Here is a 144,179-nt window from a genome sequence, read left to right on the forward strand (position 1 = left end):
CAGTGGACAACTATCATACTCACTGAACGTCACCGTAGGGTGCTGCGAAGAATGATATGTAAAAATTGCCATTTGTCGGCCGACACGCAGAATGCGAGCATTGACTGAAACGCGAATCTGCACAAAAAACATTCAGAACCGAGGCCCATAATATGGGTTTCCATGGTAGGATGGCAATATGCAAATCCCACATTACCCGAACCAAATGTAGCATCTTCGGTGGTGCAAAGAGTACGTGCAATGAGACGTGGAAGCTTGGAAAGCCGTGTCATCACGAAATCACGTTAGACCCTCAGACCGAAGATCTAACCTGACGAATCACCTTAGACCGAGCATATGGACGGGTGTGGATGTGGCGGATGCCCAATGAACGTCTTGTAGCAGAGTCCTAACCCCAACTCTGAAATTCAGTAGCGGTCCTGTTTTTCCTGGTTTGACCTCGGACCTTTTATTTTTGTGATGTCACGAACATTGAACTCCGAGAGGTATCTGAACATTCTGGACAATACGATATTTCCTAGGTTAATGCGTTTCTACGGAACTGACCACTGTCTCTTTCAGTGCATCGTGTCATAAGGCTGATGTTGTAACTGTGTGGGTTGTGAACATGAACGTCACCACGCTTGACTAGCCTCCACAGAGCTCTGATCTTAACCCTATTGAATATCTGTGGGATGAAGTGGATCGTCGGATAAGGTCCGGCCCACAGCAGTCCAGGATCTCATTACTTTCTTACAGAAAGACTGGTCCAAAACTCCCATTGATCGCTATCGTCCGCTTGTGGAAAGTATGCCTCCAAGGATTGCTGCAGTTATTGCAGCGAAAGGAGCTCCTACATCTTATTTTACTTATTAATATAATAAGTAAAATTCTCTTTAGTAGAGATTAGAAAAAGAAGTACACTGAAATACATGGCGCACATTATTATATTGTACTGTACGAGTAGAAAGGTTAAATTGTACAAATTTTATGTGGCTTTGCGCTTCGCAACCATATGCCTGGGGAAGGGGTGTCCTAAGTTCGATTCTCGTCAACGACGTGAAGTGCTCAATGATCTGCCATAGCCAAGTTAGCCGGTCTTGGGCGAGGAAAGCAGGGTTTTTTCCGCCATCTGGGGTTTTTCATCCCGCAAGCAGGCAAACCGGCCCCGTGAACACACACGAATTACAGTCAGGAATACTGACCCAGTCATAGGTCTGATTCGTCAGCCTATGCAGGTTCGGGAGCCCGGATAAAATTTGGGAGGGATAGATGGTACCGTGAACTCCCGTAAAAAGGGGGAACGCTGTATCATCACATGGAATTTATTTATTTTTTTTACAGGATTTACTAGTTATTTTTATATTTTATTTAAAATACTAAATAATTTTTATGATTTCCAAATAAATCTTCAAACAAATTACACTTTCATTGTTATATTAATAAAAATTAAATTTTTGCTTTAAAAAAACTGTCGAAGCTCTGCTAATGAATATCTATTTAAGTAAATTCACAGTAGGCAATGGTTTTAAAACATTTCCTGAATTTAAAACATTATGTATCTAACCAATCAATTTTGATTGGTTAGATACATAATAACTTCGATCGTGGCCGAAATTTCAAAGTTCCTGAAGAGGGCTCTGCAGTCGTCAACCAAATACAGAATATTCGTATTTCTCTAAGTACCTATTAAAGAGAAAAAAACAAAGAAAAATAATCTTTGTAGACTTGAAATTGGAAGAACGTATTCGAAATTCTCGAATACCATTCGCCCCTATTCTTACATAGCAGCAAGAGACTTGCAATGCGTCTATAAAAGCACTATTTCTACTCTTGCAGTTATCTCTTTTCTCTTTTCCCAATAGAATGAGCTTGGTAATCACCCAAACACGACAACTAGCTTTGGCAATTGTGTTGTACTAAGTTCCCTAATTGTTTTCCCCTTAGGCGCCAACTACTGAGAATAAGATTATAGTATCGTTTGTACTATACACGAAACAGCTAATGCAGTGGGGAAAAAAAACACGTTTTAAAAAAATTAAATGTGTAGGGAAATTTTGTTAATGGAATTCGGAAGAGAATAAACATAATACGAAGGAAAATAATGCAGTAAATAAATATTCAATTAATAATCATTTAATACATATTAAAAACAGAATAAGAAATTATATAAAACACCGAATTCATTCTTATGGATGTGCCCCTCTAGTGGTTCTTTTATGAATTAACAAAAATGAGATTTCAGAGCCCTCTATAATGGAAGCTTTATATTAACAGCACAACAATGATAAATCCCGTGCTGCGCGCGCATCTGTATATATCAGATTTTTGCTGCGCGCTATTGAAATCAACCAAATTACTCTTGCGCACGTTCGTTCGTTGTATATTTCAAAAACGAGTCATTGTTAGTGAAATTCTAAGCATTAGGGCACGTTACCTTTAGTGATTAAGCTAAGGCTTCGTTCATTGTCCGCTAGAGAGAGCAATTTTCTATATAAATACCAAACGCATGAAAGTGTAATATCTTCTGTGTTGTTAATTTTCAGTATTTCATTAAAACTTCAATGTAATTCATCGCCTTTGCTAAATCCCTTATTAAATCTCTACGGCTCATCGATTGCACTTGCAAAACACTCGATGCGTTAAACGATCCACCGGAAACATCTCGAGTTGATGAGAAGAGTCAGCATAATTGTCCGTCTTCTGCACATTAAAGAAACGTTGCTAACTACTTTTATTCACTTGGAGTGGAAACCTTGCCTCGTTACATTTAGGCATAAATTCCGACACATTTATTTATCTGAATGGGAGCGATTAAGGAAATACTTGGCTATGAAATTTAATGTGTTTCCTACTTTATAAGGTGAAAAGAAACAAATGATGACTCTTATTCGTTACTTTTACTGACCTTTTTCTTTCTATCGCTTATTTCAACAGCACTTAATTTTTTTTTTTTTTTTGTCTTTAAGATTAAAGAACTGAAAACAAATGTCTTAGCCCTAACAGCTGTTTGAGATTCGGTCGTACGTCCACGGTTTTACATCGGTGATGTGGGATTACGACACTCTTGTAATATTTGAAGGTAGGCTGACACTGCTTAAAGGAGTATGAGGAGACGTTTGATTGAAAGAGGGAGGTGAAAGAAGAGATAAATGTCATAAACGTATGGAGATAGATAGATAGAGAGAGAGAGAGAGAGAATAAAAGACAGAGCAAGAAAAAAAACAGAATCACAGATGTCAAGGGAAAAAAAAAGAAAGACAGAGTGAAGAAGAAAGATCAAAAACAAAGGAAGGAAATAGGAATGATGAAAAGACAAATGAAGAAATCGAAAAGAGAGAGAGAATAAACGACAAAGTCAAAAACTCAGAATCACCGAGAAGATAAAGATTTATTTATTTCGTATGATGATACAGCGATCGTGAGCCCCTTTTATTGGGAGGTACACCATCTCAATCCTCCCTATTTTTATCCGAGCTCGGGACCGGCATAACTGACGAATCAAGTCTATGGTGGTCTTAAGTATTCTTGACTGTAATCCGCATGTGTGTTCACCGGTTGGTTTGCCTGTTCTGGGAGACGAAAAACTCGAGTTTCCGGGTTAAAAAACCCTCTACCTCCGTATGAGACTGACTAACTCACCTTTAGTCGAAAGAGACCAGATAAGGGTTTCTCACGTCACTGACGGGAATCGAATCCAGGTCTTTCCGAGCGAAGGGCTTCGTCTATTACGACTGAGCTACGGAGGCTCAATATAAAGATAAGGACAAAATAAAGAATGAAATAGGGATGATGAAGAGACAAATGAAAAAAAAATTGAAGAGAGAGTGAGTGAAAGGTCAAACAGATAATGCAAAATATTACTTTTTTTCTTTCTTGAATGTTTTTGAAAATACCAGCATACTCCATTGGTCAGGCAGAGAACGCTCCCCTTTTTATATATTTTATGTGATTCCCAGCCACGATAAGTCAAAAACCTACAGTGCAGCAGTACAATAGCGAGAAATGATTTTAATTATTTTGTTATTATTTATTTATTTATTTTTTATTCTTTACATAGCACTAGACGCCAAACATGGAACTTTTCAAACTTCCAGTAAGCTGGGAAGTGGTCTTGCACCAGTCTCCCACTTTCTCCCACACGGGATTTGAACCCAAAGCCTGTTGAAGAGCTGGTACGTTGATCACTCAGCCAAGTAGGTAATTTCCACTCCCTAAATATATTCATATATTTTGTTTGTTGGATAGTTTATGACATCGCATCACATTAGAAAATATATGAAATTAACCATCATATATATTTTATGGCTCATAGATGGCGTTTATACCACACGTTTCGTGCTACATGCTAAAAATACAAATCGAAAAGTGGGGTGCATGTCCCATTGTTATTTCTACAGTTATGAACAAGTCGAATAATGGAATCTATTCGGTAACAGGAACAGTTCATACTTCGTTGTTGCGCCACTATTATGATTATTTATGTGTTAGAATATTTATTTATTTTGCTATGAGATTGGTTATTTTAAGGATGTGTGTGTTTAGGAGAGAGAGAGGGGGATCTGTATTGATATTTATATCTGATAGTGTTCTCATATCTGGTATCACTACGAGGTGAGCGAGTGCAGTGATTTACAAAGCAACACGCAACATACCGCTTGGCAATTTCGATTACGTACACCAACCAAGCGAGTTGCTTCAGCTCTCAACTGTTAGCACGTCATGTATGCCGAGAAGTGTACTGTGAATGCAGAAATATGAATATTTATACGCATAAAAAGCGCCATCTTCTAAATCAACACTTATTTTCGATTCATGTGTGTGGGGGGGGGGAATTAATTACATCATGGAACGATGACCACAGATTTCACGGCGTCACAGACACGAGTTGAAATTCTTTTAGTATTTGGTAAACATCCAGAAGTATCAATTTGTCCGTTGCTTACATTATGCAAAACGATACGAAATTATATATATGATATTGTTACGCGCGCGCGAGCGTGTGTGTTTGTGTGTGTGTGTGTGTGACGTAAGATGAAGCTAAAATTGCAACATTGATGCAAAAGAGTTTATGAGAATTTGGGTAAGCAGACCCTGAAATATTTACAGACTTCAAATATACGTGATTATTAATATGATGGTGACGAACTTTACTTTCTCGGTAGCCAAAGAACCGAAAGGTTATTCTTGTATCCTCTATTAAACATCAAACCAAAAGTAGCTTACATAACGAGACTTAAAAAATGTAGACATAAATTAATATCCCTGAAGGATATAAGAAAAAGAACTATTTCTTGAAAGTCGAAGCATGTAGTTTGTCTTTTATGGGAAATGAATTTGAAAGTCGTAAATTTGCATTTTGCGTTAAACCCACTTGGGAATTATGTCTAAAACTGATCCAAGAGGGCCTACTTGCTATAAAAACGCGGTATTTTGGCTTCCGTATTTACATCACATGATCCTCTTAAAGGCATTTTATAATATATTAAATAGAAATCCTTAATAAGAAAGAGAAATCGTATTTTGTTTTGAAGAATAATCTAAAATATTCTAAGAATAATCGAAAATGTCTCCTCACATTTAATAGATTTGAAGCAAATTATGTTTAAAAGAAATAGATCAACACATCTGCAAGAATTGGCAATTCAACAATACTATAATTATTTATGATAAACGTTACCCTGGTAACAAAAAAAGGAAATTTACAAAGGCTGTAACTAAAATGGTTCTGATTAGGTACCATTCAATTCGTGTTGGTTTCACTATTACATGACGTCACAAGTAGATGGTTACCAGGGTTACAAGAAAGAAATTTACAGAGCATTCAAAAATGATAATGAATTGTTAAATGAAATATAAATATTCTGTTTATGTGCAATTCAATTCGGATAAATTTCAGTAATATTAAATGACGTCGCAGTTGCTAGGTGACAGAAAGGAAATTTACAAACGCTTTAATAATGAATCATTAAATGAAATCTAAATATTCCGTGCCATTTAATTCGCGTAAATTTCAATAATATTATATGACGTCACAAATAGACGGTTACCGAGGTGACAAGAAAGAAATTTACAGAGCTTTAACAATACTAATGAATCATTATTGTTATTCACCGCAAAGTTATTTTGCATTATATTTTCATGTTAGTATAAACTGTTTTATTTAATTTTACGATAATTCTCTGCAGGGAACGAAACGCGGGGAAGGGGGGGGGAATCTATCAGAAAGTACAATGGACTACTACGTATGGAAATGTAGATGTCACCAGCAACACCAATGTTAATCTTTCGCGGTTAATAAATCCGCTAAGCTCGGCACGTTGTCAAATTAGAATTTCAGATGACAGGCGATAAAGCGCCGACATGCATTCGTGTACACACGACTGCCAGATGTTGTAGGACATTGTTCGGTGAGACGAAGCACAAACTTCGGAACTAGTTAAGTTGGCGGTAGAACTTATCGTTCATCCACTGAGAGACAGAAAAGAAAGCAAAGAAGAAGAAGAAGAAGGTAGACTTAAGATCACCAGACTTCAAACAAGAAATTCGAGAGAATTATCTGCACCAGTTTTGTGCTCACGTCTCATTTTTATCCGAAGGAACAGACACGGAAGGGAACTTGACAACTATGTTTGTGGATTTAAATTCTAAATATAGAAAAATAAATAAATAAAAATATACGCCGATTACCAGTCATTGGACATAAGGGCTTCCTTTAAAAAAAAAAATTAAAAATAACTAGAACAAAAGAGAAATAAACAATACTTTGATGACCGGTTAGTTCGACGCTCCACCAATAGAGGGCACTGCGTGTCAGAACTAGTGTGTTTCTTTTATTTAAAAACATATGGTTGTATATGCATTGACTGATCGATGCGGTTCTAAAACGCCAGTAGCGCCATCTATAAAATTCATTCTGAAGAATCGAGTGAATTTTAACTAGACATGCGAATATTTGTTTAATTGGATACACCTTATAAACATGTGGCCTTGTGGAAATGATATTTGCTTAAATAGCGCTATGTCCCCCCCCCTCCGACGAAGGCACACCGATGTAGGCTAGATTCTAGTCGCCAACTACAGCAGCTTTTTCTAGGCCTTTCTGGTTCGGTGGATCTCTGTCACAGAACAAAAAGGTTTTTTCCTTCCCGAAAAATCCTACCCCAGTTCTAACCTAGCAGCTGAAAAAAAATGACTGCAGAACTCACTCATTTCAGACGGATAACCGGATAACTGTTTGAGTTTAGGATCACAAGATGGCAGCACTTGTCTGCCGTAATCTCTCCCTTGAAAGCCTTGAATCATTGAGAGTCTTGAGTCCGCTATCAGTGATAGATGAAGGGAAGAGAACGGCGCCAACCTATCTTTAAAAAAAGTTAGGATTAAAAGAGCTCCACCTATTCCCTCAGGGAATGAAAGGCATTAGATGACTTATTTATAGATTTTATTTATATGAAGCATTTTTATACGCTGCTATTCACCTGAGATATATCGTAAACCTTGAATGTACAACCTATCCCAAAGAAGATCAGTGGGAGAGTTTGAGAAAAAAAATTTCAAGCAGCTGTGTGTGTGTGTGTGTGTGTGTGTGTGTGTGTGTGTGTGTGTGTGTGTGTGTGTGTGTGTGTGTGTGTGTGTGGTGTGTGTGTGTGTGTGTTTTAAATTATCTACCGATTTAATATAGACATAAATCTTAAAGCGCTGTTCCTGACCATTACCCATTTCTCCGATTAGGAATCAGCACCCTCTAGTGGCCAGTCATTTCACCATGTCCAGTATTAAAAATCACTTTATTTTTAAGTCGGATGCCAAACTGTAACCTTCTCTTTCTGGTTGACACCCAAGCTTATCATCTCCGTTATAAATACTGCTGGGAATGCGAGTGAGCAAGAGGCGGGACAGGTGTGATATTGTAATCAGCAGGTTCGTGAGCAACCTGCAATTACTTCAGATGTAACAATTACACTTTAGACTCACAGGTGGCGTGATATTTATGTTCCTATGGGACCGAATCACGAACGATAGTATATGTGTGTGTTCTGTGCACAGTTTTCTAAACCAAGACGGATTGATCGAATGTAGGTGTGGTCAAGTCGTTTAATAATTATGTGCGGATCTTGAAGATTTCACAAAAGCAAACTCGATTCCTCTTCGATCTGTTCGCACAAAGTTTTTCCACAATTGCCGTGACAATTATGAGCGATGGGTCGTTAATAATTTAGCCTTACGTTTCATACTTTGAATGCTGGGACGTCTCTCTTATACGTCTGACTTCATGTAATGGCGTCAAACGTATTTTCCCAAATAATTTTTAATAAAATATAAATAAGCCAATAAAAAGACAAAGTGGTGTATATTTCCAGTTTTGTAGACTTAACTAGATACGAATCTCAACTGCATTTACAACACTTTTTAAACTTTTATTTCCTTCGATCTGCATTTTCGCCACAATAACTTTCAATCCTATGGCGATTTTAATTTTTGTAACCTCCAAATGACTTCGATATTCTTTGACCTTATCAAAATCATAATTACAAATTCCGTGACATCCCTATCGCCATAACTGTTGTCAATATTTTTACTGTTTTTCCAAAAAAAAAAAAAAAAAATCTTAAAAACATACTAGGAGGGAAAAAAAGATATACGTTATTTTCAAATCATGTTTTTAAGTAGTGCAATGCGATGGTAACCCTTGACAAAGATGAAGAAGGCGCCTTATGTCAACATTCTTAGAACCTTAATTTATTAGTGCAAATGTTACTATGCTTACTTTAAGAAAAATATTGTTTTCTTAAAGTCTTCTTTTAAATCATCAAATATGCTACTGGATTTCCCGAGCCATCTACTGAAGTGTTTCTAGGTAAGAATAGTTTAGATCACAATAGTCTTACTTAAGAAACTTTATTTTTTTCTGCCCAATAATAAAAGATTGTTTCAACTTGCATCTTCGGATATGCGTCTGGAACTTCTTGGTCCCATCTTAAATCCATTGATCCCAACATCGATCCAATTTACTTCGGTTTTGAAGCTAGATGATTCTACTGCAGTGAGATCTACTGATTGCTTCAAGTCTGAATTCGCATATTTATCTTTCTATGCCTCCTTAAACATTCCAGAGAAATAGAGGCAACCAAGAACCATCTTCTGCTTCGAGATATTTATCGCGATAACCATTCAATCAGCATGATTTTCGCCACGCGTATTACTTACGTTTGGATAAATGCAGTAGAAGACTGCAGTAACTTAAGCCTTGTCTATTTGAAAGATATTTCATCGGCATAAATACCTTTCAAGATTTCAAAAATATTTCATTGGGTGGAACATAGAAGACTTCTTAGTGATTACTCAGCTTATATCTTATCTTTGAAAATTCTAAGAAAGCGAAAAGGACCTCCGCCGAAAGGGGTCCCGAACCCTGTCAAAGTATTGACAAGATCAGCAACCTTATCTCTTCACTTTCTGAAAGGTTAGTTCAGATTAAATGCTACCCTGTTATAATGGTTAATAATGCATGTCCATCACAGCTGAAGCTGAGGTAGCTATTCTCAGGCGAAGGCGAAGGAGTTTTCCTTCCGGAAACCGTATTGTTTTCGCAGTTAAAACAGACACACATTAGCCAGAGAATGCAGTTAGTATGTCGACAGTCTTAGCAACTTCCTCCTTAATTCCAATCAACTTCAAAAAAAAAAAAAAAAAAGGCAAATCTTAGGTATGTGTTAAGGTTGTTAGCTATTCTTGCGATACACAGACGAGTCCATCCACTTGTGTATTTTAAGACCTGAGAGTTGTATTTTTGGGAACCTGAATTGTAAATTTTTGAATAAGCGTTTTATCTATTTATTTTTTTATCACTGAAATCTACGTATTCATTCTTGAAGTCAAACAGCCATAATCCCGTAACTATAAATGCTGAACGGTTAAGCGATTATGGCTGAACTGTACTAAAGAACTGTCATTCAATGCTTATCCTCCACTGCCTTTATAAAGTAGTGTTACGTCTGTTGTGTAGTTTAGTTCAAGTGTTTAGTCTCAAAGTAAATACTAGCACATACTGAACTTAGTAGGTGCATATAATTTCTGCAGCCTCTAGACTTATTCTTTTTGAATTGTTGTACGAATAGAGAATCAATTGTTATTATTATTATTATTATTGATACCCAGTCAAAACAAGATATGATTTAAACAAAAATGTGACTGGTGATTCAGAACAATTCAGATTCTACCCAAGAATCTAAGAATAGTCCGTCAGGTAGCGTCGTAAAATATGGAGTGTTCCAAGTAATGCTGTTTTTTGTAGATCATATGGGGTCACTTCGTTGATGTTTATTTACAAAGAAGCTATCCAACTGTAAATAGTTGGACAGCTTCTTTGAAATAGCGGCAAGTGCACCGATAACTATTGGAATAACTTTGGTGTGTTTAAGCCACAGCTTGCCAACTTCGATTGACAGATCTCGATATTTAGTAATTTTTTCCAGTTCTTTGTTGTTAATGTTGTTATCACTGGTTACTGTGATATCAATAATCCAAACATGTCGATGTTCGATAATTGTGATCTGATGTCAGGTTTATTGTGTTCCAAATGCCAATCAGTTTGCATTCTAAAGTCCCAGAGAATTTTTACTGTTTCGTTTTCCAATGCTGTCTCTATTTTGTTTATATTATATTTAGTATGCAGCCACCAGTTATCAGAAGTAGAAAAGCCATATTTTTCTCCATACATGCCAATGAATTATTTTGGCCACTCATTGAATGGAGAGTCAATTATTATTATTATTATTATTATTATTATTATTATTATTATTATTATTATTATTATTATTATTATTATTATTATTATTATTGAATGATTGGTTTGGTTTGATTTTTTTTTTTTTTTTTGAATACAAGATTAAATAACTTTGACTGGAAACACTCAATAAAGAACTCCTTCAAAATCTCGATCTATGCCGTTTATAGAGTATGCTTTGCCTCCTTGTTTACGTCCATTTTGATGCAGTGCTCCAAAACCCTTCGTTCTTGCTAGAATTTGAGAATTTTGTTTAACATATGTTTTCAAGTTCTCTATTTTCATGTATTTCCAGAAACTTGCAATTTATAAATATGGAAATGACATCAACAAGTGTTTAAAGGGTAAACGTTGATGACGCCATCTTGCGTCAAAATAAGAAATTATCGTTCAGTTATGATTATTATTTTTTAGTTTTTATCATTTTTTTTTCTCCTGACCTCTAAATTAATAAAACAGACGTGTCCTAATGGAATGTAAACGGAAATGAAAATGAAACTGAATGAGATCTTCAAAAATTTGACGCAGTAATTACATTTTTTGAAAAATTTCCTGTGCGAGCAAATAATTTCGATAGCACCTTCCCCGTGATGCGAACTTATATATTATTTTAATAAAAGATCACATAAAAACTTGTATCTAATTAGCCAAATAATTAATATTGGAATGAATTTAGAAACCGTCGATGAAAATGTGTTTTTTGTTTTTTTTAATCATATAAAAGCAGAATTGTCTAAGGCTCATTCCTTCCTTCTCATTTAAAACCAATTATTCATACGATAATTGCACCTGTACCTTTAAAAATGGCTTCTCTAAAAGAAAAAAAAATCTTTATAATGATACGACTGTTCCATGTCGGAGTTTAGGGAATTTTTCGAAATAAACTTAAGACTTGATACATCCTAATGCACTTTATCTATGGAGTATTTAAAATGTCGTATAATGGCAACAATTAACTACCACAACAATTAACATTGAACCAGTTCGATGCAACAATTACATCATACAATAATTGCCTTGAATTAATTTGAATACAACAATGATCTACAGTTGAATCAACTGTTTCATTGTTGAAGTATTGGTAGCATTTATGGAATGAATTTTGGCTTTAACGAAATAATACAAAATCATGACAAAGAAGCAGTATATAAAAGGACAGAACGTATAGAAGTCCTTACATAAAAGAAAGCATTGAGTATTATTTAAGAAAAATATCACTGAGATAGATTTTCTTTCCTATCTCTATGGAATCTCTAAAAATCTATCTGCTAAGACTTTGCTAGAAAACAAAGGGGGGACTTCCTTATGGTTGAGTTAGCCAACAAAAGAAATAGCTTTTTAGATCTGGAAATAAGTTCTTATTCTGTCAGCACGATTTTAAACTTAAGATTTTCCAACGAAAACTGATTTTTGTGTGCTAAGATTTTTTTTGGGGGGAGGGGGTTTGAAATCCTTTGTTTTCTTTTGTCTCACATGAGTACGAAATAAAGAACAGTAATACAATTTTCTATCTGTTTTTTGGATAGAACTTAATGGAGTTATATAAAATTCCTGGACTTATAAATCCAAAGTTGTTCTTAATAAATATTTCAGTACCGGATTTACTTGTAAAATTTTCTTTTTAGTACGGTTGACTAATAGTTTTGAGAATAAAAATATATTCCCATATTTTTGTAACGTGTTTTTTTTCTTTTATATTCAGTTCGTTATTTTAACACCTAAAATCGTAAACAAGTTGGTCCTTAATTTAACCAAATGTGGAGCGTAAAATAATAATAATAACTCCATTTAACTATAGCGTGCAAGCCATAAAAATGTAATATATAATATCTCTTTGTTGTTAATCACTCATATGAATTATATACAACTGCAGAGAAGTATTTTCGTTTTTTTTTTTTTTTTAATATGACCATTACTCACCAAAGGTTGTAAACCTATGGTACATTCGTACCGTGGATGAGTTAGGATTTTACTATTTTTATAATTTTTTGTATTTTTTTAAATTCGTTGTTTTCATTATCCGGAAACCATGCCTTGGAGATCCAAGCGTGAAAGTTTTCTAAGCCACTTTAGGCCTACTTTTTAGGTAGCTTATAAGTTCTAAATATTATCATAATTTTACAAGATTTTTTTTAATTTAGATTTTAAAAGTTAATTTTACACATGTAAATTAGCTTTTAAAAACAGAAGAAGAATCAAAAATCTACAAAAAGTGAACTAATCAAAAATATTTGAGAGCAACCGCTTCGAACACCATTTTTATATCTGAATAATTCTGATACTTAATGAATTGATTCATCATTAACAAAATTTGGTGGATTGATTCATTCAATCCAATACCCTTGGAGGGTAACGGATGGCAATGCTGTAGCCAATGAAGTTCTAACTGAGGTTCGGATATTGCTGTTACCCTCCTGCCATGATCAGAGCTTTAATAGCTTAATAACACCTTATCCCTACACTGTCCTCTACAGATAACGGGGAAGATGAAAAGCATTCTTGCTTCGCCCCTTTAAGCCAGTCCTTATAAGGACTATATAACAAAAATTTGCTTCTTCCAACGGACCGTGAATTTGAATGTGGCGTCCGAAACAATCTTATGGAGGTCAGTTGGTTTCTCCGCCACGACTGTGCATTTCCTACTAGGACCTGAAATCCAAAATTTTTAACCAAACAGATCATTCACCTTCCCAACATTTTGAAAAAGCGACTTCTTTCGCTTTAATTCAACAACTATAGAGCATTTCCAACCAATCCTATCAGAGAATCATTAAAACAATAGAAGGATATGCTGTTGCATCTAATCTGACTACATGCAACAGCATATTGTTTAATTTTCCAGCCAAAAATATGCTTCATATTTTTTATCCCCCTCACACTTACATCGATCGAATTTTATCGAACAGTTACACTTTTAAAACAGTATCCATATGGCGTCATGCTTGAACCCACAACTACAAGCTCTGAACTCACTTATACATAAAGATATCACTTTTAATCATGTTGAATGCTGTCGCCACGTACCAACCGCTTTGGTGAATATCGAACCAAACCTACATTGAAGCATTTATCGATTTTAAGTAAACTTTCAAGGCTTTGGTATCTACGAAACGAGGCAGCAAGTAAGAGAATTGTGTAATATTGACGATGTTGGTGTCGTAGAACATTGATTATGGAGACTAGAGCGTGATGTGGGTTAAAATTTAAACAACCCTTTCACACGGTACAGTAATAATGGTTATTAGTAATAATAGTTAGTAATAACGGTTGAAAAGTTTTATTAAAACACTGAAATGGAAAATTAGGAAAGAATTATTCATTATTTGTAATTATTTTTTTTTAAATATTTCGTGTCCTTATATTTTTTTCAAGGCAGTGTACAAACAGTAAATTCTCGTTATGTTTAGAGCAGATGCTCTTTGGAAATCTCTCCCTCATTTGCTTTATCATAAACATTAATCATTCCAACTCAATTCGTCTGACCCTATTCTGTGTCTGAATCTGTCATTCTTCGCTGCTTCAGTGACAATTTAAAAGCATTTTTATGTCTGTGGAAAGTTTTTAAAATAGGCTTTCTTTCCCCCCCTAACTTCCCCTTTTCCTCCCCCCCCCAGTCTAATTTAGCACTCTTAGAAGACATTTTAATATTCGGAGAAGTGTTCGGCTATCCCCATTATCTTTATGTCGCCAAAAGCTGTCCGCCAGGTGGCGTTAAGATACAATAGGAGATTGTGAAAGGAAGATTGATGAGTTTTAGTGTTAGAGAAAAGTTGAAGGATAAAAGGAGGTAAAAATGCTAATATAAGGAAAAAAAGGGATGGGGTTGGGTTGGGGGTTAATAAACAGATTCGTACGAAGGTCACGGCACATAAAATGTTTCATTCTTTCTCTGTCTGTCTCTCTTAATGCAACGTTTCATATTTCCAATGCTTAGCTGTGAATCTCTATCGACTGGGATGTGGAAGTATTACATGCTGCCCGCTATTTTGGAGCTTTATTCGAAGTAATGAAAATGTGTGTTAGCAATTTAGGATATTTTAGGTATATTAAAGTGACATTTATTTTAAAATCCAGTTTAAAAAATAAAAAAAAGTAAATCTGCTTGACAGTGTTTTCCTCGAGGCTTTATGTATTAAAATTTCATCAGAATTAGTCCACTTGTTCTCGAAGTGTTTCTTGAAAACAAACACCGAAGCTGTTAAGTGCTGCTCTATTACAACGTGTGTGTGTGTACTTGTTCATTATTCTGTCCTTATCGTAATAAAAATTTAATGCACTGTTGAATTTATATAATAAATATAATAAATATCTCATTATAAGAATTATTAAGGCTTCAATTCATCCTGATCAAAACGATTCCGTTGTAAGTTGAATGTTATAATTTTTTTTTTAAATATTCTTTTATACTTCATACGCTTTTTATACAGTTATATGCTTACCACATATCTTTGGATCATTGATGCGCCAGCTATTAATGACGGATAAAGGAAGATTGACTCTCCACGATTACAAAAAAAAAAATGAAAGAAAAGAAAAGAAAAGAAACACATAAGTATAGTTCAGTACGCTAGACTAATGACAGAGGCTGAACGTTGAGCAAATCACAAAGAATTACGTGAGGCTAAATCGTCAGAACTTGGCTCATTCTTTCTTAAACAGTTGACAGATTTTTTGTAATGTTCCTGGGCGCGTAGTTTCGAGTTGTACCCTCTAATAATATGAATTTATGCAATTAGAGTGCAGCTTTAGGTCGAATTGCGAAAAATGAGAACCTAGTGATATTTGTTTGTATATCAATTAACTATAAATGATATTACATTACCTCACAGCATACTATTTTAATGTAAATAACTAACATTTTCATTATATTACGTTATATTTTACTACGAACATTTTTATAAATTATATTATATTATTATACTATACTACGAACATTTTTTATAAAGCAAAATAAATATTCAATTACTGTAAACCAATTCAAATAATATTATTAATAAATATCAAGAGAGCCTTATAAGGACTGGCTTAAAGGGGCGAAGCAAGAATGCTTTTCATCTTCCCCAGTATCTGTAGAGAACAGTGTAGGGATAAGGTGTTATTGAGCTATTATTAAAGCTCTGATCATGGCAGGAGGGTAACAGCAATAGCCAAGTCTCAGTTAGAAATTCATTAGCTATAGCATTGCCATCCATTACCTTGAGATGCGGTGATTGAATGAATCAATCACCGCATCTCACGGTTGATTGATTGCTTTCGTCACTTAGGATCCAGTTATCATTATAATATTAGGGTGTATAAATATTAATTTTTGAAACTAAACAAAAACATTGAAAGAAATCTCAAATTCATATATAATGTAATTTAAATTAATTTATTATATCATTTACATAGGTTTACTATGTAATTCGTTTAGATTTCAGAAATTTGGATAAAGAAATTATTTTGATAGCAAACGAAGTTATGATAAATCTCTGAAATGGAGAGAAAAAAAAATACGACTTTCATTTGATTGATAAATGAGAAAAAGAAAAATAACATTCTTAATACGATTTCTATTTATTTTCTACATTAGTGCATTGATTTTCATAATTAAAGTAACAAAGAATTTATTTAGAATGAAACCAGGTGCCGACATAAATAAAAATAATAATATTAATAATAAAACTATTTCTTGTGCTCATCGATAGATGGCAGTAAGTTGTGCATATTTCCATTCCAATGGCAGATGCATTTTCTACGGATGACTTAACTTACCAGGAATTCCATTTTGGTACGAGATTATAGTTCCGGTATTAGATGAAGTTGGAGATATTTAATTTTCAATCACAGACGGTACAATGCAGGAACTAAGCCTAACAGAGATATCCCGTTCTCTCTCTCTCTCTCTCTCTCGTGTGTGTGTGTGTGTGTGCAACAGCGTCCAGGCCACACGAGCAAAATTAACGCTAGACAGAAGAGGTCATGCGATCCGGTCCACCAATTAATTAACACGTGTGTTTTAATTGTTATGATTTAATTACAATGGAGGTAGTTCAGGCGGGGCCACACCGTTCTCATCTGAAGCTAGCTTTTCACCCGGACCTAGAATAATAATTGTATGGCTAATTAATGTTGAAAGAGATGAGGCGTCAACAATTACGTAGTGGGCCGCATAGTCCCCTATCTGGCGATTCGTTAGAGAAGCTATCGAATGTCTAATTGTGCCTGTGTTATGGCTTAGATTTAATTAGCTACATGGAGATGCTTCCATGGAACTCACTTCGAAACGTGGTGTTTGGGGTTTGCATTAAATTAGTCAAACCATCACTTTCCTAATATGTCCTGGCATTTAGTTATAAAACCCTCTCTGAGTACGTATACAACCGCACAAACTCTCACGCTGAACCCGGTTCATCTATTCATACCATCGAAAGGAGATAACTTCATGAATTCTCTACTGCCTAATATCAAGCATTGAATATTTTGGGATAATTTGCATTGAACAGTGATCTTTCACGTTAAGCCAGTAGATGGCAGCACAATGACATTACATTCTATAGGTTTGTAATCATTAATACAAACAGTTGCAAAAGAAAAAAAATGCAAACACTAACGTAATGTTACTTAATAGAGTGCTGTCTCTCCATGTGCAACTAGGCCTACACTGCGATATGGAGGGAGGCAATGAGGATCTAAAACTATCGGGAAGTACTGAGCTCTGTTCACCGTTCCTGTTTCATGACTCTGACTTACATGTCTCGACATGTATACTTCAACTAAACTATTGTTTAAAAAAAATTGGCTAAAATCGGAGAGAGACAGCAGGCACACAAAAAGTTATGTTATTTCACTATTCTTTACTTCAATTACCCAGGATACAACACTACAAAATTTCAGTTTTATTTATAATTTATATAACTATTATAATTCTATATTAGCTATAAAATCTGTGTTTATTTATTTTATTAATAAATAATTAATAAATTATAAAGTTAAATACCAATATATTTTTAATTAATTGCTAAAATCTTTTAACACCATTTTCTTATTTATAAGTTAATATTTAAATTGAAAACCGTAGTTTTTGTAACAATTTAAGGTTAAATTTAAGGTTCTTAAGCTATCCTGCATATTTGGTTTAGAATAAATATTTTATTCTTCGTTATTTTTATATTTATAGATTTTCCTTTCTTTATTAATATTTTATTTGTTTGCTCTTGTTACGTTTTTAGTGTGAGTATTTTCTCCTTTCTGGGATTTTTCCTTTAATGAATGAAAAGTCAAACGACTGTTTAAGAAGTACACTGTGGGTCAAGAGTCAAATGAAACTTCCTTATCTCTTCTTTTACTATCTCACTATATTTGTTTCTCCTCCTTTTTTCTACCTCTCGGCTGAATCTCAGCGCTATTTTTATACTGAAAAGGCCAATGACGGAATTGAACGCACGCAATAAACACCATCTATAGATGATAAACGTACAGTTAGCAAACGTTTATAGGTAATTACTGCCTATTAATATTAATATGTATTGTTAATAGACAATACATACTACTTATAATTATAATAGTTTCCTATAAATAATATGCTAAGTAATCATTATTTATTTTACTTAATTATATATATATATAAATTTCTCTAACGCTTTTCATTTAAAGAAAGTAAGCGAATTGCCTTAATTTTTCAGAAATGGATAGGTAGTCTGTCTCTATCCTTCATACTCGCCGATATTTGTTCATCGTTGTAGTTTTTAAGACTGGTCCGATTTAACACTGATTTTTAAGAATAAGACAGACAATGCTCCATTTCGTTATCCTAAACCCCAACTGGGGGTTACAAAAACCTTTCGTTTCCACAGGGGGGGGGGGGAAACGCTATATGCTTGCTCCAAAGATCGAATAACAACTGAAAAAAAAATGTCTAGCAGTTCCTGTAGTTAGTGATTAGAATCGAAGTGTAGTCTAACATTATGGAACTAGAAACATTTCAACAAGTCTATACAAGATACCTTAATATAATATAATAAGTTTAGTTATTTACTAGTAATTGTGAAAAATTGCAGATATAATAATATAGCATAATAACAGATATAACGTAATCGATAAGTAATAAATATCTAAAATACTATATCTACTAATTAGAGAAGTTGAAATTTATTAAATAAAATACATATCAAACTAAAATAATTCTCGATAATAATGGTGGAATACAGACAGCTTCTTTTGTATTTTAAATGCGCAACTAACAATATTAATAGATTTAATTTCGTAATAATTAACTGGAAAAGAAATTTGAATGCCCAAAAGTTTATAACATATATTCTATGACTGAAGCGAACTAAATTAATTTCTTAGAGAAAATTATACAATTAAGTGAATGTCAATTCAGTAGAAATATTAAGACTATTTTACTGCTAGACACTATTCAGTTCCGATCAAAATTGTACCTCTCTTTTTGATTTGTCCAAATATTCAATTTTTCATTAAATTCAGACTACAAAGGAAAGAAAAACAAAACAAAAATCCTTGTTTTCATTTTTTTTAGAAGAATTAGAAAAATGCACACAATCTATAGGCATTAGCCTCAGCTTAGTTGCATCAGCCTAATTATAACCACCCTCACCCAACATTATATTACTAACTAATATAATAACGGATTAACTCACGTCAATTATTCTTTATTCGTAGAATTTTCACCTGAGTATCGCAGTCATCATCAGTACAGGTACAAGGTTAATTAAACAATAACTGTTATATTCACAAAGCGCCACCTAAATAGCTAAGGTTAAATTTCCTAAATTTATTTAATTATTATTATTTATTTATATTTTTATTTTTTTTTAATAAAAAAAAATTCTGTGGACTTCAGAAATAAAATTTCCGATCTGCATCTAAACGATTTGGAGATTATGATGAGTCTAGATGTTGTTTCGCTATTTACGAATGTTCCGTTGGCGGACAGCATAGAATTACTACATCAAGAATTTCCTCCAGACATTGTCAAATTATTTGAATTTGTAATAAAGTCCGGTTATTTTTCCTTCAAAAACCAGTTATACCAACAAATCGAAGGGACAGCAATGAGTAATCCGATATCTCCTGCTATTAACAACTACTTCATGCAGCATTTCAAACAGCGTATCTTTGACAACATTACACCCAGACCTAACATTTCGTTCAGATATGTGGACGACATTTTTGCCCTATGGAAGGGCACCTCAGAAGAACTACAACAGTTTCTCTCAAAAATTAATGCACTTCATCCAAGGATCCAGTTCACCCTAGAAGTAGAAGTAAATGAGCAGTTAGTCTTTCTAGACCTCTTGATTCTTCGCCAACCAGATGGTTATCTACAATTCACAGTCTATAGGAAAGAGACTCATACAGGCCAGTACATCCACGCTGAATCACATCACCATCCCAGCCAAAAGGCAGGTACTATAAAAACACTAGTTCATAGAGCCAACTCCTTTTGTTCTTCAGAAGAACTTTACAGTATATTAATTCCTCCTTCATATCCAATGGCTATAAGAAGTCCTTCATAAAAAGAGCTTTAAGTAGTCGTGCTCCAGCATCCTCTTCAAGTACAGAAGAACCTACACGTATACCTATTCCCTATGTACACGGGGTTAGTGAACGCATAGCTAAGGTGCTAAAACCACTAAATATCTGTGTGGCTTTTCGACCCATCAGAAAACTCTCCACATTCCTAATGTCTCCAAAGGACAAGCTCCCACATCTCAGCTATCCAGGTGTCTACCAGATTCCCTGCTCGTGTGGATTGTCATATTTTGGACAAACAGGAAGATCTGCTCAGGTCCGGTTAGAAGAACACCAGTCGTACATCCAATACCTTGAACCCGAACAGTCCTTAATTGCCGAACATGCCATCAACACCAGACATAGAGTTAAGTGGAACAAGACAAAAGTCATTCACAAAAGTCGGTTCCTAATGGAACGGCTATACAAAGAAACATGTGAAACATTACTTCACTCCCCTAACCTAAATAGATGCGATGGTCTACGTCTTTCCCACAAGGTGGGAAAGACGTAGACCGTGTACTTTATAAAGCAGCAAATCTTTCCCAACATATAATTGTATATATATATATATATATATATATATATATATATATATATATATATATATATATATATATATATATATATATATATATATTTATAAAAAAATTAATTATTATTTAATAATTAAATAATTATTATTTAATAATTAAATAACCAAATAATTAAATTTAAATTATTAAAAAATAATAATAATTAAATAAATTTAGGAAATTTAACCTTAGCTACTTAGGTGGCGCTTTGTTAATATAACAGTTATTGTTTTAATTAGCCTTTGTACCTGTACTGATGATGCCTGTGATACTCAGGTGAAAATTCTACGAATAAAGAATAATTTACGTGAGTTAATTCCGTTATTATAATAGTTAGTAATATGTCTACTCACGGTATTTCGTTACTGAAACTAACATTATATTCCAATCATTCATCACCAATATTGAAGCATAACGTTGCAATAGACTTCCAAAAAAAAGGTAAAAACACCTTATGGTAACTTGTTCTGGTAAAATATTTATAAGCTCTGTATTACTAAAATCTTAGTATTTCTAGCCTGGCTACCACTGATGAGACCTCAATAAAGGTCGAAACCGGTCTGGGTAGTGGCCCCTTCCTTTAATACAAAGCATCATACATCTCCTCCAGGAGATGTGCTTTGCATTAAGGGTAAATATTAAGATTAGTGATCAGAGCTTATTCTACTTTTACCATGAGTTGCCTTGGTCTTGCACTACGTGCAGGGTCAGCGAGACTTCCAATACTTGCAGGCGCAAACTTGACTGACTTGTCTGTTTGCTTACTTGGGAAATGGAGTAAAACCAGGTTTAAAATAGCTTGATATCTTTAACATATATATATATATATATATATATATATATATATGTGTGTGTGTGTGTGTGTTAAGAGGCTGAATACTATACAATGTCTGTTAATCACCTTTATATATCAGTATTCTATCATAAGATATCTCTTTGATTAAGTGAAATAAAAGCAATAGTTTCTGATAGAATATTTTATTTTTGTATGAAATATGGATGGAATATATTTATATGTAATATAAAATTTTAGGTATAAATTGTGGTATTTTTAGAATTTTTATCATATTTCAATAAATTTAGAAAGACACCTTTTATTTTCAATAATAATTTTTATAAGTAAGTTTTGGGGCTGTGCATCTGTTGGAGATTGAATCTTGGTAGCTTCAATACCCTTAGAGGGTAATGGATGGCAATGCTGTAGCCAATGAAGTTCTAACTGAGGCTCAGCTATTGCTGTTACCCTCCTGCCATGATCAGAGCTTTAATAGCTCAATAACACCTTATCCCTACACTGTCCTCTACAGATAACGGGGAAGATGAAAAGCATTCTTGCTTCGCCCCTTTAAGCCAGTCCTTTTAAGGACTATAAGGGCATCTGTTGGATAATTGCATTTATGCAATTGGTTATGTTAAGCATGGGACCTATAATATATAATATAATTATTATATAATATATATTATATAATATATATATAATATAATTTATAATTATTATATTACATATTATAATAATTATATTATAATATATAATTATTATATTATATAAAGAGCTTGTGTAGCTCAGTGGATGTGGCGTTTGCACACCACCGCGCTAGGCCGCACGAAGGAAGTCTTGGTTTCGAGTCTAGTCGGCGACTAGAGGAAATTTTTCTAAGCCTTTTTTCGACCGGTTCCCGAGTTAGTCGATCTCTGGCACGGGCAAGCAGGTATTCCCTCCCGGAAACTCGGGTTTTTCGTCCTGTAAACTCAAGAAAATCGACCGTAGAACCCACATTATTTCAGACATTAAATATATTGTGTTAGGGTTAGAGACCACGAGATGGCGGCACATTTGAGCCGTCTCTCTTCACTGCGTACCGCTTAATTAGTGATAGCCTTGGGCCATCTGTCTCTGATTGGGTACCAGTGGAGATTGAACTGCCCACTCAGTCTCCAAAAGTTAGATAGGGCTAAATGGCCTCGCCTACTCCCGTATATACGGGAATAAAAAGGCGTTAGTTGATTTTTTTTTTGATTTTTATATTATATAATCCTTTATATTATATTATAATATAATATAACCAATTAAATTATATAAGCATGCTAAATTATCATAATAATAAAGCAAGAACAGATGACGCTAATACTCCTAATGATGGAGACGTCCTGGGACAATTTTGATTTGATGAAGTTGTTCATGTTTAGAAGGATGAGTGTAGCTCGGTGAATTCATTTCGTCAGATCATCCTCCACCCAGATCTGGATGACTGGTTCCTACAAGACCAAATCCATCGGCACACTTACAACCATAAATTGCAGAAAAATAAAATAAAGTTAGTCTTACGGATGGTTAGTTTCACTACAGGACATCCCACCCCTAATCAGTTACTGGAGGAAATTCTAAACCTAATCCTCGAGAAGAACCAAGCCGGATGCCACTTCCAGAAAACGCGTCCGCCCTCCCCTCACAGGCAAGGATGGAATCTCCAATAAATATATAGTGCTGCCTACGAAATTAACCAATCTTTCTCTTCTCGCCTAGGGACAGCGACAGAAGAAGTGATACCAACAAGACCACAGGGAGTAGTAGACAAAAACCAACATCCTTCCCTAAGAAGAGTTCAGATTCCGCTCAAGTCCTTATACATTACAGCAAATTCGAAACATCATCGAGTATATTATAGCGGGATGCAACAACTGGAGTCATCTTTCTGAATATCGCCAACGCCTTTAATAAAGTAGATCGCAACCTTCTTTACAGATTCATCACAAACTTTCTAGTTAGCTTACTCCAGCTTATCAAATCCTACCGAATCAACAGGAAGCTACAGATGAAACTGGAGGACCAGATCTCGTAATGAAGGATTGCGGGTTTTCCTACTATTCCCCCCCCCCCCCAATACTTTTGACCATCCAAATATCCGACATCTCCCACATACCGTCGACCACCGTGTCCTTTTACGCAGATGATACAGTGATACCAACACGTTCACTTATATTTACTAATATAAGTTTTAATAACCTGATATGTAATTTAATGGTTAAAATGGGTTCAAGACAGTATCCTGTTTGATAGGTAGAGCAAGGCACTCGGAATTGATTATTCAAAAGTTATATTAAATATCTAAATTAATTTAGAAAACTATTTAATATTATACCTTTTTTAATATTAGTAATATCTGAGTGAAATTAGAAAAAGTGGAATTAATTACATTTAATCAATCTGACAGTAGATGTGCGCATGCGTACACTAGATGTGCACATGCGTACTAATGACATATTGTTCATTATCAGAGCAGACCGAACTAGTACATGAAAAACTGCATTTCAGCCGACGTTTTTTTTTTTTAATATATTTTTTTTACCTAACTAATGAATTATTTGATCGAATTAAATTTCGTGTTTCCAGCATCAACTTACAAATCCCTTCTACTTGCAAAATACTCGCAATAAATCGGCTACTCGACATGTAAATACAACCCAGTATAATTAAGACTAGTGATTTTGTATGAAGAGAGACAGAAAGAAAAAAAAAATCGAAATTGGATACACTAAGGGTGATACTCGTAAAGCAAGCTTGGATCGAATTAAGTGTGAAAAGATAACAGAAGCCAAGGCAAAAAAAAAAAAAAAAAGAAAGAAAGAAAGAAAGAATAAAAGAATGTAGCGAACGTGAAACAAATTGGCAGTCGCTGTATGAACCTTAAGACAAAAATATATCTTGTTATAGCAACATATCCTTAATGAGATGTTTGCAAAAAGGTGCATGTTTGTATGTATCATCTTGGACTACGTTACTGTGTCACGCGCAGGCGACTCAGTTATGAAACTGGGTTTAGAGACAAAACATTGTTTCAAACATTAGATTAGTGTGGATGAGCACAACGTGTTTACTTTGATAACAATATCCGAGCACCATCTTCATCAAGGGACTTCTCTCGTCCAGACAAACACGGCCGAAGTATTAGGAATGACACTTCAAACGAACTTGGGTCCAAGAAGGTTCGGCATAATTGAAAGGAAGTGCATCACAAGATATAGAAAACACCAGCATAAATGTCATTCTGTGTATGGAGGTATAGTGGGTGCACAAAATATTAGAACCCCAACTTATATGGGTTTGCTTTTAATCTAAGAAGAAATGCTTAGTTTAATCATTTACGCTATTGTATACAAAAATATTAGGTTAACAGTTCAGGAAGAAGCCATAGTCGGTGGGATTTCAAAATTTATTTGTGTTTCTTTTTCGTTGGCAAGTATCAGTGAAATGAATTCCTTAAAATTACACCGGTATCATCTCTATAATATTGCAGTTTCAAAACAAGATCAACATAAAATTGTTTATGTTAAGCTGAAAGAGGTGTCTCCCTCAGAAAAATGTTTACCCCTCACTAAATGAGAAGTTATTATATTACATAATAATAGGAATATAAATAACTATTAATATAAATATAGATCAGTAAAAATGCAATTTAAAAGACCCTATTTGGAGTGTACTCAGTAATTTGTAGTTATACCGTTGTCTTCTCATACTAATTTTTCACGATGTACAAATGAAATCTTAATAAGAATTATAATTTCTACTACTTAAATTTGAAAACCAAAATAATATCATGAAAACAAATTGTTTTTCAAAATTGTCCTTATAAGGACTGGCTTAAAGGAGCGAAGCAAGAATGCTTTCATCTTCCCCGTTATCTGTAGAGGACAGTATAGGGATAATGTGTTATTGAGCTATTAAAGCTCTGATCATGGCAGGAGGGTAACAGCAATAGCCGAGCTTCTGTTAAAACTTCATTAGCTACAGCATTGCCATCCATTACCCTCCAAGGGTATTCAGCATTTTCACGCAATAGCTTCAAAATTGTCATTTCAAAAATCACTATACATATTTTAAATATAAAAGAATGAAAATGGTGTGGGTGTTCAAGGTAGGTTCAAAATCGATAAATTTTTATTAAAGTTTAATACTATTTGAATTTACTAATGATTGACTTTGTATTCTTTAGTATTATTCTATCTATTAACAAGAGAAAGAAGAATTAGTCTCCAATATTGAATACGTAATTTTCCACGCAATGAATCATCAAAATTCTTTCTTTTGTGGCTGGCTGGCTGGAATATAGTTTATTGTATTATTTTTCCCCATTCAAAAAAAAAAAAAAAGATTCGATACCGCCATTTCTTTTTTTTTTAATTTAATTTAATTTTTTTATGATTAAATACGTATCTTATCCCTTTCTTAAATCATAGCTAATCCAAAACAATTCATAGTGGTGAACACGTAGAGGTTGGAGTATTCGTAAATATCTAAATATAATTTATTTATTTAGCGTATTATGATACACGGTCCATGAGGTCCCTTTTACAGGGAAATATGCACTAATTACTCTAATACATACAAGCAAACTAGCTGTCCCGATTGTATGTCAACGATTATATGTATACTGGGCAAAATTACAGAATTCGATACTTCAGTATCATTAAGCTTTTAAATTATCCAATAATTATATTATTACCTTAACAAACATGTGTTAAGTACTAAATGTTAATGAAAACTTGTTTTATTTTAATGATTATTTCAGTCTTTTGAATGTTTTTTTAAATTTTTCTTAATATACCTACTTTTGAATTAGATCATAATTATTTATTAAATATATGAGATGAGATAAATTAATGAAGGTGAATCAATCGACCGTGAGAGGCGGTCGATTGGTTCATTAATGCCCTTGGGGGTGATGGATAGCAACGCGAAGCTGTACCAATGAAGTTTAACTGAGGTTCGGCTGTTGCTGCTACCCCTTTGGGCGAGGAGTTTTTGAGTCTGCTCTCTTAAGGTTTTTACCTTAAGGGAGCACTTTGAGTCTCCGGGGAAGGTGTTCTCCGGCACGGCCCGCTGAGGGGCTTTGTCGGTGAATTATTTTCCTCGGAATTTGAGCGGTTCTGCTCGGTAATCGAGTTTCACTGAGTAGAACCAACGCTGAGATTTGGACGGTCTTTCGCCCACGAATGAGTGGCCTAGAGATCGTCCATATTTTTGAGATAGAACCTTTACTTACATAGTCGATTGGTTCATTAATGCCCTCGGGGGTAATGGATAGCAACGCAAAGCTGTACCAATGAAGTTTAACTGAGGTTCGGCTGTTGCTCTTACCCACTTGGGCGATGAGTTTTTGAGTTCGCTCTCTTAAGGTTTTTGCCTTAAGGGAGCACTTTGAGTCTCCGGGGAAGGTGTTCTCCGGCACGGCCCGCTGAGGGGCTTTGTCGGTGAATTATTTTCCTCGGAATTTGAGCGGTTCTGCTCGGTAATCGAGTTTCACTGAGTAGAACCAACGCTGAGATTTGGACGGTCTTTCGCCCACGAATGAGTGGCCTAGAGATCGTCCATATTTTTGAGATAGAACCTTTACTTACATAGTCGATTGGTTCATTAATGCCCTCGGGGGTAATGGATAGCAACGCAAAGCTGTACCAATGAAGTTTAACTGAGGTTCGGCTGTTGCTCTTACCCACTTGGGCGATGAGTTTTTGAGTTCGCTCTCTTAAGGTTTTTGCCTTAAGGGAGCACTTTGAGTCTCCGGGGAAGGTGTTCTCCGGCACGGCCCGCTGAGGGGCTTTGTCGGTGAATTATTTTCCTCGGAATTTGAGCGGTTCTGCTCGGTAATCGAGTTTCACTGAGTAGAACCAACGCTGAGATTTGGACGGTCTTTCGCCCACGAATGAGTGGCCTAGAGATCGTCCGATATTTTTGAGATCGAACCTTTACTTACATAGTCGATTCATTCAATCCAATACCCTTGGAGGGTAATGGATGGCAATGCTGTAGCCAAAGAAGCTCTAACTGAGGCTCGGCTATTGCTGTTACCCTCCTGCCATGATCAGAGCTTTAATAGCTCAATAACACCTTATCTCCACACTGTCCTCTACAGATAACGGGGAAGATGAAAAGCATTCTTGCTTCGCCCCTTTAAGCCAGTCCTTATAAGGATAAATTAATGAATATTCTCCTAGCCCGCTCAGGACGAGCAATTAGTTCATAAACTTTCTCAACTCACAGTCTCTATTAAGATAACCGGGAATATGAAAAGCCTTTGCTTCACCCGTTAAGTCAGTAATGTCAATAGTTCATAAATATATAATTCATTAGTATTTATTTATCTCATCTGCATTTTTACTGTAATTCATTAGTACAGGGTTTCTCAAACTGTGTTCCACGGAACACTAGTGTTCCGCAAGTAGTTCTGGAATTTGTCATTTTAGTTTTCTAAGCATTTTTCATGAATAAAAATAAACATTTTATAGTAGAAATATTCTGAGGAGAATAATATTCGTGAATATGTCGAAAAGCTCAAACCCAGAACGCCTAATAACATCTGTGTATCGTTAATTTTCACACATAAAAACCTTTCAACATTTGGGAAAGGGAATACCGCTGTTTATGACCGGTCATAAAAATTACCTGCAAGTGGATTATAACAATGGTGGCATATCCTCTGTTCACAAAACTGAAGGAAATGACTTCTGTGTAGCAAATGTCAGTGACCAAGCGGCATATTTTTAAACATGGAAATATTCATGAATTATCGTTAATTTTCACACATCGAATCTATCAGCAATCGGGAAAGAGAATAATACCGCCGTTTATGACCGATCATAAAAATTGCCTGCAAGCCGATTATAACAATGGGCGGCGTGTTCTCAAAACTGAAAGAAATAACATCTGCGTTGCAAATAACATCAGTGACCAATCAGCAAAGAAGTATAAAGATAATTTTTCCACTGAAATTGAAGATCAAGGTAGTCTGTATCCGGTTCTCAAATCTAGTAATACTGAATACTTTCTTCGCAAGTTAGTATTGCAGCGTGTAAGTGCTTGTTCTGAAACCGGAGTGCCGTGATGTTTTTAAAAGTAATAGGTCTTCAGATTTAAATTTTAATATGAATAAGAGACAAGGGACTTTGTTTAATTTTGGTGCTAAGAAATCTCTTATTGAAGGTATTTGTGACGGAACAGATAGTGAGTCATCCACTTCAAGCCTACAAAGATCTCTAGGATGCACAAAAGGTGGGGAAAACTACCAGCACACAGGAGAAAAGTCTGCATTCACTCCTAAGTACTTATAATAATATTATAAATATATTTGGTGATCAGAATAGGATATACCAATGAAAACAGCACAAATTAATTTAATGATGGTTTATTGATTTTAATTAAATTAATCAAAACATCAAGTAAACTAAACTTTAATCAATGCTTAATTAATTATTAATAAATTATTAATTACTAATGAGTTATTAATTAATACTGAATTATTAATTAAGAATTCATTAATATATTACAAAATGACGAAGGTGTTCCATGAAAATTTCAGGATTCGTAGAAAAAGTTTGAGAAACCCTGCATTAGTATATGAGATAAATAAATATTTATTTATTTATCTCATCTGCATTTACTGTAATTCATGAATATAATTCATTAGTATTCATTAGTAAATCAAAGTATTGGATTTTACAGGCAAATTTGGGGAAGTGTGGGGACGTATTGTATGAGAAATTGGATAAATAAAGTCACATTTATCTATAAAAATACAAATTTACTATTTTGAGGATACATAAGAAAATTAACAATCACTAGATGAAATTGATTCAACGGTTGTAGGTTAAAACTGGCTACTCTTTGCTTCCATCAACAAGTATGACTGTATTTTGTATCTTCTAACAGTGCTGCTGTAGAACTGATTCAGCAATATCGTATTCTATTATTGTCCTTCGCAGATTCATCGGAAAAGCTCACAGAAGTTTGAACAAGGACGAAGCTTGCTTTTTTTTTTGTTTTTTTTTTTTAGCGAGTTTCTTAGTAGTTCCATTTTGTGCGACAGTTCATGGCTACAGCAAGGACATCTGTTGGTAAACTGAGGTATTTCATTGGCACAGGGATCAGACGTTATCTGCACACGATGCTATCCGCTTGACAGTTGCTTTCAGGAGGGGATAGGAAGAACCTTCCATTTTCACATACACACAATTGATAGATTCCCGGATAGGTGCGCCTTCTAGAAGTTGGAATTGCTGTCTTTAGATTTTTAAACACGACCCGTTCGGAGTCGATCCAGATCTGGAAAAAAATTTATATACACAACAAAAAAAAAGGAGTAGAAACGAATCAATGAATGTGATTAAAATACGAATGAAATGCTTACAAAATATAATTTTATTGGCTCGTGAATTATGGAATAAAGCGAGGCTCCACCAACATCCAAGCTGATGTCTTACACCAAATACCAGCTTGAACTTAATTCTATCTTTTGATTTTTGCAGAGCCCCTTTCGGAGAACAATTGAATTATGGAGTTTCGGATCTATTTTATCTTACCACACATCCTAGAAAAGGCTTAGATGAATTCGTTGTGACAATTTATCAGGAATGAAATAAATCAACCGTAGAATTCATACTATTTCATACATTATATACCCTCCGTAATACCTTCCGCCCACGAAAGTCTTAATTTACTGGATAGCATTGATCCTAGCTGTCAGTGGTCGCTGACGGATAGAGATTGGCTGCCAACCAATCTTCAAAAAGTTAAATAGGACTAAAGGAACTCCCCACCTACTTCCTTTGGGAATGAAAGGTGTTTAGATGACTTAATATGTGTATTTTGTATCCATAATAAATTCTAAAAGTCACTTCATTTCCCTTTTGTTCGTGGAGGGGGGGGGTATCCTTTACGAGTGTTAAGTAGCAACATAACGACATCACTCATACGTTATCACTGCACATTGAGAGTGAAATTGATGAACAAGATAAAGGGGAAAGCTACTGTTAGATACTAAGATACAAACTAACATATCAAGATACTAAGATACTGTTCCTGCATGTCTCATAAACTCAATTTCATTGAATATATTCAAGGAAAGGGCCAGTCTTTTAAGACTGATGTAACAGATCTAAATTTTCTATGCACAATAAATATTTGATACCGTACCCAAATTCATTTAATTTGACATCAAACCAGTTCCTTTATCATTGGATCCTTCAACCTCCAGATGTGATCTCATTGAAAATAAAGTATTTAGCGATCTTGTCAGAGAGAGAGAGAGAGAGTTAGATTTATCTAAACGATAATCTGAACGACTTGAATCTTATATTCAAGGGCGGAACATATCAGTCCGCAAAACATATTTGTAAAAACAAAGTATGTTTTTACAAATAGACAGAAGCCTAGTTTCATGTTTTGAGAGACGAGTATGGACTTTGTTACTGGTGTGATGTAACAGAAAAAAATGAAGTTAGAATCTAAGGTTGGAACTTTCTTGTGGAATCTTTCGAAATAAGATTGAAAGCAATTTTACAGAATAATATTAAAGAACCTTTCACTCTTGCATCTGCAATAATTACGAAAAAATTCTTGAAAATATGTACACGTTAGTAAAAAGACTATCACTGGAATATTGGAGGGGATTTACAAGCTGTTATTTTTCTTTTGAATATGCAAAAGTAGATTTAAAAGTTTTGCCGCTTTTTTTTTTTTTTGCTTATGGGACAGCGGACAAGCAGCTGAACTTTCTGTGAAGAAGATATGACTTTTATGAAACGATTTTCACGAGGAAGAGAGAATATAAAACAGCGGCCCCTAAAATATTTCTGCCGCTGTTGCATATTAAACTGGCTTTAACTAAAATTGTCAAAACACTGGGCAAAAATGAACCTACTTTCTAGTCTATAACTAGAGAATTAAATCAAAGAATTCGAAAACGCTCCAACTAAAACTTGATTGGACAGTAAAACAACTGAAAATTATAAAGAATTCGCTAATCAACTTAGTACAAGAAAGGGCTGAATCTTGGTAATAGAAAGAAATTAAAAAAATTAATTTTTTGTTTTTTCTGTTACTTTTACTTTTACTTAACAGTTACTTTTTTTAACCCCTAACTGGACCATACTAAGTCAAAGTTATGTTTTCGCACGCTCCTAAAACGTACGTGTGAGGAGAGAAGTTTTAATTTTAAATTCTGTGTCGCGACTTGTTCTGATTCTTTCTGGGATTACAAAAATCCTTTTAAATTTGGTAAAATCAAACTATTGCACAGATGCTTACTAACTTACCACTCCTTCTCTTGACTGCAATTTCATATCCTTCATGCATGTCGCTTTGATATCTCCAGCTCGTGATTCGATACCAACGCCCTCTGGTGCCTTCACATGCAACCGTCTTGTTGGAGATTCTAATCTATACATAAAAAATGGTGGTTAAAATCAACAGATGAAGAGAAAAATTCTAATAAAAAGTTTGGTGACGCTATCATTTTTTGACTATCTTTCATTGCTTTTTGGAAGTAAAATTACAGTAACTTTACAATTTTTTTTTTTTTTTTGCTAGATGGGTGAAGCAAGGACGCTTTTCATATTCCCCGTTATCTGTAGAAGAAAATGGATGGATGGGGTAATATAGGGCTATAAGCTCTGATCATGACAGGTGGGTAACAGTTAAAACTTCATTGACTACAGCATTGCCATCCATTACCCTCCATTGGTACCCATTTTAGTCGCATCGTACGACATGCATGGGCTACAGTGGGGTTTTTAAGTAAAGCCACCTCTAAAAATTAAGACGATCCTATGAGTAGCCGAAGGACCGTCCAACTTAGCGTTGGTTCCACTCAGTGACAGGCTCCCTCCACCACTGAGCAGAACCGCTCTTATTCCAGGGAAAAGCATCCATCGACAAGGCCGTCTTCACGGACCACGTCGGAGAACACCCTCCTCAGAGACTCAAAATGCTCTCTCTCAGGGCAAACCTCTCGAAATCTAAACCCCCTCATCAGGAGCAAAATTCCGGAAGAAACCTAAGAGAGAGCGAAACTCTGCGTTACCATTTCAGCCGCCTCTTACGACATGCATAGGCTATAGTGGAGCTATTCTTATCTGTCTGGTCACCACACGGAGTAGTAACTTTACAAGTCCTAAAAAGGACTGAGTCCTTGACTCTTTATCCCTTCATCCGAATGAATAAAATCTGTGTGGATGGGGTGTTATTGAGCTAAAAGCTCTAGTCATGGCTAAGTAACGGCAATAGCCGAGCCTCAGTTCAAACTTCATTGGCTATAGCATTGCCATCCGTCACCTCACCCTGGAAGTCCTAAAAAGGATTTGGGACACCACCTTTTAAAATTGACAATTGACATTTATGTCTTTAGGGGTGAAGCAAGATGCTTTTCATATTCCCCGCTATCTGCCGTGGTTACAGTGAAGGTAAAATTTACGAGCAGTTTGCTCGCCCTGAATGGGCATGGAGATTATGTATCACTATAGGAGGCTAGTATAGTTTTTGGTCTTCTATATTTAAATATGTCCGTTGGCTCGTATGCTGCAGCTTGTTGAACCAAATCGTTGGGATGTGTGGACGTCTTTAGAAAAAATTTGGAAGCTAAGGATTGTAGATAAGAGAGAATATAGGGAATATTTGTGTCTCTGTGGAGTTGGCTGTTTCTAACATACCACGGGGCGTTCAAAATCATTCTTAAGCACTTGTTCTGCACTCGCTTAATAATGTTAGTATTAGAGGTGTAGCTCCAGGCTGGAGAGGCATAGGTGATTATAGGACGAATCGTCATCTGGTATAGCTGCAATTTGATTCTGTTGCTGAGTTTGCTATTTCTATTAATTAGCGGGTAGATCTGAGCTATGGCTTTAGATGCTTTTGCACATGCAGACTTGATATGTTGGTTGAAAGATAGCTTTTTGTCGAGAATCACACCCAGGTAATTTGTTTCTTTCTGCCAGGGAATTTTAGTATTGAATAGTAACACATCTCCAGCAGGAGACATCGGCCTTTTTGAGAAGAGAACCGCTGAGCTTTTCAGGGGATTGACTTCCAATCTCCACTTGGAGAACCAACCCTCCAGCTTTAGAAGATTTTCTTGAAGCTTTCTAGTAACGAAGTGGGGTCGGAGAGATCTGGTTAGTATTGCCGTATCGTCCGCATACAGTGCTAAAATGGAAGACATCGGATTGTGCGGGATATCCGACATGTATATAGAAAACAGCAATGGAGCCAGTAGAGATCCCTGAGGCACTCCAGCAAAGATGTGGCGCTGGTAGGATGTAGAACCGTTAATTTTAACTTGCATTGATCTATTCTGAAGATATGAACGGATTAGATGAACCATTTTTAGTGAGATACCGGCTGAGATAAGTTTGTGCAGGAGTCCAAAATGCCAGATTTTGTCAAATGCTTTAGATAGGTCTAGGAATACCGCACCTGTGCACTGGCGCCAGTTGTAGCTGGTGGTGATATATTCCACAATTCTGTGGATTTGCTGGGTAGTACTATGGTGTTGTCGAAATCCAAACTGTTCTTTAGGGAGGATGTCTAGGTCATTTACTGAGGTTTGGAGTCGTGAGAGGATGACCTTCTCTGCGACCTTACCCAGATTGGAGATGAGACTGATTGGACGATAATTCTGCGGTAAGTGTGGGTCTTTGCCTGGCTTATGTATAGGAATCACATCAGCCATTTTCCAGGTGGAAGGAAAATAGTGAAGTCTTAAGATTGCATTTATTATATTGGTCAGATGCACTATAGCTTTTCGAGGCAGCAGCTTGATCACTCTGTTTACCTTTTAAAAATACTTGTACATACTTATAAATATTTGGGAGATGAATTTCATTGTTTGGTGTAGAAGCACTGTTCTATTTACTGGAGACTCAAAATGTCTTAAGAAGTTTCTAATTTTGTTTCTAAACCAGGATTTTTTAATATAAGAAATATTAAAAAATAAAAACCTTAGCACAATAACGATTTTTTTTTTTTGAATACAACATTTCGTGGGCGAGAGTCATCGAAAAAACCAGCACCTAAAAAAACTAAAATAATATTTCATAATTTTACAAACAATAACTAGACAAATAAGACCATCCATTAATTTTAATAGCATTTAAAGCCATTTTCGGTATAGTAAAGCTCTCTTTGACTCATTACAAGTAATAAATGCGCTTTATTACTAATAAATTTAAATATAAGTTGATGTTTTATCATTTGATGGCATGTATACAAATCAAATCTATCCGGTTAATGAGATAACTGATCAGCAGACTCATCTATTAGCGATCAGTAATCCTGGTCTGCATCCCAACCGTTTGATAATTACGGTTGTTCTAACACTGCTCCAAACAACAAGGTCCTCTGCGCCAAGAGCAGAATTGTTAGCAACTTCTGAATACTTTTCACTTTGCGGTACCGAATCCCACTCAAGTGAAATGCATGCATGCCTCATTTGCGATCGATCAGTCACGCCATCTCCGGATATCTTCGCAAATTGAAAGATCACTCTCCAAATGTGAATGTTGATGACTAAATACGACTCTCTGACATCATTTAGCTGGAGAGCGAGTAGTTCCAACATCCTTGGTGAGGTAAAAGAACAATTTTTGTCGAATATGACACCTTCAGAAATGGTTGGGGCCATTTATCCCTGCCGAAATTTATATTCTGCATTTTTTTTTTTTTATAAATGCGAAGGAAAATACTAAATCGATTTTTTTTTAATTCAACGAACAGCCGATAGGTGGCGCTTCTATTGTTCAAAGTTATCGTGGTTATGTGAGTCGTGTTAGCAACATGCTAGAATGACCACGAAATAAATATATTATTGCCAAGAAAAATAACAGGACAAATAATACGGACATGGCGACGTCTATAATTGTCTTAAGCTAATAAAAAATAATAATAAATAAATAAAAAGTAGAATCTTACCTCAGTTGTTGAAAAGGATCTGAACTGAGACGTGGGGTTTGAATTGATCCTTTAAAATGGACGCCACCGGCCCCTGAAATATGCAAATGAAATAAACGAATGTGTAGATTTCAAGTAAATAAGATGTTTCATAAGACTGATATCCAGCATAGTTGGATTCATTAACATTAATATAATACGAAGGATGGTTCAATTAAGAAAATACGCCTTCAGTTGTTCGAGTTTTTATCGTTACATTTGTTGCGTTTTTCTGTTTTCATTCGCTAGCAGGGATCCATCGAATCTACTATTTATGTTACGCGAAACTGTTCAGAATAGATACTGTGGAAGCAATAATATAGGTGGCGCTAAAGTGACGAGTGTTGTTTCTGAGCAGTGTTTCCCAACGTGGGGTCTACCCCCCCACAAGGGGGCAATTTGAATATTTTGGGGGGACAATTAGAAAATGAGGTTGCATTCGTCATCTCATCACCGATATACTCAGAAAACTCACCATTGTCGGCGATAAATTGTCGATGTTGCAACCCTGACTTTCCGAGAAAAAAAAAGCTGACATCACTAGTACAGCAGTTAACATAAATGCAGTATCAAGAGCTCTCAGAAAAGCAAAATGAGCGTCTATTAGAACTTTACTCAACATACAAGGAACAATGGCGTGGCTTTCTGACGAGACAAAAACGAAATTCAACTAGTTTTGCAAAAAAAAAAAAAAAAAAAATACCGTTCCCTTCCCGTCGTCATATTTAGTTGAATGTGACTTTAGTGCTGTAGATGACATGCTTGAGACTGAAAATGACTAAATTAGTACCTCAAATAAAAAGTCTTTGCAGCAGACATCAAGCTGAGGGATCGCATTAAGTTGGATTTTATTTATATAATCTATAAATAATTTATAATATACAAAGTGTACTATAAAATTTATATTCATTGAAGAAAGCCAAATCAAAAACAGTTTTACCTATGTTCCTTTTTTATTTAAAATATAAAATAAAAAATTATTTTTATTATTTTATTTGTTCTTTTAAATAAAAATAAAATTTTCATTTTTATTTAAAATTTAAAGTTTACTTTAGATTTTATTTAAAGTAAAATATAATACATATTTATATTATACTTTTTCAGAACTTTGCTGACTATTATGCTAGATAGAGGGGGGGGCATCAAAATCTTTGAGGCGATGAGGTGGGGAATGATCCAAAAAATGTTGGGAAACACTGGTTTAGAGTACCTCGATGCATCCTATGCGTTGTAGGCCACTTTTTTTTATTTCCTTTCCCAAACTGGTCAATCCTACGTCAATATTGGTTTGATCGTGGACTTGTATGTGAGTAGCTTATTTTCTACACTTCGTAGGCTTATTTGATTGAGTGGTGGTAGAGATGGCCCACTGTTCTGCTTGCCTTTGAACAGACAAATGTATATATACCCAATATTTAGTTCCCTGTTTGCCATGGAATAGGAAGGGGGGTATCGATCATAACCGCTTTGTCCTCAGGAGGGTGTTCGCCTTCTCACAATGAATACTGCACGCTTTCATCTTCGTCGACTCCTCAATGGCTTAACGATTCTGTAGATATGTCGCGCAGTGGCTCGCATGGGAAAGCGACCTGCTCATCGGGGAACGATGTTTGTTTCATTTGCTATTGTCTGAAGTCTTCTCAATATTATTCTCTCAGATATTTTCCCTCAGACAGAGCACAGACTGATTGGACAGTAGTTCTGAAGGAACCGCGTTGATTCTTCAGTTTCGGAATTAACTGGATGGCATCTACTTTTTCAGGATGGTGGGAAGTATCACAGCCTTGACATTGGGTTAATGATGGAGACAATGTACAAGCATTGTGTAGTAGGGTAGGCATTTGATGACCTTGTTGAAGATTTCTACCGGACTCAGGGCTTTCTTGTTTCGGATGGACACCACTCCAACTTCCAGGGAAAGTTGAAGTGGTGCTGTACTATGGATCCGAGCGTTTCATCATAAGGCCTAACCCGATATGTACTCACTTCTGATGCAGTCCAGGTTTGCAAATGTACAGTTAGGATGACACTGCTTTTCCCGAATGTCAGCAAACGCTTCTACTCTTGTCCGCATCGTGGTATACTATACCCCACTCTCCATGGATTGGTGGTATGGATCGCACGAAGAGTCTTAAACATATCACTAGCTTCCATCACCACTCTTTAAGTCATATTCAACCAGAAGTGAGTTTTCGTATCCTTCCAAGTGCAAAATAACCTTAATATTTTTCGTTCAAAAAGTAAGTCAAAGGAAAATTTAGGAGAGGAATATAAGATTCTGTAAATTATATCGAAAAATGAGACGTTTTTAAAGTATCTAATTGCTTATTCAAGTTTAAGGATTCAAGAATTTTTGTAGAAAAAAATACCAAATGTATTAGACTCTAAGCTGGAGAGATTTAGACTCAAATCCGGGCTCCACGTTTAACTGGATTTCTGTCTTTTTTTTTTTTTTCAGACCAAATAAAAAAAAAATGTTGAAAACCTAACTTTAAAATATTAAAATTTACAAACTAAGATTTAAAAAAAACTATTTATTTAATAATACAATTCTCTCGCGGTCCAGCAGGAAAGAGGTCTTGGGCCTATTAGTTGGCCGCTTACCACATTTTCCGATCCGCTAAACACCTTTTAGCGTATCGGTATCTGCTTGTTTAGTAAGGTTGTTTAGCAGGGTTGTGTGCAGAATACATCCTTAGCCTGACCGCACGGGGGTGAAGGTCCAAACAGTGATTACGAAGTTGATGGTTTCTGGGTTCTCTATTTGTCTATTTTCTATAATCCGCTTGACAAAGACTGCAGTGCCAACACCTCTAGATTCTAATCTGTTGTTTCGCCTTAAGCCTCTCGTTGTCAGCTGGTGTGGAGGTGGGTTTCATTGATAAAAGTTACCTCTGTATGATTTGATAAATTTTTGTAACAAAATTCGTGTATTTTGTTTCTTCGCGGTCTTAGGCGTTGCCCAAAACGATCTACATGGAACTAGGTGTTATATGGGAGTTGGCCGTCACTTCTACAGATCTCGTTGTACGCGTTTTGGGTCATTGATTGGTTTTAGCTTAGTTTGTGGTTATTATCTCATCTGGTGTTTGTCACTTGTAGGGCACACTATACCGCTGCCATCTTCTGATTGGCCAGATACTACTTGGCACCCCTTGTAGTCGCCAGGGCGTAGGGCACCCAGTTGACATATTCGGACGGTGTAGTTTCGAGTTTCTTGCAGGTAATAATTGCATGAATTTTTACGTCATCTAACGCAGCGAAATTCAGCTTGTGTATGTGACCGAACTTGGGACAACGTCGTACTAACAAATCATTGCCTTTCGATGAAGAGGTAGCACCGGTTTTACAACCAAGTCACCGCCAATTTTAAAGTTGTACACACACGCGCGCGCGCGTGCATATTTATTTCTCTTTCAATGGCAGAACATTTTTGTCATAGGAATTTTGTGAGATTAACGGTAATCCGAGGACATTTCCAGTTGAATGTGAACTTCATCAGTAGAGTCAAAATGTAGTTTTCACAGTACAGAAGTTGATCTTGCGATTTCTAATAGCGGTGCTCCTGTCCTGTAGTCTATTGATCCTTGCCTACAGCTTAAGAGTACGATAATAGGAGCCCTCTACTGACGCAGACAACAACATTTCACTTTTTTCTTGATGGCCTGAAATTCGTCAAAGTTCATGGCCGGTTCTTGGAGCTCCTCAGAAGAGATCTCAAGTGGCTGCTTGTAGTTTGTGTGTGTGACCTGGTAACAAGAAACTCGCCTGGCTTTCTGAACAGGATAAATGTCTGTTTCAATTTTTTTTCCAACTAAGATCTGCCATTAGAGTTATCAGAGAGGAATAGTATTATTATTATTATTATTACGAGAGATCTCCAGGGAGTCAGAGACTCATCGAGAGATGTCACATACTACACGCGCCAGCTATCATACTTATTCTTGAATTCATTCACACTGCTTGCACTCACCACATCCAATGGCAATCCATTCCAATCACGCACCATCCTCTGAGAGAAAAATCTAGCCCTCACACCCTTCATTCCCAGCTTCCAAGGATTTCCTCTCATCCTTTCCCCACCCTCCATAAATTGAAAAATTCCATCAATTGAAATCTTGTATCATCCTTTCAGAAGTTTGCAAATCTCAATCATATCACCCCTCTTTCTCCTGTTTGCTAGTGTCTGCAGTCTACAAATTCTCAATCTGTCTTCATAATCAGTATTCCACAATCCTGATATCATTTTTAGCACTCGCCTTTGTACTGTCTCCAATATATCAGAATCAGAACGGAAACCAGGAGACCAGACCTGCGCACAATAGTCCAAGTGAGGTCTTATCAAGACCTTGTAAAGAGGCAAAATAACATCCTTATACATGTAAACGTTTTTCAGCATTGTAATTATATTTTGAGTTGTATTTGCAATCTTTGTCACATGGCCCCTAAATTTCAACTTCCTATCTATTAACAGTCCAAGATCCCTAGCCTCATCGGTTTCTTCTAGCCTAATCCCACCAATATAATACGACATTGGATATGTAATCATGCCGAAGTGAATGACTTTATATTTACTGACATTGAACTGACACCCATTTTCCCATGCCTACAATTCCAGCCTATTCAAATCATTCTGCAAAACCTGCATATCAGCAGCATTCCTGATTACCCTCCCTATCTTTGCATCGTCAGCAATCCTAGCTGTATGTCGCTTGTGAAATCCTTCCTAATATCATTAATGTACAGATTGAATAACAGTGGACCAAGCACTGGTCTTTGTGGTACACCACTTGTTACCTTAAACCTTGCAGACGCAGATCCCCGTATGCTACTTTTTCATATCTGTCAGTCAGCCATCCTCTTATCCATGCTAATAATCTATAACCCAAACCCATTTTCTCCAATTTATGCAGCAGTCTGCCATGCTGTGTTCTGTCAAAAGCCATAGCAAAATCCAAACGAATCATGGTGTGTCCATTCCCCTTGTCTAGTTCAATAGTAACATTGTTATAGAATGTGAGCAAGTTGCTAAAACATGAACTTCCCTTAGTAAACCCATGTTGTTCATTGCAAAGTAGAGATTCGCTGTCAACCCATTTCTGAATGCAGGCCGTAACTAATTTTTCTAAAATCTTTATAACCACTCCTGAGATACTAATTGGTCGAAAGTTTGATACATCGGTATTTGCACCCTTATGCAATGGAATTACCATACATTCCTTCCATTCCTGCGGAATCTTCCCTGTTCTGAGACACAATTTATATATTCTAGTAAAAGGAATAGCCAGTTCAACTGAACACTCTTTTAGCACCTGTGCTGATAGTCCATCAGTCCCTATTGCTGAATTCTTATTCAGTTTGTGCAACAGCTCTAATACCTCGGCCTCATGCACCTGCGTTTCTTCATCTTGTGAAGAGGTAACAGTGACTCAATGTTGCGATCACTATGTTGATAGCTTTTAACGGAATGGGCACTCATTAACTGAACAACCGCTTCTGCATCTGTAACCCTCAATCCATCTGGATTTAGAAGAGATATTCTTTCATATTCATTCTTTCTTTTACTTGCAGCATATCGATAAAATTCTGTAGGTTGTCTTTAGCACGCAGAGCCAGTTTCTTTTAATAATCAGACTTTGCTTTCCGCACAACAGTTGTGATTATTCTAGCCTGCTGCTTATAACGTTCATAACGGACGTCATCCTTATGCAAACGGTATTCCTTCGACATCGTCCTTTTCTTACGAATATCTTGCTTAACAAGATTACACATTCATTTGAGTCATACCCTATTTATTCTTCGAGCTCTCGGGAGACATTCTGATATCGCATAATTTAAGTATTGTTTAAATGCTTCCCATGCATTGTCGATATTCTTTCCATCCAGCAACCGATCCCATTCCACTGAACTCAGTATACTCATCAGTTGGTCATAATTTCCTGTTTGTAGTTCAGCAGGTAACCTTTTTTTGAATGGAACATTCATAAACTTAGTCACTTCCCAAGTGAGTACCGCATGATCACTGTGGCCAACTGGAGGCAGAATAGTTTAGTCTTTAATTGAAACGTCTTCTGACACTATAATCAAATCCAGCACTCTTTGATCTCGAGTTCCTTCTGTCAAATGCTGCTTGAGGAAGTTTTCTCGCAACAGCTCAATAAATGCATTGTCATTCTTCTCATGAGATTCTATTGCTACCTAATCAATATTTGGATAATTAAAGTCTCCCATTATGATTACTCATGAGAGTAATCATAATGGGAGATTTATTCTTTTTCCCGCTCACCTTTTCTATTTGGTGATGCATTTCTTCATCACCAGCAACCGATCTACCAGGTCTGTAACAACACCCCACTATGTAATTTGTCTTGTTAGATTCCACCTCACACCAGATGGCTTCAAACTCACTGCCACATGAAATATTGTTAGTAGTATTACTAATTCATAGGTCTCAACTCTAACTGGATTTAAGTCATCCAAAATCATTATCAGCACGCTCCTCCTCTCCTATCCACTCTATCCTTAAAAATACTGTATCCATGACACTCGATACCAGTTAGTAGGTCTGATTCTGATAGCCAGGTCTCACTAATTCCTGCAATCTGAGGTCACAACGTATCGATGAAGGCAACAAACTCTACCCCTTTGTTTTCGATACTCCTAGCATTCGTGAACAGTAATCTACTGAGTATACCAAACGCATTCAGGTGTAGGCCATCCCTCTTATACATATCCAATCTTCTCTAAAACTCACTCCACACATCAAAAAACTCACATCCATTCCTTCTACGCATCGAATCGTTTGCCATCATAGCCCTTCTTTTTAATTCATTTTTATCATAGCGAGGTAAAATACTAACGATTTTCACTTTCTCACTCTTCACTCGCGTCTCTTCCAGCAACCCTTTCATGTCCTCTCTCATACTGAACTTATTGTCAGTTAAATCGTTCGCACCTACTACAACAACTACGATTTCGTTTACTTTTTATTTCTGTTTTTGAATTACCTGCGTTATATTTTTAATTTTCGCTCCAGGAAAATTCGGTGTTATAACTCTCTCGTCTGTAGCATGTTTTATTATAGCGCAACGTCAACTTACCTGATTTTCGTTATTTCCTGACTTACCTGTTTCTTTGCTTTGTTGTTGCTTATTTTCCTGTTCATTTTTCTTTTTCTCCTTATGCTCATTTAAACGTTCCTCGACTTTTTTGCAATTCCTGCGTTGTCTCTCTGATGATCTGCTTCAACTTCGCTATGAATAACAAAGATTCTCGTAACAACACTCAAAAAATTAGTTGTATCACGCACAGCAATCAAAAATGGGTCAGTAATAAAACTCGTTACAATCAAATGAATCAATTCAGTTTCCATAGTTAATTCCTAATCTTAAACGATGTCACTTAGCCATTAAAAAAACTTGCCTAATAGAGGATTATTCAATCAGATCAAAATTCAACGATCGGCAAATACCAAATGGATTGCACCTTCCAGAACATCACATTGTTACCTAAGAGGGTCATTCACTAGTAGAAAATTCATATTAATAAAAGAATGGTTTGTTAATAAAACTTTGTAATATCTTCCAAATTTTTTCTTCTTTTATTTAAAAATAGTTTATTTTTTTATTGTAATTAATCTTTTTTCGATTATGTATGGATATTTATTTATTTTTTTAAATAATCAAATGTTATTTATTTTTTTTACGACTTTCTAAACTCGATCGTCACGCCATCTTATGTCATGCAAGCATATGTATTTTGTTTTATTTCTTCAGCGCTATGCTATGAAAATTATATTTAAATTTTATTAGACAAATGCATGTTTTTTAATTCCGTCTAACATTTTGAAACAGATATTTCATATAAAACTTATTTGATTATTGTACTGAGAACGTGTTGATGATTCAAATAAGGTTAAAAAAACCTTCTCTACAGTAAAAATAAATGAAATTAAATCAATGGATAAGCAGCTTTTACAGACGTATTGCTTCGTCCGTTATGTGGAAAAAAAAACATAAACAAATGCCAGCGACACCTATTGGTCAAGCGACGAACTTTCATACATTTTCTATTTATATGAAAAAAAAAACCTAAAAAAAGTAAATAAGTACAGAAAAAGCAAGTAAATCCGATTAATAAAAATAATTTTTAAAATTATGTGTTTAAGGATTAGCAACTTTTAGCAGTTAGGGAGCAAAGCCTCCCTAATAATATAGAATTTATTTTCTAAAATAAATAAATAAATAAATAAACAACTTCTGCATTTTAAAATTCAAAAATATGAAAACTAAAGAAAATATCTAAATAACACCAGAAAATCAGAAATTTTTAAAAATTAAAAATAAAAAAAAACTAGCCCAGAAAACAACTCTTTCCCATTCGTTGCTCACCCACAGCAGCAGTTATAACAAGTCTTCCGTATATAAAACTCGCCGACATCCCTATGAATAGTCGCAGCTATAAAAGAACGTGAAATTTGCATTTCGGTCACAAAAGATAGCTTGGTTGTGAGTGTGTGTGTGTGTGTGTTCGTTGGCATTACAAAGTCTAAGGCGCTAGGGAGCCATCACATCCATGTAAAGTTCCTGGAAAGTCTTGTATCCAACAGCCTACGTAATAGAAGCGATTCAATTTGTGAAACAAGCAGCTAACAAGCCTAATAGCAGAGTTTACGACCTTTTCTCACTGCTACTAGTTTTCCCCTAGCTTACAATTTCCACATGAAGAGAGTCAGAGAACCATTTCATTCTAAAAAGGCCTCTTGCATCTTCTCTCTCTCTTCAGATGCGATGAAATTGGAGGCTGTACATTGCTACGTTGACGACAAAAGCCGTCCACTGTTATGTACCTTCTGTTGATAGCCTTCAGCGATACGACTGCCTGCCCGCATGTGCAAAAACGTACGCGAATAGGGTTCTCAAGTTTTACTCCCCGATTTTCTTTTATCCCCCCCCCCTCACACACACATCCCGCCTCTGATGTGAAGAAAGCGACAAAAGGGGTCTAATAAAAGTCGGTGCGTTTTGTGAATTCCTAACATCGATACTGCAGAACCGAAAATAAACGTGGAGGGTTTTTTGTCGGGGGTTCCCGTACCTCGTTTCGTAGCGTTTGTTATGATGGTAATTGTAGTTCCATCCCCGTGTTGATACCCTCAAGAGAAGGATCGTATTCCCGCCTGTGGACTGGGCGTTGGCTTTTGGTTAGGGTTGCCAATTATCTTGAAGCTTTGCGTGACATTTGGAATTGGTCTGCAACGATGAAATCCAGTGGTTTTTTTTTTTATAGGCAAAGTAAAAAACGACTAGAAAAATAATTTCCTTTAGAATTTTTATGTTTTCTAAAAGACGTACCCCCCCCCCAAGTCTTGCATACGAAGTTCTGTATTATTCTGTATTTACGTTCTTAAAAAAAAATGAAATTTGAATTGGTATTTTTATCATGTAAAGATATCATCATCATGCCGAAGTATTAAACCATTTTGATGCCTCTTTTGATCATATTTATTAACATTTACACTGTAGATGCAAAGTTTCGGTTTTATTGTGAAAGTCTATGAGGAATTTGAATCAGTAGCCTAAAGACTGTGTAAAAAGATATTGGGATCGTCTACATTCCAAATATTTTGAAACCAACCTTCACGATAGCTTGAATGGTTTAGTAATTGTATTTCTATTCGATAATGTCTAAGATTTTGTTATAACGATATAAGGTTCTGGTTATTCTTTAATTAGCATCGAAGTAGTGCTTTAGCATTGGCTGTATGTCATCATCTCTTTGTTCCCGAAATATCAGCTTTATAAAGTTCAAAAGTTTACGCTGTAGCGATATTAATCTGTTTAGGTTACAGTTTGCACAAAATGCTTATATTGTTTAGCAGATCGGAAGATAATTTCCCATAATTCCTTGTGGATTAGAGCTTGGATCCGTAGTAATTATTTAGTTCTGTTTTATCTTATTATTATTTACAAATATAGCGATGGAATTAACTTACCTGTGACCCTTAACCTATCAGCTGACACAGTGATCTCGTTACTGTCTACATGGAAAAGAATTTGACCTTGAGGATTCCTAACGGTTAACTGTTCCGCAATTGACTCGACTATGGAATGACCTAACGGGAAAAGACAACAGATTCTCATTAGTGTTGTAATTCGAGCATGAAATACTAACTCACTTTTAATGCTTGTCTTATGAACCGGCAGCAATATTATCCCAGTTAATTAACATGCTTTTGTAATCCCACTGTTTCCAGAGTTTCGTGTAACCATACCTTATAGTACCGCCATGTATCGGGGTAGAGTCGAACATTAATTTGTTTTTTTTAAGTACTTTTATGAAAGTTTAATGAGCTACAAAGTTAAAAATAGCTCTTAAGTTGTTAATAATAATCGTAAAAATACAACTAAACAGAAATGGGCTTTCTCAAAGATTGTGTTTGACAGCATTTTTCGTTTTTCTCAGAGATTACCTTCATGCAGATTATCTATTGCGTTTTAAATCGCTCAAAAGGATTGCGAAAAAAAAAAAAAAAACGCGATCACGTGACCTATAATTCTTGAGTTGGAAACAGAGAAAGACTTACCTACAAACAGCCTGTTAGTAATAACACCTTCACTATTCCTAGCATTAATCGTAATGTTCTTGGAAGACTCCAACTTTAGAGGTTGCTCCTGGAAAAAAAAAAAAAAATAGTCAGCAGTCCCTTCCATTAAAAACGGACGTTTTTTCAGTAGTCTAGAAGCGTGTTTATCTTTCTCTATTTGTGTCGCTAAAAAGGAACCTGCTTGTTGCAGTACATCTGGTTGACCTTTCGATGCATTGCCAATAGTCTTGCTAATTAACTCGCCGATACAATTCCGTGTCGAAGTCACCATTCGGTAGGTTCTTAAAAGAATTTCCTCGAGTTTCCTCCAGTGACCTGGACAAACAGGAGGGATGCTTTCTATCGTTGATTAACCGCCAAGGTAATTGTGGCCATTCTCTAATTTTAATGATCTCTTTTTCTTGTACGCGTTAGTTGATTGATCAAGACTTACTACAACGGCTTGAAACAATTAATGAAGTGTAGTCAAAGAGAAGGAGAGAAGCGGTAATTACTAAGAATTTCGGCTAAATGTCACTAAGGTCCTTTAGAACAGGATGAGATAATTACATTCATTTGCGTAACGGCTATTTTTCTTCAGCATTACTTGGCCAACGAGAATTCATAGCGACGCCATTGTACTCGTATATCCTGCAAAAATATCGTCCTGAGTACTGGCCACTAATTTCCAACTTAAACGGCAGCTATTTCGCATGAAACCACTAAGTTTGCCAGGCATATATTTATTTCGCTAATAGCTGAGGCTATTATCTGAGCAATGTCCTTAAAAGGACTGGCTTAAAGGGGCGAAGCAAGAATGCTTTTCATATTCCCCGTTATCTGTATCTGTAGAGGGCAGTGCAAGGATAAGATGCTATTGAGCTGTATAAAGCTCTGATCATGGCAAGAGGGTAACGGCTATCTGAGCGATGTAAGCTTTGCCATAAATTAATTATAATATTATACGAAATGATTAAAGGTTTATTCTATAATTTATAATTTTGGAAGTTATTTTAAAAATATATGCTTTACAAAATTAAGAGTTATCTGTAATATAATGAAATATAAGTAATGATTTTATTTTAAAATAATTTTTTCTCATTTTCTTCTTAAAAATAATTCAAACAAACTTTTATGGATATGAACTACATTTGTCTTGCGCATGTGCACACTATTAATTCAGTACGTTAAAATTTTATTTGTGCATTTCTCTTTATTATCGTTACTAATAGCAACAGGCTAATTTTTCAAGTAAACTTTCTGTAGGGATTAACTATATAATTATAATTAATAATTAATCCCTAGAGAATTGATTCATTAATTTATACATAATTATAATGTATAATTATACATTAAATATAATATATTTATAATATATTTACAATGTATAATTCTTACCGTTCTTGAACATATTTCAGCTGCATATAGACCTTGTAGGAACTCAGCATCACCTTCCAACTTCATCCCGCCTGCTAAAATTCGTAAACGTCCCATACCCTCCTGAAAGACCATTGCACACCTTTCACAACTTTTTCTCAACAAAAAATGCAGTTTCAGAATATGAGATACTGCTAACAACATGCTCAAAATTTTATCGTATAGAAATATCATTTAGGGAAAAAAATAATAGGTGTTAGAATAAATTTTCAAATATATTTAATTTTACTTTAATAAATAAACAAAGTTGATATTTTTAGAATAAAATATATTAAATGTCAAAATATTTTAATATTATTTTAAAATTTATGGAAACAAAGCTTATATAATATCAATATTAAAATTCACAAAATCTCGAATTCGTGAAAATCTTTTGGCTGCTCTATCTTGGTGAAAATTTTAATTGTAATTTCTAAGAACAGTGAAATATCTTACTTCGATCCATCCTAAGGTAGTAACAACATTATTTGCCGACAAATAAACTTTTTTTTTAATTTTATAATTAGCACCATGAATAAAAAAAAAACATTGACGAAATGGCGACATTCCTCGTAAAACCTTAACTCGGCCTACTTTCTTGCGCCTCTGTACGGCAATTGAAAAGCAAGAATCCCCCGTTGGCTGGAAAGATCTTCGTTAGAATCCTGTTCACAGGACGGAGGAGTCGTTATGAGGGTTTTTCAACTGATCCTTAGGACTGGTTGAGCCCTCTAAATGAGGGATTTTAAGTATGTATTTTTAGACTGTAAATCAGAGTGTGTTCAGGGGTCGGTTTGTCTGTTCTGAGGGACGGCTCATTCACCTTTGGTCGAAACAGAACCAAATAAAGATTCCGCACATCTTAGGACGGGAATTGAACCCAGGTCCTTCCGACCAAAAAGGTTTCGTCTCTAGCGACTGAACTACGAAGGCTCTCATCGTTTTGTACTCAGGTTTTTACTTCAGTAAAACAAAACAACCGCCAAATAACAAATGCATTTCTCACATACGGTATAATCCATTGGCGTTGTTAAAATAGAAACAACTAAATAACCAGTCTTACTTCACTTGGTCATTCTTGTAACAGTTACAGTAACTTGCTCACAATATTCCTTCAATTTATAAATAAGATGACTGTATAATACCCTAGGAACTCCTTAATGGTTTGCTCCATCTAATACGCGTAATAAATATCACAATAACTGACCCAGTTTCCCCTGCTCCTGACAAACATAGGGTACGATTACTTAATATTATTATTTGCATCTAAATATCTCTTAGCTGTTCGTAACAACAAATCCCCCCCCCCATTTCCCCCCCAGAGATCTTAATCACAAAATTATAATTTAGCGTTTCACCTGCCGACCCTCTTTATGGAATGGAATAACATTCACCATCCCCACCTCTCTAATTAAATGAAATTTCAGCTGAATTTAATAAATCCCTGGCCATCTTTGATGATGAGATTATAAAGTCTTCAGTTGATTTTTACGTTGTAAGTTCTTTCTGAAGGTTATTTAAGTCCACTACAATAGATTATTACCTTCATTTGCATCTCTTCATGTACTGTAGACTTTCTTTTGTTGGCCATAATCCCACGATTTATTAGTAATATTCTTTGCGCTGTCCATTATGCATGCAACTCTCTTTCATGTTTCCATTAATAAATATGCATACAATTCTTTATTCCTTTCCTAATCAGACACGTTCTCAAATTCCGCTTTAATAACACGTATATTTAAAAGCCTCATTTACAAACCACACTATCATTTACAAAGCTAATTAAACATTCACTTTAGTCAATAATTATCCCAGCCGATTCTTATCAAGTTCACCAAGTTAATGATCATCCATTTTGGTCTGTTTCTATGGCGATAATAATTGACTGCTGTCAAACTATACCGGATGAAAGTGAAACTTCGTTCAAGTCTTTATATCCGTGAATTCATTTTTTTAACCCTTACTCAAGATATTTATCCTATTAAATTAATTTAAATGCTTCTGTTGGTAATTTCGTGTATTCTTTTGACTGGTTAGCCTATTTTGCGAAGGTTTTTTTTCCAATCATAATCCAAAGACCTGGGCTCGAACCCCGTTTAGAGGTTTGGATTATGATTCCAGCATATACAGTATGAGGGTGGTCTGAAAAGTTCTCGGCTTCGACCATAGATGACAACACTATTGCCACGATTTTTTTTCTAAGTTGGTACATCTGTCATAAGCATCCATGTGAAATTGCAAGTCATTGTATCAAGTAGTTTGTTTTATACAGCTGTCTGAAGCAAAAGTGTTGTCGGTATCCCTCGAAATGGATAAAATTGAATATCGTGCGGTTATAAAATTCTTTATAAAAGAAGGTTTAACATCAAAAGAAATTCATTCAAAGTTCATAAAAGTTTATGGGCACTCTTCGTCTTCGTTTTCAATAATTAAGAAATGGACTGCCGAGTTTAAACGTGGCCGTACCAGCCTTGAAGATGATCCACGTGAAGGACATCCAAAAAGTGTAACAACACCAGAAATCATTGATCAAGTGCGCGATATGGTATTGAATGACCGGTGAGTCAAAGTGCGTGAAATTGCTGATCCCTTAATAGGAAAATTAAGGGATCTGCACTATGAATTGTTGGAACATCCACCCTATTCCCCAGATTTGGCTCCCTCTGACTTCTATCTCTTCCCAAAACTAAAACTCTTCCTCGCTGGTCAGCGTTTTTCTTCGAATCAAGAAGTGATTGCGGCTGTAGAGGGGTATTTTGCAGATCTTACTGAGAACCACTACAGGGACGGGATAATGGCGCTAGAGCATCGCTGGAATAAATGTATTAGTCTTAAGGGAGATTGTGGTGAAAAATAAAAATAATTTTGAAATCATAAATTCGTTACTTAAATATAAAGAGCTAATAAGCTTCATTTCGGCGATGTAATATTCAGCATGAAACTCTCTGATTCCAATCTTTGAGTTTCTTATTCGGTTTTAAAACAATGGGGGATTTAATATCCCCTTAATTTAAATAATCATAAATTCGTTTTTTCATTGTTAGGCCGAGAACTTTTCAGACCCCCCCTCGTAGATCACTAAATAATAAGAGATTACGTAGCATATTTAATCTACCTCATGGGAAAAAAAGAAGAAAAAAGAAAAAAGATAAGTTATAATTACCGTAGAGAAATCCAAAACCATTATAATCCACGTTGTTAATGCAATATTGATAATAACCATCACCATTAACAGTACCACCAACGTATACAAACATCTCTTCCTCCATCCGTAGATCCCGATTCTATAGACACACTGACTCTGACAAGGGTGGGTTGCGATCGCTCCTCTGTCTTCTTGTGACTGATTGATATTCCAATCTTGAGTTGTAGTTCCTGTGGAGGGCTCTCCTGTTCTCATTCTTGGATGTGCTCAGTTGGATAGACAGTCCACGAAGGAGTCCTTAGGGAGCATCCTCTAGACAGCTGATAAAAAAAGAAAAGAAAAAGAATTGTTAGAAATCCTGTAAGATTTCTGACAAACTATTACATCATGAGGTAATCGCAAATGGCTTTTATGTATAGGTTTAATAACAATGACACCAGGTGGCATTAGTAGTTCCATTTTTGTAGATATTACGTTTTTTTTTCGTCAGAGGACGTGGTGTGTAGTGGCAATGTTTTACTATATAAAAAAAAAAGAGAAAAAAAAACAGCCTAATGGAGACTCGTATTTGTGCCAAAGTTTTTGATGCTAGTAAAAGCAAACATCCACAAGTTCAGTCAACTAGTGTCGTATTTTTTGTTTTTGTTTTTTTTTTCCTCCTTTCGTAAACGAGATAGTACTGCGGAGACACACAAAAAGCAATAAGGAAGGATTAGAGCTAATGTTCTTATCAGGGTACTTAGGCTAGTTCTGATAAGCCAAAATAAAGGCCCGATAAGGAGTACAATATCAAAGCCACTTTTCTACTAATGGCTGCAAACCGCAAATTGTGGGTCCATTGCAGCCTCTTACCGATGTCTTTAATGGCTTCAGACCCATTAAGTGATCAGCCATCGTGAGTCCCGAACGTTACTGTAATCTGTTCTTAATAATGACGTACAGACTTTAGACGATGCAGGCAGGTCTACCATGAACAAAGAGGCTCTTCACGAAGCGCTAGTGCCAAGTCATCCTGCTAACAGAATGATGACATTTAGATATTAGACTCGTACACAGTTCCCAGTTCGCTTTAACTTTGTAGAAATGAGCACCGGCTCAATATTATTCATTAGAAGGAGCCAAAAGACACTAATTAGTGTTATGTTTAAGCCTACTGGACTCATTGTTGCCGAGAGAATACGTCACAATGGTTCTAAATTATCATTTTCCTCGTGCGAGTGTAATTAACACGAGTTGAAGGGAAGATTTGTCATTCTTTAAAACACGCGCGATCCACGTGATGTTCTTAATAAAGGAGTGAAGTGCGTGGTTGTTAAACAGAGCATCAAATTGTTAGTTGGGAGACTTCAATAACCACGCTGACGAACCATGAAACATTGTTTGTGTGCTCTTCACGAGCACAGTATGTCTCGGGTTCTCCGGTCTACGGAAATAATGAAATCATGACCTGCAGTTTACGACCTTATTGTGAAAGTATCAAATGACTTGTGACATGTTATTGAAGGATGGAAAATGAATGTAAAGTTGGAGACATCTTGCCATTCGTAACGAGTTCCTAAAATCTCCATGATGGTTAGCAAATGAATGAAGCCTTAGCAGCCGGTTTCCTCATAGGAAAGAATTACTGAATATTTTTGTCATTTAGAATAATTAATGTCCACTATTTAAATTAATAACTTAAAAAAACGACATGTAAAAGAAAGAACATCTAGGATAGAAAGAAAAGTTGAGTAATTGAGAAATAAAAGTCATATATGAACCCTAAATATTTTTAGAACAAAATCTAAGACATTAATACAAGGTTAAGGGCTTGTTCGTAATTATGTAGCGATTATTCGGAGTTTTAGACCCCCCCATCCCTTTACTGTCATCCTATGCATCGAAAGTGCTTACGTGGTCAAGAAAAATTGAGACAGATTTTTTGCAAAAAATCATTTCATTAAAATGTGACGTCACATCCGCCATGGATGGAAACCAACCAACCAACAGAAGTGTTTTATTATGCAAAAAGAAATGATGAACTCACTTGACAGTCTCCGATTGCTCTTCCCCATTAAAAATCGCTATAACTTATGCACAGATCTATACATAGACATATATGGTGATATTAGCCTTACCACCTTCAAATGAGACGGGATTCGAACCAGTAGCATAATTGAATAGCGAATGTGCTATCCACTCGATTAGCCACTGATTTCACTGCATTGGTTTTGTGTTTTGTGTTTGTTATTTCAGGTATTATATTTGTGGGAATATTAACAAACTCTTGAAATAGCAGATTTCAATCATAAGACGTTATTCTTAATCTTAGCGATTAATCGAAGATGGTCAAAAACGTATTCATTAATTTAAACCTTGATTTTTCTCACTACTAAAGTGATGATCTATGGCATCCTTATTTCCAACCTTATCAGCAGTAGAACACGGAGAATCTTTCAAACTGTTGCTTGATCCTTTCTCTCAGAAATGAACGTTTCCAGTTGGCTGTATTCTTGAATAGGAATCCATTTGGATAATGGAATTTTTTAAAATGACGTGGCTGCTTTTATGTTGGGAGTCATTATCTTATTTTTCAACCAACAGTAATAGTGTAGTGAAAAAGAGTGCCGTTAGAGGGCGTGTGGAACTTTGTTTCTATAACAATGATAAAAGAGATGGATTATCATTTGTCATTTATGGACATGTTTTGGTTTTGATTTCGATCTGAAATCGGAAATATTTTAGATCTTGAATATATTGGATTATGTTATCTTTTTTCTTTTTTTTCAGAAGTTTTCTTATTTTTATAAGGAATATATAAAACATCATTGATTATATACGACCAGGGCTACAGGCTAGCATTTTATTATTTTTAGTGTTTACCAAGTAGAGGAACCATCTTAAAAAAAAAAAAAAGAGTAAAATTGCATCGCAGACAGTGCCATTTAAAACTAGATATTTAAAGAAAGAATACCGGAAGAAAATAATAAGACAAATACAGTAAGATTACATCCCTTAGAAAGAAGTCAACACTTGTATTTGTCATGTGCTAGAAAATTCATCGTTTAAAAATACAAAAACTTCTAGTATATGATTTTCTTAAGTTTCGTAGGATTAAGAAGAATAGGAGACAAGAAAATGGAGCGAAGGATTAAAGTAGAGAAAATAGAAAGACGTAGAAATGTTAAAACTGTAAATAACAAAGAATAGACTGTGAATGATAAAGATGGATCTTAAAACAACGCAGGAAAAATAGAAATTACGAAGTGAGAGAGAGAGAGAGAGAGAGAGACAGACAGACAGAAAGAGAGAGACGTCTTCAAGAAGCAGCAAAACAAAATATATAAAAACAATTAGATGTCTGTTAAATTTGATGATAAGAAAGAGAAAATAAATTCTTGAAAAATCAAAGCAGAACAATAAAGATAATAAAGATGATGATGATGAAAATAGGAATCCAAGAACAATAAATAAAAGAAAGGTAAAATAAAAAAGTGAACGATTTGACGAAATATAGACAATTTTAAGCACTACATAACGTCTCAAGATTTATGAAATTGGTAGTATTTGTTACACTCATCCTTTAAACCAAAATGTTTTAATGATTCTACGAGGGGAGGGGAGGGGTGAAACCGGAGGGATCTGTGCTGGGCAATGATTTGATGTGATTCGCTTGCACCCACTCGTTTATAATTATCTGTAGAATTCAAATTGCTAACTGTGGAATTAAGAATGATCAATTGCTGCACAATACACTAATATATATAGAAAATAGAAAATTTTCGATTTCTATATTTTTATAGAAAAATATGACATCAATTATAAGTTATCTAAAAGATGGGCGAAAAATGTTTGATCGATGTCAGTGTTACAATCATTGCATTAACTCTGAATAAATTTCAAATAATTTAAACATTTCAAGACCTAATTGTTTCGAGGGGAGGGGGGTTCGGATTATCTAATGAAATGTACCATTGTTTTTCAGAGTCTTTTTGTTAGTATTCTCTCAGTTCCTATCATAAAAACGTAAAAGCAACCCAAATGGAAATAGAAATGCCATTTCCATTCCAGAAACAATTTTCCAGATAACACAATTGACATTTATGTCTTTAGGGGTGAAGCAAGATGCTTTTCATATTCCCCGCTATCTGTTGTGGTTACAGTGAGGGTAAACTTTATGAGCAGTTTGCTCGCCCTGATTAGGCATGGAGATTATGCATCGCTATAGGAGGCTAATATAGCTATACTTGAATATGTCCGTTGGATCGTATGCTGCAGCCTGCTGAACCAAATCGTTGGGATGTGTGGACGTCTTTAGGAAAAACTTGGTTGCTAAGGGTTGTAGAAAAGAGAAAATATAGGGAATATTTGTATTTCTATGAAGTTGATTGTTTCTAACATACCACGGGGCGTTCAGAATCATTCTCAAGCACTTGTTCTGCACTCGCTGTATTTTGATAATGTTAGTACTAGAGGTTGGAGCTCCAAGCCGGAGAGGCATAGGTGATTATAGGACGAATCGTCATCTGGTATAGTTGCAATTTGATTCTGTTACTGAGCTTGTTATTTCTGTTAATTAGCGGATAGATCTGAGCTATGGCTTTAGATGCCTTTGTGCACGCAGATTTGATGTGTTGGTTGAAAGATAACTTTTTGTCGAGAATTACACACAGGTAATTTGTTTCTGTCTTCCAGGGAATTTTAGTATTGAATAGTAACACATCTCCTGCAGGAGATATTGGCCTTTTCGAGAAAAGAATGGCTGAGTTTTTTTTTTTTTTTTGCGGGGGGGGGGGTTGACGTCCACTCTCCATTTTGAGAACCACCCTCCAGCTTTAGAAGGTTTTCTTTGAGCTTTCTGGTAATGAAGTGGGGACGGAGAGATCTGGTTAGTATTGCTGCATCGCCAGCATACAGGGCCAAGATATGAAGACATCGGATTGTGCGGGATATCCGACATGCATATAGAAAACAGCAATGGAGCCAGTAGAGATCCCTGCGGCACTCCAGCAAAGATGTGGCGCTGGGAGGATGTAAAACCCTTGATTGTGACTTGTATTGATCTATTCTGAAAATATGAATGGATTAAATGAACTATTGTTAGTGAGATACCGGCTGAGATAAGTTTGTGTAGGAATCCGAAATGCCAGATTTTGTCAAATGCTTTGGATAGGTCTAGGAAAACAGCTCCAGTGTATTGACGCCAGTTGTAGCTGGTAGTGATGTATTCGACAAATCTGTGGATTTGCTGGGTAGTACTATGGTGTTGCCGAAACCAAACTGTTCTTTAGGGAGGATGTTTAGGTCATTTACTGAGGTTTGGAGTCGTGAGAGGATTACCATCCCCGCAACTTTACCCACGTCGGAGATGAGACTGATTGGACGATAATTTTGCGGTAGGTGTGGGTACTTGCCTGGCTTATGTATAGAGATTACACCAGCCAGTTTCCAGGTGGAAGGAAAATAGTAAAATCTTAAGATTGTAATGATTATCTTAAGATTATAATGGTCAGGTGCACTACATCTTTTCGAGGTAACAGCTTGGTCACCCTGTTTGAGATGCCGTCTGGTCCAGGAGCTTTTTTGTTCTTTAAGTTTTTAATAATATTATAAATTTCAGCAGGTGATGTGGGTACAATGTGATCAGTACGGGTATCAGGAAGTTTGAGTGAGTGTCTGACCTGTCTGTGAATTTTGTATATATGATTGAAGTCTAGATTTCCATATGCAGGTTTGCACTGCTCTTCCAAATTTCTTGCCATGACTTCCGCCTTGTCCGCATCAGTGTGTACAAGGCCCTGGTCAGAGAGTATTGGCGGAAGAGATTTGCCTTTGTTTTTGATGTTTCTTAGTCATTTACAGACAGAGTGATCAGGAGGTGAAATAGCGGCTAACTTTTCTTCCCACAGACTGTGTGCCTTGAGTGCATCTCTCACAGCCACAGTAAGTCTGTTTAGATTTGTTTTATCGTGTGACGCACGAGTGTTAGGAAATCTTTTCCTGGCTCTGTTTTTCTCCCTGGTCAAGTTCATAATGTCTTGTGGAAATAATTGCAGGATGTGGCTACCGTTATGTGAGGAACAGGGCCAACACTATCCCTGAGCACTTCCGACAATCTTTCCTACGATATATAGGAGTCAGGGTGGAGTATTGGGTTGTAATCAGATGACAACTCATTCAATGATCTTAGGCTGTATTGAAGATTAAAGTCCCGCAGGATAGCTATATCCAGGATGACAGCAGTTCCAAACGTACTAAGATGAGTTGGTTCAGTGGGGCCTGCCACGACAGCATTGTGTGATCCTATGAAGTTGGAAAGGATGCACTCGTTCTTGTTGGTAGATCTGCAATTCCATTCAGGGTGCTTGGAGTTCAGATCCCCGGCTATAATGGTGGGTTCTCTGACGCATAAGATGGCATTTAGGTCAGAGTGTAATAGAGTTTTTAGGGGTGGGTTGTAAGCAGAGAATATTTTCTGCCAGCCGAGCTGGTGAACACCTCCACGCCCGTCATCTCAAGATTAGTGGTTGGAGGGTTGATCACAGAATTGTATTTGATATAAATTTTAATGAAGATGGCAGTGCCACCACCTCAGTATACCAATCTATCATTTCTGTATAGGCAGTAACCCCTTATTTTAGGGTTGTCTGAGGGTCTTAGATGAGATTCGCTGATTAATATAACATCTGGTTGATATCTGTTAGTGAATTCTTGCAGCTCCAGAATTTTGTTTCTTAGGCCATTCGCATTCCATGCAATGATCTGCAAAGAGGCTGGAATAAGTTTGTTTCTATTCATCAATTGGTGCTGTGAGGATGACCTGTGTTTCACGAAGAAATCTTTTGGTGGAGGTTGCTGAAGGGTTTGACAAGCTGAAGTCTTGTAGCATGTTGGTTAGGGAGACTGTAATATCAGCTGTTAGATTGTAGGTGTTGATTTGTTTGTATGGGCCACATCAGCATAACTTCTTGTTTGCTTTTGGTTCACTCTGTCTTTGAAGGTCTCTGACTGTGGACGCCGAGCCTCCGACTGTGGTGCAGGGGCCTCTGGTGTTCTTGTGCTAGAGGAGGACTGTTTGGCTGTTTCCATCCGTCTATTTTTTGGGTGCTGAATGCATCCCTTTTAGTTGGCTGGGCCACCGCAGTTGGCACATTTAGCCGAGGTGGTTTTTGGCTTTGCGCAGATATTGGTTGGGTGGCTTGCTCCACATTACAAGCATTTAAATTCAGCTTTACATAATTTCTGGGCATGACCAAACTTTTGACACCTATGGCACTGCCCAGAAGATGCCCTTTTTCGGAGTGGCTCTGGTGTGACAATGAGCCCGCAGATTGTTTTCAAGTTGTAGATATTTTTATATATGTTATGAATCTCTACGAGGACTAACGGCATGGGAGATTTGTTTGGATCTGTACGTTCTGCTGACCATAACTGGAGGTAGATCCTGTAAATTAAGATCAGCAACTATATCTTCTGTATCAATGTCTTCACAGACGCCACGTAGGACCACTTTTAAATTTTTCTCCGAGCTGAGCGATACAGCTTCATCCACTTTATTCCTTCATCCACATTTTTGGCCTTTACGTAGCCAATGTGTAGGTTGGACATTGTTGATCTTAAAGCTGCCAATCTCTGCTTCTCTCGTAATATAATCGGAGGCACCTTTTCTCCGGGAAAAGCAGTGGAGTCCGAAACTTGATTGTGTTGTTCCATTATGTTGTCTTTGAGTGGTTCATGTGTTGTTCTCCGCTTTTTGCGTACGCGGACTTCTTGAAAATCAGAAATAGTGGGGTTTGCTGATTCTGATTGATCTTCCATAATCTGCACGTCATCATCTGTGACCCTTACCGGGGGGAAACGTATATAAAGTTTCACCTTTCCTGGCCAATTTCTGTTAAGCAGCTCGCCCAATCTGATAAATTCCCGACATACTTCTTCAAACGTTGTCTCGTTTGGCTGCTGTTCCATACCTGTCAATGTGAGGGGAAAAAAAACCGCTTACCGTGCAATTGTAGACTTACCGGCACTGCTGCAGGATCCAGAACTGTTTTGGTAAGAGCACTGATTCAAAAAATTGCATGATCTTCGAGACACATAATATAATATATATTTTTTATATATATATATAATTCTTATAGTTCTTATAAGAACTGGGCAATGGACTGAGTCCTTGACTCTTTATCCCGTCATCTGAATGAAGTAAATCTGTGTGGATGGAGTGTTATTGAGCTAAAAAAGCTCTAGTCGTGGCTGGGTAACGGCAATAGCCGAGCCTCAGTTAAACCTTCATTGGATACAGCATCCATTTGTTACCCTGGAAGTCCTTTTTGGGACTTCCAGGGTAACAAATAATGAAGTAAGAATATATATATATATATATATATATATATATATATATATATATATATATATATATATATATATATATATATATATATATATATGTATATATATATATATATGTATATAATTATAAGGACTGGCTTAAATATATGTATATATATAATTATAAGGACTGGCTTAAAGGGGCGAAGCAAGAATGCTTTTCATCTTCCCCGTTATCTGTAGAGGACAGTGTAGGGATAAGGTGTTATTGAGCATTTAATAACTCTCTGATCATGGCAGGAGGGTAACAGCAATAGCCGAGCCTCAGTTAGAACTTCATTGGCTACAGCATTGCCATCCATTACCCTCCAAGGGTATTGGATTGAATGAATCCTATATATATATATATATATATATATATATATATATATATATATATATATATATATATATATATATATATATAATTCCTTTTAGTCCTTATAAGGACTGGCTTAAAGGGGCGAAGCAAGAATGCTTTTCATATTCCCCGTTATCTGTAGAGGACAGTGTATGGATAAGGTGTTAATGAGCTATTAAAGCTCTGATCATGGCAGGAGGGTAATAGCAATAGCCGAGCCTCAGTTATAACTTCATTAGCTACAGCATTGCCATCCATTACCCTCCAAGGGTATCGGATTGAATGAATTAATCACCGCATCTCACGGTCGATTGATCCTATATACCTCCCATATATACATATACAGAGTGTTCGGGATAAATTTGACATATTTATAATTAATTATATTTTTCCGTAAGTTACATGTATTAACACACACTTCTCTTCATTTAAAAGTTTGGACCCTTCTTCATTCATATACAAGATGTCAGAAAGGATGGATAGCTGGAACCCACCTGAATCATGGAAGAGAATAACTTGTATCATGATGATTCGTGCCCGCCATCAAAATAAGGATATTACGACTGCTGGCCAATGCTTCCTGAATACAGTAAAAACAATCAGGCATGAACTAGAGACTTGCAATGGAGACTACGAGGATGTAGCAAGAAGAAAGATCCCTAGCAGACGATCTGATTGCGTTCGTACAGCAGAATTCCTCGCAAATCTGCAGGAACAGGTGTTGAAGAACCCTGGCATTGGAATTCGTGCTTTGTTCGTGGAGTTGCTAACTGTAGTCAAGCCCTGGATAACAAGGGTAGCCAATGGTAGGCCGTATGTATGGCAGCAGGATTCGGCCCCTTGCCACACCTCTGGGAAAAGTCAAAAATGGTTGTCTGAAAATTTCTACGACTTCACCAGTCCAAATGTTTGGCCTCCAAACTCCCCAGACCTTAACCCCATGGATTATTTTGTATGGGGCGCAGTTGAAAAAGACACCAATCGCACTTCCAGTAATACAAAAGCCCAGTTAATGGATAAAATTAAAACAGTTTTTGCGGCCCTTCCCAGGGAGACTGTAGCATCAGCTTGTTCGAGGTTCCGAAGCAGAATTGAAGCTGGGATCGATGCTAATGGTGGTTATTTTGAGTAAATCTTGTTGATAGTATTGTAATTAACTCTGCCTGTAATGTTTTTTGTCAATTCATTAAATTTAATAGATACAAAGAAGATTTTCTTTTTCCTTACGAAACTGTCAAATTTATCCCGAACACCCTGTATATATATAATATATATATAATTTATATAATTAGTCCTTATAAGGACTGGCTTAAAGGGGCGAAGCAAGAATGCTTTTCATCTTCCCCGTTATCTGTAGCGGACAGTGTAGGGATAAGGTGTTATTGAGCTATTAAAGCTCTGATCATGGCAGGAGGGTAACAGCAACAGCCGAACCTCAGTTAAACTTCATTGGTTACAGCATTGCCATCCATTACCCTCCAAGGGTATTGGATTGAATGAATCAATCACCGCATCTCACGGTCGATTGATCACCTCCTAGATTATATAGATTATACAGGGTGTTCGGGATAAATTTGAGTTTCGTAAGGAAAAAGAAAATCTTCTTTGTATCTATTAAATTTAATGAATTGACAAAAAAACATTACAGGCAGAGTTAATTACAATACTATCAACAAGATTTACTCAAAATAACCACCATTAGCATCGATCACAGCTTCAATTCTGCTTCGGAACCTCGAACAAGCTGATGCTACAGTCTCCCTGGGAAGGGCCGCAAAAACTGTTTTAATTTTATCCATTAACTGGGCTTTTGTATTACTGGAAGTGCGATTGGTGTCTTTTTCAACTGCGCCCCATACAAAATAATCCATGGGGTTAAGGTCTGGGGAGTTTGGAGGCCAAACATTTGGACTGGTGAAGTCGTAGAAATTTTCAGACAACCATTTTTGACTTTTCCCAGAGGTGTGGCAAGGGGCCGAATCCTGCTGCCATACATACGGCCTACCATTGGCTACCCTTGTTATCCAGGGCTTGACTACAGTTAGCAACTCCACGAACAAAGCCCGAATTCCAATGCCAGGGTTCTTCAACACCTGTTCCTGCAGATTTGCGAGGAATTCTGCTGTACGAACGCAATCAGATCGTCTGCTAGGGATCTTTCTTCTTGCTACATCCTCGTAGTCACCATTGCAAGTCTCTAGTTCATGCCTGATTGTTTTTACTGTATTCAGGGAGCATTGGGCAACAGTCGTAATATCCTTATTTTGATGGCGGGCACGAATCATCATGATACAAGTTATTCTCTTCCATGATTCAGGTGGGTTCCAGCTATCCATCCTTTCTGACATCTTGTATATGAATGAAGAAGGGTCCAAACTTTTAAATGAAGAGAAGTGTGTTTTAATACATGTAACTTACGGAAAAATATAATTAATTATAAATATGTCAAATTTATCCCGAACACCCTGTATATATATATAATTGTTTTATTAATGGAATTATAATAAAATTTATAATAATAAATAAAAGGTGTTTTGTTAAATTAATAATATAATTCAAATATCTGTGTTTACAAAAATATAGCAGTTATATTTCCATCGTTTATTTAATTACTCTTTTATGTTATATAATTTATAAATTTTAATACTATTATTAAACAGCTGCCTTGGTTTTTCTTTTCCGGAAAAGCCTATGACTCTTAGAAGATAAATACGTAATGGTTTACGTATTTGGTACTGCCAAAAATAGTTTAATAGTATGTGTACGAATATGTATGGAAGAAATAACAAAAATAAAAATATAAAAATGTCACAGAAGGAACGAAGGAGAAAACGGAGCGTGGATATACATAAGCCGATCCAATACGTGAGTGATGAATTTTGTGGGCACGTGTATCGGTTTGGCCGTAGTTGTGTGATTGGTCGTTATGCTTCACCTGCATTTTTTTCCAACATTGATTTAGTAGGACACTAGAAGTTAACGAAGCAGTCTTGGATAAAAAGAAAGCATAGCAAAAGTTACTAGAAAATAAGTCGGCAGATACCCCTAGTAGAATAGAGAGAAAAACGTAACAGAGCTAAGCCACGTATATAAATACGTCAACAGAAATCCTAGGAAGACTTTGGGATTTTGGCAAGAATGGCGTAAAGATGAATAAGAGGAAAGGGATAATTTTTGCTGGAGAGTATTGAAAAACTTTAGAAATGAGGAAAGAATACTGTAAAGGGAATCCAAGGTGACATGAAAACTGAAAATAAAGATATTCTAGGTTATTAATTTGAAAAATTGTTAATTTGAACAAGCACAGACAAAACAGTGGTAGAAAATATTCTAAAGGAATGCCAACAGGAGAAAAATCAATATTTGAAGTAGAAAAAGTTACCAAAAGTGGAAAGGCAGCTGGAGTAGATGATATTCGACCAGAAATGCTTAAGTATGGTGGTATAAAAGTCTTATAGTGGCTGTAATGCATAATTCAGAGGGCACCTGGTCAGAAGGCCAAATTCCCAATGATTGGAGCAGAGCTCTCATAGTATCCATATATAAAAAATGAATAAAGTAAGTTACAGAGGTATTTCCCTACTGAGTGTTCCTGGTAAGATATATATATGCAAGTACACTTGAGAAATGGTTGAGAAGGATTGTGGAAGATTAGGTTGGTGAAGAACAAGCTGGATTCAGGCCAAATAGAGACTGTCAGGATCAGATCAGATCTTCACCTTACGACAAATAGTCGAGAAAGCATGGGAATATAACAAAGATCTGTATTTAAGTTTTGTCGATCTGGAAAAGGCATATGACAAGGTGCCAAGAGAGAATCTATTCAATACGCTGCAGTTATATGGTGTCAATGGGGCATCATATCAAGCAATACTTAGTCTTTATTTGAGTTGTAAGACAGCAGTTAGAATTGAAGGAAGTACAGGAAGATGGTTTAATGTATAATCAGGGGTAAGACAAGGTTTCAGATTGTTTCCACTCTTATTCATCATCTATATGGATCGCATTACGAAAACAAGTGGCATTTAACCTGATATTGGAATTGAATATATCAAACAGCTCTTTGCTTCATGCGGATGCTGCTGCTCCTAAATACATCTAGGATTCACTAACTAAATTGAATAACAGCCGTAACAAATTTGACATGAAAACCAGCAATAAAAAGACTAAAAATATGAAAATTGACAGAAACAGAAAACTTCAGCTGCATTCTAAATGGAAAACTTAAAATATTTCAGCTATTTATACACAGTTTTTAGTAAAAACAGCAAATTCACTGTGGAAATAGACAAAAGAATAAGCAATGCTGGGTATCAGCTGAATAAATTTGATGGAATAAGAGACAAATCAGCCAAAACACCAAACTAACAGACAGGCAGGAGACCAGATACAAGTTTCTGGAAAGAAAAAAAAATTTCCCAAAGAGAATTAAAATAAAAACCTTTTCACCTGCGCATGAGACCGGTTAACTTACTTTCAGTCAAAAAAGCCTTTAAAAAGATTCTTCACATCCTAGACAAGAATCGAACCCAGGTCTTTTTAACCAAAAGGTATCGTGTTTACTGACAGAGCTATAGAGGCTGCATCGCACGTTCCAATCCCATTGTGACATGTTTGTAAATATGTTTAGGGTAGTTTATAGTCCATCCGAGCTACTAATGTACTGTAATGACTTTACAACCATTCTCTGGATGGATTCAGTTTTAAAAAAAATCGGTGTGATGGGAGAACAAGCTTGAATCGATTTGTTGTCACTTCGGATGAAAGGGAATTCCACTCAGATGTCAAAGCAATGATGATTTCTTCCCCTATATGCCAATCTTAGTTAGACCATATAAAGAATTATTTTTCAACTCCTTACAAATGCCAATCTTCAGAGGCAGCTTCGAAAATGGTCGTCAGGAATGTGGTTTCTATACAAATGGGCTGAGCCACGTCATCCTTGTCCATAACAATTTCATCTTTGACTAAAAAACACTCTGAAGGGGGAGGCAATGATTTCAAAGCATCTGAGATCCACCATTGATGACACTATATCATATCATTCCCAAACAAACCTACAATAGTCCTTATAAGGATAAGGGCTGGCTTAAAGGGGAGAAACAAGAATGCTTTTCATCTTCCCCGTTATCTGTAGAGGACAGTGTAGGGATAAGGTGTTATTGAGCTATTAAAGCTCTGATCATGGCAGGAGGGTAACAGCAATAGCCGAGCCTCAGTTAGAACTTCATTGGCTACAGCATTGTCACCCATACTCTCCAAGGGTATTATTAATCACCGCATCTTACGGTCGATCAATCTTACAGTAGATCCTTACCTTATAAGGACTGGCTTAAAGGGGCGAAGCAAGAATGTTTTTCATATTCCCCGTTATCTGAAGAGGACAGTGTAGGGATAAGCTGTTATATTCCCCGTTATCTGAAGAGGACAGTGTAGGGATAAGCTGTTATTGAGCTATTTAATTTAAGCTCTGATCATGGCATGAGGGTAATCGCAATAGCCGAGCCTGTTAGAACTTCATTGGCTACAGCATTGCCATCCATTACCCTCCAAGAGTATGGTGTCAATCCTTCCCTCATCCATGAATAAAATCTTTTATATATATTTACATGATTATAAATTTACAATGGTGTTGGAATTTTTATTAAATTACACTCAAGAAACAGAGAAAAAAAAAAAAGATAAAAATATAAAATGCTTATAATTTTAAGAAAAAAGTTTTTGAATAATTTTAAATTAAATTAATTAAAAACTAGACTAAAATTTTAATATATATATATATACATATATTGTGTGGATATATATTGTATCAGTTAGTGGACAATTACCGGTGATCAGGGAATATCGCCGGGTGAAAGACATCCCAAATTTAATGACACGAAGATTGTCTGCATGTAATTCTTCATGTCCTTAAGCCGAGATAGGGGAGGGTGGACGAATGCTATAGTGTCATTCGTCAAAGCAAGACAGGAAATTCCGAATCACAAACAGCGATCAAAGATTCAAACAATATAGCGACAGATTAAGCGAACTTTAAGAATAAAAGTAAAGAAAAGAAAATCCAACAGTGAAGTCACAGTGAATGACCTGTGGACAGACGCCAAGATAGGGGGTCATCAACACAGCTGACGATGTTGACGGAAAGACAAAGAGAACAGCCAAAGAGACATGACGGAAGAGTCAACACGCCACTGAAAGGACAGGCAGAATTGCAGTGGCGGAGGACAAACACGATTGACAGATAGATAAAGGAGGAAAGAAACCCCAAAAAAGTAACAAGAATAGGCAAAGAAGAAAACGTACAAACGGGCTTTTGCTAAATTAGGATTCGTAGGAATGAGGGATGCCAGAAAGAAAAACAAAAAAAAAAAAGTTATCTATCAATACGAATGTCTGGGTACAAGTTACATTCGATTGCCTTTACAAGCACTAAACCTAGCTACTGTGCATGCGCTATATCCACACCTTTGCGCATGCGCTATAGTGACACAATTGCGTAGTAGGAGATGGTACAATTTAGGGCAAATTTTTGACAATAGGGGCGTCGTTGTCAAACATAGCATCTGTTGCTGGAAGAGATCATTTAGGATCTCTTCGATTTTGAGAATTGTGTCTAACCTACTTACTGAAAGTTAGCTGACGTTTATTCCCTTAATTGAATGAGCAAATTCCGTATTTTAACCACATTAAACAAAATATTGCGTATATTCTAAGCAATGGTATTTAATTGTTGGTTCTATCCTATACGTATTCAATTCTTAACAGCGAAATCCTATTTTAATCCAGAAATTCTAATATCCTTTATTTTTATGATCAAAATTGTGAATCTATCGTACCTTTAGTATTGTAGATGGTCCAAGAGTTTGGTTATTTTGTTCTGCTGCTCTCTAAATGCCAAACTTGGTATTTAGGTTGGTTTGTTTGTTTGGAGATTTACGGCCAAAGCAATTCAAGCCTATTTTTCGGGATGAAAAAATTTGCTTCAGACCAGTGGCGGCCCGTGAAGTTTTAAGTGGGGGATGCTGCCTATACAAAATTTTAAAAAAAAATCATTATATTTTCCTAATTAGTAACCAATTTATTAATAAATAAATCTGTAGATTTATTTATTAATAAATTGATTACTGATTAGGAAAACGAATAATTTTTAAAAAATTATTTTCTATAGGCAGCACCCCGACTTAAGACTTCACGGGTCGCCACTGCTTGACTAAAGATTTCACTCCGGTAATGACTTACACATACATTCATGACAAAGATTAACGTTGGGTAATGTCCAATGTTCATCGCATGGGTTCAAATTGCAGTAGCAATTTAAAATGCATTGGCAAAGAAAGATTTCTGGCCACTCCATCAACTCCTTGCAGGACAAGGCATAAACTAAAGCTGGGAAACATTGGAGTACCACCTAGTATTTATGAACCTCCTTGGTTCAGTAGATATGGACAATGTGCTTTGGTTGGAAAGACGTGAGTTGAATCCCCCCCTAAGTGAAGAACTTTTATACAGTTCAGGAATTATGAGTAATGTTTGGATATTTATGCATAATAGTGTATTAATACCAATTAAGACAGCTTACAGTATCGTCAATTCTTCAATCATCGATATTCTTCAAGTATCGATGACCTTAAATTATAAACACTGACGCCAGAAAAACGACAAGCAATTAGCTTTTTTTTTTTTTTTTTTGTGAATTCCGCGTGTCATCTTCATTTGAGCCAAAAATGATGAATCCAAGTTTAAACACTATAAAAAGGAGGTCGGAACTTTTTGTGAGTGTTGTAGAAATCCATCGATCCAGCTAAAGCCATAAAGAGAGTGTGTAATGTCTATTGAGTGTGCCTGTGTCATAGGCTATTTTGTCTTTTGCAAAATAAAATAAAAAAAAACGTTATCGGTATATTAACTCTCTTTGTAAGCTATTCTAAATATTCCTCTCGCCCTTGAGGAATGAGAGGCGTGCATCCTATCCACAGCGCCGTAGCATATACTCATAAACAGAGATTCCGTTGTGTTGATTGGAAAAATGAAATAAAATTCTTGATACGTTAGGAAACATTACAAAAATATAAAACTCGTAACAATTTTACTTTTAAGAATGCTGACAAAAAGGAGTTCTTTCGCGTTTTACTCTTTTCAATTTCCACCGTTCTCCAAGCACGTTCTTTATTGACACCGTAAAAACTTGATCTTATACATGTGACGATGACACAAATGGATGTAGTGTCATCGGACACCAGAGAGAAATATCCGGTGACGAAACGTCCATTCTAGTTTTTTTTTTTTTTCTTCGTACGAATCTCGTCTTTCTTTGTGGTACTTCCATTTTGGGAATTTGCATTCTGCGCTTTATATTTGGATAAAAACTAGCAAACAGTTAAAAATACTGATGCTCTAAACAACGAACATCACTGAAATGTCGAAAGTAATATAATAAATTTATGTATAAGAAAGATGAGAAAAATAATAAGGTGTTTTTGTTAGAAGAAACAAATAGTCTAAATTTAAGGTATTTAAAAGACTATAAAATTTTTTTAGCATTTATATTAATTGTTACGTCAAAAATTATAAAGATAATTTTTATTAATATAACGTTCTGACTTCACAGTAAGAAATCAATGATCACAGTAGTGGCAGCAAACTGGATTTTAAGTAGGTTATGTGCTACATGGAATTGTTCGATTCGCTATTTTTTTTTAATCGGAAATGTTTTGATAACAATGGTATCCACGTCAATACTGGAGGATCCACTGAGCTGAGGAAGGTCATAAAATGTAATTCACTCTTTGATTATCTTCAGTAAGTTGCTGAGATCAACAACAACTCCCTTTAATTGGCAGTTAGCAAGGTTATTCCAATTCATGAGAATGATTTGTCGAATAAAATAAACAATTACAGATTAGTAATTCAATAGAGCAAGGTAATAGAATAAATAATTAGGAATCGTATCGAGAATATTCTTAATAGGCATCGCTAGATGTGCATGACACTTGGTTTTATGATACGAGGGAAATAGATCAAAGTACAGTCCGTCTTCGACTTACGACCACTTGTATTTGCGACGGCAATCGGGTCGTAAGAAAAAAAATAAAAACCTTAACACGTTAACACCATATTCACTGCTTGCAACTGAGCGGTATGTCTGTTGGGGAGAAAGAATGTTGCTAGAGTCTGTGGTGCAGTTTGAGGATTTGTCTTAATAAACACCGCGGAGTTGGAGAAGAAGAATGGCGCCAGGAGGTCAACCTTATCTTGGATGATGCTATAATGGTACTACCTGGATGTGCGAGAGGTGGAAGCAAATGCACAGACGTTTGGATCGAATGCTTCTGCAAAGAAACCAGATTTGGATTGGCTGATAGTCTTTTTGCAGCTGCTGCGTATTGCCTCGTAGGGTGTTGGAGTTTTAGTTTCGAGACATTTGCGAAAATGAGAAATCTTTCCGTGAAGTGCTTGGGCACACATTTTTGGAAGAAGCCATAGTTTGGAAAGTAGTCGGAGCTTTTGGGTGGAATAGAGGTGATGCTCTTCATTGCGGTAAGAATTATTTCAGTTGTTGAGTTGTTGCCGGTGTCCGAATCCAAAAGAGCAAAAACACAGTCAGCCCAATGAAAGCAGGAATAAAAAATCACGCAGGTTACACTCCATTTAAACATAGTGCCATAGGATATGAGGCTATGAATGGCGGATAAAGGGTTCTGTAGGGAGGGAAGCTTGGAAAGGATTATGGTTTGAATTACCAAGAGGAAAGCTGATATCCATGGTATTTATCAGAGGAACTGCTTAAAAATAGATCTAAGGGTGTTGAGGAGAGGATTACTAGTGGATAGTTTGTTCAAGACTGTTAACCACAGCAAATATTTCAGCGTCTCTGCTAAATGGATCAGTGAAACTGGAGAAGGGAAGCCATTTGAAGTTGTGAACGTTGAAATCTTCAAGAAAGACGACCTCACTTTTGTTTTTTGGTATTTGGACTGTACATCATCAAGCTTTTCAGACCGATAGTGGAATAGGTCATCATACTTTGTAGAGCGATCAAGACAGCAAATAAATGTAGCATCGTGAAAAGAGGATTCGTTCTCTATCAGAGAATGTCAGGTTTTATAGAGGCACAGGCTAAGGTTGTGACAAAAGGAATCGTGCAGAGTGTAGTTAGGAATGTTAACGTGGACAGAAGTTGCAGGGACCCACAAGCACGCCTCCGACACACAGAAAGCATCCAGTTTCGAGTGCGTTGTGACCTCAACAGTTTCCCCTTACACACTCCTATACTCGGACTCTAGGCATGACGTGTAAGAACATTCAACCGCAATAGGAAGTTCATGATACGTCACCTTAGGATTCTGTCTCGTGCACAATGTGCCGATAATTCCCACGAGGCTGTCACCCACACCAAGTGTAAGAAGAAAGGAGAGAAATAAACAGGAAACGAACCTTGCCTTTGGAACTACTTCAGTTTCCGTCAGTAAGCAAAGCTGTGGTTGTTTCATCTGGCGATGAAAGTCATCTGTCACCTAGCAGTTTAATATATTCATAAACGTAGAGTATGTTCAAATATTAAGAATAAATTGTTCAAATTAAGTGGAGATGTTGAATCCAACATTATTTCAAAGCCGAATATAGAAACTATAAAAGTTTCGGCGGACGGATCCAAGCGTAAGCAAACCTTTCATGACAGGGGCAACTCGTAGTAAAGGTGGAGTAAGATCTGATCACTTTCCTTAGTATTTCCCATAATGTAAAACACATCTCCTAGAGAACATGTATGATGTTATACTTTATTAGGGGGGGGGAACTACCCAAACGGGTTTCGACCTTCGTTGAGGTCTCATCAGTGAGTAGGCAGATCCAAAATGTAAACACCCAGGTTGTAGTGATACAGAGGTTATACTTTAGCCATACGAATTGCCAAGAGGTGTCACATCACAAAAGGCACCAAGAATTACTGAAATAGAGAGCCAAAAGGCTTCACTTCGGCGATGCAAAATTATTCACTTTTTTTTTTGTTGTTGTTGTTGTTTGTTTTTGTGCTGATGTGAACATCAGTCGATTGTTGAAATGACAGACGTTCTTTACAGGATGATCTTAAACTCTCAGAGGAGTGGACGGAAAAGTGAGGATTAAAATTGAATGTGCAAAAACGAAAATATATTCGATTTGGTAAGAAGGTAATATTAGATGGATCTGAGTTAAATGGACAAGCTTCAAAAAAGTTAATGGATACTAATAGATCTTGACTGGGACTGGAAGTTCAGGAATCGTGGTAAGAAAACCAGTAAAGCTCAGTAGATTGTAAGAGTAATTAAAAGAAGCATCATCTATAAGAGAAAGGAACACGTGAATATGGATTTTGACTTCAGTTCTGCACGCCAAGGTTTTAGAGGTAAATTTATAACTTTAAGACAGAATTATAGAATTGTATTATCTATCTAATTATATTTAAATTATCTTTTTTAAAGTTTTAAATTATTATTATATTTAAATTAAACTATCTAATTATGTATTATTTTCTAATTATATTATCCATCTTGTATTTGAGCGATGTTTTAGCAGTTAATTTTTAAATGAAGATATCGTTGTGTTTGTGTTAAACATATTTATGATACAAATAAATAAAATGAAAACTAATATTAAAAAAAAAGAGTTACTCTGTCTCGGAGTGTGGGATTAATTTTGGCCGCAGGAAAAAATAACTTTGCATGGCATCGTTTTTGTAGAATTCGCACAGTCGTTTCCAAACGTATCAAAGAAAGAGAAAAACTGTGCATGATTCCAATCAGGAAGGCCAGCTCGCATTTTAGATACTCATTGCTAAATAGCGAGCATCATTCCATCAAAATACCAAAAGACACCCATAATACAATCGTAATCTGTTAGTTATAATAATAAAACTCTTATTGATTTATTTAAATTTATAATTTATCTATATGTTTTCGCGGTTAGCCTAGTGGCTTTGCGCTTCGCAACTATATGCCTGGGGAAGGAGTGTCCTGGGTTCGATTCCCGTTGCCAACGTGAGGAGCTTAAGGATCTTCCTCAGCCATAGCCAAGTTAGCCGATCTTGGGGGTGAGCAGCAGGATTCCCCCCCACCAGTTTATCCTGGTTTTTTCCTCCTGCAAGCAGGCAAACCGGCCCTGTGAACACACGCAGCTACAGACATAGGACACAGCGGGAGGCACAGGGCTAGCCACCTTATCTTCGGGACGGGTACGGCTAAGGATAGCCCCTAACAGACCACTAGGTCTAATACGTGAAGGAAAGAAGAAGATTTAACTATATTAAAAAAATTAAAAAGAATAATAAAAAAATAATAATTTGAATTTGCAACCATTTATTTTTTAATAATGTTATCTTTTAAATATTTTGTTAGAATAAAACATGAACATCAGGGTTAACACTTTGTTCTTATTCCATAGAAGCTGAAATACATTTATACAAATTTATTTATACAGATTTATATTTTAAAATATTTTAAAATAAAGTGTTGACGTGAGGATAAAATCACCGAGCATAGCAACGTTATTGTATGCAGAAAGTTTTGCAAAAAAATACAAGATATAATCTAAGATTAATGTTTTATTGTTATTTTCGGTATTAGCGTATTGATTTTTGGCGTGGGGAAACAAACTGTCTCTAATTGAAAACTAAGACACGTTTTTCAAATAGAACAGGACAGATAATTAAGATTTTGCTTGTCGCAAAAACGTATAATTACTGTACTGATTTTATCAGTAGCGATACTATAGAATAAGAAACACATATGAGCTACTTAGTTACAGTTTTTAGCGAAGAAACAAATTAAATATGGAAATAGATAATAAAATCAGCCGAGTTAATATGTTTATAATCTTGTTAAAATTATTGGAATGAGAACGAAATTAGTCTTGAACAAATTAGCAGAACGATCGTGTGATTTCATGGAATAACACAGTTAAACAGAAAATACAGCAGAATTGTGATAAGGGGACCAATATAGGGAGGTAGAGGGAGATCGAAAATTCACAACAGTCAGAATAGTAAAGTTAAGATAAAGAAAAACAGTTTCTATTCATAATCCAGATTTATAATATGTGATTTTAATTCAAACACACTATTTAGATACTCATTCCCTTGATTTTATGGGGGGATAATAAATGCAGTTTTGAACAGGTTAATTGAAGTGTCGTTTCTATTATATTTGTAGGAAATAAACTTGACATTGTGAGTATTGAAGAACACAATATTAGGATTCTCTAAGAATAACTGAAAGCAAAAGTGTAAGCTTAATAAAAAAAAAGTATGTCCGTAATAAAAAATAATAGTTAAAAAATTATATTGGACTGTCTTATGCATCAGTCCATAGCTTACAATCGAGGATTCCTTTTCATTCGAAACACCTGGGTTCGAATCCCGTTTACGACAACTTCAAAGTGATATGAAGAACTTCATATAACTCTGTTTTTTCATCCCACAAATACGGACAAACTAACCAGAAGAACGCACACGATTTACACACAAAACATATTCATTAAACTGAAGACTAACCATTAAGGTTACGAAAACCAAAGGACTTTTGCAGATTGTGGGATTATGAAGACCTCCAAAGTACCTCCGATGATGATCTTTTACATCATTTGAAGATACGTTCCAGGAAGATTCCAACACCAAGTCTGATTACGGAAGAAATATTCTCAAACACGGGTAAAGTAAGCGAATTGGCATTACTTAAGATATCTGAAAGTGAAGAATATCGTAAAGAACTATCCAACCGTTAGACACGCGAAGATTGGATGTTGGCGAATTTTTTAAAAAATGCATTTTCACGTTAGCGAATAAATAATTTACTAACACAAACTTAACGTAAATCAGTAGCCATAACGCCATTCGCTTCTTCATAGTGTCAGATGAACCATATTTTATGAGATGTCTATGTAAATCAGTCTCTCTTTGGACAGACTGTTTCGAACTAATTTAATTCTCTAGTAACCAGTATGGCTACGGCCCTTGGTTACACATAAATACACAAACTAACTTACTTTATCACTAAAACCAGTAACTTATTATAAACTACGAAAACTATCCCAGAAATATTTTACTCTATTTGTATATATATATACTGTATAAGGAAACATTTGTTAACTGTAATAACAAAATAATAGCCAAAATAAGTGTAATTACCAACAGAAAATGATAGTAATGCTTGAATTGTATTGTATAATAGTGTGCATTGAATTGCATAATATATCTTGTATACATGATGGGAATGATAATAAACTATTAAAAAAAATATGAACGATCACAGAGTTTACGGCGTGATAAGAAATACCATCGAATCTCTTACGAAAGTTTGATAGTATCAGAGCGGAAGCTACCGTAGAAAGAAGGATACACTAAAAGCAAAACTGCCATAAACGATCTGCTCAAAAAACAGTGAAATGAGAAAAAGAACTCTAAACTCTGATGAGAGCAAATGATTCTAGTTTTCATAGACTACATATTATGCATCTCTCGGGTTTAATTGGTTTAGTGGCAGAAGTAGAGTGAATTTTTTACCGCAAAGTACCTATTTGTCCAGAATGTGGAATCCAATGGAACCCACGATTAGCTATAATGTCTATGATTTCAATGTAGCTCACCCCGAAATCTCGCTATTAAATTAACTATATATATAATGTAGACGTGTGAGAAGACAATTAAGTCCTAGTAATGAGAGCATTTCTATTTTTTTTTTTTCGGCTCTGAATCGGTTTTATGAAATTTGACGTCTATGGGTTCATATACAAGTGAAGCTTTTTAACCCTCACAGTACAACAGTGCTCTCAATGGGAAGAAAGGATAGGATAAGAAGAGGCTTATTAATATTAGGTTTGAAAGAACTGTAACTGTTCAGAGGTAAAATAATGCCAAATACCTTGAACAAAAAGAAAAGCTCAATTTCTTAGATACAGAGGAGGAAATATTTCTTTGCTATTCCAAAGATTTGGACGTTGTCAAAAGTAAAACTAGAAAAAGGGTTTCTTAATTCTCACCGAAGTATTGAGTTTTACTCGAATATGAAATCAACAAGATTATCAAAAATATCAGCGAAAACCCCATTGAACAATGGTTTGGACTTCAGAATTTGCTGACCTAGTTCGTGGAGTGAATATCGTCTCCACTCTCCAATCGACAGACTGTGGATTCGAATTCCTCTCTGTGGGCACGGATGGGATTGTAAAGGTATTTATAGGTAGTCGATAATTTCATTTCCATTCACGCTTGTTAGAGGCGTAAAATGGCTTGAAAAAGTTCCACATTTGGTCTCTAGAGCAGAGGTGATTATATAAAAATGAAATAATAATAATAAAAGAATAAAACTACTGGGATTTACAACCTACGCGTGGGAGTTACATAAAAACGTAGGATTCATACTCTGGAGGTTTGTCAAATGAGAATGAGAACCATGTTGTACTAGCATCAGGCTAAACATTCTATTGTGTTTTTAGTCAACTGGAAAAGGTCCTTGATATATAGTTCATTTAACATCTGAGGATAAAGATCCATTCTCCATTACATGTAATGTGCCTCCAGACAAAGGTGAAAAAATGTAGAAGTTGCAGAAGACAGACCGCGTGAGATTCCTTAAACATTTCCATTATTTGTCCAAAGATGGGTAATAAAGGTCAACGGATCCCTTGAAATTTTCAGTGGTGGAACTCATCGATCATTTATTAGTTGAAAAGTTTTCAAGTATCATGGAAGTTGGGTGACAAAAGTTTCCTCCATTATTTTGGAAAGAATTGAAGATTCATTTGACGGTAGACTTTTTCTTACCCTTCTTAGGAGTAAGATGGATATGAACTACTTTCCACGAAGCAGAGAAATATGACAGAATCAAAGACGCATGATGGAAAAGAGTCAACTCTGGAACACAACTGGAGAATGTCATTAGGACCAGGAAACGTTTTAGCATTCACTTTGGAAAAGATTTTTTTGTTCCCTTTCTTGAAAAAAAAAACATTCAAATGGCACATTGAATATTGCTACTGGAAAGAGGAATTCATCAAGAATATCATTATGGAATTGCAGAAAAATAAGGAGCCAGGCGATGATTTTTTTCCCTACGAGTAAGAATGCAACAGAAATATTCGAGTGAAAACGTTATGGCCATCTTGAAAGTTTCTAGATTTCAGCCAATAAAAAATTCAGCATTAGACATTTGGATAAGCTGCTTTCTCTTATTTCTGGTGGCCGGGATAAGAATAGCCCCAATGTAGCTCATGGATGTCGTACGAGGCGACTAAAATGGGTACCCAGGGAAGGGAGGGTAATGGATGGCAATGCTGTAGCCAACGAAGTTCTAAATGAGGCTCGGCTATTGCTGTTACCCTCCTGCCATGATCAGAGCTTTATATAGCACAATAACACCTTATAAAAAGAAGCGTTAGAATTCGATGAAAGTCATTTGAGTCTCTACGCTGGGTTCTTTTCTTGCACAGGAGAAAGTCACCATTTAAAGAAAGAAAATTCAAAATTTTAGAATGCTCGGTAGCATTTAGGAGATAGAGAGAGAGAGAAAGGCATCATCTGAATTCTATACGATGACTTAGAGCGATTTTTAATCAAAGAAGATGAAACAGGAGATTTTTTAAGTTGTAAACTCTCTGACATGACACATCAGAGTGAACATATGCAGAAATGCAGCCTTTGAGACGACAAGAGTCAAAGAGGGTTTAAAGTAGTGCTTGAAGAAGCTGAAATTTGAGTTTGTTAGGACTCGTATAGTCTCACAAGCTGAATGATCCAGTTGAAATGGAAAATTTCAACTGGACGCCTCCTAAACCCTTGCTGTTTAGGAGGCTAAACACGTTGGGTCCTTCTCTGATGTCTGACAGAACTCATATTACACATCGTAACTCCATACTTGTTTACATATTTTACTTTTACCATTTTCCAGAAGATGGCGCCTGAGTGCACCGAGATGGTAAGTAGCTGCTCAAATAGCATTTCTAAAAAGTAAATTTCCCATAATGCATTGTTTATAGTGAAGAAAATGCCAATCTCTCCAAAGATAAGCTTCGTTGATGAATTCAACAGAAAACCTGAATAACGTGACACTATAAAATAGCACTTTGAGGTTGTTTTCCATTCCCCATCATCACACAACCAGACTACTTCTTTACGGCATGCAAGGTGCGGCAGCTACTTCATCGCAGTCCAGTCGGACATCCAGCTGTTACGGCTACACATCTCCGCACTCGGATGAAATGACCATTACAGCTGCTATCACTAAATCTCCCCATTACTCGTACATCTGAATTTCCGATTTCTCTTCTTACATCACGAACTCGCTTGTAAGTGGTCACATGGCATTGATCTACCCTACTTTTCGTGTGGGAGAAAAAGTGAAAATGATTCTACCGCTGCATAGAAACAGATGTTCGTATCAATTACCAAAGTGGTTTTCTGTGCGAGTATGGCTCAGACCAGCAGCAAGCATAAAATCGTTTTTTTCTCTTATAAATAATCTTGCTCTTCCTATCATCGTTGTTTACAACTATATACTCCCATAATAGTTGACTATGGTAAAACAAAATGGAGGGTTATTCCCTTTTGACATACCGTAACTTATTTTAAATATATATATACGTAGGCTGTCCAATAAGTAATAAGATTATTTATACAGAAAACAGATTACCGTTAATCGTCATCATTTACATGGTCTTTTTCGAGGTAACTACCGTGAGACGCGATGCATTTGTCCCAACGTTGCGTCCACTTCTTAAACACATGTGAAAGTCCGTTTTTTGAGAGTTCTTTCAAAACCGCCTCCGTAGCTTTTACACATCTTTGTTGCTTTCGAAATGGCGGCCTCTTAGTGGTTTCTTGAGCTGAGGAAACAGCCAGAAATCGCACGGTGCGAGATCAGGACTGTATGGAGGGTGTGGTAGGATATCTGTGTTGTTCTTCTGCAAAACGTCCACTACACAACCAGCAATATGTGTGGCTTTGCATTATCGTGGTGCAATAAGAAGCCATTCTTCAGCAATGGACGCTTCCTTTTGACGTGCTTGATGATAATCGCTGCTGTGTTGATCATTGTCTCTGTGATGGACGTTGAAGGTCTTCCCTCACGTTCAAGATCTTCCACATTTTGCCTTCCTTCCTTAAAAGTTTTATGCCAGCGAAAAACACTTGCCCTCGACATTGCTTCATCGTGGAAAGCTTCGCGTATCATGTTAAAAGTGTCCGATGCCGATTTTTGCAAACGCACACGAAATTTAATCGCATAACGCTGTTCCAAGGACGCTTCCATTTCGAAGACTGGTCGCACCTCGTAGGCGCGCCGATGAGCACTTGCGTTTAGTCACGTGACACTCTGGCACATCAGCCCGTATACGCCATCTATCAACCTCTTTTATTAATACATACAGCAACATTTCTTTATTCCACAGAAATTAATATTGTGATGGATGGTTTCGCGACAGTAAATTTAGTCTTATTATAGTCCTTATAAGGACTGGCTTAAAGGGGAGAAGCAAGAATGCTTTTCATCTTCCCCGTTATCTGTAGAAGGCAGTGTAGGGATAAAGTTTTATTGAGCAATTAAAGCTCTGATCATGGCAGCAATGGCCTCAGAACTTCATTGGCTACAGCATTGCCATCCATTACCCCTCCAAGGATATTGGATTGAATGAATCTATCACCGACTATGTAAGTAAATGTAAAATCTCAAAAATACGGACGATCTCTAGGCCACTCCATAGTGGGCGAAAGACCGTCCTAATCTCAGCGTTGGTTCCACTCAGTGACGGGCTCCCCGACCACTGAGCAGAACCGCTCATATTCCGAGGAAAATAATTCACCGGCAAGTACCCCTCAGCGGACCGTGCCGGAGAACACTTTCCTCGGAGACTCAAAGTGCTCCCTTAGGGCAAAACCTAAGAGAGCGAACTCATTAACCCAGGATAACAGCAACAGCCGAACCTCAGTTAAACTTCATTGGTTCAGCATTGCCATCCGTTACCCTATATGTATGGGCATCTCATCACGGTCGATTAATTATTCTTCTTAGTCTTATTACTTTATTGAACAGCCCATATATATATATCAGCTATATTCAAAAGTAAACAGGTTTGAATATAGAAAACAAATTACTAAGAATTTATTTTTTTAAAAACTTTATATTTTCAATGAAATCTATTGGTTATTTTATTTTAAATCATAATTTATATAAAAATACATAGATTTATGATATATCTTGCTATAATTTGAAACAAATAGGAAAAGCATGGTATTCCTATTCTATCTTTTTTTTTTTTCCATATTTCACTCAATAGTCTGTTATCAGACTATTGAGTGACCAGACATCTTACCTTCTTGTAAAACTATTTATGATAATAATGATAAAACACTTAATTCTATCACCATAGTCTGACATGGTTGTTTTACAAGACGAAAAACCAGTTTCTTGGTGGAAATATTCTCCAACAACAAAAAGAAAACAAGTTCCAAGCAATTGGTAATGTCACTGAGTTTCATGCAGCGACACTAAGTGGCATAAATGGGTACTATTGGATTTCACAATAATCCAATGAATTTATTGTCTCCACAGCACATTATAAGTTACAAACAGCGTATAATTTACAGAATAATATTTAAAAAAAACACTAACAATCGTTTGTATATTAAATAACATCAATTTTATCACGAAATATGGCAATTCAAATACAAGATTGATCCACAAGTTCTCAAAAGGTAGCAATAACAGTATCCACGTATTGGTGTCTATTATCACCTCCGAAGTAGTCGGAATGTATTTAAACTCGTATATTCGAGAGATCAGGCGACCTATAACATCAATTATAGCACCGAAATTATAGCACTGAATATATTACGAAAGAGTAGATATAGCGTTGTTAAGAACCCCGGATTTAAATTCTTCGCGAAGACCCTTTTACGTGAATATTAGTGATAATGACGTTGATAAACAACAGTAGTTTATGCAACATTGCAGTTTGGGGGAGATTATAAGTAGAGTGCATCAAGGTCGCTAGATGGCGTCGATGTCCTGTGGTATGGTCAGAATTGGGACAACACGCCTGTGTAATCATCATCTACTGTACATCAAGTATACATTAATTAAATGGGAAATATCTGTATATCTGCAATCACATGTCGTCTGCATTGATCACATGATCAAAGATAACAAGAATGATCGATGGATCTTAACATAGTTCTATAGAATAGAATAACCTTTTGACTTTGGTCATTTCCATTCAGTATTCTCAAATAAACATGCAAAAGTATAATCAATACTAGTCATTGTGAACTACAAAGGGGGGAAAGAGGAGAAAAGGGGGACAAGAACTGACAGAATCGAAAAGCCATTGATGTTCACGATAATTAAGATGTTGGTAAACAGAATGATAGACGTTCTATTGGAATTCAGTGCGTTACACAAACACCGAGAGCAAGTTCGGAGCTGTCGTGTGAACACACACAATATCTATCAGACATTCGCGGGATGTATTCGCAAAAGGGGTGGAAAAGGAGGGGGCAATATACTTTTGTACGAATGTAACTTAAGCAAGCTCTCCTTAAGGCTTGCCGGGCATATCTCGCTACGACTTCAGATAGTTTGTTTTGCCTTCTCCGACACGACGAAATTGCCTTATCGTGTCTATTATCCATCGTATGTCGATGACGCCAGCAATAATCTCCCCGCAGGTTATACTTGAGGGGAAATGGAGTGTCTCGAGGAATACACAGCACCCACATTCTATGAGAAGAACCTAAGAAAAGGAACAAGAAAGAAAGAAAGAAAAAAAAAAAAAGGCGAAGCAGTAGGATGGTGGTACGGGGGAAAGAAAAAATGCCTTTCCCTACCAAGGCTGACAACGAATAGGAAACCAAGCGATACGTCATTATGAGCTTCGTGTAGAAACAGCCCCAGGGTAAGAAGACAGCTTCGCTCGGGAAATCAAACACGGACCAACAAAGATACCATGCAATGACGTCCCCTGGGGATATGTGAACCAACATGAATGTTTGGACGGAATATCGCACTACATTAAATCACATTCTATTTCCCCCCAAAACTTGAAAAGACATCAGGAGTTAAGGATGGGTAGGAAGGGTAAGAAAAAAAAAAGTGAGGGGGGGGGAAGAAGAGGAGAAGGAATAATGAATGGTTATTCGAAGACGTTTTCGTAAAGAATCTGACGTTTCTTGGGTCTCTTGCGTTTCCTTTTGCACTCCGTATTTTTGTGACGGCGTGTTGATAACAAGTTTTGGCTCGATATCAGAAACTTGTTTGTTTAGTTTACTGACAACCAATCTTCACCTGTTTAGGACGATGTACAGGAAATAAGGGATGAGAACGTCACCTTTCGGGGAACTGTTCTTTGCTTGGGAGAGATACTACCTACGCCAGATATAATAATAATAGGATACCTACTTTACGGCAGTTTAACCTAGGAGTCATCCAAACTGTCGCCTCCACCTTTAATCTTTTACAAAGTGTTTTTTTTTTGACACTTTAACACGACACGTCAGTTCGATATTAGGACAAATATAACTCAATGTATAACCGACTATAAAATATTTTAATATAAATATATGGAATATAAAAACGTATAAAAGAAATCCCATTTTATACATTTAAAAATACAAATAAATTTTTCTTCCCCACATTCTATCAAATTTAATGTATGATGGGTGAGCCTGTAGAGATTGGTTGGTTTAGATGGAGCACTTTGGTTAGAAAAAGATCTGGATTGGAATCGCGTGTATGATGCGAAACTCTGTCAAGGATTATCATAGGGGAGTTAATCTGGTGCCATACGGAAGGTGGAAGGGTATTTGATCCCTTAGAAACTAGGAAGAACTGGTTTCGAAAACATAGATATATGTAGACATAAATATCTAATGTAACTGTTACTATTATTAATAATATTAATAATATTATTATTATTAATAGTATTTATAAGGTATGTACTCAGGTACGGAGGATTTGCAGATGCCTTTCGAACAGCATTCTTTAGTTAAGATAGACATATACTGGTGAAAGCAATCAAGATTCAGTTGTTGTTTTTTTATTTTTTGGGGGGAGGGAAAGAACTAGTAGTGTATATTAGTACCACGGATAGGTGAATGGTATAAGAATTAAATTATCCGGAGATTCTACTATGAAAACCATACATGAACCGCTTCGAGGTCACTTCAGACCTCCAAATAAGCAAGGAGATAATCTCACACCGAGTGGTGAAAATCATTCACTTATAAATTTTTCGCAGACATCCAAGTTAAAGGAGGTTTGGAAAATCCAAAGCCTGTAGGTTAGAGAATGAAGGTGCGATCCATTCGGTCAACTAGGCCTGCAGTAATATAACTATATAGATTACTCGTAATGTAGCAGAGGCATATCCCGATAGGAAGATGCTAAGGAGCCATCGTTGCAAATTGATAGCACAGTCTTTGATTTTAAAATTCTACTAATTTCTTTAACAGTAAAATGCTCGAAGAACTTCAGTGAGCTTGATGAGAATAATAAAAAAAAACACAAAACGAGGATGCGTAGGTTTCCAACTTACCTATTTCGGTGTGTTTAAAATAATTATTTTCATTTTTGTATCCTTTTCCTTTGATAGAAATGGAAAAAATATAGTACTAGGTCCCACATATATAAATTTCTCGATTTTTGATTAAGTTTGAACATTAATTCATGAGATTTTCGAAATATTTCTTTCAGAAAAACACATTTGCAAAGCATAATTTGGTAGAATATAGTATTTAAAGTAGTGAAATGCTAAAATAAGTCTTTTCAAATACGTTTACGATAGTTTTCAAGAAATACTGTGAACAAGAAATGATCCCTTTTAAATTCAACACGTGTTTGGCTATTTTAAACTAATTGCAAATGAAACTTCTTTAATGTTTATGATACAAGATTAATAAACGAGGGAAAAAAATACAAAATTACGTTTTTATTTAACAAATACTTGTACAAGATTTGATTACATTATCTAAGCCTATGTGGAGACTTCATGTCCAAATCGCAGATTTTAGATATTTCACGAGCCAAAAGAAGTTTAAAAAAAAAAAAAAAGCGCGTGCATTGCTAAAGTGATCAAGTCAAAAATGCCGTTGCCAAGAAACAGTCGCTAATGTGACTGTTTCCTGGCAACGGGTTTACCAACAATGGAATTTTAGTACAGGAATTTGAACTCTGTGTGTTCGTAGAATTTGTTGTTATTCTGTCTTTTATGGAGTGCCTTAGGGTTCTCTTGAATACCACGAAGGCATTATAAAAATGCTCTTCCAAATGACCACTACGCTAGGGGATTAAAGTAATATGAGGCTGGTTGTTAGGCAACTTTTAGTTTCAAATGTGTTGCCATTATTGTGAAAGAAACAGTGGCTTACAGTTGTAAACTTAAATGACAATGACTGGGGCATCCTTAAGTCCCTAAAAATGAAGGACTATTTTCTGTGATCTCAGAATACATATCTAAGAAGACGCATGTTTCTCTATTGAAAATAATCACCGATAGTTAGAAGCTCAAATTCGTCTTCAACAACTTTTTTTTTTTTTTTTAATGACTAATATTTTTTCGTCATTTTTCATTTTGTTCCTAAATCCTCATTCAGTACTTCAGTGGTATTCCTTCTCCAGTCTCATTTTTCATAAGATTCGCCATATCAGCAGTCCCGACCGTAGCAAATGCAATGTCAGACCCAATTAGCATCGTTTTAGTGTAACCCGTAATTTAAAATATTAGCTATAAAAAATATAGGCTAATAATTAAACAATATTAAAAAATTTTTAAATATATATTTGAGTATACGTTTTTGAAAATAAAATCAATAAATGTATTATTTAATTTTTAATAATAAAATCATTAATATTTAATAATAAAATAATACATTTTAGCAAATGGCTTAATATCCTGCATACCATGTTAAGCTTAATTATCCTTTATACATGAAGTATTTGCGTTTGTTCTGCATGCGCAGAATATTGAATTTATTATAAGGTATATTCACCGATTCAGTTTTTCCTTGTTTCGTTTGTTTTTGTGTTTCAATATTTTGCTAATGTAAAAATACTAGATTTCTAAAGCAGCTTAATATGGATATTTACAACAACGGTTAAAATGAATTTACTGTGAAATGGTAATTATATGACTTTTCTCTAGGTTGCTTGGATTTTTTATATATGTCTGCAATTGTATATTGTATTAATAGTAATTAATAATCAATTAATTAATAAAAATAGTAAGCAAAATTGCTTACTATTTTTTATAAATATATAAATAATTGTAATTTACTTATAAAATAATATATGATATTTTTTGTAATATACAATATATAAATAATATATAATATAATAAATATTTTATCTAAAATCTGAAAATAGCTTATACACCTTTTATTTTTTTTATCATAATACTATAATTAGATTTTCGTGTATTTAATATTAGTCTCGCGTTTTGATTAGTGTGATATTTTCGGGATTTCCGAATGATATTTAGAGGTAAGCTTTCTTCATTTTGTGACTATTTTTCCGATTATATATTGTTTGGCTGGTAGACTCTTGTGTGAGTCTAAGGGATTTGTCAGTAAATCCTCCAAGGTAGACAAGAATATTTAAAGACATTGGAATATTCCTTGATTACAAACGGTGTGTATGGATGGAGAACGTAAAAGACATTAAGGATGCCATTCAAAATTCAAACAAAGATATGTCACTTGACATTCTTAAATTCATCCTAAAGAAATTTGAAACGAAATATCCTGGTTGTCTGAATCTTTTCACTCAAATAAATGACACAGAAGAAGATGATGTGGACATGGAAGGGGACTTCACACCTGTTTCACCTACAAAGACTCCCAGACAGTTCGATTGCTCGCAGGAAGAGCAATCTAATAAAAGATTGCTCTTCCTTCGAGATAAAGAAAAATGGACCACAGTCTCAAGATCCTTAAGGGAACAAAATGTCAATTTCTCCTGGGCACGAAATACCGACGAGGGTTTAAAGATTCATCCTACCAGTGTTACAGATTACTACATGATGACGAAAATGCTGGACAACTCCAAATTGCCCTTCCACACCTTCGCGCTAGCTAGCGAGAGAAATCTAAAAGTGGTTCTAAGAGGGGTTGCTGAGGGCATCTCAACTGATGAGATCACAGCTGACCTCATCAGTCAAGGATTGACCCCAATCAAAGTCAGCAGGATGCTGAGGTCAGATAAAAGGCCAATGCCGCTGGAGTTGGTCGAAATCAGTAACATACAAAAAAAAGAATATTATGAAATAACTGACATTTGTAAGCTCAAAATTACAATCGAACCTCAAAGGAAGAAGGCATCGGCAGGGCAGTGTCACAAATGCCAAAGGTTCGGGCACGCCAAAAGCTGTGGAGAGCTGCCTACAGATGCCTGAAATGTGGTGAGGGTCACCAAACCAACTCCTGCACCAAGCCCAGATCCACACCTGCCTGCTGTGCCAACTGTAGAGGACCACATCCCGCAAATTACAAGGGATGCCTTTTCCACCCAAAAAAACCGTGGATCGACAAGAACGAACCACGCTCCTCCAAGCAATGACACAATAACCAATCAAGCAGGTCGCCCTCCAGATCATAACATCTTACATTCAGCAGCACAGGAAAGCACTCGACCTTCATCCATGTCCAAATCATATACGGAGGCGGTACGAACTGAGCCTCCTTCATCGCAAGATCAAACAAGCTCCAAACTCACATCAGCTCTAACCTCTTCACTTGCAACAGTGCTGCACGAATTCAGCAAAGCAAGCACCTCACCATCTTCCAGAAAGAGATTTTATCTAGAAACCCAATCCATATTAACAGCTCTTTATAATGTTTAAAATTTTCAAACCGAATTCCCTCATGATAACAGCGTGGAATGCCAACGGCTTAACAAATAAAATTCTTCAGCTGCAAGAATTTCCAAAGAGATACAATTCAGACATAATTTTGATCAGTGAATCCCACCGCAGACCATCAAACAGCCTAAGACTAAGAGGTTATATTCTTTATAGGACAGACAGACAACTCTAGTGGTGGGGGCACAACTATTTTTATTAAAAATTATTTGAGTCACAGTGCACTGACCAACCCTAAAACTGTAAACCTTGAAGTGACAGGTGTGGAGGTGCACACAAATAACACAGGCAAACTCAAAATCTACGCATCATACAATCCTCCCGGCATTCCTATATTGATAGCAGACTTAGACTCCATCCTCGGCTGCACGGATTCCATAATTATAGCAATAGACCTCAACTCCAAACATACGGTCTGTTTCAGTTCGTCAATTAGCTCCAAAGGCCGTACCTTATTCAACTACACGTCACTCAACTCATCAATAGTAGCTGGACCCACTACAGCCCATCAGGAAGTTCTGACGTACTAGACATAGTTATCCTCAGGAACATCAGATATCAATACCAGCTGGAGGCATTAGAAGAGCTTAACTCAGATCATAATCCCATCCTACTCAAGCTAGGCCTTCAGGAGCAGCTCTTCCATCATTCTTTCTTAGAATGGGACAAGCTCTCTAAGGTTCTCCCAGTCCACATCGGCCCACCTCCTCTCATTCGCAAAAAAGAAGACATAGACCTAGCTGTAAGCAATTTAACTAGGCAAATCAGCACAGCAATAGCATCAGTCACTCAAACCGCTGTTTTCCATGCACCCAACTGGATCCCAGAAGAGATAATGGACCTGATTAGGGCCACAAATAAAGCTAGAAAGCAATATCACAACACTAGAGCCCCGCAGGACAAAACAACATGAACAGACAGGTTCGAGAAGCCCTCCGGATACACAGGAATTCCGAATGGGAAATTAAACTCACGGAAATCAACCCAGAAGATAACTCCATGCGGAAATTTGTAAAATCTCTTCGTACCAAAAGACAACCCCCTTCCCTCTATGAAGACCAAACTTGGAATTGCACACACTCAGATGAAGAAAAAGTAGAAGCCCTAATTGACAATGTGGAAAATCAATCTTATGAAAACTTAAATATCAATCTCATTTACAAAGTTCATCGTAAAGTTAGAAAAGCATTAACACACCCTCAGGATGATTCAGAAATAATCATCCCCACACCCCCAACAGAAATAATCAATATTATATCCCATCTGAAGAACAAAAAGGCTCCCGTCCCGACGGCATTACCAATAGAATAATAAAGCTACTCCCACAGAAAGCCATAATTTATCTAGTTAATATAACCAATTCCATATTAAGATTCCAGTACTTTCTTACAGCTTGGAAAACTGCTGACGTCATCCCTCTGAAAAAGCCTGGTAATAACCCACAACTTCCCCAAAGCTACAGGCCCATCAGTCTTCTTTCCTGTCTTGGCAAAGTAACAGAAAAGGTCATCCTATCAAGACTACAATCAGCAGTGGACAAACAGAAAAAAATCCCAAATGAGCAATTTGGGTTTCGAAAAGCTTACAACACAGTGCAACAAATTCACTGGCTAACAGAACATATTACTCATGGTTTTAACTGGCACCTTCACACTGCTGCTGTATTTTTGGATGTTGCTAAGACCTTTGAGAAGGTCTGGCATCAAGGTCGTATCTTAAAACTAATTGAAAACAATATCCCAATCAAACTAGTGAAACTCGTATACTCATACATTAGTGAAAGATACATGCAAGTAAAACTCAACGGAATTGTGTCATCAAGGCGCAAAATCCTGGCTGGAGTACCTCAGGGTTCTCTCCTGGCCCCAATACTTTTCACAACTTATGTATCAGACATCCCTCTTAACTCAAGAACAACCATTACGGCCCTTTATGCCGACGACACCGCTATTCTAGCAAGGTCGCTCAACCTTCGCCTAGCAATCCCTAGACTCCAAGGAGGTATCATTGCACTAGAAAATTGGTTCACCAACTGGAGGATTCAAGAGAACCCGCTCAAAGGTTTTGCTATGCTGTTCTCCAGAAGAAAGTTCTGCATTAAAGAAGACATCTTGCTCTCTGGTCAAAAGATTCAGTTGAAATCTGAGACCAATTACCTTGGGGCATTATTGGACAAGAAACTCCTTTTTAGCAAACACATCAATCTCATTGGTTCCAAGACTTCCAAAGTCATTGCGCAGCTCTACCCAATGATCAACTGCAAGAACAAACTGAACTTACAAAATAAACTACTACTTTACCGGATGGTCATACGTCCAGTTATTACCTGCGCCTCACCAGCATGGAGTCATACTTCACGATCAAACATTTCAAAACTACAAAGAATCCAAAATAAGTGGCTGAGGATGATCCTGGACGACCCATGGTTCATCAGAAATTCACAGATTTATCGAGAAACCGGCATTCCATAAAGCTCCTCCCTTCTTCGCGATCTCGCAGAAAAATTCTTCGTCAAGTGAAGTTCGCATTCAAACCCGTTGATCGTATAAGCTGTGAATTACAATGAAACAGATTACTACAAATATAAAAGACCGAAGCCTATTCTACTCTCAACTATTATTAGGTATGATCCCAACTGATCATACCTAATATAACTGCCCCCAGAGGGCGAGCTATAAGCTCACAAAACTCCCTTTCCCAAATAACTTTCATTACAGACAAAGGGGAATATGAAAAGCACTTGTGCTTCACCCATCCTGACAGTAGCGTTAATGGTTAATATATATAACATTTTGTATATATAATATATAATGGAATTAATTCTGGCTAATGTCTATCTACGTTTTTACGATCAGCTGTTGGTTATTTTACTTTCGTACCCTTTATAATGTAGTTCCTGATTAGGAATGAGTTTCGAGTTGGAATAATTGTGTTATGGATTTTGCTGAATGATTTTATAAGGGATACTTGTTGCAGATGAGTTCTGAAGATCTCGCCATTTTATATCAGTGCTCTTCCCCAAAAAAATTCCGAGTTTTGCAGAAGTGCCAGCGGGGCTACTACTGCACGGTAAGCGTTTTTTTTTTTTTTTTTTCAATTTCTGACACATCACATTGATAGATAAGAAAAACAGTTAAACGAGACGATATTCGAGGAAGTATATCGTGAATTCATCAGATTAGCCCAGCTACTTAATAACAATTGGCCAGGAAAGGTGAAACCTTGTGATAAGTTTCCCACCGCAAGCGTCATAGGCGAGACGCCGCTAAAATGGAAGAACAGTTGGAATCGGTGATCTCCACTCCCTCAGATTTTGAAGAGCCACGCACGCCAGAAGCGCAAAACAACCGTAGAACCACCCAAAGATAAAGAAATGGAACAAGACGATCCAGTTTTTTCGGACTCCACTGTTTCTCCCAAACAAAGAAAAGGTGCCTCCGATCATACTAAGAGAAAAACACAGATGGTCAACTCTAAGATCTACCATGTCCAGTTTACACATTGGTTATACAAAGGCCAAAAATGTGGATGAGGGTATGAAGATACAACCTGTCAAGGTGACAGATTACAGAAAATTAACAAAGGAAATGGGCGTCAGAGGTATTCAGTACCACACCTTCTTACTCAGTTCGGAAAAAAAAAATTAAAAGGGGTCCTCTGTGGCGGCTGCGAAGGTATTGACACAGAAGAAATAGATGTTAATCTTAACTTACACGATCTGTCTCCTGTTAAGGTCAGCAGAATGTACAGATCCGACAAGACTCCCATGCCTTTAGTCCTTGTAGAGACCCACAACATTTACAAAAATATCTACAACTTAAAAACAGCCTCCGGGCTCATCATCACACCAGGGACACTCCGGAAAAGGGCATCTTCTGGGCAATGCCACAGGTGCCAAAAGTTTGGCCACACCCAGAAACTGTGTAAAGTCAAGTTTAAATGTCTGAAATGTGCGGATAGCCACCTAACCAATATCTGTACAAAGCCGAAAACCACCTCGGCTAAATGTGCCAACTATAAAGGATGTACTCAGCACCCGAAGAACAGACGGTTGCAGACAGCTAAACAGTCCTCCTCCTCTAGTACAAGAACACCAGAGGCCCCTGCACCACAGCCGGAGACTCGGCGGCCACAGTTGGAGGCCTTCAAAGATAAAACGGGAGCCAAAGACAAACAAGAAGTTAAGCAGATGTGGCCCGTACAAACAAGTCAACACCAGAACAGAATCAGCCAACAGTACCTACAAACCTGACAGCTGTTATTACGACTTCTCTATCAAACATACTACAAGACTTCAGCCTGTCAAACCCTTCAGCAACCTCCACTAAAAGATTCCTACGCGAAACACAGGCCATCATCACAGCACGAATGGAAACAAACTTTTTACAGACTCTCTCTTCAGATCGTTGCATGGAATGCAAATAGCCTCAAAAACAAAATTCTGGAGCTCCAAGATTTCATCTACAGATATCAACCAGATCTTATATACTAATTAGCAAGACACATCTAAGACCCTCGGACAACCCTAAAATAAGAGATTATCTCCTATATAGAAAACAGGTTAAACTGCAGAGGTGGCAGCCCTGCCATCTTCATTAAAAATTATATCAAACACCATTCTGTGAACAACCCTCCAACCACTAACCTTGAGATCACAGGCGTAGAGTATTCACCAGCTCGGCTGGCAGACTGAAAATCTATTCAGCTTACAACCCGCCCTTAAAAACCCTACTGCATTCTGATCTAAATGCCATATTAGGCGTCAGAGAGTCCATCATTATTACCGGGGATTTAAACTTTAAGCACTCTGCCCGGAATTGTAGAACCACCAACAAGAATGGATGCATCCTTTCCAACTACATAGGATCACACTATGCTGTTGTGGCAGGCCCCACCGAACCAACTCGTCTTAGTACATTTGGAACTGCTGACATCCTGGATTTAGCTATCCTGCAAGATATTAAACTTCAAGAGAGCTGAAAATCATTGAACGAGTTTTCATCTGATCACAACCCAATTCTACTACAGCTGGGTAAACAAGAATACCTGTCTCCTCCCTCTCACTCATGTATAATGTGGGAAAGATTGTCAAAAGTACTCAGGGATTGCATTGAACCTGTTCCTCACATATGTACAAAAAAAAAAGATGTAGAATCTGCAGTTACACCCTCACCCAACAAATTAACTCTGCTATAACAGTAGCCACCTTCTATAAATCTGTCCCCAAGCCTGGTTGTTTGCCCCAAGACAATATGAACTTGATCGGAGAAAAAGGCAGAGCTAGGAAATGATTTCGCAACACTCGCGCGCCACAAGAGAAAACAGTTCTTAACAGACCAAATGGGACAGTGAGAGATGCACTCAAAGCTCACAGAGACCAACTATGGGAAGAAAAGTTAGCCTCTATCTCAACTACTGATCACTCTATCTCAGGACTACTATAAAATATCAGAAACAAAGGCATATCCCTTCCCCCCTTTATACTTTCTGACCAGGGCCTTGGTTACACAGACGTAGAAAAGGCAGAAGCCATAGCAAAAGATTTAGAAGAGCAGTGCAAACCTTCATATGAAAACTTAGCCTTCGGTCACTTGTATGAAATTCACGGACAGGTCACACACTCATTAAAACTCCCTAATACCCGTGCTGACCATATTGCACTCACATCACCTGCTGAAATATATGATGTTATTAAAAAAATTAAAGAACGAAAAAGCTCCTGGGCCAGACGGCTTCACAAATAGAGTGATGAAGCTGCTGCCCCCGAAAAGCTGTAGTGCACCTGACCATAACAATAAATGCAATCTTAGGATTTCACTATTTTCCTTCCACCTGGAAACAGGCTGATGCAATCCCAATTCATAAGCCAGGCAAGGACCCACACCTGCCTCCAATTATCGTCCTATCAGCTCATCTCCAACTTGGGTAAGATTGCGGAGAAGGTCATCCTCTCACGACTTCAAGCATCAGTAAATGAACTAAACATCCTTCCTAAAGAGCAGTTCCGTTTACGGCACACCATAGTACTACCCAGAAAATCCACAGAATTGTGGAATATATTACCGCCAGCTACAACTAGCGTCAATACACGGAGCTGTTTTTCTTGATTTATCCAAAGCATTTGACAAAATATGGCACTTCGGATTGCTACATAAACTTATCTCAGCCGGTATTTCACTGAAAATGGTACATTTAGTTAGATCATATCTACAGAACACAACATGCAAGCCAAGATCAATGGTACTACCTCCTCTCAGCGCCATAACTTGATGGAGTACTGCAGGGATCCCTACTGGCTCCATTGCTGTTCCTCTATATACATGTCAAACTTTCGGCACAACCCAATGTCATCCATCATGGCCCTGTATGCGGATGACACAGCATTGTCAGCCAGATCTCTCCGACCACACTTCATTACTAGACAGCTTCAAGAAAACCTTCTAAAGTTAGAGAGATGGTTCTCCAAATGGAGACTGCAAGTAAATCCTCAAAAAAGCTTAGCCATTCTCTTCACGAAAAGGTCAATATCTCCAACAGGAGACGTCTTACTGCTCAATATTAAAATTTCCTGGCAGACAGAAACAAAATACGTTGGTGTCGTCTTCGACAAAAAATTAACTTTTAACCAACATATCAAGATTACGTGCAAAGGCTTCTAAAGCCATCGCCAAGATCTACCCCCTAACTAACAGGAACAGCAAGCTAAACATCAGATCAAATCGCTTTTATACCAGTCGACGATTCGTCCCACAGTCACTTATGCTTCTCCAGCATGGAGCCACACTTCCAATACTAACATTCTCAAACTGCAACGTGTACAAAACAAGTGCCTGCGAATGATTCTGAATGCCCGATGGTCCGTCAGAAACAATCAACTTCATCAAGATACAAATGCTCCTCATCTCTTCTCTTTCCTACAATCTTTAGCACAAAGTTTTCCCTAAATCGTCCACACACCACAACGATCTAGTTCAGCAAGCTGCAGCCTACGAGGCAACGGATATATTCAAATATAGAAGACTAAAAGCCATTTTAACTTCTTGTAGCAATGCATAATCTTCATGCCATAGGGCGAGCAAACTGTCCATAAAATTCTACTCTCCCTGTAGCCGTAACAGATAGCGGGGAATATGAAAAGCATCTTGTTTCACCCCTAAAGACATTAATGTCAATTGTCAATATATAATGAAGTCTAGTCTATCTATATTCGCTATGTTGTGCATGTTATAAATTTTACGAAAATGTCTGCGCATGCTCTTTTGTCTTGTTTTATTATCCAAAATTGGAATTTTGAAGTATTCGATGTAAAAAGAATCTCCATTTGTTAAGTCAGTAATCAAAAGAGTATTATTTCCAGATCCTTGCAAATTAATTATAAAGCATGGAGTATTAAAAAATAAGAAAACAGTAAATAAATTAATAAATAAAAGAGGAAAGGTGCTATTTTAAGTAATCTTGAATGAACATATATAAATTAGCCAGTTTTATAATAGAATCTTGTTATCTGTTTAACTATAAATAATATATCTAACCATAAATTTTGAAATTATCCTAAAATCTTAAACTATATCATACACCTTTTACTGTTTTATATCGTAATAATTAAATTAAGACAACAACATTTTCATTACGAAAAAAATATTTTTTTCTTATCCACATCAATATTAATAAAATCTCACATAATTTTCAAGCATCCTTCAGTTTTAGTGATAGTTTCTAGTGATAAAAAATGGTGCTGTAGAATATCATAAATTGCTTAATGATGTTTAGGGAACTCATATTCCCATAAATACTAACATTTCTTAACACGGAAAGAAGCATTGGAACTTAACAAAGATTAAAAAGGCGTGTAGAATATCCTGAAAGAACGATAAATACGTTGAGAAACGAACAATTTATTATGGCCATTCAGAATACACATCTATTTCACGGACATTTTGTACCTGCAGAGGAGCAAGTGAAACATAAATATCTAAAAGAAACTCCAGTCTTAAGAAACTAGTGTAGCGTCTCAAGCAGTCGTCTTATCTCCAAACCGATGACTGGTATTTGCGGTTCGCTACCTTCTATTTGAATGTCTCCATTTATGACGTGTTTCAGTGAGAAGATAGCCGTGAATTAAAACCTCGATATGTACGTATATTACAGTTACGACAACCTTCATGAGCTGCGTTCACCTCTCTTTTATTTAAGTATCCTTTTTTTTTTTATTTGCTTTGGTTGCTTCTTTCTGAATGTTTGCTAACCTTAATCATTTCAGGGATTCCATTGCAAGCGTAATACCATTTGAACAAATTCGCCTGTCGAAAATATTTGTCATTCGCTATGCCAAGAGATTAGACGATCGCAAAAATTAAAATATCTGTTGAAGTAAGAATATTTTAAAGGGGGCAATGATTCTCGTAAGCTGATGATTGCTCCACACTGACCTTTTCACCGTAAAAATCTTAAGTTATAAATAATATTTATACATTAAAAATTATTTTTAAAAAATTCTATTTTATAATAAATTCTTATTACTTATTTAAAAGTCTAATTAAATATTTAAAATTTAGCCTAAAATCTAAAACAATATTATACACCTTTTACCTTTTTATATCATGATGATTAAATCAAAATAATAACATTATTATGAAAAATAGAGGGGAGGTTGATTCATCCAGTCCAATACCCTTGGAGGGTAATGGATGGCAATGCTGTAGCCAATGAAGTTCTAACTGAGGCTCGGCTATTGCTGTTACCCTCCTGCCATGATCAGAGCTTTAATAGCTCAATAACACCTTATCCATACACTGTCCTCTACAGATAACGGGGAAGATGAAAAGCATTCTTGCTTCGCCCCTTTAAGCCAGTCCTTATAAGGACTATAAGGTATGAAAAATGTTTTTCTCACAATCGTGAGAAAATGATTAGAACTGAACGAAATCAGGTGACCACATCTAGTACTTTCATAGTAGAACTAGTACTTTTTATAAGTTTTTAGTGTTCTAGTACGTTCACTAACAGATCTATTACTTTCTTCCTTCCGAATAATAATAATAATTAAAATAACAATATGAGAGTTAGACATATGAGTTTAATATTTTTCTCTTCTCCCACCTCCCTATCACATTCAGCGACACAATTCTCTCTTTTTTTTTATCCCCTTCTTACTGTTCGCTAACCTCTCCCCCTCCCTGATCCCATACTCACGCAATTCGACTGGCGGTAGCCAATGAAAAGATATTCTTCGCTATTCAAATAATTCTCGGCGTTATAAGATCATCACAACAATGAAAACAAGTGGAAAAATTAAATATTTTAATATGAATAACCACTTTTTATTGATGCACAGCGTAATTTGAACCCAACTGAAAAGAGAAATCCAGCCTACAATGGTCAGTTTTTAGATGTAGAAAATGTATAATAAAGAACGGCAACTTTGAAGACTAAAACATTGAATAAAGTTCAAGTATTCATGGTGTTTTGGAATAAAGTTTTTGAAATGAAAAATGCTGTAAAGAACAAATGATTCCTAATTTAACAACATCAGTTAAAGCTGTACTGTGGCTCCCTCATTCATCAGCAGCAACTGAAAGAATATTTTCAGCAGGGAAAATAAATAAGAAATCAACTACAAACTCCCTTGACGAATGGACTCCTTTTGACAAAAGAAAAATTGAAACATTCATCAGCTACAGACTTTACTATTTCTGAAGAGTTAATTAATTTAGCAAAATCCGATAAAAATAAAGAATAAATACTTCCAGTATTTTTCTTGTGGGTGGGAACCCCTGTATATATGTAAATAGCATATTAAATAACTGAATATTTAACGTTACACTATTTTAAACACTAAAATGACACAAAAATTATATGGTAAATTAATACACATGTTAAAAGCGAGAGTTACAATTGGGACTTCTGTTATGATGATTGACAACTGCAGCTCTTGGATTCACAGATGACTACAGTGAGGTGAGTTTGACTTTTGTTTTTCATATCTGTCGTACATGTGTTAATTTAGCAGTTTTACATTGCCTTCATCTATGATAATAAGGTACTAATACCGTAAAATGCCCTAAATAGAATGAATGAAATGAAAGAAAATAAAAATTTAGATTTTTTTTTTTTCAGATCTAGTACCTTTTTCCTGCATAAGTTGGTACGAAATATTTTTGCTGGGTGGTCACCCTGAATGAAATCACTCGTGAGAAAATTAAGGCTACGAAACAATTTATATTATATTGTGTATATGTTCATAGGTCGGTTTATCAGTTTTGTGTATGTGGTGGAAGGATGAATATCAGGAAAGAACAAATATTACGATACTGACTAGCCTACCTTCATCTGAACTGACCTCTATAAAGATCCCACTTGTTCTAGGCTGGATTTGAACTCAGATCTCTCCATCCGAAGGATAAATATTGTTGAGTTTTTGCCACCACGCTACGGAGCAGCTATGATAGCTAGTGTAATTATTTTTATTATTTTAATTATTGAATTCGTCTATTTTAGTTTTAGGTGTTTTTTTACTTCGTAAAATTTAACATTTTTTACTATTTCATAAAATTCCCATTAAAAGTTTTGCAAATTTAAAAATATATATGCATGTTTATAACTAATAAAACCGGAATTTTAAAAACATCAAAGTATTAATTCTATATTTATATTTAATTGTAATTGTTTTCAATGAATAGATAATTTAAATTTTTATATTGATTATTATTGTTCGAGATTTTTTTAATTTATTTTTTCTATACGTTTTATCAATTTTTTAACTTCGTTCGAATTTTAATAAATTTATCACAGTTATTAAGAAGTAATAAGTAGGGTACTAATTCCATTACAATTCTTTCAGATTTACAATTATAATGAAAAATTCAAACGCAAGTCAATATTTTTATAAAAATTGTTCTAAATATGGGTATGAAACGATGTACGTAACCCTAAATCGACAAAAAAAAAAAGGTTTTGTTTGAGCTAGAAAGAGAAAATTGTATACTAGTCTTACATAATTGTTCGATTTAAGTTATTTTTCGTATAAATAATAATATAATATGTATTTTAATTTAAACTTTGAAAGAGTTAATTTTTAAAAATCTTTAAATATTTTTTTAAATTATTAAATTCTAAAAGACACCTTTGATTATAATATTTGATATCAACTTATTATAAGTAGATTAATACAAAAATACTAATTCAAAGGATTATGGATTAGATTCGTTGAAGAGTTTTCGATTAAATTTGGACGACGACGGACGTGTTAATTAGATAATAGTGCTTCTTTAGGTTATTCTGTTCCACTATCGGAGGTGTTTCGTGATTCTTGCATTGCATTGGCCAACCCAGCTCAAATTCCTACTGTCTCTCTCTCTCTCTCTCTCTCTATATATATATATATATATATATATATACGAAATGTGCACGAGGTCAATGGCCGCGTAGGCCCCGCCCGCGAATAGGATCAATGGTGGATATTTGGATTTTTAGGGAAGTAGGATATTTGTGCTGATCCAAGTAAGGTCACGAAATCTCCCCCCACACACACACACAAAACACTTAAACATTCTCTTCTACTAGTAGACTTCTTCAGTCTACAGGATATTGCTGGCAGATCACTGAACCTGCGGGATTTTAATTTGCGAGAAGTTGCGCCGTCATCACCATGAGCGAGGAGGAAGACGATGCTTATATATAATCGCTCAACAAAGGGCAGGCGCTCAGCATTCTCAAAAAGACCCTAAGGAAATTCGAATACGAGTGGCCTGGCATCCTTAATTTCTACTCCTTGCCAGGAGAACTCGAGGAAGGTGAAAACACTGCCCATATGTTGGAGAACTAGATTTGGTGGTCTCCACTTCCCCAGACTTTGAAGAGGTCCGTGCGCTCAAGACAACAACCACACAGCCACCGAAGGACAATGGAATGGATGAAGATGGCCCCCATCACAGATTCCTCTGGCTCTCCCAATGAGACGGTACCCACGATCATTCACCGTGAAAAGCGCAGATGGACATCCATAAGGAACACCATGTCCGATCTGCAAATATCATACAAAACAGCCAAAAATGTGGACGACGGCATAAAGATCCAACCCACCGCTGTAATGGACAACAGAAAAATGACCAAGGACTTAGACTCAAACGGTTAACAATATCACACCTTCTCCCTCAGAGAAAAACCTGAAGGTGATTCTTCGAGATGTTTCTGAGAACATATCTACAGATGAAATCGCTGTTGATCTCCGCTATCAAGACCTACCACTCATCAAGGTCAGCAGAATGACAAGAGCTCGATGTCTCTGGTCTTGGTCGAAATCCATCAGCCCTACAAACACATCTATGACTTGACATCGATCTGTGGACTTAAGATCAGTCCTGAACCTCTTAGGAAAAAGGTTTCAACAGGACAGTGCCACAAATGTCGAAAATTAGACCATGCCCAGAAACGGTGTAAGGCCAAGTTCAGATGCCTTAAGTGCGAGGAGTGCCACCCCGCCAACACCTGCACCAAGCAAAAAACTATTCCGGCTAACTGTGCCAACTGCGGCGTCCCTCACCTAGTCAACTATAAAGGATGTATGCTACACCGGAAGAACAGGCGGTTGGAGTCAGCCAAACAGTCTTCCTCCTCTAATACACGAACGCCAGCGGCTCCTGCACCACAGCCAAAGGCTCATCTGCTGCAATCCGAGATTTTTCGGAAAAGTGATCACCATCGGCTACTAAGAAAACTAAGATCTCCGAACCAAAACAATTGACACCGTGAATATCCAATACCACGCGTTCTCCCTCAACTCGGAGAGAAATCTAAAGAGGAGTGATAGAAGATATCAACACAGAGGAGATAACAGCAGATCTCTGCTACCACGGATTACCACCGGTTAAGGTCAGCAGAATGTTACCAGCTGAAAAGGGTCCGATGCCACTAGTTCTTGCAGAGATTCAAAACTCCTATAAATATATATATGATCTAATATCGATCTGTGAGTTCAGGATCACACCTGAACCTTTGAAGAAACGAGCTTCATCAGGCCAGTGCCACAGATGTCAAAAATATGAGCATGCTCAAAAGCTTTGCAGAGCTGACTATAAATACTGCTCAAAATGCGGTGGAAACCACCCCACTAATACCTGCTCTAAGTCTAAAACTACTCCGGCCAAATGTGCCAACTGCAGTGGTCCCTTATCCGGCCAATTATAGGGGGTGCATCTACTACCCAAAGAACAGGATGACAGTAAACTCTGAACCTCGTGTGCTGGTAACGAAAGCAAAGTTTTCTCCAACATCACGACGCTCAACAAAAGAAAGCAGAATCTTCACAAGCTCAGGTAGAGGGAAAGAGAGTGAAGAACCAACGCCAGAGGAGGACCAATGCTGAGGTGGTTCGCCCGATGAAGGCAACGCCTTAGGACCAAGTACGGCACCTGACTGCAATCATTGCAGCTTCTCTAGTTACCGTGCTTCAAGAGTTTAATAAATCAAACTCATCTGAACCGCTACAAAAAGATTCCTTCAAGAAACACAATCTATTTTAACAGCACTCACTAATGAACAGAAATAATTTTCTCCCAAACTCACTCCATATTGTCGCTGGGAATGCCAACGACCTAACTAACAAGATTTTAGAGCTCCAAGAATTCTCAACAAAGATACAATCCAGATATTATTATTAATAAATGAAACCCACCTAAGACCTGCAGATAATTCGAAATTAAGAGGATGTCTGCTCCACAGAAATGACAGACTGGATTTCAGAGGCGGTGGTACTGCCATTTTTATCAAAATCTAAATCAAACACAATTCCATTGCCAATCCAACCACTAACTTAGAGATTACAGGTATCGAAGTATACCAATTCTACTGGTAAACTTAAAATCTATACTCACCTACTAGAACTTTACTATTTGCTGATTTAGACGCCATCCTTGGCATCAGGGAATCCATCAACATCGCTAGGGATCTGAATTCCAAACATCCGGCTTGGAACAGCAAAACTACAACAAAAACGGTCGCCTCTTTTTCAGTTATACAGGATTTAATTACTCTGTTGTGACAGGTCCCACCGAGCCAACTCATCAGGCCTACTGGCGTAGCTGACATCTTAGACATTGCAATTCTGCAGAATATTAAATATCAGTGCAGGCTCCAATCATTAAATGAACTATCGTCGGATCATAATCCCATATTGCTTCATTTAGGAAATCAAGAACAACTATCTCCCTCCCACTCTTTCATAGCTTGGGAAAAATGATCTAAAGTACTTCCTGAATATATTGGCCCTGTACCCCGCATAAGAAAGATCAAAGGAAGAAATTGACATAGCAACTGAAATTCTCACCAATCAAATGAATAAAGCCCTAGAAGCAGTCACCAAAACTATAGCTGCCTTCCCAGAGGATATCATGAATAAAATTAGAGAGAGAAATAAATAAAGGAAAAAAATATATCATAACACCGGCCCCCAAAGATAACATACTCCTCAATAAACTGAATAGATCAATCAGAGAAGCTCTCAAAAGTCACAGAAATCAGCAATAGGAAAATAAGTTATCATCTATCACCCCTACAGATCACTCCATCTGGAAACTCTTAAAAAATCTCAGAAACAAGCGTAAATCTCTTCCTCTTCCCCTTTAGATCAGGGTCTAGTGCATACTGATGCTGAAAAAGCAGAAGCTGTAGTAAGGAATTTGGAAAAGCAGTGTAAACCAGCATATGAGAACTTAAACATCAACCATATATACAAAGTTCATCGTCATGTTAGATGTTAGACGCACACTAAAACAATCTGACAATAATTCCAGCCTGATCACGTCTACTTCACCAGCGGAAATAACTGACATCATAAAGTACCTCAAGAATAAAAACTCTCCAGGTTCTGATGGCATTACAAACAAACTTATCAAATTATTATCCCGTAAAGCTATTATACATTTTACTAACGTTATAAATGCAATCTTCAGAATGTAGTATTTTCCTCCCTCTTGGAAAATTGCTGTCATTGTCCCAGTTCACAAACCGGGAAAAGATTCACATCTAATTCAAAATTATCGCCCCATTAGCTTGCTATCAAATCTAGGAAAACTTGCTAAAAAATCATCCTCTCCAGACTTCAAGAATCAGTCGATAATCTAAAAATCATCCCACAAGAACAATTTGGCTTTCGTCGATATCATAGTACCACCCAACAAATTCACAGATTGATTGAATACATCACCACGAGATTCCACTGGAAACAACACACCGGTGCTGTATTCCTTGACATCGCAAAGGCTTTTTAACAAAATCTGACACTATGGACTGTTATACAAACTCTTTATTGCCAACATTCCGTTTAAAGTGATACTATTAATAAAATCACATCTCATGGACAGATCAATGCAGGTCAAGATAAACGGAACTTTCGTATTTTAGCTGGGGTTCCACAAGGATCTTTACTGCCCCCGATTCTGTTTTCAATTTACATGACAGATATCGCGCATAACCCCGTGTCATCCATTATGGCCCTTTAAGTAGATGACAAGGCAGTATTAGCTAGATCACTTCATCCATAATTGTAACCAAAAAACTTCAAGAAAACATTCTAAAACTAGAACACTGGTTTTTCTGAATGGAGATTGCAAGTTAACCCTCAGAAAAGCGTAGCCATACTGTTCATTAGAAGATTAGCACCCCCCCCAAAGGGGACATTGTTCTATATAATACCAAAATTCCTTGGCAAACACTGAAGCCAAATACCTCGGAATACTACTAGAAAAAAGATTATGCCTTCAACAACCATATTAGGAACATATGTGCAAAGGTATCTAAAGCCATCGTCCAACTCTACCCTTTGGTTAACAAAAATAGCAAATTAAACACAAGAACCAAATTGCTACTCTACCAGATGGTGATTCGTCCTATAATTACATGTGCTTCTCCAGCTTGGAGCCATACTTCTAATGCTAATATTCTTAAATTACAACGAGTGCAAAACAAATGTTTACGAATGATACTAAATGCTCCATGGCTCGTCAGAAATGTTCAGATTCATCGGGACACAAATATCCCTTATATCTCCTCTTTCCTACACTCTCTAGTAGCAAAGTTCTTCATGAAACCGACCACACACACACACACTCTAATGAACTGATACAACAAGCTGGGAACTACAATGAAAAAGATCTCTACAAAAATAAAAGACCTAAAGCAATCTTAATATTAAGTGAAGATACGTAACCCCCACCTGCCCTCACAGGGAGAGCTAAAAGCTCAATTTTCCCCTTCATTGTTTCCCAGATACCAGACAACGTGGAGTTTGAAAAGCATCTTGCTTCACCCTCTGAATCAGTACTGAAAGTTGAGTTATGTGGTTTTATAGTTACCTCTAGTTTACATACACCTGTGTGTTTATGTTTCAATTTTTATTCGTTATATGTTTACGTGTTATCAGCCTATTAATTCATTTTCAGGTAGCTGAATATGCATATCTTTTATTTATAAGCACCTTACATATAAATATATATATTACGACAAAGAGCTCTTAGGAATAGTCTCAAGAGCTATGCGTGCAGAAGGATCTTATTAGTAAATGAGAAATTAATGTTTACAACTATCCATGATCAACACAATTCCCAACGCATCATCATCATCATCATCATCATCATCATCAATTTCAGACAGTCTCATCGGAGTTTTCTTCTGTGTTTAGTCCTAGTTTTGCCCTAACTGGAAGACTCTCCTACTTCCAATCAATTTAAGTTTCATAACTCTTTCCTAGGATTAACAAAATTGAGGTAATTATCAAGAACTACTATGTAAGCCGATTATTATTACTGACAGAATAATCACCGAACTTGTTCGGTGCATGTCCTGCAAAGGTAGGGCGCACATCTTTGTAAACAAATTCGCAATTACCTTGTGCTCAGCATATGAATAAAATTATCTTTGTTCGCTAATTGGTTCTTTCAATCATCTTAGACGAACGAACTCGAGCTGTTCCAGTTACTGATTGTGTTGTCATTTTCTGCTTGCCAAGACACATCCAATTAGCAATTAGTTCGGTAGACACATCGAACACACGAAACAAGTGCCTTTTCGTTGTTATTGGTGTTTTTATTGTTTTGCTTTTTTATGACGTCATAGAAACCGTCCTGAAATGTTCATCACAGTCGAGTCGTTTTTTTGGCATATGTAGATTACTTTATAAGTAATCTACAAGATGCAATAAGTATTGTACATTACCCTTTGAATGTTGTAGGTTATTTGTATCAAAGAAGTTTGCATTATTTTGAGTCATTTTATCACTAAAAAGGAGTCAAAACAAATAGAAAATCAAGATGACTGCATAAATTTGCGTAAGCATCCAAAGTACTTCTATAAAATTTAAACGGATTTATAGAAATAGACAGAACTGAGGAATAACATGGACGACAGACGAAACTACTGGGCGGTTTACACTGTGCTACTAAACATATTTATTATTAAATAGTGTGTTATTGTCTTTACTCTTTCTATTTACGATGTATTTGCGAGCATTGAGTATTGTGAGTTAATATTTACGTCTACGATCACAATAAATGCACTCAGAAACAAGCGAATGGAGCAAACGTGCCTCCCCGGATCATTTATAACAAATGCATGAAACGCTTTGAATGGAGAAATTGTAACTTTATAATTTATAGATGGTTGTTACGTCTGTAAAACTGTGGTTCTATGGCTGGTTTATCTAATCAAAACTAGGGGGGGAAATAAGTTTTTCCCCCTAATATTTCCATTGATAATGACAAAAAAAAAAAAGATACAGGAAAGAAACGTAAATGGCTGCCACGAGCTCCAACAAACCTGGTTAATCTCTCGAAAACACAAGAGAGAATCTCTATTAACAAAACCCATTGAGGTACGAAAGCCCGACAAAAAAAGGCCAATACTGAAAATGATTAAGGTAGTTAAGACGTCGGTGTGCACATGTAAGTCACTTGTTTCTACGAAGAATACCGAAGAAGCTCAATCTTGCGAAGTATTCCTAAACATCACAAGTCACCTCATCTTTCTTCAGACCATACACACACACAGAGAGAGAGAGAGAGAGAGAGAGAGAGAGAGGTTATAAAGAGCAAAGCCTCTGGCAGAAAATGTGCTCCACACCAAGCATACCGTCAAAGATAATTAACGCTAAATATATCATCCCCCACCTCCTGGCTACAAACGATGCCCGTGTCATAGGAAAGCTTCCATTTTCTCCGTAAAAGTCTTCGCATGACCGAGTACCGTATGCGACGTCTCACGCCATATCTTGGGCGAGAGAGAGAGAGCGAGAATGGCAGCAAGGCAAAATTAGAGAAATCTTCATGGTTGTGTAGGTTGTAGCGCCGGCAGTCGCCAAGCAGTCGGTTGATACATAATTAGTATTAGCATTTCAGCTGTGGTTACATGCGTACGCTAACGGCTGCAATTTCAGCAGAACACACACACACACACACACACCGTAAAGAAATGAAGAAGAAGAAAAACACGCCTACAGTGCACTTAACCGATTCAATTTCTATCCAAGATTAACCACACCCTTCGGCTAGAGACTTAGATCGAGCACGAAATAACCGACAGGAAACCAAATCAGATCGTGACGTAAAAATAGGAAAGAATTAACTGCAGGGAGAAGATGTAATATAAACCCCCTAATTAAGCCAATCACATGGCTGAAAAGATTATCACACAATCGAGGTTTAGGCTTAACGGGAATACATCTCCGTACAGGTCAAACAAGTTAATATTGGCTTTCGTAGTCGGAATCGGAATTTATTGTTCTAAAGGGACTATCTCACATCTCAGCAGATCGTGATGAAGGGGAACACCCTTGTCTCACTGCCTAATTCATCCCCCAACAACTTTAGTTTCATCGTATGTGCGTATCTCAGATATATGCAGTGTTTTGGAATCAGTTATTACCTCTTCTTTTAGATATAAAATTACGATCCCACTATAATTCAATGGTTGTTATGCGTGTGATTCAAATTGATTAGATGTCCTACCTAGTCAACAATACACTACAATTCTCTTGGAACAATGAAAGAAAAACAACAATTAGCATAGTTGAAAAAAATATTTCAGCGCAGTTACTTTTAATTGTTAGGATGTGCTTGATATATTAATTGTTGAATTTCAAAAACTATTGGACGCATTCCAAAGAATTCGAGTTCGTTGTTTAATTTTAAATTTTGGCTTTATTTGAAACACTCTAACAGGTGTATTTGCACTGTAGAATACGGAACCCGCGCATCTTCTCTTTCGTGTAAGACTCAATAGCTTTTGATGGCCATGGAATTGGTTTCTTATAAAATCTAATAACTGCTTATAATAGTGGAGGGTTAATGATATTTCAGTAGTCTGAAAATTGCGTGTGTTCTTCTGTCTGGCTTGTCTTATTAAAAACCCTTCTGCCTACGTATGAGATTGGTCCAAGGAGACCCCGTACCATAATCACACTTAGCAAAATACATTCATTTCTTAGTCACTATATCCAAATACGTCTCGTGATTAGAAGATGTACATCTTGACTTATCACACCACAGCCTTTTTGATAGAACAAAGCTCACCCTAAAGTGAGCTATTTACAATTTTATTTGGATGTCACGTTTCGCTTGGTGCAACATATCTTTACATCCCCGAACATACAAACTGTCAGCCTTGTGACCAACTCAAGTATTTAAGATCACAATGCCAGATAACAACGTTCTGGAGAAATCCACATAGCGGCTGCTGCCACCGATAAGGGATTTATCGTGTGAGCCTTCGTAGCTCCGTAGGTGTAGACGAATCCCTTTGGTCGAAAAGACTTGGGTTCGATTCGCGTTCAAGACGTGAGGAACCTTTATCTGGTCTCTTTAGACTAAAGGTGAGTTAGCCTTTAGTTGAAAGAGATAGGGGGATTTTTTCACCCGGAAACTCGGGTTTTTCATCCCCCAAAACAGGAAAACCGACCCGTGAACGCACGCACACACACGGATTACAGTCAGGAATACTTGAGACCCATCCATAGGCCTGATTCGTCAGCTATGCCTCTCCCGAGCTCGGATAAAATTCGGGGGAGGGGGATGAGATGATACTTCCCTGTAAAAAGGGCCTCACGGACGTTGTATCAGCATACGCTAAATAAATAAATAAATAATCATAAACAGTTTTTCAGCGTTGAACGAATACCTCCCCCTCTAACACCATGCACCTTGCTCTGTCTCGTACTAAAAGATTTAATTAGCAGCTATATACACGGAGTAACCAAAACATTAAGGCCATCTACCTGGTAGAGTGCTGGGCCTCCTTTGGTTGAGAAAACTGCTTGCATCCATTTTGGTATTGACTCAACTAGACCATGGAAGGTATCCTGAGATATTCGGGACCAACATGACACATCCTGGAGATGCGACCGAGCGATGCACTGGGTCGAAAGTGCCTCAACAGTCGATGTTGCGTTCGACATGATTCCGCAAATGTTCGATAGGATTGAAATCAGTAGAATTAAGTCCAAGGGACCATACGGAATGCATGGATATACTTTTCGTACAATGCTTGCATAAAGTGACCCTTGTGACATTGGGCGTTGTGTTGCTGGAAGATTCCAAATCCTTGGGTTTACACTGTCACACTGTAAGGTAATGCTGGGTCTATAAACAATCCCTAGATAAGCATTAGCGGTCAATGTATGTTCACTAATATCCACGAAAACAATTCCCATACCACCATCAGGCTGTTTGGGTCAACCTTCCGTCTAGTTAACCGTAAAGAGGCTCGGTGACCGTAATGCTTTGGCTCATGCGTGCATAATATACAGTTTCATCTTCTTTTATTCCATACTCTATGTATTAGGGTTGAATACCCTACAATTACATTTAAAAAATGCGAATAAACATGATTCGGTGAGATTAATGATCAGTATGTGAAGAGTCTTTTAATCTTTGGATAAATAAACCGTAAAACAAGCAGTAACGAATGCTACGAAAAATTTTAACGTAGTGCTATCCAACGCAAATATGGACAAACTAAAATGTATTGAAAATGAAGAAAAACAAACAAACAAACAAAAAAGGACGCAACCAGCTGTATGACATCTGTTTGTGACGACGGCACTTTTCTGTCATCAACGCGCTTATTTAGTTTGTAAACTGCGCTGGTTGTGGTGTTAGTTTACAAAATTGAGCACAGTTGACCTAGTTCTTGCTTAAATGAAACACCTGCTTGCTAAAACTAGACAAAAATTAATAAAAAGAGCCAACTAAAGCAAGTTGGCACCATTAATATCCATGTAATTAGAAATTCCGTCATGAGTAGTCGATGAATGAAGGATGCAATCTTTTTCCGTGTTAGACTATGATTAATACATTTATATACAGTGCCATGAAAAAGATGTGGTTTAATTTTAAAATATAGTCCGTTAAAATTCCCAAGTTCAGATATATAATAGAATGTAAGCAGTTAAAACACTATAGGGAGCTCCAAACAATAATCCATGCTTCTTACGTAAATATGCAATGTACAGAAATAAGCTTATGAATAAACATAAGCCTTTAAATTCTACGTAACAAATACAAGAGAGAAAATTACATTATGAATTATTAACAGTGTTGGCGCGTGAAGAAATGTCATTGATAAAAGTCAACAATGGTTTGTTGATATCGACATTTTTACGCACCATACCAATTGTTAGCGTTGTAATTGTTAAAGATGGCGCTACTCAACAATGTCTTTTACTACTGATTTGTTGCGTTGATAGCTGGGGGTAGAAATATTAGTAACCGATGGAATGTCAACGATGCATCATAGAAAAATGAGCACAAGCACTACCACTTGCCAACAATTAATCTTTCTATCAGCGAAGTGTTCATTTGGTTTATGGGTTACATTCATTAACGATCTCTCTCTCCCTCCCCAAGGAGAAATATATTAAACCGTTGTATTGTTAAGTGTCAGAACGTGGATGATGCAGCAAATCGATGTCCAAATACTTGGCATATGCAGTTTGGAGTAAGTGAATAGCTCTCTTCCTCAGCATTTTTCGATCCGTATTCGAAGAAAAATTACCCATCGATATTACAACAGAATGGAACAAGGTGGTGGCCTAGTTTCGGCAAACAACGGACGGAGTTAACACTTTTCTCTTAACCCGGTACCTGTCTTCGGTTAAAATGGATTTTAGGAGGAATAAAAAAATGGAATAAAAACCAATACTAAAATATGGACATATTCTAGTATTTACCAGATATTTAATGTATTGTCAACAGTACATTTCAATATTTGCACATTTTAGGTACAAAAGTTTTGAATGAAAAATATCCTAATAATTTCACTCAAAAATTATTATTAGATCTAAATGTATGTTCGTTTTTATTAATCTTCCTAATAATGTACTACACAGGGATATCTCCAATACTAATCTCGTTTAGAGCATGCTGAAATGAATATTATATTCTTTCTGTGTAAAAATTAATACAATTTTTGGATTTGTATTTAGAAATCTACACCACTGCTACACGTGACATATGTTTTGCGCGAGTGCAAGGTTCAGAGTCCATTGTTGAACTGTTTTTTAGTACAGGAATCTTCACCCACATATGCGAAATCTACATTACTAGCTCGATTTCACGCGCAGAAAGATTGTAGTGTTAGGGTTTTCTTGAACGTGCTGAAAGATACATTGTTAGTATTTGCTAACTGTAGAAATACACATTACTAGTATATTCTTGCACGTGTTGAAATACACATTGTTAATATATTCTTAAACTTGAAATATACATTGTTTTTCTATTTAGCACATATCTATTCGTCTGATTGTGTGGATAAATCCACATGTTAATTACGTCATAATCACTTGCATTTTACACTCTGAAATGTCTCAGAACACAATGTTATTTAGTAATAAAGCATTAGATGTATGTAATGATTAAAAATATTGACTAAAAGTAAAAAAAAAAAAAATAATTAAATATCGAGAAAATTCTGAAGTTAGGATTATGGATTAACAAAAATTCAATTTTAGACATGCCAACTTTATGAAATTTCAATACTTCGATCTGAAAGAATGTTAGATATGACCAGAATCATCTCGTGTGTCCGATAACAAAATTTATGACGACAATAAATCGTTGAAAAATATTTATCATCTTCAACGATATCTAGACGAGTCCACACACGCACACACATTCTTCAGGGGAAACGATAGAAAAAAAAAAAAAAAACAGGTCGATAAATGAAAGGACATTTAGAGCAACAATAGCTACATGGAAGATGAAGCATTCACAGAAGACAGATATGGATTGAATCACATCCGTCTCACTCCATCGTCGGTTGTATTCGCAACCAATCGGGAATCCTACTGAATACAAGCGAGCCGCATTTCAAGTCGCTCGACCATTGTTACTCTTAACGTGTCTTTTACATGATATCTTTAATGTTCGGAAAAGGGGGGGGGGAGGAGAAGGCAGGGAGGAAGAAAAGCAAAAAAAAAACGTAGCGGGCGAGTCATTTACTCTCCAGATAAACCACGGCAGTTAGGAACGCTGTAGTTGCGTTTCCCCTAATTACGTCGAACCACGTAATAGAGCCGATACGGTTTCTTACACAATTGAGTGACGGGTAATGGGAGAGGGACACAAAAGAACACAAGCCATGTTCCAAGGCAGACAGCAAGAGCAACGGCGTTTCCAACCCACCCACCCCTCAACCCCCTCCCCCCGCTAATTTTTCACACCTCTTGTCATCTTCGATTAATTGTTGGAGCCCGAGATGCGAGTCCTTATCGTGTGGAGTGGAGGATGGGGAAAACGTTCAATAGCACTATCTTATCTGGCCGCGCAGATCTTGGTTGAAATGTTTTAAATTTAGCCACGGCTTGGGCCGCTAATGGCTCGTTCCAATAGATAGCAGTTATAAGAATACCGGTGGCACGCGCCGGCAAACGACACTCCGATGAAGTATGGTTTATCAAGAGAGACACCACCAATCTCTTCTATTCGTTTCCGCCTACTTGGTCAAAACAATACACTGAGGGGAACACACTGTTCTGTTGACTAATTAATGTCCGATGTAAATTGACTTTTTTTTTTTTTGCTTGCAGCCATTTTGTGTTCCAAGTAATGCGTATTGGTCTTTCGCTTCCTGTCTCATTCTTTCTGTCCTAATTTTGTCCATCCTTTGTCTTTCTTCTTTCGTTCAACAGCATTAGGTTCTCTCTCTCTCTCTCTCTCTCTCTCTCTATCCCCTCTTATATCTGTGCTAACACTCTTAAACATCCTCATTCTGATATGAGAATCTTTGTTGTATTTATCATGATGGTTCCACCCATGAAAGGGCCAATTTTAGGGTTCGAAAATCAATGCCACAACAGCACCCTAAATTCTACAATCCATTGTTAGCAAAGCAGTAACAAAATATCCGCTCTAACCTTATATACATCACATATACGATGATTCGACGAGAGAGATTTGGTTGGTTAGCTGTTTTGAATTAGGGACGAAGCAATTAAAGCTATGAGACTAGTTTATTACGTCTATGAATGACTATGTTCTTATGAACAGGTTTTCCCTATTTTGAGGATGAAAAACCCTATTTTCTGAGTAGGAAAATATCTGTTTCTAACGTGTTATAACGGCTAATTGACCTTCAGTTGAAAAGTCCTTATAGAAGTTCATTGTATCATAGAGAGAGAGAGAGAGAGAGAGAGAGAGAGAGAGAGAGAGAGAAGGGACAGTGAATGTGAAATCTGCAAGAAGTGTTTTCTTTAGCTGCTTTAGGAGTCACGTTATGGGATACGCTGGGCCAAGACATGTTATAACTCATCATTCATTCCAAACCCTTTCTGAACTTATTTTTACTGGATGAATAGCAAAATTGTCTGTTCATTTTTTTGGGGGGAAGGGGGCGCCCTATCATTTATGGGGTTGGTATGTTTACCATAATTACTGTACAGAGTTATTGGTAGATTGGCAATGTTATACGATCACGAGGAAACGTTGTGGTACATTGTCCTAAAATAAAAATAACAAAGTAATAAAAATAAAATAAAGACAACTCAAGATCGTGACCATCTTGACGATGTGAGAGTGTGCTCCATCCGTCTCGCGATCATCTTCAAATTCTTACGATCTCTCATCACAAAGGACTTGATAAGTCAATAATACAACCATTGCCATTCCAATAGCCAAAAAAAAGGTGTGGATGTGTGTGTTTGTCTGTCTCCGTCTGGGCTTTCCTGTTAATTCTCTCTGAGATAGATAGAGAGAGAGAGAGAGAATGTGCTTTCCGAAGAAATGCCTATTCTTGGCGATGTCAACATTTACGGGACATCTGTTGATATGATTTTCTTATTTGAGGTGCGCAGACTCCACAGAGGCCTATCTGGAAACCCTTATTATTCTCCTTTTCGTACTCAGATGACCTTTTGCAGACATTTGCATATTCCCAGCTATGCACGTATTCATCATCCGATTATTGTTCTTCCATCTGAGCAGGAAGAATATAAAATTTCGAGTCTCTAAGGTCTTCTATCTTCGCACAGAATAGATTTCTTCTTCGCAGTAAAATGATTAGGTTATCAGAAAAGGAGCGATAGAATATCCAACTACGATGCTGTTGTGACAAATAATATAAATAACACTTGTAAGGCTTTGGAAAGCGTTTAGTGCCATTCGATAAAGAAAAATCAGAATGACACTCGATTAGATTCTCAGCACTTTCAAAGAATTTGAATCCACCTCTTGGTATCGAACGTGAGAGAAAAGAATTTTAGATGTCATAAACCAAAGAACGTGCAAATGGAAACCCACTTACACAACACACCTTAATTAAACTTTGCTTTCAACGTGTAGAGAAGCAAATATTTTGAATATTTTTTTTAAATAAACCATCTGGCATTCTGTAATTTGAATAATGGGAACGAGATGCGTTTGTACGCTATGATGGAAGCTGTTTATATCCCAATCGACTCGAGATCTGTTATTGAGTGGTCAATCCACTCAAAAGTGAGGATATCATATACTGGCTAAAAACACGAAGACGTTACATTTTTCTTAAGACTACTATCTCCTTATCTTTCTCTACAAAAAACACACCGCTGTCACCTTGATCAGTTTCATTTCATTTCATAACATTTGTTATGAGTCTTGATTTGAAGGCGTGGTTTTTCGTCATGTTTCGGCCATTTAACCTTTCACCCTTTCGCAAGGCTTTTCGTGGAGGGATAGGACCCCCCCACACACACCCTCTTATTGCTTAATATAGAGATAAAAAGTTTAGCTATAAATCAACAATTGCGACACTGAAGCTAGGTCATATTTCCACCCCCGTTAGTGTTTCGTAAAGGATGGTCAATATTGCCGAACAAACGTAGCGATGTACGGAGTTTCTCAGTGTTAGTACACGTAACCAATTCGTGTAGAAAATATTACCCTTATCATTCAAGCGACAGTACGTGAAATAGAGTAAATAATAATAACAACAGTCATGATCGAGTACGCACATCCCTCTTGGGGAGGATAATAGGAATCATTTGGTGGGATTTTGTGGTACTAAAACTGGTTAAAAGCAAGGCATTATGGGAAAGGAGAGGATGGTCGAGGGTTTTTTGTGTTTGCCGAATGTATTTTCGCTGGTTTTATATGCGTAACTAGGATTGCTTTCGTATCCCTTAAGGATGTCCTATTCTCGGGCAAGATTGTCTGTTTTCGTTGATAATGGTGTCTAATTTTGAACCTGTATTTTGAAGACGATCCCAGCTCCCGACACCTCCATTTGAGAAACAAAATTCGTGCAAGAAGAAGAAAATCAAATCGCCATTATCGTCTCCCTTCCCACAATACCTTGCTGTAACCTTGAAGGGTCACTTGACAATTCGTACTCCTTTAGTGGGTCATAAATTAGGTGAGAATCCAAGAGAAACCATCTTTTTCTACAAGTGTGTGTGTGTGCGTGCGTGCTGCAACTGCTGTCTTCTCTGAGTGAACTAAATGTCGGCGTAGATCTAAATGGCGTCTAGCGCGTGATTAACTACGTCACTCCTTTTATTACGTAATTTCCGTATCTGTTCTTGCAGAGTGACGTAATTCTTTCATGTATGAACATGTTAAAGGCTTTTGAATAACGTGGGATTACAAGAATCCCTGCCTTTTTCCATCATTTATTCTTACAGAATGCCAAATTGTTCGACACCAAACGGCCCATCACGGATATTTTATGTTTTAACAAAATATAATGAAAAACAACAAAGGTGAGCATGACCGGGTATTGTTATTTTGATTGTTACAATACTTGGTACTTGAAAATGCGATTCGACGAATGTTCTCAGTGGGATATTGATGTTAATTCTTTTTGATGAGGAAATATGTGTTTATTTATTATTATTACTAGTGCAGTTAATGCATGCATTTGTGTTCTTTATGTACAGCGTGGAACCTAATTTAAAAATTCTGTTATTTCTCGGATGTCCGAGAAAGTGCATTAACTTGTATTTGATAGGACGGCACAGATTCGTATCAAAGCGTTTGTGAATTGACGAGTGTGGCTTGTGATATAGAACCTTAAAATTAAGTTGTATATGAATCATCGCGTATTTCTTTTTGGGGTGGGGCAACTTCTTTTAGTATTCAGTTAACCTTCTTTGTGAAGAATGCACTAGAAATAAAATAAATGGTCATTAAACCATCCATACAATTGTAAAAACTATTTTTACAATCTTTCGTCTAAGTCCTATAAAAATAATGTTTTTTTTTAATTCCGTAAAAAATAATATTCACAAAATTTGATTGGCTGATAGGGTAGCAATTTCTCTTTCATACTCTCTCATAATTCCTACTTACACAGATAGAAAAAAAAAAGCAAGCCAATATTTGTTTTCTTTTGTTGAATGGTAAAAGTAATCATTGCGATATTTACCCGCTTCTTGTAGCATTCGTTTTGTGATAGCGACTGTGAATTTTAAAAAAAAATATATCACAAATTATATCATAAACATTACAGAAAGAAGGCCATTATGTTTAAATTTTTCGATTCTCATTAATAATATGGCGAAGAAGAAAATTCGAAAAACCAACAGTGCTATTTGATTTTCTATTGGGCTGATTTCGAGACTGCGTTATTGAATAGAATAGATTCCTGATGAAATCTAAATAGCCAATATTCAATTCTATTGACACAGGTCACAAAGATTTCTTTGTATAAAAATTAATCTAAAGAGAATATTATGGGAAAACTAAATGGAAATGAGCATATAAATTTAGTAGAAGTCTGGAAATTCTTTAAGTCAATTGAACAACTGGGCGACAAATTTGGCATGAAAATCAGCATCGAAAAGACGATGGCTAATAAAAATAAGCAGAAGGATGGTGAAACAAAGGCGTGGTCCTTTTCTTTCCCACTGTTTTTAGATGCCAGCCAGTTTTCCATTTTTATTGCTAGCATCCGTTACATTACAGAACGTTCACTTAAGCAAACAATGTTTTAAGCTTATAACTCAACGAAACCGTCCGCCCCCGCCCCCACCACAAGTGACCCAAGAAAACTGACTAATATTAAGTAACTTAGCTAACTGAGAGCCAAAATTCGACAGATTATTTTCAGTTCGATGGTACTTATTCCATAAATAGAATCCTGTTGAATCTCCAACGTGTTTGGTGTCTGCAGGTGTTGGGTAACATAAAACACCTATTTTTCTATGACAAACAAGCAACTTTCTCGTAAATGACACAATAGAACGCTAGAAATATCCTGTAAAGCACTCTGTTACTCCAATAGCAGCACAAGCGGCGAAAAGACACTTCTTTTGGTAAAACAGTTTCTCCGTAGTGATAAAACCATGTAATTAGATCAACAATAAGTTTTGTTCGAAGGGCAGGGTATGTTCTTTATAACGGGGTTCTTCTTAAAAAATGATACCCTCCAGAGCATCACTTTCTTCTCGTTAGGAGAATGATAAAAGTCCCAAGACTACGCTAATTACCAAGCTGGATGATGCACTAACAACCATAGGATTTGAGTATGTAACAGAAAAGTCACCATCGGACTGTTTTTAGGTAACTGAAGTCAAAAAATCATCACCTTGTTACACGAATTTATTACTTTATTATCCCTCTCTCAAGTATTAAAAAGGATGGCCTTTACACGTTCGATTCAACTAGTCTTTAAGAATATATTCATCGGAGTCTGAGGACTCGATTGGTCCGCGTGTGATGAAGAAACTTTGTTAACATATTAAAAGGCAGAAGAACGTAAACTTCACGTCACCAAAAGACAGTAACAATTGTTGTCTTTCAAGTCAGTCATCCGAGAGAGTGCATTAACTTGTATTTAGAGTTCAAATGAGAGGAAATAAGGATAGACGAAGAAATTCATAAAATATGCTTACTTTAAAGATTTCATGTATTAAATTGCTACAATTAATACAGAAATTACGTTCTTCTTGTCGATGTAATTTTAAAATGTAAAAAAAAAAAGAAAAGGTTCGGTCTCTTTAGCGAAAGAAGCATGTTTAGATATAATTACGGTTATTTAAGATTACGCAAGCACACACACACACATATGTATAAAAGATGCTCTCCCTCTCTCTCTCTCTCTCTCTCTCTCTCTCTCTCTTATGAAGAAACGAAACTCAAAAACTCGAAATTCAAAGAAATAACTCCTAACAACCAAACCAAGAAATACAAAAACGTGTTCAATTGAGTACACATCCAACTCCTACACATTTCCCCACTCCTATTGCTTTTATCCACAATCAACACAACTCCACTTATCTACCCTCCTCATAAAAATAAACCTCTTCATGAATATACACCATTACCAACAAAAGTAGACGTCTCCTTTCGAAATCCTAGGCCAAAGGATGCATAAAGCGATCTCCACTTCCCATACACAAACAGGAAAACGTCATCTGGCAAACAAAATCTCTCCCACTTTTCCCGTCCCACAATATCTTGCTCTAACCAGTTTTATTACCTCGAAGAAAAAAAAATATATATTAGTAGACATTTGGGATAATTGTTACTCGAAAGGCCTTTCATTGGCGGACTTGCGTTAATGTTGGTAATATCGGTAAAATCAGTGCACACTACCTCTGTTAAAAACAGAATCAAGTGATCAGACTATTGAAATGGACTTCTTCCCAGTTCTGTAATTTATTCAATGGATAAATACATATAAGCAGTTATATGCGTAGATTAGTATTTTAATCAACAAATATAATATTTATAGAGCAAATATGATTGTTGTTTGTTGGTTCAATCGAACAAAGGCGCCTTAATAAAATTACCCAAAGATCGACACACGGAGATTGTGATAGTTCTTCACTATCCACCTCATCTTAAATCCAAACATTCACCTCAAGCTGCCCTTAGGTCACCCAAATAAAAACAAATCATCAAAAAAAAAAAAAAATCCTAAATTGAGTTTCCCTGTTGCGTTCAAGTGGATAAGTTGGTTATTGAAAAGGCAAATAGAAAGAATGAATAAATTATTGGTTGGCAACGACCACGGATCGTAATGAAAGGTTGAAGATTCGTGGCAAAGAACAATTTAAACTTAGAAAGACACCTTTATCGGTATAATGATGAGAAATCCAAGTAGTATTATAAATTCATGAGCAACTTCATCTAACGCTTAAGTCTGGCGAGAAAACTGGATGATTATTCTAGACGCATGACCAAAATCGATTTAATACCCACCTTTCATGTTAAAATATACTCGGAGTCCTATCGTACAACACGCAAGCAAAAATTTGCCTGCATTTAGTATAAGCGTCAGTTTATGAAAACAATAATAAAAATTCTATTATACTAAAATGGTTTGTATCGGGAAAGATCCACTGTTTATCATATTCTTGTTTTAAAATTTTATATTTTTTTCCTTCATCATTTATAAGACATCGTTCCTTTTATTCTATAGTTCGACAATACTATTCCTTAATAGGCAATATTTAATTCTCTTACCTGTTGTAATTCCAGTACAGTTAATGCGATGGCATAAGAATGGTGTTTAAAAACACATTTTTAGATAGATATCCGCTTGGTTCTTTACAACAATGCTCCTAAAGCCACGTGTCACGAGTTGTGATGTCATTCGAATAAATGTCGATTTCTCAACACGACCATGGTTAGCTTGTGATTGACGCAGTTTACAAAGTTACAAACACTTCAATTGTTGTTATTTTTTTTATTATTATAATAACGGAGATTTCTTTTTTTTTTTCCTACAAAAATCAAAGTCTACTTAACTATCACCGTAGTTAATGAAGTAAGATATTCTTCTAACTTAGTTAGCAACAGCACCTTGGTATGAGAGTTCTGGCTTCTTGTCCCGTTGATAGAAACGACATCTTTTTGACATGTGAAAAGGAAGATCCAACCTGCTTTTCCCGACGGTGAATTCCGTTGCTCTGGCTGCTCCGCTGTTGTACCGGATGTACATGTGCCGGCAAAGTGTTGACGTCGGCCACGATTTGCTCAGTCAAAATGCTCCGTTAGATGTCGCTGCTGTACAAATAGCGAAGACACACGACCACCACCTGCCTGCCTTTGATTGTAAATGGTTGGGAGTGTTGAGAGACGATGTCAATGAGGTTAAGATAAACGTGAGAAAATTGTCTAGCTTACTAAAGAATTGATGGGAGAAACAAAATAAAAAAAAAAAATAGTTTAAATTTTGGAAGCCAATTGGTACACGAAAAACTACTGTAACTCCCTTTATATACCCTATCGGATAGCCGAGAAAAGTCGACTCGCTAAACTGTCTTTTGTTTGACACTTAGAACAACGAATACTTCTTAAGAAGGCGAAGAAGTCTTTTGTACGTTTTACTAGCGAATGAAATAATTTATTGACGTCTTTTTTTTTTATTATTTGTAAGACTTTGGTTAGTTGGATCTGAAGTACTTGAATAACTTTATTCGACAGAAATGATTTAAATATTAACGGTTTTCATGAAACAAAGCAATTGTTTGTGGCTTTGTAAAGGTTTTTTTATTTTTATTTTAATAAGGGTAATTCTTTGCCCAAACAATGGCTTTTATATTTTTCTTGCAGCAGACTTAATTCAAAATATTATTTATGTTTTGAGGAACTTTAATAGAACAACAACAAAAAAAAATTCTATTTGATTAAACTAACTCACAATTATTGTTAGCTTCTTTTATTTAGAAAGAATGACAAAAAGAAAAGAGAATTCTTATTGTCTTTTATGAAATATTAAATGAATCTTTTTTTTCCCTTTCCTGGAAGCAAAACTTTACGAAACGAAGCGCCCTCTGGGAGAGATAAGGTAAGATTGGTTTAAACGCCGATTAATTCAATGTGAATAACTTTATATATCAACGATGTATTTAAATACAATATGGACCTAATAATCATGGATTTATGAGATGGTGGATTGTTAGAAGTAGTTTCATTTGAATTAAGATTTCAATTTAAAACAATTTTTAGCATAAAAAAAGATTGCTACGAACGGTCTTGTAGCTTCTATAATGGCCATATCATTGTGGACAAGGACGCCTGAGAGAGCTTAAATATATCTCATACAGGTCAGTAGGTATCTGCGATGTTTTTAAAGACAGTTCGATTTCCCGCCTAGGACACCCTCAAGGGGTCCCTACTGGCACCGATACTCTTTTCGATTTACAGGCCGGACATACCGCACAATCCAATGTCATCTATCATTGCCCTATACGCAGACGACACAGCTATACTAGCCAGATCTCTTAAACCCATCTTGTCACCAAGAAACTGCAAGAAAACCTGCTGAAATTAGAGCACTGATTCTCGGAATGGACACTGCAAGTTAATCCTCAGAAGAGTATCGCCATGCTCTTCACTAAAAACTCAATATTGACATCTTCCTATTTAATACCAAGATTCCCTGGAAAGAAGAAGCCAAATATCTCGGTGTACTGCTGGACAGAAAACTAACCTTCAGTTCACATATAAAAGCCTCATGTACAAAGGCATCAAGAGTCATTGCACAGCTTTACCCTCTTATCAATAGGAATGGCAAGCTGGATACCAAAATAAAACTGCTCCTTTATCAGTTGATGATTCGACCCATTATTACTTATGCGTCCCCAGCCTGGAGCCACACCTCAAGTACAAATATCCTCAAACTACAGAGAGTGCAAAACAAATGCCTCCGCATGAACTTAAACGCACCATGGTATATCAGAAATGTCCAACTCCACCGGGATACAAATATCCCCTACTTCTACTCTTTCCTGCAGTCTTCAGCAGTAAAGTTCTTCTCAGCATCCTCTTCACATCCAAATGAATTAGTACAACAAGCAGCAAACTATGATGAATTGGACTTCTCCAAATACAGTAGACCCAAGGCCATCCTAATTCCTAACGAAGATCTTTAACCCGCACCCACTCGACAGAGCACTTAGCTCATAAACTTTTCCCTACACAGCAATCTTATCAGATAACAGGGATTATAAAAGCTTGCTTCACCCTCATAGACAGCAACGTCTTACGCCATCTAATACACGAACTTTTAGAAGTCTTTTTTCTTTCTTTTTTTTTTTTTTAATCTTCACTGAATGTGAGTTAACCGTTTTCGTATGGAGGATTTTTCCCACAAAGACATCACCCCGTCCAGAGCACTCATGAAAAACATTAACCGAGGTTACAAGCGAGATGTCTTATTACTAGTGTGTCATATTAACTAAAATATATTTCTAGATAATATAACGAATATGCAAATGATCACAGATAGACAATTATAGAAATGATGTCTTTTGAATTACAAGCATTCAAGTAAAATATTTATTTTCACAACAATTGAACTTGACAGCAAGTGATTTGGCTTACGCACTGCAGACTATTTTTATCATTTTTAAGGTACACTTTTGTGTACCTTAAAAAGTGTACCATATAGGATAGTTTCGAAATATTGTGAAACATTAAAAAAAAAAAAAAAAACGAAATTCATTTCAAATAAAGGCCCAGCGCCATCTCTTGACTAAGCGCAAAGCTATCATCAATTTTCCTATTTATATTTCTCCACTTTTTTTATTAACTCCTCAGAGGAGAAGTGTTATAGAGCTACAGAGCATTAATGCCAGATGTGTAGGGGGGGGACAATGATGAAGAAGAGGTATGGGGAGGAGGAGATGATGATGAAGAGAGAGAGAGAGAGAGAGAGAGAGAGACCTCTTTATGTTTTTGTTGAACAGCTTGTCCCCTGTAGTCCTTGGAGGCGAGAGAGAATGATTAATAATAATAATAATTACTATTATTATTATTATTATCACAAATACTTCAGTCGAGCTCTATACCTCATCACCAATGGAATTTCTTCCATCTCCCATCTATCCTTTCTCATTTACGACGTCAATCCTCCTTCCATACTTCAATTATCTTAAAAGGTATTTCAATATTACCCCCCCCCCACTATTCACCCTCCCTTAACCATTTCTGAATATCAGATGTTTCACCGGGATCTGTGATGTATGATTCGCACAAGTACGCAATATAAGAAGAATGGATAGAAAAATTAATGGAACGATCTCATTGGTGTCATAATAATAACCCTTCTCCACTAATCATTTATTATGCTTCTCAACAGCTTCATAATAGAAGTCATTCCACTTTTAGGACGCCATTATAAGATTCATGAAAGGAAGTATAAAGACTTGGTTTAATCATTCTGACTTTTCAATAAAATATTTCTTTTTTTTTTCCTCTTCACGCAAAAAGAAATGATTAATAAGGAATTTAAAAACATACGATAATGAGTAACCCCCCCACCATCATCACTACCCCTCTCATCCCCCCCCTCAATCTCAAAGAGAAATTTCGAAACGGTCAGTGATTCATTCTTTAATATTTTACGAGGATTTTAACCCTCAGTGGATTTTAAGCCGGTCGGAATTTTCCACGTACTACGCGTCGTCATGGAAACGCAATAATGTATTCTCTCCATTGGCAACATCATAGAAAACTAACTCCGGTTTCCATAAAGCGGAAACACCTTGGATGAGCACCACTTCAATCATTATTTCCTTTTGAGTACACTACAAATAACCATTTATTCTGTACTTAATTCTTACCATTAATTTTTCCTAATTATCCTTCGAAATTGGACGAAAACATTTGTTGGCAACCATACATCAAAAGGGTTTGATAAGAACCAAATTCAACTACAAAAGGACAATTATAGTGAAAACGCTCGTAAAGAAATTACAATGCTCATTAAGTTGTTCTTTTGTTTTCAATTACTACGCAACGAATGACGTCATCTGATCATGCGCAGTACTTATCATAACGATTATTAATACGTACTTATTGGGCAAGCGCTGTATTTTTTGGCCAATAGATTATTATAAAGGATAGCAATAGCGTGTGGGCCAAAAATGATAAAAAGTGTCATTATAAATCCTTAAAAATGTCATAAAATATCGTTAAAAACGCGAAGATTTCTTATATTATCTTTCGGACACTATTTTGTTTTGTTAGGGTTAAGAAAACTTCAAATACGTCCAAGCGAGTGTTTGATAGATTGGGTTATGGATAATAAATGGATTTTGGTCATACAACTGTTTTTTTTTTTTTTAAGAAGAGAAAGCAATGTTCTGGCACGTCATTAGAAATTTATAGAAACAGAAGGACATGTCAACAAAAGAAATGTCTGCAAGGAGATCTTTCTAGGATCTAAATCAATGGTTTCTCAAGAGAAATACGTGAACCCCGTAGATGCAGTTAACAAAGAATATTCTAAAAAAAGTCTAAAGGTGGTGCAACACCAGGGCAACTCATTGTAAAGGTGGATAAAGCTCTGATCACTATTCTTAGTATTTTCCATAATGTAAAGCCCATCTCACTAAGAGATGTATACTGCAATACATTATGGGTGGGGTCACTGTCCAGACCAGTTTCAACCTTTTTTGAGGTCTCCTCAGTGAGTAGCTAGACCCTAGACCTTTACCCACCTTTACAACGCGTTGCCCTGGTGTTGTAACATCTTTAGACTTGAACTTTGTTTCAGGCGCAAACTTAATTGTTTGCATACTTGGGATTAGGAGTTAAAATAACCAAGTTTATAAAATTACTTGGTAACCCTAATATACATTATTCCCAAGGTAAAAAATACTTATTTACACACACACGCACACACACACACATATAAGTTGGATTCATATAGCGAAACTATTACTCAGTGTGGAGTTACCAAAATATCTGCCTTAATGACAGCCTGTATTCAATTCATGAGAGAAAAATTTATAAAAAAAAGTTAGGAAAAAAAAGAAAAATAATTATTCGCTTCAGACATCATTACACTTCAAGTCGAAAAACGAATCCAATGTTTTTCTGTATTACTCCTTGGTGGATTTAGAAATTAATTAACAACATATAAATATTGAAAAGGTTTGTCAATATGGTTAATGAGACATTCGGTCATGATCTCGTTACAAACGAACTCACAAGGAATTACACCATCATCAGTGATTACTTCTTTTCTTTTTTTAACTCTTCGGTATACATGGAAAGGCCAGTGGCAAACTTCATTGTTCTTAGCTCGCTAGGGAAAGTACAGATGCGGGGGGAGAGAAGACATTTGCGTAATCCGATCTTAATCAATAGGCAGGTCCGACACACACACACACACACACACACACACACACACACACACACACACTAGACAAGAATGACCGTATTCTTACGGACACCCCAAACCGGCTCTAATGATTCGGAGAAGAGAGAGACAGCGATAGATAGGACACGCGACGGACCTAGAAAAGTGTCCGAGGATGGGCTTCAATTACCATATAGCTCTTCCTAGGAGGATAATGACCGTCCGTAATGACAAACAAACCATGTAACACAATTAATTTCTCTGCAAAGCATTGTCTTGAAGGGAATAGGGAGCCAATTAGAGCGACGACAGGGATCCTTCAAATTATCGATTGTGAATGGAAAATTTATGGCACTTGGTAGGCAAGTAAAATGTGTCCAAGTACCTCTAACTTTGTACAGTAATGGCTTCCTTAAAGAGCGCGCTATCAAGAAAATTGGCCACGTAATTCACTGGTTAAACCATTTCCTCTTTATTCTCGTGTCCTTTTACTCCTAAAATGCATTTAGAGGAACGAAATACGTTTGAGTGTTTTTTTAGAGAAGAAAAGAGGAATTTTGTTTTTCGTACAGTACAGTTAATGTTTGCATTTGTTCTGTAAGGTTATTCCCGAGTAAATGATTGTAGTTAGATAGTGGAATGATTGTGTAGTGGATATCAATGCATGTCATTTGCTCGGTGCCATATATGGCCTGCAGGTATCTGATACTTCTATGCATTCCACAGAATACAGTTAAAGAATCACTGCCTTACATCACCTACATGCGACATCCACAATTTCTACATTACACCATCTATTGGTCTCTCGTATTCTTGCCTGTTAAGTGCGTGTGTGTGTGTTCTCCGGCCGATTTGCCTGTATGCGGTATGAAAAACCAAATTGTTAGAGTAAAAATTTTACTATCTAGGTATGAGATCAGCTAACTCCCTCTTCATTTGAAAACAACCATTTAAAGATTGCTCTCATGATGATGAGAATCGAACTCAGACCTTTACCAATCGAAGGACCGGGGTCCTCTTGATGTTCCAACTGCGTACCGAGTCGTTCATATGCGTAATAGTTCAAATAGAAAACTTGGTTATAACTGAATTTTTTTTAAAAAACCCCATTATTCTTTCATCATAAAAAATAATCTTCCAATTTGAATGACTAGTATATTTTAAAATTCATATCTTATGTATTAGTTCTGAAGCTGGCCGCTAGAGGGAGCTATTTTCATTCATTTGTGATTGTTAGGTTTCATTAACCATTTTTATTCTCGTAGATGAACAATACAGTTTTGTACTGCACACATTGAAACGAACAATATTTTGAGGGAAAAGGAAAACTCTACATCCACTAGTTGCATTATTTCAACTCTGGTATTCGATGCCTTCATATTTCTAGCGCATAAATGGATTTCTGTTCCTACTCAAGAAAACTCTGTAACACGTGAATGAAATAAAGAAATGCCAGCAAAGTTTTATTTAACCTCAAGGAATGCTAAAAAAAAAAAAACGCCCTCAAGGGGAATTATTGTCCTCTGAAACAAGCAGGGTGAAAGTGTCGAAGTCATGTAGAAATGGAAAGAATACTAAAGAACCAAAAAAAAAAAAAAACGAACTAAGTCATGTGGACTAAAAGTGTCTTGAAATAAATTGGGTCATTTATATCCTGTATTATAATAGTCGGCGAAGATGACAGGAATTTAAACGTATGCCAATACCGTGACCTGCAGTATGGAATATCTTAGCAGCGTACAGCCCAATGTATTGATGCAACGCAACGTAAGATGGGGGGGGGGGGGGTTCGCTATAAAATAGTCAGCCGTTTTCACAACTATTTTTAGAGTTAGCTATTGACTCTACCATCACGCATTTTGAATGATTACAGCAGTCGAAATAGAAAGATAGGGCAAGGAAATGAAGTTTTTTATATTCCCCAATGTATATTCTCATTTACCATTGAGTTTGTTTTATAATTTAGTATTCGCTGCTGTGAATTTCATATTTTTGATTGTTGTAATAAGTGGAGTGTTCCATTATTATGACGGGGGGGGATGGTGTACTTTAGTGAGGGGCAAATATAACGCGATTGCTGATTGTTGATTGCTGATCGTTACAAGTGGAGTGTTCCATTATTAGCAGGGGGGTGGATGATGTGCTTCAGGGAGGGGCAAATATAATCGAAAGAAGAACACGATGGTCTTATAATAGTCGTTACAATCACCTTATTTGAAACGTAGTTTTAAAAATGGTGCAAAGTTGTCCTTATTGGTTTTTAAGCACGCCACAGACAAATTATTTCCAATGGCTACCATTGCATGCTAAGAAAATCACCTTTATACTTAAAGCAAATAGATTCGTATCGTTTATCTCTACGTTTTCTTCATTCGCTACTTTCTATTGCGGCGTTTGTTAATAATACGGAAATGTAGAAAAAAATCCTCAAATGTGGCCCACTAAAATTAGATCATATTTTGAGACACTTTTTTCCACTTTTCTCTTCACCGTTACCATCGCGTGTTTTCTCTTCACCCAAGACTTAATCATAAGCGAGTAATTCATAGTCAAGTTTCCTTTTCTAAGTGGGTTACAAAGTTTAAGAAAATGCCAGCTGCATTAGATGGAAGCGGGCACGAAGGAATCTAAGACAGTTGTCACGGAGAACTACAAACGAAATCATACATTTGCTTGCTTTGCCAGAATGCAATGGTTCTTAATTGTTGCTATAGTAGTAAGGTGGACGATTCCATTATCACGAAAAGGGACGTCCGCATAGATCCGAGAGGGACTATCGTTGTCAGAGTGTTATGGAACAGTCCATTATTATGAAGGGGGGGGATACTTTTTGGAGGGACACATGGGAGAACTAATTATAATAAGCGTGCCTTTAATGAAACATTACTACTAAAAGGAAGTATTAAGTTATAGAAAAAAAAGGCAGTATCAATCTGCTTGTGTATCGGATGTATAGCTGGGTACATAAAAGTGGAAATAAATGTCGCATTCGATTTGCAGTCTCTTAGTACGACTTGTGGTGAAAGGACCAGAGAGAAAACCCGAATCAAATAATAATAATAATAGCGGAGAAATTGCTTGCTATCTATCGTGGACAGGATAAAGAAGAATAAAATCCTATTTCTTCTATTTCCTTTCGGCAATCGCCTCGTAAGAGAAATAGCTTCTTGATATGGACACTCTCCTATTTCTGTAACCGATGCGGTTGGCTACGTTCTCTACCATCATATTCTCATGTGTGTTGGGGAGTAGATCGCTCGTAACACCAGCTTCTTTTCGGATCGGTTGTCAGCATGGAGAGACATGTTGAAGAAAAAGAAGAAGGGAAAAAAATCGGAATTCGACGGACAGATATCACCGTTGGAAATCAAGAGATGACCCTCGGGAATAGTGAAGTGCCGCCATTGATTCGGCACAATTTTCCAACTATTGCACAACTACCTTCCAACGATCGTTCTGTCTCTGAATACTTTTTCCTGTTTATCCTTCTCTCTTTCTGTTCATTCTATTTTTTTTTTCGATTTCTATATTCTCGATTTTTTTATATCATCGCTGTTAATTTCCCTTTTTTTGCATGTTTAATTTTTCTCTTTTTTTTTTTCCTGGCCACGTGCTTTAACTCTCTCTCTTTCCTTTTCCTTTCTCATTCTATCGTTCATTCTGTCTTCCTCCGAACCTTTCTTTCTCTCTCATTTCATAGTCTTGGTTGCTTCGGTAATCACTGAAGACAATAAGAACAACCAAAACTTATGCTTAGCGATTATAAAATTTTTTTTTTTAAATATATTTATTTATTTCGTCAAAAGCGAAAGTAATGTTTACATTCATGTAGTTGAAACTTTCTGTCGATTTCTTTTTTTCTTTTTTTTTTTATTTTTAAATTTATATCACTACCATATGCGAGAGATTGCAAAACCTACAACACGTCAGTGTCATGCGAGCCAAAAAAAAAAAAAAACTTGCGACATCAATGTAGAATACATTTGTTACTAATCTACTATATAATTCTTAGTATAAATACATTCTTAAAGAACGGTCAGAGTGTCATCCTATGCTTGTTGGAATCAATTCCAGTCTCATCTTTTCATTAAACACAATAAGAACATTGTCTTATCCGGAACTTTTTGGATGGACAAAAATGACTTTTTACGGCGGTTATTTCCAAAACCGTTTTTCCGTAGTTTTGCATGAACTCCGAAGTGAGTGCGGCATCGCTCGTCTGTTTCCAAGAACTCGTTAATTTTCTATTTCGGAAACGACTGCACTGTTTGCAAATATCCAGTCTACCTGAGGATTAATGGACAAGCCCGAAAACTGCAAATTCCTCCCCCCCCGTCCATTACCCCCCTCTATCGATACTTCCGCGTGACAGTTGTGAGTAGAGGTAATATAGAAAGATGGATAACCCGGTAAGAAAACGCGATGAGAAAATGCAAACATCTTTAAGCTGCCGTTCTCTTCCTCGCCACCAGTGATCAATGTTTAACCTAGTTATTGACGGCCGTACGAAAGGTTTCGCCACTTTGCATGAAGTATCCTAACCCTCTATATGACCCTTACATTTAACAGTTACGAAACCTGCATTCTTTTGACCGAAGTCCAGTAGCGTTGAACTCATTTCTTTACATTTTCTTAATTTGGCATTTTTCTGTCTTATCGCTGGATAAAGAAGTTCTCTAAATCGCTTAACGTATAGCTTATCTTACGCACAAACCCGATAGAATATTTGCTTCTGAGATATTCTGGTTACTTAAGCCTATCTTTTGTTAAGGCAGTGTATATAGAGTAATATACGCATCAGAAAATAAAGATCTACATTCACACACCTTTATGAGTTAACCCTAACTTTTGAAAAAGTCTGTATACAAATTCTATAATCAACTAATGCTATTCTGCTAGTTTATCGTATGTAGAAGCGCCTTATCAGTTTTTTTTTTTTTTTTTAATTTTAATTCCAAGGAAATAATGTACGGAATGGAGTACAAAACCGAACAGGAAATTACGAACTAGTCGAAGCATTCAGCATGTTTAAACCGGAAGGAAATAAGTGATAGAAATAAAATTCAAAAAATGAGAATGAATTCTCAACGGCGAGTTCTCTCTTAACATTGGCCATACATCTTCGACTGCGCTTATGACACAAACTCGGGAGTTTGGAGAGAAAGATAATTACCAGAAATTTTAACTTGGTGGAAACACGTCATTCTAACCATGGGAAACAAATGATCATTAAACCACTTCCAGTACGTTATTTGGTTCATGGGAAAGGTTACAATAAGAACACGAGGTTCCGAAATTACAAACAGCCTCGAACAATGAACGGAACTTATTCCCAATAATGTAATTTAAGGAATGGGAGGATGCGGAAAACACCGAAAAATATGTACGGACAACGGCATAGTCGAAATAAATAAATAAAAAAAAGATCGAGTGGGTCGGTCGACGACTTTTGGACGGGGAATTGGACTTGGGGCACAAATAATTACGGGGCGAGGGGGGGGTTCATTGTTTAACATGCTCTATTCCGGGCGGGGAGGGACATCTCTCGGTCAATGGCAGTAAAGACAGATAATGGACGTTGCCGCAATTTCCTACGGAGTTCGTGTGTGTGTGTGTCTCGCTTTTATTCGACAACAACTGAACCCCTGGATACGAACAAAAGCTTTCTATTGATTATTTATTGTGAGCTTACTGGTTGTTTCTTCACTGCGCTTTAGAAAAGGAAAAGGAAAGGGGGGGGCGCCAGGGGGTTGTTCGAGCTACACATATGGATCCTGAGTCTCAACTGTTGGCCACTGAGGTGATTTCACTGCACGAGAAAGGCCATCAAAGCGTTCACATGCGACCTTTCTAGTCTGTGCACAATTTCTCACTCCAACAATTTCCCAGTCGAACGACTTTGGATTCACTTTGTTCGTCAGTTTTTCGTACGTACGATGGATGCCCCTGGCTGATATGCGCTGTTCAGACCTACTCCAACTATTGCAGATGGAGTTGACAAGGTGACGTCACGGAAAACAGTTGTAGGTTTATTTCAGTAATTGAATATTTTAAAAACAGAAAAAAAAAACAGTAAACAATGATTGTTTAGCGACATCTAGTGACAAAACAAATCTATTTTTTTACGAATTTTTTTATTTCGTGTTTTCAGATATTTTTTATTTCATTTTTTCAATTCATTTTTTGAGATTTTTTCTGTAGCACTTTCGAAGACTTTTTTTATTTTTTTTCTCCGACTTTTCTTTCATTTTTTTAAGAGATCTTTCGTTCATATTTTCATACTTTTTTTCCTTCTCCCGGCCCACACGTATTTTTAATATTTTTTTCGGATTTTTCTCTTACTTTTCGGAAGACTTTTTTAATGAATTTTACGTCCTTTTTTCATTTTTCAAACTTCTCCGCTCTTTTTAGACTTATTTTTAAATTTCATTATTTTTCTTCAATTCATTTTTTTCCGAATTTTTCTTTAACACTCTTAAAGACTTTTATTCCCCCCCCCCGACTTTTCTTTCATTTTTAAGATATTTTTATTTCATATTTTCATACATTTTCCTTCTCCCGCCTCACACTTTTTTAAAAATATTTTTTCAGAATTTTCTTTTATTTTTCGGAAGACTTCTTGAATTAATTTTTACGCCCATTTTTTCATTTTTCAGACTTTTTAAACTTTTTTTTTATTTCATTGCTTTTCAATTCGTTTTTTTCTTTAATTTTTGAAGACTTTTCAACGAAAAATTTTCCTTTATCAACTTTTCTTTCATATTTTCAGCCCCTCCCCCAGGTTTTTTTCAGATTTTACATTTTGGAAGACATTTTTTAATTAATTTTACGACTTTTTTCATTTTTCTGACTTCTCCCTCTTTTTAGACTTTTTTTTATTTCATTTCTTCAGACTTTTTGTTTCTTTTTTAGACTTATTATTTCATTTTGTTTTCAGACTTGGTTTGTTCACATATTTATTTTTTAAATATAAATATGTTGTTGTTTCCGAAAAAAAAAAAAAATCTCTTCACAAACATGATGATGAAGATTTTTCTTTTTAGAATATAGAAAACATTTAAACTTTTTGTCATTTTTTTTTTTCATAATTCAACACACGCACATTTGCAAGTTTGTTTTCAAAAATATAACCTTTTCAATCTTTCCCATTACGCATCATAACAAAATACACACAAAAAAAGAAGAATCAGGATTTCTCTTCAACTTTTTCGACCTACTTATCAATGCGAAATAAAAGAAGGAAACTTCAATGATATCTCCAGAGTGTTACGAAAGTCTGACGAACCACGCCGAAATCAGAAAAAAAAAAAAAATAGAAACTTCTTGCAGACGTATCGCGACGATACCATCACGAATTTTCTCCGTTACCTTCAAACCGATAAAGTTTGCCGTTAACCTGGGTGTAACCACAGCAGCTTATCAACTGTGCCAGTGGTGTGGATATTCCGGGCACTTGCAAGTCAAGCGTGAACGCGTAAACACTTGGGAGCCATATCTCAAATGCTACAAACACAGTCTGCTCTTTTGCAGTAATTTAGGACACACAACAAGATCGGAGAAAAATGATTATTAAAAATCAGATAACTTACTGCTTCTCGATTAGAAATTCGTTCATATTTTCTCTTACGACCCTGATTGAATATCTCTAATCGCTCCATTTTTCGGTTTATTTCATTAGCACACGTGTAACCGTAGCAACCTGAAATGAAATATTGAATTTGTTGTCATGGGAACGGAAAAATGACATCTTTTGCACGTGCTGTTCGGTAGATTATCTCGTTTTTGGAATTTTCATAGGTGTCACTACACGCTTTCCTTAACTACCAATTAAACTGAAACACGACCATTTTCATTGTCATGCGCAGAAGTCTTATGCGATCCTTTTCAGTTAGCAGAAATGACGCTCCCATTGTTGAAACTACAGTATTGTTTTAGAAAGTGGAATTCTCTCCTATTTTAGTGATTGTTGTCTTTCAGTAATTATTGTTGGCAAAGTATTGTTGAATAACAATAGATATATACTGTAACATTTCAACTATGAGCTCGCAACTAAGTCACAATAACAACTGCAATTCTACTTGACAACAATAGACATACAATTGTTAATTATAAACAATACTATATCTGTTTCCGTTACCCAGTATTTTTTACAGTTTCAGCTTGAAATCAAATGTCTAACGAAGTGCAAGTATTATTATTTATGTAATTGTTAACTGTCGATTTTTTTATATTAGATTTTAATTAATATAAACCGAAAAATTTAGAAAAATACTTTTACAATATTTTAAATTATTATTTTTAAATTAAAAAGCGGGCCACGTTAGAAATTATTTTACCGCATTATGAGATATATTCAATATCAACTGCCTTTTCGTTATTATAACAAATAGGTTCATTGTTTAGGAAGCTAGTTGTGTAAGATCACCATCAAGACAACGAAAGCGTGGAGAAAGTGACAATTTAATTGGATATGATCGAGGCTTACCCATACCTAGGATAGCAAAAGACTGTGGAATGTCTCCAGGATCGTGAATCATGTGGAGATGAAATGTTTTTTTTTTTTTTTTACTAGAAGTCATAGGATGTCTCAACTCATCCAGAATTTTATGGCCCAAAATCCTTTCTTTCCATCCGAATTTTGAATCTTTCACTTCTTAAACAAAACATCTTACTAACGTCACGATTTCTTTAAAACATTTTAAATATCTAATCCAATATTATTCACAGTCCAACGAAAAGAATCGTTTTTAGTTGTGAGCCATCTAATCGCTTTTCTTTATCTCCAGTTTCTTGCCAGAATAGCATTTTCCGAAGTATTTTCGAAGAGCAGTCAATTGATGTACTTAATTGTTATTTAATATTTGCCAGTATGAAAGAATTTTCCGAGTACTTGAGTTTCAAATACACTTCCATTATGAAGTTGACATTTTTATCGCAGGCGATAGCGTCTGTACATCACTCCGACAAACTACACATTCCAACGATAGCGCAAATCACTTCCGAAAAAGGATATCGAAAGATAAGAGGTTTTAAAACTGGTCATTTACTTCGATGAAAAGTGTTACAACAACTTCATTGTAGCCTTCGACTGACTTTTCTCCGCTTATCAACCTACGAAACCAATCCTCAATAAAGAACATTCGTGTAATTGTCCATTTCCTCCCCATCCCCCCACCCCCCCCGTCAATTCCGGCAGCTATCTTTCCTCCTTGTCCCTGTGGAAACACAGAGAGGGGGGGGGGAGGATAAGGGTGTTCTAAAAGAGATAAAGAAGATTAGAGATATTGGAAAACGTTTAGCCTGGAAAGATTCTGTTCTATAGTCCTGTAAAGCTATTCACTTGGCGCATTCGACAGCGCTTATTATAATGTCTCGAGGATGAAAGTGGGTCACTGACGCTTTCTTTTCTCTTTTTAATTGCCTTTCGTCAACCCACTCCTTTTTTTTCCTGTGCGAATACAAAAAAATGTTGTTTTTTTGTGCGAAATGCAAGCTATAGCTCCTAACAATAAACGTTTGAACAATGTCGAGATGAAAGATAAGTTTATGAACAATACTTTTATGGATGACGTTACAACAATGAAAAACTATGACTAGGTGAAAAGTTCGTCTGCTTACAATTGTATATATTGAATTACAAGTATTGAATTTGTGATTTATTTGTTCACATTCAGATATTAAGAGAGTAAAACTTGGTATCAAATCAGTGCTTGGTATAACGAAGACTTATTTAATCTTCAATTCTTTTTTTTATTATTATTGATAGCGATTAAATGACATTATTATGGGGGAAGAGTAGGTAATTAAAGCAAGCATTTCTCAAGAATGGGTATTGGATAAATCACGTGTCACTCTGGTTTCCATAGCAACGCTGTCGATGAGAATGACTCGAGAGAAGATATCTCGAAATTCTTCGTAACATTCTCCACTCAAAGATTTCATCGGAGTCAATTCTACTGATTATCATAGTACACTATTCTACCAAAAGTCAGGGAACACGTACTAATATAAACAAAACGACTTGATTTAATAATACCGTTTCGCTGATGCGTTGTTCAAGACTTTGCACTTATTTTAAATAAAGTTGGTGGCCATGTGCTCCATTTTTGAGGCATTACAAGTTTTATTAATCCTGTTAAGTTCAGATCGGGACTCTAATAGGGCCACTACAATGTTCCGATGCTTTTCTACTCAATTACATGTTTAGAAGCATTGCTTTATGATATGGACTATTATTATTATTATTATTATTATTATTATTATTATTATTATTATTAGGAAAATATACCAACAAAGTTATACCATTAACACTAATATACACATCACAAATCACCAGCATCCAATGCCTACACCCCATCCATAAACAGTAACAACAACAACAACATAAATAGTGAAGGCTAAATCCCACTCTCTTCATAAAAGCTAACCCAAGCTTCGAAGTAGATGGGATTAATCCACCTCACTCATCAACACGTAATCCTCATAATCAAGGACTGCAAATTATGTAACAAAACAGTGAATACTTTGTATAATAATAATGAAGATATATATATATATATATATATGTAATAAATTTTTTAACTTGGGGATATTGTATATTAGGATAACGAAGTTATTTTATAAACTTGGTTATTTTAACTCCTGATCCCAAGTATGCAAACAATTAAGTTTGCGCCTGAAACAAAGTTCAAGTCTAAAGATGATGCAACACCAGGGCAACTCCTTGTAAAGGTGGGTAAAGCTCTATGTTATGGGAAAATACTAAGAATAGTGATCAAAGCTTTACCCACCTTTACAATGAGTTGCCCTGGTGTTGCATCATCTTTAGACTTGAACTTTGTTTCAGGCGCAAACTTAATTGTTTGCATACTTGGGATTAGGAGTTAAAATAACCAAGTTTATAAAATAACTTCGTTATCCTAATATACTTATAAAATATATGAATCTGTTTCCAAATAAAAAACATTATTGAAAATAAATAATGTGCCTTAAACTGCGTACAGTATAATGTGCAGAGCATCAAGTGTAATATTCATTAATTGTAAATATGTAAATACTCCAATAAGTATTAATTATTAGAAGAACACGTGTTGTAAATATAGACGCAAAAAAAAAAGTATTATTATCAAAATTTTAATTCAAATGCGATGTAGAAACTGAATCACATATGCAGCACTCAATGCTAAATTTTGTAAAAAATTACAAGCTGGAATGTCACTAAAGATGATTATTGTAATTGTGTAAATATTTTAGAAATCAATAAAAAAATATTATTATCATCCACACAATTGAAAAACAGTGTAAACAAAATATCATTCAAACAATAATTTGACCGGTAATTCCACCCAAGACTCTAAGAATAGTCCGTCAGATAGCGTCGTAAAATATGGACTGTTCCAAGTAATGCTGTTTTTTGCAATAGGGTCACTACGTTGATGTTTAATTGCTGTAAATAGTTGGATAGCTTCTTTGAAATTGCGCCAAGTACACTGATGACTATTGGGATGACTTTGGTGTGTTTAAGCCACAGTCGGCCAACTTCGATTTCAAGATGTCGATGTTTAGTCATTTTTTCCAGTTCTTTTTTGTTAATGTTGTTATCACTGGGTACTGCAATATCAATAATCCATTATTATTATTATTATTATTATTATTATTATTATTATTATTATTATTATTATTTGAGAATGTATAAGGACCAGTAACATAAAATTGTCACAGTATATATTATTGTTATTATTACGCGACACCTCCAGGGAGTCCAAAGACTCATCGAGGGAGGGCACCTACTCTAGCTCTCTTTCTCTATCACTCAATCCACCAACTACAACGTACTGCAACTACACCAATATAACTTTCACAATTGTTCCGAACAACAGAAGATCTAGTGATCACGATTCCATTCACTACGATATATTTTTTTGGGGGGGGTTGAATTGCGGTTATGAAGTTATGTCTATGAATTACTTGTGTTCTCTGGCCGATTTTCTTGTTTTGCTGAATGGGAAAATATTTTTTTTCGATATGTATAATGAATGAACTGATTCATATTACAGGAAGCAACTCCTTAGCATTACGCTATCACCTCCATCATACTTCATCGTTGGAATAACACCTTTAGATAAAAAAGCGCTTTCTCATCCTCCCTTACTACATATATCAGACCCGAAAAAAATGATTCGTTGTTCCATGGGACCAATTTCTGATAGGCAGTTCTCTACGTGTTTGAAACACTTAACGGGATTGCTGGCGGTAACTGCGTGCCTATTCAACCACAGATTTCTAAAACCTAATAGATTAGATGAGGTAAACTAGCATTCCGAAAAAGGTGCTGGTTTGTAAGACAACAGTATTTTAGACTTATCTGGTCATGTCTTGGACTCAGTGTCACTTGGGATCTTCCGCAAGTTGCTACCTGTGGACTCAGAACTAATTAATGCTAATTACACGGAGAAGAATTTTCCCTAAATTATTCTGACAATCATTCCCCATCCCCACGATAAACTTTGTTAATCCTTTTGGTACATTCATCATTGAGAATGCAAGGCCAGATTGAAATCACTTCCACAAGAATCAGTGATCTCTTTTACAAGCGATAAAATGTGCATAGTGCGGAGTCACACCGTTTTCTTGCAAATGCAGGGATGTCCCGTGTTTATTTATTGTTGAGCTATCCAACGTCTTGAAAACTGGAGCCCAAAGTGGATACATAGTGATGTCGCCGAGAGCAAATAATTTTTTAACGTTGCATACATTCAGTTGTAATGCTAAAATATACGCAAAGTCAGTATAACGTAAAACATGATAAATAATTAATAAAAATAAAACTTATATACAACTCGAAATTAAATTGTATCGTGAGCGCTAAAATTACTAGCCAGACAGAATTACATCACGCATAAATGTTTTTTTTTTTTTTGCTAGATATGGGCGAAGCAAGAATGCTTTTCATATTCCCCATTATCTGTAGAAGAAAATGTATGGGTGGGGTAATATAGGGCTATAAGCTCTGATTATGATGGGGTAACGGCAATAGCTGAGCCTCAGTTAAAACTTCATTGCCTACAACATTGCCATCTGTTACCCTCTGGATTCTCAACCAATATATATCATTATAATATAAAAATCAGATGGTGTACGAAACAATTAAGGTATAATAGCTAATTACTTAAATATTGCTTCAATAAACACTCCATTCCTTCGATCTTAACTGGCTCATTGATTTAGTATACACTGCTGCCATCTGGTGGTAACATTCGATGACCAACAACTAACATAGTTGTTGGCTTATCTTAAAAACAGTTAAGGGTGTCTTCTCATTTGAGGAGAAAAGTACTCCAGTTTGTATACAACAGAAGTTAATTATAAGAAACCCTACTGAAAAATTAGTTCGTACCCGATGTCCATAGACTGTTTCATAACTTTTGCCAACTGAATGTATATAAATTCAATACATTGTTTCTAAAAGTGAACGAATTGTATTTTTAACGTATTTCTATTCACTTTTCTATTGTTTCTAACGTTGTCTTAATGGAATAAATAACCACAAACTGCATTACAAATCCTTTTTAGTTTAATTGATGAGAACAGAAGCGAATTTTTAAAAGAAGAGGAGGGGGGGATCGTATATGCATCCACATCCGCTTTTCGATGACATTAAAGGGGCAAAAGACGCTTTAATCATACCGATAAGAGACTTGTGTGATTATCAAACACTCTTTACATTTATGTTAAACTCTCGAACACAGCGATTAAGGTCACTTTTACAACTGAGATTTGGGGTTATAATAACGAGTCTATCTTCGACACTGGAAAGATTATTTTAACACTAATAGTACATTAAATCCAAGACACGTTTCTAAGATCTCAGCGTGTGTGTGTGTGATAGGGTGATCATTAGTTGACTCGTAGAGTAACTTAATCAAGACGCATGGTAATGATGAAGGAAGAGCCTAATTTACTCCTCCAAATACTAAGTGATGGCGTTCACCTGATTTGCAAAGAACAGAAATTAAACTTGGAATAAATTCGCTTGCTTTAAACACAGAACAAGAATTGACGTTCGACTTTAGATTTTTTTTTTTTTAATTTTACCAAATGCTTTGTTGTACTATTTCTGAACTCGATGTTAATTAGCAAGTCGAGTTCTGTTACGGAACACAACATGAAGAGACTCAACGATCCCAAACTCATTTAATATACTTGGGGCCCGAAATATCCATTTTGGCAAATTGCCAAAAAGAGACTATTCTGCATGTTTAACAACATTTTGTGTTTGGCAAGTTGCCAATGAATATTTACTCGGAAGAACTATATCTGGCAGTTTGCCAATTCGTGTGGTTTATTTAATATTTGGTGTCTTGTGGATTGATTATGAATTTTATTAGGTTAATGAAACCTATAGAAGGATGCTAAAAGCATCGCAGAAGATCAAAAAAGAGTATTCATAAAATTGCTAAAATTCTATACTGAAGTATAAAGTGCCTCCGTAGCACAATTGGAAGAACAACGAGATATTGTATATTTCGATTGAAAAAGACCCGAGTTCGAATCTTCTCATGACGAGAGGAATTTTTATATGGGCTTTTTCAATTGAAGGTGATTTGGCTGATCTCATACGAAGGTAGCAAGGTTCTTTCTTCCGAAAAGTGGTTTTTCATTTTGTGTATAGGCAAATCTACCCTAGCACACACGTAACTTGAATACCAAAATACCATTAGTGACGGTAGATGGCGTAATGTGTAGAGGATGGATTGTGGAGTAGTGTTTACATAGTGGCTCTGTGTGTAGATGGAGGTCTAAGCAGCATAGACAGTGAACTATTCTCCTACAATGAGTTCTTGGACCTCGACGTGTCACGAAATAATAAAAATAATAACTAATATTTAAATAGAGGGGATTTTTATCTCCTCTAGACTTCTTGGCTAATAACATATGGTCGTCTGACTATCTTGCCTTAAATCAGAGCTGGGAGAAAGTATTATTATTATCTTACCTTAAATCAGGAGAAGGCTAGAGTCTAATTGTTTTGCTTTGAGGCAGGATAGAGTATTCGACTTTTTCTTTCTTTCGTTTTTTTTTTTTTTTCGTATCTGGTTATGCAAAATAGAATTGTCATTCTACCATCAGTTGCTAAGCTTAGGGACAAAGTAGCAGTTGGCAGTTTGCCAAAAATATGTGCATTTCCTTAGTTACTGGTTCCGAATTTTTAGTTTATTTAGTTGATCTAACAACGCAGTTTGATACAAAGAAACGTAACTTATCACCATGTGTTTTCTTTCAAAAATAGCGGAAAGAGGAAGACAGCTAACAAGGCTTGCTCTAAGTCTTAGGAGCACAATAACTTCCGCTTTCTTTTCTTCTTCTTACCATTAGTTTTTGTGTTTCGCACACATCTTCGAGAACGCCAAATAAAAACACTTCTGTGTCAAATTTCCACTTTTTCTCCGCTACATTTGCAGCTGTTTTATAATATACGGTAAAAAAAAATAAAAATTGGGGGATAAGGGGGGGGGGGTAAAATCAACATTTTTACGATTTCATGCGAATCCATCCACAAGGTCATATCCCAACGAAATCACCCTTTTCCAATCACGTATCAGCTGTGTGTTTGGAAAGGTTACCATCGAAATGACGACTACTCCGTCGATTTTCACGGAGAACTGGCCGCCTGCTGGTGAGATAGAACAATCGGTTTTTATATTCCTGTTGATAGGTGGAAACTTGTATTGGAAGAAAAACTGAAATGCTAAAAGTCCGGAACTTCTTTGCTTTTGTCACATATTGTGAGAAAAGAAATTACCCAGTGAATCCTATTTGAAAAGCCCCGAACTGTTTGTTTGCGTTTTCTTGTTTATCGCTATAAAATATAATCAAAGAAAGAATACACATGAAGCAAGAGAGAAAACATTTTTTTTTTTTTTTTGATACTACTGTATGGGAACGGACGTTCTTAAATTGTAGTGTTTACAACCCAGTTCCAAGTACGTTAGATGGTTAAAAACAAGTTGTACGAAGATGATCGTAATAGACAAACGGAAAGGCATTAAAAAAATAAAGGGGGGGGGGGGTAAATGATACGATCTTTTGTGCTACTGTATGGCTTAATTCAGTAGAGCTGTACGGTAGTCTTTCTTTGAAACGAAATAAAAGATGAATGCATGCAGAACATCGATTTCAAGACTTGAAAAGAAAGGTATTTTTGACAATTGTAGTAAAGATCGTTTCCTATTCACGATGGTAAAAATATAGGGAAGAACTTTTTAATAATCTCCTAGGATATGTTAATTTTAATAAACGTGATGAAGTCATTTGAATAATAGTTTTAAAATGTCGTTATTTATTTTGATTAGATAGAATTATTTCAATATCGATTAAAATGATTAAAAATATTAACTTCACAAAATTAAGAAAAAAGTAAATTTCAGGAAATTAAAAAATTACCAGTTTGGAAGGGAAATATGTTAATTTCTGCAAGGGTAAAAAAATATTTTTATTTAGTGTTAAAGTGTTAATTTCAGTAATGAAAAAAAAAAACGTGTTAATTTCAGTAATGAAAAAAAAAACGTGTTAATTTCAGTAAAGCAAAAACCGTGTTAATTTCAGTAAAGAGAAAAAGGTCAAATTCAGCATAAATGTCAATTTCAACAAATAATTTCCAGAACACTAAAGAATATGTCAGTTTCAACAATATATCTCAACAATTGCAAAGAAGGCGTCTGCTTCAGTCAACAATATAAATACATTACATTTCAACACAGAAACTTCATATGAATAAGCCACGTCCGATCAGTATAAAAATAATAATAATAAAATCCATCGCGGTGTATTCAAGTTAACAATAGCACAGAGAAACAATCAAATAAATCTTTAAAAAAACCCTTACTCAAAACTGTTTTTAGATTTTTAGTATAACCAATCACCATATATAATAGTAGAAAAGTCACCTTAAGTTTTATATAACAGCGAGTATCGATAAAAAGCGTTCACATGCACACACACTTTCATTTATTCATTTGAAACCGACCCAACGAAATCAGAAGAGTTTCTGAAACTAATGCGATCTTAAATAAACCGTATCGGATCAGAATACATTTGCAGAAAATATACTTTAGGGAATGGAAATACTGGCTTAATGTCACCGTTATCTTTTCGGAATTAAATTTTTGATGTTACAGTGCAAGATGCAAGTATATTGAGGGAAATGCTGTTGCATTACTTAAGTTTTTTTTAAAAAAGAAACCTTCAGTATAAAGATTGCTTTCTTGCTTCCTGTTTGATGTACTAAAACTCAATTCGACCACAGAATTAAGACGTCTGCATCAAGCATAATCGAAATGATTTATAGGTGTGTCTATAGACAATCCAATTACCTTCCAGACAGCCTTGGTTTTATCCATAATGGAATATTTTGTTAGATGAAACGAATGGTGGTGGTGGTGTATATCATCTACTATTCAATGCTAGGATTGGGTAATGTCGCATTATATGCTGTAGTAGATGGTTGCCGAAAGAAGACAGAAGTTTGGTTATCATAACACGTCGTATTGATGAAACAATATTGCAAATATCAACAGAAAAATTTATTGTTTTGAGATCCTTATATAAGCAGACGCATTATTTGCTATTGTTTGCCACTATTGAAATATATTTCCTTTGAAACTGTCAAGAGTGACACATTATTTTCAATATGTAACAGACATATTAATTGTTAAAATATGATACCTCTTTTTCATTGTTCATGTTCGCGTATTGTTTATGATGTACAGATGAATGCTTTGTTGTCATTGTTGAAATGGAGATTGCTTGAAATTGTTACGATAAGTGAATTTTTTTTCTGTATTGAAACCAATGCTTTTTCAATTGTTATAAGTTAAACCAATATTGTCGTATTGCAACAACACTTTAAACAACAGTAGAAACAAAACAACAAACAGAACTGTATTTGGAATATACAGCATATATACACTGCCATACATATCACGTACAACCTGTCAAGGAGAGTAAGTTGGCTTCATAATAAACCTAATTAATTGTATGATAAAGACAGTTAACCCTATCTGTGGGATCTGCTACATCTGTCAATTATATATATATATATCTTCTGGCCAATTTATTTGTTTTGCGGATTTTTAAAAAAACGAGTATTTTTAGGATGAAAGCCTATCATCTCCGTATGAAACGGGCCCTCATAACCTAATGAGTTTCTCTCTCTCTCTCTCTCTCTCTCTCTCTCTCTCTCTCTAACCATCTTCCTAATCACTTTAGTACTTTACCTTCAATGCCCACTTTCCCCAACAGATAAATATTACATTGACTGCTTTATATCTTTTAAATGGCCGACAACATGTGTCCTTCTCTAGTCGCAAGAAAGTTCCCTAAATTGGACAACGCACTTATTATTAAACTTAATTCTTTCATTATCTCTTCCCTTGTCCTTGATATAACATCGTAAGATGTATCTCGCCTACACGTGGAGCCCGTATTAAGTTTCATACTCGCGTAGTTTTTCTCAAGGTCATTGTCAGTCCTGCTCATACACCTACCAGCTTCGTTTATAACGAGCCTGTTTAGTTGTGCGTTTCTTAATTATATTCCCAGCTGATGTATAAAAGCAAAGAACTAATTCCCTTTTAATAAGTATAACTCCTTCCGTCCCTCCCGTAAACATCTAAGAAAGTATGGACTTAAAATCGAAGGTCCTTTCCTTGTCACTAATGAAGACAGAAGATCCCGTCCTTGATTTTGAATTTATTAACTTCATTAAGCAGTCGATGTGAGTCTTAGCACGTAAGCATTTTCACAATGTGTTCCTCGAGATTTTCGTCTTCGTTGTTCTCAACTGAGTTCGACAGCGTTCCATTTATACCTGTACCGTCCCCCACAATAGTTTACTGCTTGGGTAACAGAGAAGCATCATATTTGATAAATGTGTGTGTGCGTAACACACACATTGTGCCAGTGAGAATTCGGTATTCAAATATAATAGTAATAATAATAATAATAATAATCCGGAACCCTGCTCTAGAGACCAAACATGGAACTTTTCAAGCCCTTTCGGGCCTCCAATAAGCTGAAACCTAAGAATAATCGCGTACATCCATGCTCGTGGTGAGATTCGAACCCACAATCTATTGGTTAGAGAGCTGAAACAATATTAGTTTGGCCATTTAGGTCCGCAAGAAGTTTGCTTCTTTGAAGAGAAATAAAACGCACCTCTATCCACGTTCGAAAGAGAGATTGAAGTCACTCTAGTCTTAAAATGTTTCGATCTTTTGATAATCAAATCGAGTTCTTTACTTTTCTTACTTTCAATTATCGTTAAGTTGACTCGATTTCTTTTCGTTGACAATGTCCATTTCGCTCCACATCATTCATCCCGACTCATAGCAAACACCTCGTGGTCCTTCCTCACCTGTTTTCTTTGCATATTTTCAGCTTTTCTTTTAGGCTACTCTCCAATTAATGTTATTACTTTGTTACTCGTTATTGTTAGATTTCCTTTCGGCTGGCCTGTGTTCAATTTCCATAGTTAAACCTGTTCCATTCCATGACTCGCCCCCTTTCAAAGTACAGTCATCCACTTCACAACTTTCCTACTATTATTTTGAATTGCAATGTTGTGCTGTTTTGAGTACCATAACTTAAATAGCAATTATTTTTAGATAACTAAAGTAAGGGAATTTGGAGGGGGGGGGGAACGATTTGCTGTCAAGTCACTGGGATGAAATGTGCATCTCTTTACCGGTGAAAAGCACATAAATTAGCTTAATTTTAAAATGGCCTTTCCTTTTCTCGAAGCGTGTTTAGAGTGTGTTGTCTTTCCATTGTTGAAACTGACGCAATAGAATCTACTGTCTTTCCTTTTTTGAAGCTGATGCAATCGAGTATATTGTCTTCCATTGTTGAAATTTACGCAATATAGTTCTCTCCATTGTTGAAACGGACGCAATAGAGTATGCTGTCTTTCCATTGTTGAAACTGATTTCAACAATGGAAAGACATTCTCTCCATCGTTGAAATTGACACATTGTTGACAATGTGGAAATTAACATTTGCTTTGCTATTGTTCTCTCGGAAAACTATTTTTAAATAATTTTATCAATTTCTTCGGCTATTTTTCCTCTCTGATAAGATCAAAGTAATTCTAACGATTAATAATGGCATTTCCCTTAACAACGACCCGAGAACCTAATAAAAAAAATCTGATGTAGTTTGCTACGAACTTTTATTGTGTTATGATCGTAATTATCCACAAGGATATTCGAAATAATTTACATGGATCAACATTAGGAAGTTATTAAGCCTAATGAGTCTCTGGTCGAACATTAAAACCAATGACCTTCGTTCAATTACTCCCAACCGCCATCCCAACTTCTGATTACAACAACATGTTTTCCTGCACGGGATGAATCCGGAGAGATTTTTCCGCTTACTGTTTAAGTCAAACGTTTGTAAATACAAGAACCATTTCTGTGCCGATGCTCAGTCTCAAGCGACATCGTGATCGCTGCCGTAATTGTGTTGCAAAGATACGCGTAAGCACCCGCTCACGGACCTTTAACGGAACGGCAAACCCGCTTCTGTTTACCGTTAAACTGACGTGATTTTTACACTCAACCGATGGATAATGGGAACGGTTAGAATATAAGCACTAAATTACCAAGAAAATTACCATTCTCCAGACAACATCGGGTTTAATGAAAGTTAAAAAGAAATTTCGTTATGAGGGTCAATAAATTATCCGTCACACAACGGCAACTACACCGACGAAGGGTTTTTTTTTTTTTTTTTTTTTTTTGCTTCTTAAATCCAATTGTGACCGAAAAACAGGTGTATGATTGGTTTAAGTGCGGAGTCGAGAAAAGATAAAAAGAGATGGAAAAGAATGGGGTGGACAAAGTAGTCGCGATAAGAATGGCTAATAAGGAAACATCCAAAAGGTTATTACGTTTAGTAGTGTCGTTTTGCCAGTTTGTTTTCTTTAATCTTGCGATGTCTCCTAACCCCCCCCCTCCTCCGTCCATATTTTTATAGCCTTCCACGTTGAAAGTAATTGTATAGACGGCCGCTGCGTATTATAGACGTTGTTTCATATGTTTATGCATAATTCTATGCAAATAGGGAATTTCTGTTGCATTTTATTCCCCCCCCTCCCCTCCCCTCAGATTTTGTTATTAACGCATTGACTTGTCGCTTTATTCGAATTAAATAAAATATAGGCGTGTGATGGCATGGTATACACCCGAAGATTTCTTATGTGGCGTCTTTTTATGTGTTTTCCCGTAAGGCTAAGTTACGCAGTCTTAGGCAGTAGTGAATGTTTTGTATCCTGTAAACAAAATTGTCCATTGCATAGCAGCTCCTACTAACAATACTCATACTCGTATCTCTTTTGGTCCGATGTTTTCACTCTATTTTTAACTATCTTTATAAAAAATAACATTTTATCCATTATCCATTGTAATTACTGAACTTATCTACCAATAAAAATTTCATAAATATAAAAAAACTAGTTTGTATTTTGAAATCCCAAAGGATTCTGGCAGTTTGCCAATATCTTTTTGGAACATTTAAAAGTTAGAACATTGGTGTTGCATGCTATTTCCAATAATAACATTGTTGCGTGTTCGTTTGGTTGTTGTATATGTCTTCCTCTGTTGTCTTCAGTCATTGTTGATTACAATAATTGCAGCTTTCATAGTTCGTTTTCCCACATTGTATGAATCGATCATTGGTGATTACTCTAATTGTAGTTTTCATAGCTCGTTTCCTTCATTGTTTGAACTATACTTACTAATTATTGTTAATTATACGTTTTTTCAAAGTTCATTTCTTTCATTGTTTGAATGATACTGGTATGAGACTGGAGTATTTTATTAGATATTCTTTAAGCATGCCAATTCATACCGATATGATTGTTCTCTTCTTTTTAATATAATAATTAAAGTGACCTACACATGCAATGATGTTTCTATTTAAGCAATTCCAATTATTTAAGTGACTGCGATGCCTTCGTAGTCCTGGATTGTATTGCACGATGTGTACACTAATGAACAGCTCTGAAATTAAACGTTTCTTTGCACACATCATTAGAGACTCGGTTATCTGTTCGGAGGTGAACACTTTGCTCTCATTCTTATGTTCTCAGGTGTAAAATATTTTTTCAACTCTTTTTTTGAAGCTCGCAAAAGACGCCTCACCTCTTTAGAATACTCGCTGTAATTGCTCATTTGCTTGTCTACACTAATTGAATTTTTCACCATTATTGGTTCGCAAAATTAAACTT

General features: G+C 36.2%; 1 protein-coding gene across 1 annotated transcript; it reads right to left on the minus strand.

Annotated features, from left to right (window-relative positions):
- Positions 1-29,527: 29,527 nt before the first annotated feature.
- Positions 29,528-116,591, minus strand: LOC150105687 (delta-sarcoglycan-like). Its single transcript, XM_090395010.1, has 8 exons — positions 116,263-116,591; positions 50,779-51,080; positions 47,598-47,699; positions 46,200-46,287; positions 45,609-45,728; positions 35,597-35,669; positions 31,948-32,071; positions 29,528-29,956 (listed from the first exon to the last, which is right to left on the minus strand). The coding sequence occupies exons 2-8, from the start codon at positions 51,013-51,015 to the stop codon at positions 29,786-29,788; spliced, it is 915 nt and encodes a 304-aa protein (XP_090251136.1). The 5' UTR covers positions 51,016-51,080; positions 116,263-116,591; the 3' UTR covers positions 29,528-29,785.
- Between the last annotated feature and the right edge of the window lie 27,588 nt (positions 116,592-144,179).

The sequence above is a fragment of the Typopeltis vanoorti genome, chromosome 6 (genome assembly GCF_054136105.1).
Source record: "Typopeltis vanoorti isolate ZY-2024b chromosome 6, IOZ_Tvanoo_1.0, whole genome shotgun sequence".
Lineage (NCBI taxonomy): Eukaryota > Metazoa > Arthropoda > Arachnida > Uropygi > Thelyphonidae > Typopeltis > Typopeltis vanoorti.

Coding starts and splice junctions, on each gene's coding strand:
- LOC150105687 (XM_090395010.1), bottom strand. CDS start 51,015: ATGAGAACAGGAGAGCCCTCCACAGGAACTACAACTCAAGATTGGAAT. Junction 46,288..47,597: donor CTGAAATATGTTCAAGAACG/GTAAGAATTATA, acceptor TTTTTTTTCCAG/GAGCAACCTCTAAAGTTGGA. Junction 45,729..46,199: donor TACTAACAGGCTGTTTGTAG/GTAAGTCTTTCT, acceptor TTTTCCCGTTAG/GTCATTCCATAGTCGAGTCA.